The sequence below is a fragment of the Hemiscyllium ocellatum genome, chromosome 9 (assembly GCF_020745735.1).
Source record: "Hemiscyllium ocellatum isolate sHemOce1 chromosome 9, sHemOce1.pat.X.cur, whole genome shotgun sequence".
Taxonomy (NCBI): domain Eukaryota; kingdom Metazoa; phylum Chordata; class Chondrichthyes; order Orectolobiformes; family Hemiscylliidae; genus Hemiscyllium; species Hemiscyllium ocellatum.
In genome coordinates, this window is record NC_083409.1 from 7,057,108 (window position 1) to 7,201,286 (window position 144,179).

The following is a 144,179-nucleotide window of genomic DNA, read 5'->3' on the forward strand; positions in this document are numbered from 1 at the left end:
AAGGCAACACTAAATCAACACTACGCCGTCATTCCAGAAGTGGGCCCATAACCTGAATGTTCGGTTATTTCAGGTGCTCCTCCAAGTACTTTGTGGAAGTTGTGAGATTTCCCACCTCATCTCCACTCCCAGGCATTCCCGACCCCCACACTCTGGGTGAAAAAGCGCTTCCTCAAATTCCCTCTGAAGCTGCTGCCTTTCACACTGAATGTGAGCCAACTTGTTCTTGACCCTCCCTGTCAGGGGTACAGGTATTTTATATCACCCTGTCCATTCCCCTCATAACCTTGTCGCCCTCCATCAGGATCCCTCTCACTCCCCAAACATTCTCTGCTCCAAAGAAAACAACAGGAGCTTACTCATCCTCTTCACATCTGACATGTTCCATCCCTGGGAACATTCTTGTAAATCTCCTCTGCACCCCCTCCAGTGTAATCATATCCCTCCTACAATGCGGAGACTACAACTGCACACAGTGCTCCAGCTGTGGCCAAAGTACTGTTCTGTATAGCTTTAACATATCCTCCATGCTCTTTTAAGTTCCACCTAAAATGATTAAGGCAAGTACCCCCGATCGCCTTCATAACTGCCCTGTTAACATTTTACATCTTCAAAAGTGCATCACCTCACATTTACCAGGTTTGAACTCCAGCTGCCTCGGATCTGCACATTTGACCAGTCCGGTTGTATCCAGCTGTAACCAAAAACCTTCTTCACTGTCAAACATCCGACCAATCTTCACATCATCCACAAACCCAGTTATCATCCACCTTCACATTCTCTTCGGCATTGTTCCTTTATATCATGAGCAATGCGGGACCCAACACTGATGCCTGTGATATCCCACTGCACCCTGGACCCAGTCATACAAGCAGCTTTCGAGCATCACCTTCTGTCATCTGTCACGAAGCCAAGTTTGGATCCAACTTGCCAAGTTACCCTGGATCACATAGCCTTGTATCATCTTTATCAGTCTCCCAAGTACGAACTTGTCAAAGGCCTTAGTGAAATTCATATAAACCATATCAACTGCACCTCCCTCATCTACATACCTGGTCACCTTCTCGACAAAATTCCAAAAGATTTGTTTGGCATGGACTCCCTCTGACAAAGCCGCGCTGACTACCCCAAAATGGAGATTCATTCGACCTTCAGAATTTTCTCCAATTGTATCCCTATTGCTGATGAGACACCCACTGGTTTCCTTGTCCATGTCTGGCCTGATGCCATGTGACTTCATCATGCCTGGAGTCAATGTTGAGGATTTCCAGGGTCACTCCCTCCTGGCTCTATATCACTGTGCCATCACCTCTGCTGGGTCTTTCCTGCTGGTGGGAGAGTACATATACAGGGATGGCGATGGTGGTGCCTGGGACACTCTTCGGTATAATCATGTAAATATTATTGTGTCAGGCTGTTGTGTGTCAGTCTAGTCTGTGAGACAGCTCTCCTGAATTTGACAGTAGCCCGCAGATGTTAGTAAGGAGGATGTAACAGGGTCGACAGGGCTGTGTTTGATGTTGCTTCTGGTGCCAAGGTCGATGCCAGGTTGTCCATCAAGTTTCATTCTGTTTCTGAGACTTCCCAGCGATTGTTAGAATGGAAGGACTTGCTCGGCCATTACAGAGGGTGGTTAACAGTTAACCTCATTGCTGTGGGTCTGGAGTCACGAGTAGGCCAGACAAGGTAAGGATGGCAAATTTCCTTCCCGAAAGGACATCGATCTTTCGTCTCAAAATCTCTTCAACAAACACCCGATCACTCACAGATCAGAACGACTTTATCAGAGAACACTGGAGAGACTTGAATCAATGCACTTTAGGAAGGAGTCACATTGGGTGCCTGTGTAGAAGGTTTTAGATTTTATTTCAAACCTTGCTGCCCAGCTCTGGACTGAGGTCAAGGGTGAGACTTCAATGAGTCTCATTGTCCCAGGGTCAGACAAGGTCATTACTCCTCATGACCTCCTTACCCCTGGAAGCTGAGAGCACACGGAGAATAGATAGTGCCAGGACACAAAGATTCCAAACTCAAAGAAAGACTTGGATTCGTGAAGCACCTATTCTCAACTCATAATAACTCATGCCCTCACTTGTGCTTGTACACAGCAAGATCCTAGAGAGCAAATTGACATGAGCAGAGAATCAGAACACTAGGGGGAGCTGCCATGTTATTTTCTAATTGTGGCTCCTGAGAGGGCAGACATCAGATTGTTCCACCTGAAAGATGGTCCCTCCAAAAGTGCTGCATTCCCTCAGCACTGGCCCTCTGACATGGTGCGCTCCCTCAGTACTGACCCTCTGATAGTGCAGCACTCCATCAGTACTGACACACTGATAGTACAGCACTCCATCAGTACTGATCTACTGATAGTGCAGAATTCCCTCAATACTGACTTTCTGATAGTGCAGCATTCCCTCAGTACTGATCCTCTGTCAGTGCGGCACTCCTGCGGTACTGTACCTCTGAGAGTTGGCACTCTCTCAGTACTGAACCTCTGATAGTGCAGCACTCCTTCAGTATTGACCCTCTGATAATACAGCATTCCCTGACTCCTGACGTCTCTCAGTGCAGAACTCCCACAGTACTGACCCTCTGACAGGGCGGCACTATCTCAGTATTGAACCACTGATAGTGAAGCACACCATCATTGCTGACCTACTGATAGTACAGCATTCCCTCATTACTGACGTTCGGATAGTGCAGCACTCCCTCAGTACTGATCCTCTGATAGTGCGGCACTCTCTCAGTACTGACCCTCTGATAGTGCAGCACTCCTTCAGTACTGACCCTTTGATAGTGCAGCACTCCATCAGTACTGACCACACGATAGTTCAGCATTCCCTCAATACTGACGTTCTGATAATGCAGCATTCCCTCAGTACTGATGCTCTGACAGTGCGGCACTCCCGCAGTACTGACCCTCTGAGAGTGTTGCACTCTCTCAGTACTGAACCTCTGATCGTGCAGCACTCCTTCAGTACTGACCCTCTGATAATGCGGCATTCCCTCAATACTGACGTCTGACAGTGCAACACTCCCTCAGTCATGATCCTCTGACAGTATGACACTTCCTCAGTACTGACGCTCTGACAGTGCAGCACTTCCTCAGTAATGACTCTCTGACAGTGCAGCACTCCTTCAGTACTGACCCCCCGACAGTTTGGTACTCCCTCAGCACTTACCCCCGACAGTGCAGCACTCCCTCAGTAGTGCACTGCACTCTCACCCTGGATGACGTGCTCATATCTCTGGAGTGGGACATGAAGACACAACATTGTGAATCTGAGGGGAGAGTGCTCCACTCTGTGGCCTGGCTGACAGCTCCCCGTCCAATAGTCTGCCATGCTGCTCCTTCCATGCTCGAGAATACCTGGGGTGGCTGGAACTCTCCCCCAGCCCGATATAGTGCCTTCAGGAGAGCAGTTCATGGAGGTGGGGCATGCATTTCATCCACAGACAAGAAAGATCTGCATTTCTATTGAACATTCCACACCTCAGGCCTTACCAAGACATTTACAGTGGATTGCGAACCCTGCTGCGGCAGTTTGTTATGAAAACTTTGTAAGTGATAACCAGGGAGTGGAGAGCATATGCAGCCTGTTCCATGTGGGAATTTTCGGATGATTCCTGGCTCTTGGTATATAATGAGAGCAGGATTTGTGGTTAGTGACAGCAGTTGGAGCTCTGGGTTTGGGAGCTTGAGCAGCAGCTGGTGTCAGTGTGGAGCGTCCATGAGAGTACTATAGTGTAAATCAGGGTGACTGTGCCTGGATGGGACTGCAAGGAGTGTGGGGAATAAGACTGGAGAGTTACAGACACAGATTGTCAAGTGGAAATCTGATATTGTGGCTCCAACACAAACTGGGCGCAAAGAAGGACAGGAGGGAGTGTTAAATATTCCAAGATACAAGGTGTTCACGAAAGTAATGGGATTCGTTCAGGAGATCAGAGCAGAACTGGAGGGAGATGACATCTCAGAGGGGTCAAGGACAGAATCTATTTTGCTCAAGATAAGAATCATGAAAGGTGCAATCAGATTATTCAGTGCAGTCGAGAGGTCACCAACTAGTGGGAAGGATGGAGAGGGACAAATTTGCAGGGAACTTAGAGAGAGGTGCAAACAAGATAGGGTTAATTGGGGGGGGACATTAATTATTTGAATATAGATGGGGATAAGGGCAGTGAGGGGCCAGCGTTGTGAATCTGTATTCAGGTGAATTTTCTCCAGCCGTGTGTTCCCTATCCAATGAGAAAGGAGGCTCTGCTCGACCTGGATTTTGGGAGCAAGGAAGCCCACGTAGATCAAGTGTCAGTGAGAGGACGTTTAGGGAAGAGTGATCATTGTATCAGATGGTTTAGGGAGACAGTAGAAAAGGGCAAAGGAGAATCCAGAGTAATGTCATGATCATGGATCATATCCCATGGGTCACCTCCAAATGTTTCACCCTTAGAAATTTTCAAATTTTAATGTAAAACAAGAGATGAGTGAGTTATAGATCAAATATTTTGCCACCGTATTTACAGTTGAGAATGACGGAAGCTAAAGAAAATCAGGAAATAAATGGTGACGTCTTGAAAAGAGCACATATTACAGAAGAAAAGGAGTTGCAGTCTGTTCTTAAATCCCAAGAAGGTAGATAAAGCCCAAGACTTAATTAAGTCTAACCCAGAATGCTCATGAAGTCACATGGTGTGCAGGGTGTTCTAACTAGGTGGATAAAGAACCGGTTGAGTAACAGGAGACAAGAATAGTAGCTGAAGGGAGTTTCTTGAAATGGAGAAAGATGACCAGTGGTGTTCCACAGGAATCAATGCTAGGACCATTGTTGTTTGTGATATACATAAATGATCTGGAAGATGGCATTGGTAGTCTGATCAGTAAGTCTGTAGATGATCTGAAGAGCAGCAGAAAGTATAGGGGACTGTCAAAGAATACCAGAGAATATAGACAGAATGGAGCGTTGGGTAGAGACGTGGCAGATGGAGTTCAATCAAGGCCAATGTGAGGTGATGCATTTTTGGAGGTCTAATTCTAGAGCAAATTATATTGTAAATGGAAAGGCCTTAGGAAACGTTTATGAGCAGAGAGATTTGGGAGTTCAGGTCCATTGTACCCTGAAAGTTGCTGCACAGTTAGACAGCGTGGTCAATAAGTCATATGGTCTGCTTGCCTTCATTGGACGGGGTATTGATTATAAGAGCTGGCAGGCCATATTAACATTGTACAAGACTTTGGTTCGGCTGCATTTAGAATATTCTGCACAGTTCTGGTCGCCACTTTACCGAAAGAATGTGGTCGCTTTGGAAAGGGTACAGAGATGGTTTACAAGGATGTTACCTTGCATGGAAGGTGCTAGCTATAAAGAGATGTTGTATAGGTTAGGACTTTTTCATTACAAAAAAAGGAGATCGAGGAGGGACTTGATTGACATCTACAAACTCATGAAGGGTAAAGTCAGGGTGAAAAGAGAGAAACTTTTTTCCCAGGGTGAGGGATTCAATAACAAAAGGTCACACATTCAAGGTGAGAGGAGAAATATTTAATGGGGATACATGTTGAAAGTACTTTACACCGAGGGTGGTAGGTGCCTGGAACGTGTTGCTAGCAAAGGTACTAGAGGCAGTCACAGTAGATTCATTTAAGGTTCGTCAGAACTGATGCATGAGTAGGTGGGGGGATGGATCAGCACTGGCTTGGAGAGCCAAAAGGTCTGTTCCTGGGCTGTAAATTTTCTTTGTTCTTTAAAGAAAGTTCAGGAAGTGACGGGGAGGCCCCTTGCAGAGATATTTGTGTCATTTACAGTCACAGGGGAGGCTTGAAGACTGGATGATTTTGTGCCATTATTTAAGAAAGGCTGCAAGGTGAATCCAGGGAATCATAGAGCGGTGAGTCTGACATTAGTGGTGGATACGTTTGTGGAGGAAATTTTAAGAGACAGTATCTACAAATGCATTTGAAAAGGTGAGGATTGATTGGGGTAATCAGCATGGTTTTGTGTGTAAGAAATCGTGTCACACAAAAGTGATTGAAGAGGTGACCAAGAAAATAGTTGAAGGCAGAGTGATCGATATTTGTCTACATGGACTTTAGCAAGGGTTTCAACAAGGTCCTGTATGGTCGACTGGAATAATAGGGTTAGATCCCATGGAGTACAGGGAAATCTAGTCAGCTGGAAACAAAATTGGCTTGATAGTAGACGACAGAGGGTGATGGTAGAAAATTGTTGTTCAGACGAGAAAGCTGTGTTCCACACTGTATCCACTCGTATCTATCATTTATACAAACAGTTTGGGTGAGAATTGAGGAGGTATGGTTAGTAACTTTGCAGATGACAACAAAGTTGGTGACATGTGGGCAATGACAAAGGTTGTCTGAGAGTACAATGAGATATTGATCACTTGGGCCACTGGGCCGAGGAATGGCAAACGGAGCTTAATTCAGATAAAGGTGTGGTATTGCATTTTGATAACATAAACTGGGCCAGGACTTACACAGTTAATGATCGGACCCTGGGGAGAGTTGTCAAAACGAGAGACTCAGGAGTGCAGGTGCATAGTTCCTTGAAAGGGGCATCATCGAATGACAGGGTGAATCATGGACTATCAACAGTTAGCGATTTTTGAGAAGATCTGTGGCCCAGGTTGAGGTTCTGGATGTAGATTTGCTCGCTGAGCTGGAAGGTTCATTTTCGGTTTTGTCGCCCCCATACTAGGTAACATCATCAGTGAGCCTTAGGGTGAAACTTGATTTGGAGCCTCACTGAAGATATTACCAAGTATGGTGATGAAATGTCATCCAGATAAACCTACATCCAGAACTATCAACAGTGTATAAACAGGCCATTCAGCCAAACAAGCCCATACTAACTCTCCAAAAAGCATCCCACTTATCCCTGTAATCCTGCATTTTCCATGGCTAATGCAACTCACCTACACATCCCTGGAATCTATGAAGATTTTAGCATTGCCAATCCACCTAACTTGCATATTATTGGACAGTGGGAGGAAAGCCGAGCACCCAGACAAAACCCACGCAGACACGAGGGGAATGAACAAACTCGATGTCGGCTGTTGCCAGAGGCTGGAAATGAGTCTAGGTTCTTGGAAGTGTGAGCAGCAGAGCTAACCACTAAGCCTCCGTGTTACCGTGGTGAACAAGATGGCTGACACACTTGCCTTCATCAGTCAGAATGCTGACTGCAGAAGACAGGATGTCATTTACAGTCGTACAAGATATTGTTAAAAGCACAATTAGAGCACTGTGTGCAATTCTGGTCACCCTGCTAGAGGAATGATGTTATAAAACTGGAAAAGTTGCAAAAAGAATTTACAATGATGTTACTGAGATGGAAAGGTTTGAGTTATAAGGAGAAGGTGGATGGGCTGGGACGTTTTCCCTGGAGCAGGAGGCTGGAGGATGTCCATTTAGAGGTTTTATAAAATCATGAGGGCCAGAGTGTGACGATGCTGCTCCTTTAATAAGGTTAGGTTGTCCTTGGCTTTTTCTCAGAGTCGTAAACACAAAAACTCCAAAATGTCTGAGTTTATCTACTTGAAGAAGCTTTAAAGTTTCCAAACAAAGATTTGTACAATGCAAGGGGAGTGGCCAGCATCATTAAACATCAAACATGATTATAAGATCAAATGAACCTACATACCCTTCATTTGACTATCATCCATGTATTGATCTAAGAGTTGCTTAAATGTCCCAAATGTATCTGACTCTACCATTATGCACTCCACACACCCACAAATCTCTGTGTAAAGAACCTAACTCTGACATCTGTTTCAGAAGGGTGGTAAGGACAAGCCATGGAGCTATAGACCAGTGAGCCTGATGTCGGTGGTGGACAAGTTGTTGGAGGGATTCCTGAAGGATAGGATGTGCATGTACTTGGAAAGGCAAGGACTGATTAGGGATACTCAACATGGCTTTGTGTGTGGAAATCATGGCTCACAAACTTGATTGAGTCTTTTGAAAAAGTAACAAAAAGGATTGATGAGGCCAGGGCAGTAGATGTTATCTATATGGACTTCAGTCAGGTATTCAACAAGATTCCCCATGGGAGACTGTGCAGCAAGGTTAGTTCTCACGGAATACAGGCAGAACTAGACATTTGCATACAGAACTGGCTCAAAGGTGGAAGACAGAGGGTGGTGGTTGACGTTTTATTTTCAGTCTGGAGGCCTGTGACCAGTGGAGTGCCGTAAGGATCGGTGCTGGGTCCACTACTTTTCATCATTCATATAAATGATTTGGATGTGAGCATAAGAAGTACCGTTAGTAAGTTTGCAGATGACACCAAAATTGGAAGTATAATGGACAGCAAAGAAGGTTACCTCAGATTACAACAGGCTCTTGATCAGATGGGCCAATGGGCTGACAAGTGGCAGATGGTGATTAATTTAGATAAGTGCGATGTGCTGCATTTTGGGAAAGCACATCTTAGCAGGACTTATACTTATTGGTAAGGTCCTGGGGAGTGTTCCTGAACAGAGACCTTGGAGTGCAAGTTCATAGCTCCTTGAAGGTGGAGTCACAGATGGATAAGATAGTGAAGAAAGCATTTGGTATCCTTTCCTTCATTGGTCAGAGTGTTGAGTACAGGAGTTGGGAGGTCATGTTGCTGCTGTACAGGACATTGGTTAGGTCATTTGTGGAATATTGTGTACAATTCTGAAGTCCTTCCTATCGGAAAGATGTTGTGAAACGTGAAAGGGTTCAGAAAAGATTTACAAGGATATTTCCAGAGTTGGAGGATTTGAGTTGTAGAGAAGGTTGAATAGGCTGTTTTTCCTGGAGCATAGGAGGCTGAGGAACAATCTTATAGAAGTTTATAGAATCATGAGGGGCCTGGATAAGATAAATAGACAGAGTCTCTTTCCTGGGGTGGGGGAGTCCAGAATTAGGGGGCATAGGTTTAGCGTGAGAGGAGTAAGATGTAAAGAGACCTAAGGGGGAGCGTTTTCACGCAGAGGGTGATAAGTGTATGGAATGAGCTGCCAAAGGAAGTGGTGGAGGCTGGTACAATTGTAAAATTTAAGAGGCATTTGGATGAGTAAATGAGTAGGAAGGGGTTGGAGGGATATCGGCTAGGTGTTGGCAGGTGGGACTAGATTGGGTTGGGATATCTAGTCAGCATGGATGAGTTGGACCAAAGGGTCTGTTTCCATGCTGTACATCTCTATGACTCCATCTCCCTAAACCTTCCTCCAACCATCTTAAAATTTGGTCCCCTCAAGGAAGCCATTTCTGTCCTGGGAAAAGGTCTCTGGTTATCCATTCTATCTACGCCTCTCATCATCTTTTTGCATCTCTATCAAGTCACCTCTCATCCTTCTTTGCTCCAGTGAGGAAAGCCCTAGCTCCCTCAGCCTTTATCCTACAGTCCAGCCTGCATCCTGGTAAATATCCTCTGCATCCTCTGTGAAGTTTCCACACCCTTCAGATAATGAGGTGACCAGAACCGAACGCAATATTTAGGGTGTGGTCTAACCAGCGATTTACTTTGGGGCCTTTCAACTCAATTCTCCAGCTCATGAAAACCAACACACCATACTCCTTCTTACCAACCCTATCAACATGGGTGGCAACTTGCAGAAATCTATGGACATGGACCGCAAGATCCTTCTGTTCATCCAAACTGCCTTTAACCCTGTAATCTGCATTCAAATTTGACCTAACAAAATGAATTGCTTCATACTTTTCCAGGTTGAACTCCATCTGCCACTTCTCAGTCCAGCTCTACTTACTGTCAATATCCCATTGCAAACGACAACAGCCCACCCACACTATCCACCACTCTACCAACCTTCAGTCATCAGCAAACTTACAAATCCACACTTCCACTTCCTCTTTCAAGTCGTTTCTAAAAATCACAGAGAGCACAAATCCCAGAACAGATCCCTGCAGAACAGATCCCTGCAGAACACCACCAATCACTGAGCTCCGGGCTGAATACCTTCCATCTGCTATCACCCTGTTGATGGGCATTAAGTGGGATAGTCGAATGGGTCTCAGATAGGTTATGTTATTCTATATTCTGTTCTCTTTTATATGTTTCAGTTGGTACACTGTAAATAAATTCTGTTTTGTTTAAAGCCAAGGGGTTTTGACCATCTGCATCATTCCTGGAATATCCACTGTTCACCTGCTCAGAACAACTAGAAAAATGACAATCTGGACTAACTTCTCGAAATGTTTTGAGGGGGTCTGGCCTGGTCCATGACAATAGATAACGTAATTATCCAAGGTCTTTTTCCACAGTAGGGGATCACAAAACTGGATGGCATAGTTTAAGGTGAGAGGGAAAAGATTTAAAAGGGACATGAGAGCAACTTTTTCACCCACACAGCTGAATTATACGGAATGAGCTGCCAGAGGAAGTGGTGGAGGTGAAAACATTACAACATTTAAAAAACATTTGCGCAGATACATGAACAGGAAAGGTATAGAGCGATATGGGTCAAATGGTGGCAAATGGGTCTCAGCAATATAGATCAGGTGAATACTTCAGGAATGATATTAATACTTTGCAGAGAGGGCAAAAAACAATCCCAAGGAAGTTTCCGCAAAAAGGAACGTCGACGAGAAAAGATAGATTGGAGATCTTGGAACAATGTTACTTGGGAAAGGGAAGGCAGAGAGGACATTTGTTCGAGGACTTGAAATGAGTAGTGATGTTGACAGAGTAAATAGGGAGAAAATGTCCCTAATCAGGAAAGGATTGAGAACGACAAGACAACAAATTGAAAGTAATTCGTAAAAGAAGCAAAAGTGAGGTAATGACAATCGTTTTCAGCCAGTGAGTGGTTAAGGTGTGGAATGCACTGCCTGAGAGTGTGGTGGAGGCAGCTTCAATTGGAACATTCCAAAGGGAATGAGACTTAGTTGAAAATGAACAATGTACAGTCTGACATGGAGAAGGCAGGAGAATGACACTCAGTGAATTGCTCATTCAGAGAGGCCGTACAGACAGGATGGTCAGAATGGCCTCCTTGTGCACTGTAACAATTCTGTGATTATGTGATTGAGCAAAATTTAAGCTGGGGGAGGTGCGAGCTCGGTTTCTCACAGTGCTGCTACTGCTGCTGCTGCTGCTGAGGTCAGTGAGATCAGAGACTGGGACAGGGATCCAGAGCTCACATTTAACTCTGCCCATGTCCGTCACAGAGAGACTAGTAGGAGGTTACTCGCTGATTTCACTCCATGCTGCAGGAATGGGACCACAGGGTGCAAATGGACAGAGATCCTTCACAAGGGGAGTAAAACTTACTGACTTATATCTTGCTGCTTAAAGGCGCAATGAAACTGAAGAAATACAGCTGGACACCCTGTTAGACACAGTGCTCCTCGTTCAACCATTTTATTCACTGCAGCTCCCCAATAACACCTTCAACAATTCAGCATTTGTGTTTTAGAAAGTGTGTTTCAGTATTGACAGGGTGAATAATGGAGGATTGAGGTTTACTTACTCAGTCAGAGCTTGGTTCTTTTACCAAACGTAAAAGGGTTGCTGTAACCTTGCGTACAGTAATAGTCAGCGACATCCTCATTCTGAACGTTGCTGATTGTCAGGGTGAAACTGGCCCTGATCCACTGCCGGTGAATCGATCGGAGACTCCTGTGAATCGAGTTGCTGCATTGTAGATCAGGAGTGAGGGTTTCTGACCTTCTCGCCGCTGGTACCAGGAAAGCTCATTGCTAACAGATTGACTGGCCGTACAGGTGATGGTTGCACTCTGGCCCAGCCTCACTGACAGCACCGGGGGAGACTGGCTCATGGTGATGTCCCCACTGATACCTGAGGGGTAAGAGAGAAACACAATGAGGCCAGAACTGTCCCAGAAAGAGCCGGTCAAATGAGAGATTGTTGGAGACACCGAGCATTCCTCTGCTTTCCGCATTTTCCCTTCAATCACAAGTCAGTGGAATTGGAGTGAAATGGAGAGCAGCTAAAGATTCAAGGTGGAAGGAGAGAGATTTGTACCTGTGACGCAGGATGCCAGGGGCCAGATCAGCTGGATGTGTGAAATCATGGTGTGCGCCCCTGTCCCTGTGCCTGTTTCCTGATAAACTCTCTGTTCACTGGGCTCTGCTTTATAAAGCTGCAACCTGTGAGAGTCTGACTGGGTGTTCCTCAGTGTGTAAATGGCATCAGGCAGAGAGAGCCACTTCAGCCCCTCACACTTCCTCGTTCCTCTCTCTCTGACTCAATCACCTGTCCTTCTCTCCCTCCTCTCTTCCTTGTACCCTCTTTTCCCTTTCTCAGCTTTCATTCTCTCTCTTTCCATTTTCTCTCTCCTTGCCAGGAAGAAGAGGCTACTGATTGTCGAGTGTTTTTCTGACTGGATGCCTTATCTCCACGATTGAGCCATAAACATCAGAATTAGGGGTCTTTGCTGATTTTCCTTCATGTGAATTATTTCAATTTGATTGTAGGAAGGTTGGCCTGGAAGTTTGCAAATGATTGAAAATTTGAAGGTATGGATAGCCTTAGATTATAGAAGGATAGAGACGAACTGGTCAGATGGGCTGATTAATGTCAAATTGAATTTAATCCAGATAACTGTGATGTTCTGCACTTGGGCAGGACACACAATGTAGATGTATGCATGATGGACAGTGGGACCCTGGGGAGCACCCAGGATCAGAGGGGCCTTTTGTGCATGTGCACTGGTCCTTTAAGGTTTCAGGATAGTTGGATACAATGGTTAAGAAGGCAGATGGGAACATTTCAAAATTTCAAAGGCATCTGGACAACGATATGATTGAGAACGTTTTAACGAGAAATGGGCTAAATGCTGTCATAATAGACTAGATTTATTTAGGATATCTGATCGGCATGGACGGGTCTGTTTCCTTTCTGTACATCTTTGTGACTTTATGATTTTCCTTTTGTTATAGTTGAGGTGAGGATTTTAAGGACAGGAAGATTTTTTTGGATCTATATGAAATGTTGGTTCGGCCACAGCTACAGTATTGGTATGCGGTTCTGGAATATGCGTTATCAGTGGGATATGGTAGCTGTGGAGAGGTTGCATAGGGGATTTACCAGGATGTTATCTGGAGAGTTTCTGTTGTGAAGAGAGATTGGACAGACTGGAGTTGTTTCCCTTAGACCAGAGGAGATTGGTGGTGTACATGACTGAGATGTATAAAATCATGAGGTGTATGCATCTTTCCCCTTGATGAAGGGATCAATGACAACGGGGATAGATGTCAGGTCATGGGCACGAGGTTTAGAGGAGATGGGAGGAAAACCATTTTCACCCAGAGGGTGGTGGTAATCGGGGACTCTCTGCCTGTAAGGGTGAGAGGAACAGAAACCCTCACAACATTGAAGTAGTATTCAGATAAGCACTTGGGCTGCCAAGGTATACTAGAAGATGGGTCAAGGACTGGAAAATTAGATTAGTGAGGTGGTTGTTTTTGACTGGTACAAACATGATGGGTGGAAGGACCTCTTTTTATCTCTGACTCTGTGACACCGTCACTCACTCAGTCTGCTGTCATGTCTCTTTTCCTCTCTCTCTCTCTCTCTCTCTCTTTCTGTCTCTGTCTCTCCCCCGTTTCTCTGTCTACCTCTCTCCATTCCACATCCCTCCACCCCCAAGATCTCACTCTCTCTATCTTTCTCCCTCCCCATGTTTTGTCATTCGGGTAATATGCTTTTCTTGTCGAAATAACTTCAGATACCAGCATCGTGTTACCAAGTCACGCTTTATTTACATATTCACAGTAGAAGGATTCTGACCAGCCAGTTCAGATCTAGGCCCGAGAGTGAGGCGACTCTTGTTTATATTTGTCAGCCATGACGCTCTTCTTTGGTCCAGTTCACAGCCCAAACCAAGGAACTCATACTCAATGAGGTGGATCAGGAAAACCTTGTTGCAATCGCTATATTTATCCTTCCTTCAAATTGGTCAATTTCACATTTTTCCCGCATTATTGTCCATTTGTTACATCTTTGTATAGCCTCCTTCAGACCGTGTCACAACTTACTTTCCAAACAACCTTTTTCTTATTGACAATTTTCTTTCTCATACTTCATCCAAGTCATTGACAGAGACTGGAAAAAGAATTACACCCAGCACTGATCCCTATGGCAATCTCACTTGGTATATTCTGACCAACACAAAAAGACCCATTTGTGCGTATTCTCTGTCACGCTTTCTCTCTCTTTACTCCAGATTCTTTGTCAATCTCTCCCACAGCAACCCTCACACACTTTCTGTCTCTCTCTCCATCTCGATATCTCTGTCTCCATTCCTGACTCTTTCACTCTCTCTCTTTTTCACCTCATTCTCTCTCACTCTTTATGTCTCTCTTCATCTTGACCTCTCTCTACTTCTTACTCATCCCATCTCTCTTTCTCTTATTCTTCCTCACTCCCCATCTTTCTCGCTATCTCTAGCAGGCTCTGTCTCACCACCCCTCTGTATCTATCAGCCTTTCTCTCTCATTCTGTCCCTCATTCTTGTAACTCTTGATGCTTGTCCCTCTGCCTGCTCGCCTCTCTCTCTCCCACTCTCTCTGTCATTCTCTAACTGATCTCTATACCCCGTCTTACTGCTTGACATTGGAACACCGAGTCCTGGGGCAGCAGTTAAATGCCTCCTTTCCCTCTGTCTCACTGATAGTTTCCTGCTTACTATTTCCCCCTGTCTCCCTCCGTCTTTCCATCCCTCCTTCTCTCCCGTTTTTTCTGTCTCCATTTCCACCTGCTTCCCAGGTGGATATAGTTTAAGGCACAGAAAACCATACTCATCTCTTCGTCACCAATGGATGTGTGTCTTTCACCAATAAACATTTACCTCCTTCCCATTGGACCCTGCAATAGAGACCAGTTATCATCGACCTCCTTCCTAATGGACTGTCCTGTATTTGAGCTTCAAACCCAACAATCTCTCTACCTCCACAACAATGTCTATCTCTGCACGACAGCAGCCCCTTGACCACAGAAACCCTTATTCCTGTTCCTTCCGCCTGCTAACTCCATGATTTCAATGTCCTCACCCAGCTTCCTCCACCCATTCTCACTTGCTTCACTGCTGACATTTTCACTTTCTCTCCCAATGCAATTCTCCTGCTCTCTCTCCATCTCAATGTCTCTACTTCAGACTCCCTCACTCCGTATCTCTCACATTTCTGACCCACTCTGTGTCACTCTACCCCGACTCTTCAGAGTCCTTCTCTCTCTCTATGAGCCTCTCTCCCTTGGCTCTCCCTCATTCCTGTATCTCTATATACTTGGACCTCTGCCCATTCACATCTCTCTCCCATCCAGCCTCCAGGTCCCTTCATTGTCTTACACCACTGAGACGATGGACTGTTTGTATATTAGTAATGTGTTCAATGCTTATGGGAAGCAGGTGTGGTCAGAATTGTTCATAATTCAGATACGTGGATGATTAGGTACCTTCTGGGGAAGGTGGGACCTGGACATGAAGGATGGTTTGCACTTAAACTGGAGAGGCAACAATGTCCTGGATGGGAGATTTGCTCGAACACTTTGCGAGGGTTTAAACCAGCTATCGAAGGTAGTTATTGAATGCGCAGAAATAGAATGCAGAGTGTCTGTAAAGAAGGATACACAGTTGATGAGTTAATACAGGTCTGTTTGAATGCAAGGAATAAGAGTGATATACTTAGAGCATGGATCAGTACTTGGAAGTACGATGCTATGGCTATAACAGAGACATGGATTTCACAGGGGCAGGAATGATTGCTGGTTGTTCTGGGGTTCAGATTTTTTTAGAAAGAACACGGAGGGGTGCAAAAGAGGTGGGGGGTAGCATTGTTAATTAGAGAGTGCACCACAGCTGCAGCAAAGCAGGTTATTGGGGAGGGCTTGGGTTGAGCAATCACTTTGTTTGTTGTTTTTGATAGACGCCCAAATGCGAGCAGAGAGATGGAAGAACAGATTGGACAGCAGATCTTTGAAAGCTGCAGATGTAACTGAGTTGTTGTTATGGGTGACTTCAACCTCCCCAATATTGATTGGGACCTCCTTAGTGCAGATTGTCTGGATGGAGCCGATGTTGTCACGTGTATCGAAGTAGAATTCCTGATGCAATATGCAGATAGGATGATTAGGAGGGAGGCCATATTAGATTTGGTGCTAGGAATTAGTCAGTTCAGGTGTCACATCTTTTGGTGGGAGAACATTTCAGTGATAGTGACCACAACTGCCTCACCTTTACCATAACCATGGGGAGGGATAGGAACAGACCACATGGGAAGATATTAACGGCGGGGTGGGGGGGAAGGGGGGATTTATATTGCTATTAAACAAGAGCTGTAGAGTATTAATTAGGAACAATTGTTCTAGGGGACCACCATAACAGAATTGTGGATGCCGTTTGGGAGCACTTGTTGCGAGTGTTGGATAACTTTGTCCCACTGACACAAGAATGGCAAGGTGAAGGACCCTTAGATGACAAGAGGTGAAGCTTCTTGTCAAGAGGATGAAGGAAGCTTACTTAAGTTTGAGGAAGCAAGAATGGGAACTGAAAAATAAGAAAGGGAAGATCACCTTATTGGGATTGTATTATAGACCCCCTAATTGTCAGAGAGAAATTGAGAAACAAACTTGTAAGGAGATCTCAGCTATGTGTAAGAATAATAAGGTAGTTATGGTCAGGGATTTTAACTTTCCAAACATCGACTGCGACTGCCATAGTGTTAAATGTTTAGATGGAGAGGAATTTCTTAAGTGCATACTGGACAAGTTTCTGATTCAGTATGTGCATGTACCTACCAGAGAAGGTGCAAAACTTGACCTACTCTTGGGTAATCAGGCAGGGCAGGTAACTGAGGTGTCAGTGGGGGAGCACTTTGGGGCCAGCGACCATAATTCTATTTGTTTTAAAGTCATGATGGAAAAGGATAGACCAGATCTAAAAGTTAAAGTTCTAAATTGGAGAAAGGCCAATTTTGACGGTATTAGGCAAGATCATTCGAAAGCTGATTGGAGGCAGATGTTCACAGGTAAAGGGACGGCTGGAAAATGGGAAGCCTTCAGAAATGAGATAACAAGAATCCAGAGAAAGTACATTCCTGACAGGTGAACGGGACGGATGGTAGGTATAGGGAATGCTGGATGACTAAAGAAATTGAGGGTCTGATTAAGAAAAAGAAGGAGGCATATGTCAGCAATAGACAGGATAGATCAAGTGAATCCTTAGAAGAGTATAAAGGAAGTAGGAGTATACTTAAGAGGGAAATCAGGAGGGCAAAAAGGAGACATGAGATAGCTTTGGCAAATAGAATTAAGGAGAATCCAAGGGGTTTTAACTTATATATTAAGGACAAAAGGGTAACTAGGGAGAGAATAGGGCCCCTCAAAGATCAGCAAGGCAGCCTTTGTGTGGAGCCACAGAAAATGGGGGAGATAATAAATGAATATTTTGCATCAGTATTTATTGTGGAAAAGGATATGGAGGATATAGACTATAGGGAAATATATGGTGACATCTTGCACAATGTCCAAATTACAGAAGAGTAAGTGCTGGATGTCTTGAAACGGTTAAAGGTGGATAAATCCCCAGGACCTGATCAGTTGTACCCGAGAACTCAGTGTGAAGCTAGATAAGTGATTGCTGGGCCTCTTGCTAAGATATTTGTATCATCTATAGTCACAGGTCAGCTGCTGGAAGACTGGAGGTTGGCAAACGTGATGCCACTGATAAAGAAGGGTGGTAAGGGAAAGCCAGGGAACTATAGACTGGTGAGACTGATCTCAGTGGTGGGTAAGTTGTTGGAGGGAATCCTGAGGGACAGGATGTACATGTATTTGGAAAGACAAGGACTGATTAGGGATAGTCAACATGGCTTTGTGCGTGGGAAATCATGTCTCACAAACTTGACTGAGTTTTTTGAAGAAGTAACAAAGAAGATTGATTAAGGCAGAGCAGTAGATGTGATCTATATGTACTTCAGTAAGGGATTCGACAACGTCCCCCATGGGAGACTGAGTAGCAAGATTAGATCTCATGGAATAAATGGAGAACTAGCCATTTGGATATAGAACTGACTCAAAGGTAGAAGACAGAGGGTGGTGGTGGAGGGTTGTTTTTCAGACTGGACGCCTGTGACCAGTGGTGTGCCACAAGGATCGGTGCTGGGTCCTGTATTATTTGGCATTTACATGAACGATTTGGATGCGAACATAAGAGGTACAGTTAGTAAGTTTGCAGATGACACCAAAATTGGAGGTGTAGTGGACAGCGAAGAGGGTTACCTCAGATTACAACAGGATCTGGACCAGATGGGTCAATGGGCTGAGAAGTGGAAGATGGAGTTTAATTCAGATAAATGCGAGGTGCTGCATTTTGGGAACTTATACACTTAATGGTAAGGTCCTAGCGAGTGTTGCTGAACAAAGCGACCTTGGAGTGCAGGGTCATGACTCCTTGAAAGTGGAGTTGCAGGTAGGTAGGATAGTGAAGAAGGCGTTTGGTATGCTTTCCTTTACTGGTCAGACTATTGAGTAAAGGTGTTGGGACGTCATTAGCGGCATTGGTTAGGCATTTGTTGGAATATTGCATGCAATTCTTGTCTCCTTCCTATCGGAAAGATGAAACTTGAAAGGGTTCAGAAAAGATTTACAAGGATGTTGCCAGGGTTGGAGGATTTGAGCTATAGGGAGAGGCTGAAAGGCTGGGGCTGTTTTCCCTGGAGTGTCGGAGGCTGAGGGATGACCATATAGAGGTTTACAAAATTATGAGGGGCATGGATAGGATATATAGACAAAGTCTTTTCCCTTGGATCAGAGAGTCCAGAACTAGAGGGCATAGATTTAGGTTGAGAGGGGAAAGATATAAAAGAGACCTAAGGGGCAACTTTTTCATGCAGAGGGTGGTATGTGTATGGAATGAGCTGCCAGAGGATGTGGTGGAGGCTGGTAAAATTGCAACAGAAAAGAGGCATTTGGATGGATATATGAATAGGAAGGGTTTGGAGGGATATGGTCCAGGTGCTTGCAGGTGGGACTAGATTGGGTTGGGATATCAGGTCGGCGTGGACAGGTTGGACCGAAGGGTCTGTTTCCATGCTATACATCTCTATGACTCTATGACTCTATCTGGCACTGGTTTAGAGGATTACAGAATGACTAGGAATGAACTCAGAAATGGAGGATGGAGCATGATAAAACCTTGGCGGGAAGGATTAGGGAAAACCCAAAGGCATTCTACATTTACATGATGAATATAAAAATGACCAAAGAGAGGGTAGGGCTGATGAGGGGTAAAGGAGGGCACTCATGCCTGGAATTGGAAGAGGTAGGGGAGGCCCGAGTGAGTTTTCTTTTCCTTCAGTGTTCACGAGAGACAGGCTTTGTTTTAATAGTGAGAAAGCTGTGGGGAAGGTTAATAGGCTTGAACAGATTGATATTAAGAAATTGGATGTGCTGAAATTTCTGGGAAGCATCAAGATAGATAAATCTCTAGGACCAGACCAGATGTATCTAAGGTTACTACAGATAGCGAGGAATGAGATTGCTGCACCTCTGGCGGTGTTGTTCCTCTGTTCAAGAAGTGGAATAGGGAAACCCCTGGGAATTAGAAACCAGTCAATCTTTTGTCTGTGGTAAGAAAGGTACTGGTAAGGATTCTGAGAGATAGGATTTATGACTGGTTGGAAAAACATAGTTTGACTAAAGATAGTCAACATGGCTTTGTGAGGTACAGGTCATGGCTTACAAGCCTTGTTGATTTCTTTGAGCTATGACGAATCATTTTGATGAAGGTTGAGCAGTGGATGTGGTGTACATGGATTTCAGTAAGGCCTTTAATAAGGTTCTCCACAGTAGACTCATTCATAAAGTTAGGAGTTATGGGATACAGGGAAATTTGGTTCTTTGGACACAGAATTGGCTGGCCAAAAGCAGACAGAGAGTGGCAGTGGATTGAATGCATTCCACCTGGAGGTCGGTGACCAGTGGTGTTCCACAGGGATCTCTTCTTGGGTCTCTGCTCTTTTTAGTTTTTATAAATGATTTGGATGAAGAAGGGGAAGAGTGGGCTAGTAAGTTTGATGATGACGCAAAGGCCAGTGGTGTTGTAGACAGTATTGCGGGCTGTTTCAGGCGACAACAAGACATTGACAGGATGTCGAGCTGGGCTGAGAAGTGGCAGATGGAGTTCAACCTGAATAAATGTGAAGTGATTCTTTTTGGAATTTTGAATTTGAATGCTGAAGACAGGATATTTGGCAGTGTGGAATAGTGGAATCTTGGGGTTCACGTAGATAGATCCCTCAAAGTTGCCACCCAAGTTGATAGGGTTATTAAGAAGCCATTTGGTGTTTTGGCTTTAATTAACAAGGGAATTGAGTTTAAGTGCTGCGAGGTTTTGCTGCAGCTCTGTAAAACCCGGATTGGACGACACTTCGAATATTGTATCCCGTTTTGGTTGCTTAATTATAACAAGGATGTTGATGCTTTAGAGACAATGCAGAGGACGTTAATCAGAATTCTGTCTGGATTGGAGAGCTTGTTTTATGAAGAGAGGTTAAGTGAGCTGGGATTTTTCACACTGTAGAGAAAAAGGAAGAAAGGTGACTTCATAGAGGTGTGTAATTTAATCAGAGGCATAGATAGAATAGATAGCCAGAGATTTTTCCCCAGGGCAGAAATGGCTATCATGAGGGAACATAATTTACGGTGACTGGAGGAAGGTTTAGGGGAGATGTCAGAGGTAGGTTCTTTATTCGGAGAGTGGAATGTATGTGGAATACACTTACAGTGGTGGTCGTAGAGTCAGAGACATTAGGGACATTTAAGTGAATGCTGGAGAAGCACAAGAATGGTAGTAAATTGAAGGGTGTGTAGGTTAGGTTGACCTTAGATTAAGATAAATGCTCAGCACAGTACCATGGGCTGAAGGGCCTGTACTGGACTGCACTGTTCTAAGTTCCATGTTTTATGTTCGATGATCTAAAATGTCAATGGCTTCTACAGGCTCTAGCCTCACACACACACAGTGGGGAAATGGGTGAGGTAGGAATGTACTGTCGCATTCCATGGACTGTGCCCCAACCTAAAGTATCCCTCAGGAGGGGACAGGGAATGTTCAGGGTCCTGAGCTCCATTTCCCAGCCCAGGCAGCTTATCTCCCAATGAATGAATGAGATGCCACTTTGGAGCCCAGTCTCATTCAGTGGCCCCATTCAGTGCAGTCTCATTCTGTGGCCCCAGGTCGATACGAAGGAATTAGTGATCAAGCTAAAAAGGAAAGATTAGTTGATTAGGGGGAGAGAGTGGGTCAATGGGACTAATTGGATCAGTCACAGGCACGATGAGCTGAATAGCCTCCTCCTGTGCTGTCAGGTTCCAGGGAGTGCAGACCGTTCACAGTTTTCTCTCGTCTCAGTAACAAACGTCCAGCTGCCCCGAGCTCCTTCTTTCACTTCCTCTCTTGGTGAAGTTTCATCCTTGCGATCTGACAGTCTTTGCAGTTATTTTTTTACACTGGGGCTTTCTGCTGTGGTCAGAATCTCTAATAATAAGTGTCCAATCAGTGACAATCACAGCAACTAAGAGCAGTCAGGACTGAGGAGCCAGGATCATTGTGAAACACATTAGGAAGATCAAAGACATCTTCTTCAGCTCCTAGTCCAAACTCCATCCCTCTCCCTGAGCACAGTCTGCTGCTCAACCAGACTCTTTCCAAGCTTGGCCTCATCTTTGAGGCTACTCTGAGCCCCACATCCTTCACATCACAAAGGTCAGCCACTGAAAATCTCAGCCATGTCATGGGAACTCCAAACATGACCATTCTGGTCTTGTCACAGAATCATAGAGGTTTAGAACGTGGAAACAGGCCCTTTGGCAAAACCTGTCCATGTCACCCAATTTTCACAATTAATCTAGTCCCATTTGCTCGCATTTGGTCCATATCCCTCCGTACTTATTCCATCCATGTAACTGGCCCACATCACTGCCATCGCTCTAGCAAAACTTCAGCACATCCAAACTCTACTGACAGTATCTAAACTTGCACCAAGTCCTATTTCTCCATCCCCTTTCTGACCTGCAATGGTTTCTAGTCCGACAAAATCTCAATTTTCAAATTCTCATGCTTGTTCTCAAACCCCTCCTTATCCTTCACCCTCTCTGCCTCTGCGACCTCATCCGAGCTGCCTCACTCAGTGTGGTCAGCATTTTTGGATAATGACTTTCCATTCATTCATCCAAATTATTGAGAAAAATCATGAAATGCTGAGGTCCCAGCACAGAACCCCAAGGACACCACCATTCACATCTTGCTCATTGGAGGACACACATTATTCTTCCAATCTGTCTCCCAACTCCAAACTACTTTCTGACCCAAGACAAATGATGTTCTCAAATCCCACATGTTTCCACATTGATGAACGGCATCTCAAACATGGAAGCATAGAAAGTAGGAGCAAAAGTAGGCCATTCAGCCATTCAAGCCTGCTCTACCATTCTATCTGACTATGGCTGATCATCCAAATCAGACCATGATTCTTGTTTTCTCCCCATACTCTTTGATCCCTTTATTCCTAAGAACTATATCAAGCTCCTTTTTGAAAACAGTCAATATTTTGTGTCCAACCACTTTCTGTGACAGAAAATGTCACAGGCTTTCTATTCTCTGGACAAACAAATGTCTCCTCACCTCGGTCCTAAATGGCCTTTTCTATTTCCTTGAACTCTAATCCCTGTTTCTGGACTCCCCAGTCATCAGGAACACCCTTCCTGAGTTTATCCTGTCTTGTTCTTTTAGGATTGTATAGGTTTCAATGAAATCTCATCAATCTTTGACATTCCAATGAATATAATACTTACCAATCCAGTTTCTCCTCAGATCCAAGTGCTGTCTTCCCTGGAATCAGCCTGGTAAACCTTCGCTGCCCTCCCTCCACAGCCAGAACATCCTTCCTCAGATAAGGAAATTGAAACTGCACACAACAGAATCATAAAATTACACATTAGAGAAGAGGCCCTTCAGCCCATAAAATCTGTACCAGCCAAACTACACTAAACCTATTGCAGCCTCACTTTCCAACACAAGACCCACAGCCCAGAAAACTATGACATTTCAAGTGTTCATCCAAGTACATTCTAAAGGCTGTGAGGTTACCCATTTCAAAAAGCCAACCCAGGCAGTGTGTTCCAGAGCCCCACAACCCTCTGAGTGAAACTTTGCTTCATAAATCCCCTCTGAATCTCCTGCCTTTCATGTTGAATGTGTGCCAACTTGTTATTGACTGTTCAACTAAGAGAAAAACTGTTTTCTATTCATGTTGTCTATTCCCCTCGTTATCTTTTATCTCTCTGTCATGTCTCCCCTCAACCTTCTCTGCTCCAAAGCAGGAGATTATCCAGCCTCTCCTCATCGCTGAGATGCTCCATCCGAGGCAACTTCCTGGTCAATCTCCTGTGCACTCCCTCCAGTACATTCACATCCTTCTTATAGTGTGGTAACCACAACTGCACACAGCACTCCAGCTGTGACCAAAGCAAAAGTCTGTATAGCTCCAACATATCCACAATGTTCTATGCCTGAAATGATAAAAGCAAGTGCCCTGTACACCTTCATAACTGTTCTATTGACATGTTATATCTTCTAAAGTTCGTCACCTCACATTTATCAGAGTTAAATTCCATCCGCCTCTGATCTTCCCACCTGACCAATCCAATTATAACATACTGCCATCTAAAACCTTCTTCTTCGCTGTCAACCGTCCAGCAATCTTCTTGTCATCTGCAAACTCTGTAATCAACAATCTCATCAACATTTTTTCCAAATATCAAAAAAGGGACTCAACACTGATCCCTGTGGTATCCCACTGCACGCTGTACTGGGGTCACACAGACAACCGTCTGCCTCCACCCTCTTATCTCCTTTCACTGAGCCAATTTTGGATTAACTACTCCTGGTGTGATCTCACTCAAGCGCTGTACAATTGCAACAGCACATCCTTGCTCATGTACTCAAACCCTGTCACTATAAAAACTAACATACTATTTACCTTCTTCACTGCCTGCTGCTCCTACAGACTTACTGTCAGTGAGTGATGTACAAGGACGCCCAGATCTTATTGCACCTCTCCATTCCTGAGGAAGGGCATATGCCCGAACTGTCAACCCTCCTGCTCCTGATCCGTTGTGCATTTCCAGTGCCACACTTTTTGACTCTTATACCACTTATATGTGACCTTATTGAGGGCCCAACTGGAGCACTGGTTCCAGTTTCAGTCTCCTTACGTTTAGAAGGATGGATTCACCTTGGAGGGAGCACAACAAAGATTTACGAGACTGATTCCAGGAATCAGGGGATTCTCCGATGAGGAGAGTTGGAGTTGATTGGGGCATTATTTCCTGGAGTTTAGTGTAGCAGGCTGGAGGGTGTGAATGGCCTCATGCTGTTTCTATTCCTTCTGTTCTGATGATGGTGTTGGTGTGTGTTGATGAGAAATGGGGTTCCTCTGTTGAAACTGCTCCTGATTTAATGATGGAGCTAGAAGCCAGGAGAAGCTGCAGAAGCTTCCGTTTCTAACCAGAAACTGCCCGCTCTGCCTCTTCGACACAATGTGCCCAGAACCAACACCCAGTGCAGTCTCCAGCCAGTGTCCCATTCATCCAGTACAGTCTCCAGCTCGAGAACCATTCATCCAGTGCAGTCTCCAGCCAGAGAAACATTCATCCAGTGCCGTCTCCAGCCGGTGTCCCATTCATCCAGTTCAGTGTCCAGCCAGTGCACCAATTCAACTCAGATACACATGTCCTTTAACACCACTACACTCAGAACTCTATCTCTCTCTCTCTTTTTCTCGGTGTGTTGCTCTCTGAGTTACATCCTACCCTCCAGTTGAACTGCTGGGTGTCCGATTTGAGCCAATTCCAGTGAATCCCATGAAGAATAATGACAGGTTATTCGGACTGGACATTTGATGATGTAAATGTGAACCATTGCAGAAAATACATTACAGAAGAAGGGCTCATGCCCGAAACGTTGATTCTCCTGCTCCTTGGATGCTGCCTGACCTGCTGCGCTTTTCCAGCAAAACATTTTCAGCTCTGATCTCCAGAATCTGCAGTCCTCATTTTCTCCTAGATGAGAAAGTGCAGTAGCAAAGCCCGTACCGGAGCATTATGTCAATCAACACAGAACCAATGAAAGCTTCAGTAAAAACGATTATTAATGTGATTTTCAAGGATGTGTCATTATTCTAGTTACAAACGTCTTTCCCAACGAAGGTCCATCCTGTTGAATATTAGATACAGCTGGGATATGCAGAAATGTTGGACAGATGGAGTGTAATGTGGGGTAGTGTGACATTCTTCATTTTCACAATAATTATTCAAATGTAACTGGAGCATTCTTAAACTGAAATGGCATCACTCCCCATTGGTTTAATCCTGAAGGTGTGTTCATGTTGTCAGCGGTACTTGTCAATGTCCCTTTAATAAATCAATTTTACACAAGACTGATACACTATCAATCTTTCAATACAATCTTCTTATCTGAGAATAGGGAATGGATCAATCTTTGTTACTGCATTCAGTTTCCTATAGTCTACACAGAATCTAATTGACCTGTCTAGTTTAGGGACCAATACCACAGGAAAACTCCAATTACTCTGAAAGTTTAATCAATTGATTCTCTATCATGTACTGAAGTTCCTTTGTTACGTTGACCTATTTCTCTGGGTTTAAGCAAAATGATTTTTTTATTGGGACTGAATTATCTGCATCCACATCATGTCCAATTAATGTAATACAGCCAAATGTACTTTTAAAACCATGTATTGGAGAAGTATCAGTCCATGCAGGCCATCGAGTCAACACTGTCATTCGATCACGGTTGATTTTTTTCTCACCCCCATTCTCTTCTGTTCTCTGCATTACCCTCCATCTCCTTACCAAGTAAGAACTTATCTATCTCATTCTTAAATGCTCTTTATGACTCGGCCTCCATGGACCTCTGTGGCAGTGAGTTTCCCAGGTTCACCACTCACTTTCTGAAAAAAGTTTGGCTTTTCTCAGCTCTGAAGGGTCATCCCTTCAGTCTGCGGCTGTGGAAAGTATTCTCCACGAATCTCATTGATTAATACTTTAGTTCCGATTGAGTTCTCTAAAGGGAAAATCAATTCTTTCTCCAGTAAAAGTGATTGCATTGTCCCGTATCTCACAGGTAGATTCTGGGTTTAGCTGACGAAAAAGGAGCCACCATTCCTTTTGATAAAAATCCTGTCCATCTCACAACTACTTAACAAACTCCTTTACTTCCTGACAGAATTCACCTCCGGTCTTTTTGTTATAATAACAGCTACAACCTGCTCCGTGGGATTATCTATCTGTGTTCCATTCTCTGACCCATTTTTACTAACTCGTGTAAGTCCCGTGGGTCTACCTCACAACTTCCAACATTCCAAACTCACGTGGCCCACCTTATTCCCAGAGCAACATTTAAGCTTCTGATCATCACTTCCACCCTCAGCAACTTCCTTCTTAATCTGAGAAGGAGTTCTCGGGATGTTCCCTCCTGTCCATTCTCTCCCCTGGCAGCCTGCCTTCCTCACACTCTGCCACATTTTAGTTTTCTCCCATTTCTGGGGCTGACAGAGAAAGGTTTCTGGATCAGTTATCGTTGTAGCTGCTTGTCGTGCCGTTGGTCTTTGGTCTTCGACAAGAATTTTGATTCTGGAAGGAAAGAAAGTCATAAATTCTTCTCAAAGAATAATTTCTCTGAGAGTATTGTAAGTACTCTCAGCCTTTATCGCTCTTATCCACTTGTCAGCATTATTTTGTTGAACTCTTCCAAACTCAGTAGCAGTTTGTCCAGATTGTTTCCATAAGTTCTGTAACCTCTGTCTGTATGTTTCTGGGACCGACTCATGTGTGTTTAGAATAGCCCTTTTCCCCTCCCCATGATCTTGCGAATGTTCCTCAGACAAGGGTGGAGAAATCTCTTGTGCTTTGCCAGTTCATTTACTTTGCATGGGCAAGCTCCAGTCTGCTTTTGGCCACCTCACTTGTTTTGCTATCTTCTTAAACAACATGGGGAATGCTTCCACGTCCTTCTCTTCAAATTTTGTCACAGGCTTCACTGTCTTCAACGTAGAGCCAGAGTTATGGAGTGATCCAGCACAGAAACAGACCTTTCGGCTCACCATGTCTGTGCTGACCAATAAACACCAAACTGCACTAGTCCCATGAACATGCACTTGGTCCATAGCCAACTATGCCCTGGCATTTTAAGTGCTTGTCCGGCTGCTTCTTAAATGTTGTGACAGTACCTGCCTTCACTACCCTCTCAGATTGCCAGTACCATATTTGTATCATCTAGGTGAAAACATATTTGCTCAAATCCCTTCCAAACCACTTAATCTTCACCTTAATCTTATGCCTTCTGGTTTTAGATATGTCTTCCACAGGGTAAAGAATCACGTAATCTACTTTGTAAATTTCATAAATTTTGTAAATTGCCTTTCATAATTTTGTGTACCTCAATCAGGTGTACCCCTCAACCTCCTCTACTCCAGGGAAAGCAAACCCAGCTGATCCAGTCTTTCTTTATAACTGAGACTTGCCATGCTAGGCAACATCCTGGTGTACCTCCTCTGGACCCTCTGCAGTGCAATCATCTCCTTCTGATAGTGTGGTTACCAGAACTGCACACAGAACTCCAGCTGTGGCCTAATCAGGACTCTGTAAAGTAGCAACAAACTTCCTTGTTCCGATATTCTACACCTAGCTGATCAAGTCATGCATCCCGTATGCCTTCTTCCCACCCTGTCTACCCGTGCTGTACACCTTCAGAAATCTATGGATTAGTACGCTCAGTTCCCTTTGATTCTCAGCACTCCCTAAGGACCTACCATTCATTGTGTATATCCTTCCCTTACTATGTCTCCAAACGTGCATCACCTCACATTTATCAGGATTAAATTTCATCTGCCATTGCTGTGTTCAGGTTACCAGCTGAACAATATCAGGTTGCAGCCTGAAACCTTCCTCCTCATTATTAATAACACCAACAATTTCATGTCATCTGCAAATTTACAAATTATACCGTATACAATCACATCCAATGGTTCGTGTATACAGCAAACAACAAGAGTCCTAGCGTTGTTTCCTACGGTGCAACACTGGTCACAGGCCTCAAATTCTCCACCATCCCTCTTTGGCTCTCATTTGGAAGCTGGTTTTGGATCCTAACCTGCCTTCGATTCCAATGGGCTCTTAGACTTTGGGCCAGTCTTCCAAAGGCCTCACCGAAGTCCATATAAATACATCAACTTCACAACCCCATCAATATATTTATTCACCTTTTCAAAATACTCAATTAACATATTCAGACAGGATTGCCCTCTTACAAATAGGTGCTGGCATCCTTGTCTTTCCTACTGTCGGTTAATCCTGTTCCTCAGAATTGTTTCCAATAATTTCCCTCCCACTGGTATCAGATGATTTGGTCCGTAATTTCCTGGCCTATCCCGGCCACTCTTCTTGAACAAAGGGCCATGTGAGCAATCCTCCAGTCACCTGACACTTCACCTGTGTCCAATAAAGATTGAATATCTCCCCCAGAGTTCCAGAAATCGCGTCCCTTGCCTCCCACAGCAGCCTGGGATACATTTCATCAAGCTCTGGGCATTCACCCACCTTTATGCTCGCTAAAACATGCAATACTTCATTCTTATTCATCTTAACATGCTCTAGAACCTCTTTACCAGAAGTACAATCTCCAGCTACAAAGTGTTTCTCTGTTGTGTACATTGGCTCCACACGATGTCCATTGGTCTCTAATAGATTCCATTATTTCCCTGGTCATCCTCTTACCCTTAACAAACAGATAAAATTCTTTGGGTTTCTGCTTGATCCTATTTCACAAAGATATTTCATAGTCCCACTTTGCCCTCCTAATTTCCTTTTTAAGCATCCCACCCAGTTCACTCTAATTCTGAAGGGTCTCCCCTGCTTTTAATTCTCTTTATGTGATATATGCTTCTTTCTTTTACTTTATGCAACCTCACTATCCCTTCACATCCAGGGGCCCCTGGGCTTGCTGTCCCTGCCCTTCACTCTGAGGGGAAAACGCTGTTCCTGAATTCTCACGATGCCACTTGTAAAAGACGCCCACTTTCCAAATGTAGGCTGACCTGCAAGTAACTGCTCCTAGTCTATGTTTGCCAGATTCTGTTTAATGGCATTGAAATCGGCCTTTCCCCAATTAAGATACTTAACTTGTGCACTGTCTTTATCCCTTTATATAATTACTTCGAAATTTACGGAGTTGTGGGCACTGTGCTTACCAACTGACACATCAACCACTTGACCAGCATCATTCGCTGAGATTAGGTCTAGTTCTGCCCCAACTCTACTGGGATTATCTACGAACTGGTACAAAAAGATCTCCTGGATGGACTTTAAAAATTCTGTCCTGTCTAATCTTTTCACACAAAGGCGATCGCAGTTAATGTTCACAAAGTTGAACTTCTCTCCTAATATAAAACTATTCCTCTCACACTCTCTGTGATTTGCCTGAATTTCTGCTCCTCTCTCTCCAACTGAATATTGGGGTCCTGTAGCATAATCCCAGCAAAGTGATGGCACCTGTATTATTTCTTAGATCAACCCAGATGGCCTTATTTGAAGATTCTACTAAGACAATTTCCCTCATTCCTGCAGTGACGGTTTCCTTTCTAAATAATGCAATGGCCCCGCCTCCCTGTTGCATGCCCTCCATCCTGCCTGAAACTTCTCTACCCAGCTTTAAATTAAGGGGTGGTAGGTATAGGACAGATGTTAGGGGTAGATTCTTTACACAGCGGGTTGTGAGTTCATGGAATGCCCTGCCAGTAGCAGTGGTGAACTCTCCTTCTTTATGGTCATTTAAGCGGGCATTGGATAGGCTTTTGGAAGTTATTGGGCTAGTGTAGGTTAGGTAGGATTCGGTCGGCGCAACATCGAGGGCCGAAGGGCCTGTACTGCGCTGTATCTTTCTATGTTCTATGTTCTATGAATGTTATGTTGCAAGTCCTGTCCTTCTTACAACTGTAAATGTGTTGCTGGTCAAAGCACAGCAGGCCAGGCAGCATCTCAGGAATAGAGAATTCGACGTTTCGAGCGTAAGCCCTTCATCAGGAATAAGAGAGAGAGAGCCAAGCAGGCTAAGATAAAATGTAGGGAGGAGGGATTAGGGGGAGGGGCGATGGAGGTGGGATAGGTGGAAGGAGGTCAAGGTGAGGGTGATAGGCCGGAGTGGGGTGGGGGCGGAGAGGTCAGGAAGAGGATTGCAGGTTAGGAGGGCGGTGCTGAGTTGAGGGAACCGACTGAGACAAGGTGGGGGGAGGGGAAATGAGGAAGCTGGAGAAATCTAAATTCATACCTTGTGGTTGGAGGGTTCCCAGGCGGAAGATGAGGCGCTCCTCCTCCAGCCGTCGTGTAGTTGTGTTCTGCCGGTGGAGGAGTCCAAGGACCTGCATGTCCTCGGTGGAGTGGGAGGGGGAGTTAAAGTGTTGAGCCACGGGGTGATTGGGTTGGTTGGTTCGGGCGGCCCAGAGGTGTTCTCTGAAGCGTTCCGCAAGTAAGCGGCCTGTCTCACCAATATAGAGGAGGCCACATCGGGTGCCAAATCAACTGGAATTGTTTGAGGATGTAAGGAATGGATTTAATAAGGTGAAGCTAGTAGTTTTTTGTTCTTAATTCATTCATGGGAAGAGGGTGTCGCTGGAGAGGCAGCACTTATTGCCCAGAGGGCAGTTCAAAAGTCAACCATGTTGTTGTGGGTCTGGAGTCACACGTTGTCCAGACCAGGTAAGGATGGCAGTTTCCTTCCCTAAAGGACATTAGTGAACCAGATGGGTTTTTCAAACAATCAACAGTGGATGCATGGTCATTATTTTATTATTAATTGTGGATTAATGTGCTTCATTTACACTTTCAAAAGTCTTCTAGTAAATCCCACAAAAGAGGATAGCATATAAAATTAAGGCTCATGGGCTTGTGGGCAGTGTATTGACATGGATAGAGAACTGATTGCAGACAGGAAACAAAGTCATGCAGTCATTGAGTCCTACAGCACGGAGACAGGCCCTTCGGCCTAAACTGGCGCACACCGACCAAAATGTCCGACCACACTAACCCAATTTCCCTGCACTTGGTCCATATCCTTCTTAACGTTTTCCACCCATGTAATTGGCCAAATGCCTTTTAAATATTGTTAATGTACCTGCCTCAATCACTTCTGCTGGCAGCTCATTCCATACGTGTACCACCCTCTGTGTAACAAAGTGCCCCTCAGGTTCCCTTCTATTCTTTCCCCTCTACCCTTAAACTGTTGCCCTCTCGTCCTTTATTTACAAACCCTCGGAAAAGGACTGCGTGCATTCACCCAATCCATGCCTCTCATGATCTGAGACACTGCTATAAGGTTCCCCCTCAGTATCCCATGCTCTAAAGATAAAGGACATAGCTTGTCCAACCTCTCCCTATAACTCAGACCCTTGAGTTCTGGCAACATTCTTGTAAATTTCTCCTACACTCTTTCCAGTTTAATAACATCCTTCCTATAAGAAGGTGACCAAAATTGAACACAGTACTCCAAGTGTGGCCTCACCAACTTCCCAACTTCTCTCGTCAATGCCCAGACTGATGAAGGTCAGTGTGCCAAAAGCCTTCATCATTGTCCTGTCTAACAGTGACTCCACTTCCAGAGAACCATGCACCTGAACTCCAAGGACATTCTGCATCAATATACTCCTTCATGCCCTACCATTCACCATGAAACTCCTACCTAGATTTGACTTTCCAAAATGCAAGACCTCACGCTTATCTACAGTCAACTCCATTAGCCATTTTTCGGTCCACTTCCCCAGCTGATCGAAGTCCTGCTGCAATTTCTGATAACCTTCCTCACTGTCCACGATACCGCCTATTTTAGTGTGATTTGGAAATTTATGAATCAAGCCTTGTACACTCTCATCCAAATCATAGATGTAATGTAGGAATAAACAGGCCTTTTTCTGAAAGGGCTGAATGAGCTCAGATCTGGACCACAGGCCTGGAGACCAATGATTCACGTGATATGTTAATGATTTAGATGATGGAATTAAGATTAATATCTCCAGGTTAGCGGATGACACAAAGCTGGTTGAGAGGGGGAGTTGTGAGGAGGATGTAGAGATGCTTCTGTGTGATTTGAATGAATTGAGTTAGTCACAGATGATGTACAATGTGGATTAAAGTGAAGTTACTCAGTTTAGAATCAAAAACAGGAATGCAGATTATTATCTGAATAGGGATAGACTGAGAATGGGAAAGTGCAATATACACCAGTCGCTAAATGTAAGCATTGCAGGAGCAGCAAGTAGTGAAGAAAGCCAATGGTATTTTGGTCCTTCATAGAGATAGGATTCAAGTACAGGAGCAGGGATGTCTTGCTGCAATTTTACAGGGCTCTAGTGAGGTCACACCTGGAGTATTCCATCAACATTTGGCTCAATGACAGGAGACAGAGGGTAGAGTGAGAAATGTGTTTGTGTGACTGGATCCAGTGTGCCGTGGGATACCACAGGGATCACTGCTGGGTCCCTTATTATTTGTCATACTTAGAAACAATGTGGATGAGAATGTGATGGTGTGGGAGGTTGAGTTAGCGAATGAAACTAAGTTTGTATATGACATGAAGATTGGTGGATGGTTAAAGTGAGGAAGAAGGTGTTATGTTACAGGATGATATAAGTGAGTTGGTCAGATAGGCAGAGAAAAGGCAGATGGAAATTAACCCTGCTAAATGTGAGGTGAAGCACTTTGGAAGACACAGCCGGTTAACAGGGCGGGAATGAAGCCATATGGGACACTTCCCTTTCTCATTTCAAGGGTGGGTGATAAAAACAGGGAGGTTATGTTGGAATTGTTCAGAACTAAGGTGAGGTGAGAGCTGAAGTACTGTGTGCAGTCATGGTCACCACACTATAGGAATGATGTGATTACACTGGACAGAGTACAGATGAGATTAACCAGGAAGTTGCCTGGGATGAAGCATTTCAATGATGAAGAGAGGCTGGATAAGCTCGAGTTGTTGTCTTTGTAGCAGAAAAGGTTGCTGGGGTCCCTGATAGAGATGTATAAAGTTATGAGGACATTGCACAGGAGGCAGAGAGTAAATAACATGGTGGCACACATTCATTGTGAAAAACAGGAGCTTCAGAGGTTATTTGAGGAGCATAATTTTCACTCAGAAGATGGTGAGGGTCTGCATGCATTGACTGGGAGGGTAGTTGCCGGAGGAAACTTCTTAACCTTTAAAATGTCCTTGTATGAACACTGAAATGTCATAACATTCAAGGCTATGGGCCTAATGTTAGAAAGTGGGACTCGTTTAAGTTTAGTGTTGTTTGGCTGGTACAGGATCAATGGGCTGAAGGGCCTCTTCTGTACAGTGTGATTTTAAGACTCTATTCTGTGCAATTTTGGGCTTCTTATCAGAGGAAGGATATTCGGGCTGTGAAGGGAGGGCAAGGAGGGGACAAGGATGAGAATTTGAAAAATAAAGCACTGCTAGACCGGGAGCCAATGTAGGTCAGTGACCATGGCGAAGGGGGGGAGGGGGGGCGGGGATCGGGCGGGTGGGGCTTGGTGCGAGTTTGGATATGGGCAGCAGAGTTTGGGATGAGCTGACATTTGCAGAGTGTGGTGGCTCTGATGTAGTCCAGGATAACATTGGAATGGTCACTTTTGGAGACCCAACAACATGGCTGAGATTTTCAGTGGCTGATCTTTGTGATGTGGGGGACATGGGGTTCAGATCAGCCTCAAAGATGATGCCAAGGTTGGAAAGAGTCTGGTTGAGCAGCAGACAGTGCTCAGTGAGAGGGATGGAGTTTGTACTGGGATCTGAAGAGGATGGCTGTGACCTTCCCAATGTGTTTCACAGTGAGCCTGGCTCCTCAGTCCTGACTGCTCTTAGCTGCTGTGATGGTCACTGATTGGACACTTATTATTAGAGATTCTGACCACAGCAGAATGCCCCAGTGTAAAAAATAACCGCAAAGATTGTCAGATCGCAAGGTTGAAACTTCACCAAGAGAGGAAGTGAAAGAAGGAGCTCGGAGCAACTGGACGTTTGTTACTGAGACTGGAGAAAACTGTGAACTGTCTGCACTCCCTGGAATCTAACAGCACAGGAGGCTGGTTCTGGGATTTTTTTTGCAGAAACAGCATAATGATGGAAACAGGATCAGTCACTCTCTCACAAACACAGACGCCTGCACTCGGAGATCAGAAACAGAATCCAGCAGCAGCTGTCTCCAAGTTGTGAAACCTGCACAGAATTGTTCCCTTATTCTGTTTTTAACTGGAAGGATAGACCAAGCAGGGGAGGCAACACAGTGGTGTGTACGGTCGGACGGGAGTTGCCCTGGAGTGCTCACCGAGTAACCCTAACCCCCACGTCGAGCAACGTCACCACGTCCCCCCACGTCGAGCAACGTCACCACGTCCCCCCACGTCGAGCAACGTCACCACGTCACGCATGACCCCGCCCCCACGTCAAGCAACGTCACCACGTCACGCATGACCCCGCCCCCACGTCGAGCAACGTCACCACGTCTAACTCCGCACCTACTTCGATCTCTGTCCCCGCCCCCAGCTCCAGCTCCAGTCCCACACCAGGTCCTAGCTCCCAGCCTTGCCGGATTTTCACCATCCCTCCAGATCTCCCCCTCTCTGAGGATGAAAGATCAGTCCTCAGCAGGGGCCTCACCTTCGTTCCCCTACGCCCTCGGATTAATGAGTTCAACACACGGCGAGATATTGAACAATTCTTCCGCCGCCTTCGCCTCCATGCCTACTTTCACAACCAAGACTCCCGCCCACCCTCTGACGACGCCTTCTCCCGCCTCCAACACACCCCATCCACCTGGACACCCCGTGCTGGCCTCCTACCCGCCCTCGACCTCTTTATAGCCAACTGCCGCCGTGACATCAACCGACTCAACCTGTCCACCCCTCTCACCCACTCCAACCTCTCACCCTCAGAACGTGCAGCCCTCCACTCCCTCCGCTCCAATCCCAACCTCACCATCAAACCCGCAGACAAGGGAGGCGCGGTAGTAGTTTGGCGCACTGACCTGCACACCGCTGAAGCCAAACGCCAGCTCGCGGACGCCTCCTCTTATCGCCCCCTTGACCACGACCCCACCTCCCACCACCAAACCATCATCTCCCAGACCATCCAGGACCTCATCACCTCAGGGGATCTCCCATCCACCGCCTCCAACCTCATAGTCCCACAACCCCGCACCGCCCGTTTCTACCTCCTGCCCAAAATCCACAAACCTGCCTGCCCCGGCCGACCCATTGTCTCAGCCTGCTCCTGCCCCACCGAACTCATCTCCCAATACCTCGACACGGTCCTGTCCCCTTTAGTCCAAGAACTCCCCACCTACGTTCGGGACACCACCCACGCCCTCCACCTCCTTCAGGGTTTTCGCTTCCCCGGTCCCCAATGCCTTATTTTCACTATGGACATCCAGTCCCTGTACACCTCCATCCCCCATCACGAAGGACTCAAAGCCCTCCGCTTGTTCCTTTCCCGCCGCACCAACCAGTACGCTTCCACTGACACCCTCCTTCGACTGACTGAACTGGTCCTCACCCTGAATAACTTCTCTTTTCAATCCTCCCACTTCCTCCAAACTAAAGGAGTTGCCATGGGCACCCGCATGGGCCCCAGCTATGCCTGCCTCTTCGTAGGATATGTGGAACAGTCCATCTTCCGCAACTACACTGGCACCACCCCCCACCTTTTCCTCCGCTACATCGATGACTGTATCGGCGCTGCCTCGTGCTCCCACGAGGAGGTTGAACAGTTCATCAACTTTACTAACACCTTCCATCCCGACCTGAAATTCACCTGGACTGTCTCAGACTCCTCCCTCCCCTTCCTAGACCTTTCCATTTCTATCTCGGGCGACCGACTCAACACAGACATCTATTATAAACCGACTGACTCCCACAGCTACCTGGACTACACCTCCTCCCGCCCTGCCCCCTGTAAAAACGCCATCCCATATTCCCAATTCCTTCGTCTCCGCCGCATCTGCTCCCAGGAGGACCAATTCCAACACCGCACAGCCCAGATGGCCTCCTTCTTCAAGGACCGCAGATTCCCCCCAGACGTGATCGACGATGCCCTCCACCGCATCTCCTCCACTTCCCGCTCCTCCGCCCTTGAGCCCCGCTTCTCCAACCGCCACCAAGACAGAACCCCACTGGTTCTCACCTACCACCCCACCAACCTGCGCATACAACGTATTATCCGCCGCCATTTCCGCCACCTCCAAACGGACCCCACCACCAAGGATATATTTCCCTCCCCTCTCCTATCAGTGTTCCGCAAGGACCACTCCCTTCGTGACTCCCTTGTCAGATCCACACCCCCCACCAACCCAACCTCCACCCCCGGCAGCTTCCCCTGCAACCGCAGGAAATGTAAAACTTGCGCCCACACCTCCACACTCACTTCCCTCCAAGGCCCCAAGGGATCCTTCCATATCCGCCATAAGTTCACCTGTACCTCCACACACATCATCTATTGCATCCGCTGCACCCGATGTGGCCTCCTCTATATTGGTGAGACAGGCCGCTTACTTGCGGAACGCTTCAGAGAACACCTCTGGGCCGCCCGAACCAACCAACCCAATCACCCCGTGGCTCAACACTTTAACTCCCCCTCCCACTCCACCGAGGACATGCAGGTCCTTGGACTCCTCCACCGGCAGAACACAACTACACGACGGCTGGAGGAGGAGCGCCTCATCTTCCGCCTGGGAACCCTCCAACCACAAGGTATGAATTCAGATTTCTCCAGCTTCCTCATTTCCCCTCCCCCCACCTTGTCTCAGTCGGTTTCCTCAACTCAGCACCGCCCTCCTAACCTGCAATCCTCTTCCTGACCTCTCTGCCCCCACCCCACTCCGGCCTATCACCCTCACCTTGACCTCCTTCCACCTATCCCACCTCCATCGCCCCTCCCCCTAGTCCCTCCTCCCTACCTTTTATCTCAGCCTGCTTGGCTCTCTCTCTCTTATTCCTGATGAAGGGCTTATGCTCGAAACGTCGAATTCTCTATTCCTGAGATGCTGCCTAACCTGCTGTGCTTTGACCAGCAATACATTTGCAGCTGGAGTGCTCACCATTAACTATGGAACCATGAAGCCTCATGACAGCAGGTCAAACATGGGAAAGGAAACCTCCTGCTGATTACCACATAGCACCGCCCTCCCCTCCAACCTCAACTGAGCAGTCAGTCCTCCTCCATGCTGAACAAAACTTGGAGGGAGCACTGAGGGTGGGAAGGATACAGGATACACCTTGATTAAGAGACTTCAAATTCGACCATCAAGAGCTGCTCAGAAGCATCACGACTGAGCAAATTGGTCAAGCTCCATCTGACTCAGCTGCTAGATTGGACCTGGACCTGGGGCAGGTGGTGAGAGGAGAACCAACAAGAGGGAAAAACATACTCACTATCACCCTCACCAACCTGGCTGCTGCTGGTGTATCTGTCCATGACAGTATCAGTAATAGTGACCACTGCACAGTCCGCGTGGAGACAAAATCCCGTCTTCACATTGAGATGACCTTACATTTTGTTGGGCAAGAGATATGGGATAGCAGGAAGGACTTTATTTTTTGGAGCAATTGATAATGACTTGGAAATTAGTGCCCATTCAGGTGAGGCAGGTGAAGACACGCAGTTATTGCAATGGCAGATTGGATGGGCTCTTGATGGAAATAAACCTGCAAGGCTCTGGGGGTCGAGTAGGGGAGGGGGTGGGACTGACTGGATTGCTCCATGAAATGACAGCATTTATCTGACAGGCTGAATGTTCAGCCCCTGTGCTGGAAATAGGTGTCACTCAATGAGGGGTTCACAATTAGAGAGCTTGGATGCAGTAAATACAGGACAAATTGTTTCTCCAGGCAGGAGGGTCAACAACCAAAGGGCACACATTTCAGAAAGGGTCTGAAGGCCAAGAGAGAGGATTGGAACATTTTTATCCAGCGAGTTCATGATGACTGTCTGCAAGGTGATTGGAAGTTTATTCAACAGCAACTTTCAAAAGGGCATTTGGAGAAATAGCTGAAAAGGAAACAATTGCAGGGTTATACAGGAAGGGCTGGGTAAATGAGACTCATTAGACTCATTTGACTAACAGTCACAATAGGCCCTCTGTCTGTGCTGTATAAGAGCTTACACACACTTCGTCTCACCTTTACACAAAGACTGGGAGAAACAGACAACCCAGTTTACAGAAGTGTGTTTTCTCAAACAAAACAGTTTTGAACCAACTCAGGGAACAGGGCAGACTAGATTTACTAGAATAAATTAGCAAATCAATGGCAAGGTAACAGTGAACCAAAAGTAATGACACTGAACAGTATATTTAATAGCACTATCATCAAGAGGGGAAGCGATGAGGCGCGGGAGGTCAGAGATTATGCTCTAGGAGTCTGAAAGCTCTGCTGTCAATGGTGGGATGGAGGAAGCAACAAGTGACAGGATACCAGAGACAGAAGATGGAATGGGGACGGAGGAAATGTGAGTCTGCGGCAGGACAAAGAGTGAGGGAGGAGGGAGGCCGTGGAGGCAATTGGCTGGCAGTGAGTTCAGGGGTCATTCTGGAATGAAATATGAGTAAGACAGGGAAGGGACCACTCCATATCAGACAAGTTAGGGTTTCTGGCTTCAGGAAGATGGGAGAGCACATTGGAATCATAGAGGAGAAAATGGGATGAGCAGGAATTAGGGTTTTTAGGTCAAGGGGCCCATAGTCCAGAAATGGACAATGTTGTTGAGATTGAAATAAGCAGCCTACATGATGGGGAGGATGTGGAGTTTGCAGCTTAGGTAATGAGCAGTCCATTGGGAAGGAAGCCGTTGTTTATTGGTCTCTTCTGGAGCATTCAGTGGGAAGGAGGCCCATGTTTAATGGTATATTATGGAGGTTCCAGTGAGAATAAGGCCCATGTTTACTGGTCCCGTGGGATGGTAGCCCATGTATACATCATCAAAGAGTCATAGTGGTTTACAATGTGGCATCAGGCCCTTCAGCGCAGCTCATCCATGCCGACCAAGTTTCCAAAACTGATTCGTCCCATTTGCCTGTGTTTTGCCCAAATCTCTCTAAATCCTTCCTATCCATGTTTCTGTAAAAATGTCCTCGAAATGTAGTAATTCTACTCGCCGCTACCACTTCCTCTGGCAGCTCATTACACATACGCACCAACCCCTGTGTGAAAAAGGTTGTCTCTCAGGTCCCTTCTAATTCGTCCCCGTCTAAACTTAAACCTTTCCTTCTAGTACTGGACTCTCTATCCCGGGGAAAAGAATTTGACTATTCACCTTATCCATGACCCTCATGATTCTATAAATCTCTTTAAGGTCACCGCTCAATCTCCTGCACTCCTGGAAAAACATTTCGGCCTATCCATCCTCGCCTTACAATTCAAACCCTCCAATCTTGGTAATATTCCTGTTAACCTTTCTTTTATCCAAACTAGTGTAATAACTTCCTTCCTATAGCAGAGTGAGCAGAAATGTACACAGTGACCAAATGTGGCCTTACCAGTGCCTTGTGCAGCTGCAACATGATGTCCCAGCTCCTGTACTCCCCGCGTTGACCAGTGAAGGTGAGCGTGCCAAATACCTTCTTCATCACCCTGTCTACCTGTGACACCACTTTGAAGGAACTATGTACCTGTACCCCTCAGTCTCTCTGTTCAACAACACTCCCCATGGCTCTACCATTAATTGTGTAATTCCTGCTCTAGTTTATGTTACCAAAAGATAACTCCTTGCATTTATTGAAATTAAACTCAATCTGGATTTGTTGACCCACTGGCCCAGTTGATCAAGATGACATTGCACTCTTGGATACCCTGTCTCCCTGTTCACGATGCCAACAATTTTAATGTCAGCCACAATCTTACTGACCACTCCTCCTATTTTCTCATTCAAATTGTTCACACACATGATGAACAACAGTGGATCCAGGATCCATTCTTGTGACAGACGGCTGGTCCCTGGCCTCCAGTCTGAAGAACAACTCTCTCTCACCAGCCTTTGCCTCCTATCATCAGGCCAATTTTACATCCAGTTGGCTAGCTCTCCCTGGATCCTATGTAATATAATCCTACGAATCAGTCTACCATAGGGAAACTTGCATAAGCCTTGCTAAAGCCCATGTAGACGGAGTGTACCGCTCTACCTTGAACTATCTTCTTCATTACTTCTTCAAAAACTCAGTCATCTGCTCATCTACATTGGAAATTCCAGTGAATAGGAGGCCCATGTTTACTGGTCTCTCTTGGATAATCCAGTCAAAGGAGGCCCATGTTTATTGGTCTCTCTTGGATCATCCAGTCAGAAGGAGGCCCATGTTTACTGGTCTCCTTTGGAGAGTCCAGTCAGACGTAGGCCAATGTTTACTGGTCTCTACTGGGAGCCTCAGTGGGAAGGAGGGCCATGTCTCTCTCAATCCCGTGAACTGAAGCTCATGTTTACTGGACTCTGTTGGAGAGTCCAGTGCCGCATGGACATCATGGTTGGTGTGTGGTCCAGTTGCTTTCTGCTGTAATTGTGTGATGCTCCAACGCACATCCCAGTGAAACACCCTTACTCAGAGACTGATCATGGAAGGGGAAGTACAGGGGAAAGGATTGGAACATGTTGTGAATGGACAGGCTGGGTCATTGGTTCAGAGCCTGTCCTGTCCCTCCAGCTCACACTGATGGCCTGAGGTTCTCTTCTCTCTGCTGGGCCTTCATGGAATGAGGTTTGTGTACAAAGCAATCCCCAGTGAGAATAGGTTAACAGCACGGAACTGCCCTTCATTTGACAAAAATCTGTCCATTTTCCTGAGAGAGGTCAAACCCTGGTCAATGTTCGAAATAGGGCCTTACTCCAGGAGAAGACATGCTTCTGGGGTCAAGTATTAACATCCATTAGTGGGGCAGAGGAGAGGAAGATTTATCCTGCATTCAACTGTCACCAGCTGGAACACTGTGAGAAAGGGAGAGAAGCAAGACGGAGAGAGATAGACCGAGAGTGTCTGTGCGTGTGTGATTGCGGGAGGAGCATCTGAGACAGTATGAGATATGTGAGGGGAACAAGAAAGAGGTAGAGGGAGGTAGAAATGGTAAGGTTGAAGGATAGAAACAAAATGTAACCTAGAGGAATGGAGTGAGGGAAAGAGGAAGGATGGATGTGAGACCAAGAATGAAGGGAATCGGGAGAGAGAGTGTAGATTTGAGTGTGTGTGTGTGTGTGTGTGTGTGTGTGTGTGTGTGTGTGTGTGTGTGTGTGTGTGTGTGTGTGTGTGTGTGTGTGTGTGTGTGTGTGTGTGTGTGTGTCTGTGTGTGTGTGTGAGAGAGAGAGAGAGAGATGAGCATGGTGAGAAACAGAATGACAGAGAGGGAGGGAAAGAGACAGTAGATTGGGATGCAGAGAGAGGAAGAGAGACAGAGGGAGGAATAGAGAGGGGCAAATAATGGTTGGATTCTTTCAATTGAAGCGGGTGATGGAGACAGAGACAGATGGAGAAATAGAGATTATCCGGCGGAGTGAAGAAGCGTGAGTGAGTTGGAGAGAGTGGCTGTGAGACTGAGTGTGTGTGTGTGTGAGAGAGAGAGAGAGAGAGAGAGAGAGAGAGAGAGAGCATATGAAAGAGATTAACAGTGGGAGAAAGAGATAGTAGTAAAGAGGAAGAAGTGGCAGATGTGAGTCAGAAAGGGATATATATATATATAGAGAGAGAGAGAGACAGGTGGACAGATCCTGGTCACCACATTCTGGGAAGGATGTGATTGTAATTAAGAGGGTTCAAAGATTTCTCAGGATGCTGTGAGGAAAGACTGGCAAAATTGGGGCTGTTTTCCCTGGAGCGGTGACGTTTGAGAGGGGACCTGATAGAGGGAGATAAGAATATTTGGGGCAGTGATAGGGTGGGTAGGAAGGCACATTTTACAAAGTAAGGGACTCAATAACCAGGGACAGAGATTGTAGGTAACACAAACATGGACACATAGAAACTCAGAGCAGGAGAAGGCCATTCGGCCCTTTGCGTCTGCTCTGTCATTCAGTATGATCATGGCCGACCCTCCATCTCAAAGCCATATTCCTGCTTTCTCTGCATTTCCTTCATGCTGTTAAAATCTCTCTCTTTTCCTTGAATATACTCAGTTCTTTGTCATCCAAAGCTGTCTGTGATAGAGAATTCAATAGGTTGACCACACTTTGAGTGAAGAAACGTTTCTTTGTCTCAGCCCTAAATGGTCTACCTCATATCCCCCAAGAGTGTGTCCCCTGGTTCCAGACACCCCAGACAGGGGAAACCTTCTCCCTGTCCAGCCCTGATAGAATTTTGTACATTTCAAATCAGATCCCCTTTCATCGTTCTAAACTCGAGTGAGTCCAGGCCCAGTCGAGTTGGAGAGTGAGAGGAGAGTTGAGGAGAAATGTTCTCACCCAGTGGGTGGTCGGAATCTGGAACTCACTACCTGAAAAACTGGTAGAGTCACAAACTTTCGAGACATTGGAGCAGTGTTTAGATATTTCTGTAGATGTTTAGATGTTTCTGTAGCTTCCAGGGTAATGGGCCAAGAGCTGGAGGATGGGATTAGTGTCATCAGATCTTTGTTTACCAGCAAATATATAATGGGCCAATTGGACTCATTCACTGCTGTTCAAATCACTGACTCTCTGAGACAGAGAGAGAGACAGACAGACAGAGAAAACAGGAAGTGTGAGGGGCGAACAAGACTCTTTCTGCCTGATGCCATTTTCATACTGAGGAACACCCAGTCAGACTCTCACAGGCTGCAGCCTTATAAAGCAGAGCCCAGTGAAGGGAGAGTTTATCAGGAACCAGGAACAGGGACAGGAGTGCACACCATGATTTCACACATCCAGCTGATCTGGCCCCTGGCATTCTGTGTCGCAGGTACAAATCTCTTTCCTTCAACATTGAATTTTTAGCTGCTCTCCATTTCACTCCAATTTCACTGACTTGTGATTGAAGGGAAAATGCTGAAACCAGAGGAATGCTCAGAGTCTCCAACAATCTCTCATTTGACCGTCTCTTTCTGTGACAGTTCTGACTTCACTGTGTTTCTTTCTGACCCTTCAGGTATCAGTGGGGATATCATCATGACTCGGTCTATCCAGGTGCTGTCAGTGGGACTGGGCCAGATCGCAACCATCACCTGTACGGACAGTCATAGCATTAGCAGCTACCTCAGCTTGGTACCAGCAGCGAGAAGGTCAGAAACCCTCTCTCCTGATCTATGCTGCAACAAATCAATTCACAGGAGTCTCCGAGTGATTCACCGGCAGTGGATCAGGGCCCAATTACACCCTGACAATCAGCAACGTTCAGAATGAGCATGTCACTGACTGTTAGTGTCAGCAGCATTACAGCTACACTCTACACAGTGATACAGAGCCATACAAAAAGCTTAAGGCACACAAAACCACCTCCTGAACTGACACATCCACGGTTATATAAAACGGAAAATAATGGACACACAGTCCCACCGCCTGAACTGACATATCCCACAGTTAGATCTAAATGAAACTGAACAAATTACCCCATGCTGGGATTGTCAGTGTCCCCTACACACTCCAGTCCCTGTGGTGTCCACCTCTCACTGAAGGCCTCAAGTTTCCCCCTCACGCTCCATGGCCACATGTGAAGAGCAGCTGCAAGATTTAACAACGAAAAATAAAGTTCACAACCCAGAGGCAGAGACAGAAAGACATACAAATGAGTGAGAGACTGATAGTGACACAAAGAGGGTGAGAATGACCGACAGACCATGAAATAGGGAGCGGTTGAGAGTGATGGATGGAAGCAGAGAGCTGAGGTTTTTGTACAGCCTCTGCACTGGGAGCTCTCACTGTGGCTTAGGTTTGGTAAAGGAAGCAAGCTCAGACTAAGTAAGTAAACCTCAATTCTCCGTTATTAAGCTTGCAACACTGAAACTTTCCAAATCACGAATGCTGAATTGTTGAAGGTGTTAGTGGGGAGGTGCAGTGAATGAAATGGTTGATTGAGGAGCATTGTGTCGAACAGGGTGTCCAGCTGAATTTCTTTAGTTCCATTGCCCCCTTGAAGCAGCGAGATATAAGTCAGTCAGTTTTACTCACCGTGTGGAGGAGTTCTGGCCATTTGCAGCCTGTGGTCCCATTCCTGCAGCATGGAGTGAAATCAATGAGTAGCCTCCTGTCAGTCTCAGTGTGAAGGACATGGGCAGAGTTTGATGTGAGCTCTGGCTTCCTGTTCCAGTCTCTGATCTCACTGACCTCAGCAGCAGCAGCAGCATCACAGTGAGACATCGAGCTCCCACCTCCCCCAGCTTTAACTCTGCTCGATCACACAATCACAGAATTGTTACAGTGCACAAGGAGGCCATTCCGCCCATCCTGCATGATCCAGTTCTCTAAATGATCAATTGGCTGAGTGTCATTCTCCTGCCTTCTCCCTGTCACCCTGCACATTGTCACTTTTCAAATAACAGTCTCATTCCCTTCGGAATGTTTCAATTGAAGCTGCCTCCACCACACTCTCAGTCAGCGCATTCCACACCTTAACCACCCATTGGCTGAACATGTTTTTCCCTCATCTCACTTTTGGTTCTTTTACCAATTATTTTCAATCCATGGCCTCTCACTCTCAATTCTTTCTCAGGTGGGAACATTTTCTGCTGGTTTACTCTGTTAAGACCCCTCCTGATTTCTAGATCAGATCTCCTCTCTGCCTTCTCTTCTCTGAGGAAGACAGTCCAAACTTCTTCAGTCTATCTGCACAACTAACGTCCCTCATCCTCAATGGTTCAGTTAGCCCACTCCTACTCCTATTTCTAATGTTCTTATTATCTTATGTTTCTATGTGACAGACACATATCAGATTTCCACTTAACACTCTGTGGCTGTACCTTCCCAGTCTTATTCCCAACACTCCGTGCAGTCCCATCTTAACACAGTTACCCTGATTTAGAATGTATTAACCTCTCTCCCTCACTCCGAAACTGGGTAAGAAGTTGTATTCCTTATTCTTGTGCTATCTATTCTCTCCCAGGATTCTGTGCACCTCTGTGTTCCTCTCTGGTATTACCTCCTGGATCCCACAGCCCAGCCAAGTTAGTTTAAACCCTCTCCAATAGCACAACTCACTCACCCCAAAGGAGCTCAGTCCCACATCTGTTCAGGAGCAATCCGTCTGGTCTGTACATGTCCATCTCCCCTCAAAGCCAGTCCCAATGTTAAAATAATCTAAATGCCCTTCCTACTGGACTGTCTTTTCAGTTCCACCGTCACCTGTGCTATCCTCTTCTTTCTATTCTCAGTTGCGTGGAGCACTGGGGGTAATCTTGGAGATTCCTACTTTTGAGCACTTGCTGCTAATTCCCTCTGGGAACTCCCTAAATTCTGACTGGAGGATCACATCCTTCTTCTCCCTCTGTCACTGGGACCGATGTGGTCCTCCACTGCTGCCTGTTCCCCTTCTCCCCTCAGGATGCTCTGCAGCTGCTCAGTGACAGCCTTGACCCTGGCACCAGGGAGACAACACACCATCCTGGATTCCCATCTGCAGCTGCAGAAACAGCTATCGATTGCCCTCACTCTCCAATCTCGCCTCACTATCGCTCCTCCAGTCTCCCCTGTACTGCTGAGCCCCCCGTGGTGCCAGGGACTTGGCTCTGGCTACACTCCCCAGATGAACCATCATTCTGATCAGGATTACAAACTGTATCCTGGTTGGAGAGTGTGATGCACTCAGAGTATTCCTGTACTAGCTGCCTGGTCCTTTTGGACTGCCTGCTGCTTTCCCATTCCCTCTCTCCCTGCATGTGCTGAAGCTGCAGAGTGACCACATCTAGAAAAGTAGTCTCCACGGAGCTCTCAGCCTCACGGATGCTCCGCACTGAGACCAGCTGCTGCTCAAGCTCCAAAACCCAGAGTTCCACCTACAGTCACTGATCACACTTCGTATGCTCATGGTATTCCAGGAAGCAGGAAAAGCAGTTCCCTCATGCAACCTGATGCTCATTCTCGCCACTCCCTGATTATCTCTTATCAAAGTTCTTTTGAGAAACAGCAACAGCAGGGCTCACAATCCAGTACTTTCAATGTCCATAGAATCACACAATTCCTACAGCATGGAAACAGGCCATTTGGTCCATCAAGTCCACGCTGACTCTCCGAACAGTAATCCACCCAGACCCTATACTGTGGGCAATTTAGCATGGCCAATTCACCGAACCTGCACAGTTTTGGACTGTGGGAGGAAACGAGAGCACCCGGAGGAAACCCATGCAGACACAGGGAGAACGTGAAAACTCCACATAGACACTCACCCGAGACTAGAATCAAGCCTGGGTCCATAGCGCTGTGAGGCAGCAGGGCTAACCACTAAGTGACCGTACTTCCAGTTTTCCAGGGTTTCAAGGAACCTCTACATAAACCCAAAACACTTAAGCTATAGGAGCAGAATTGGGCCAGTCAGAATTGAGTCTGCTCTGCCATTTGATCTTGTAGGATGGTTTCTCTAACCCATTCTCCTTTTAACATTTGATCTACTTACTGATCAAGAACCTATCTGTCTCTGTTTTAAATGCTCTCAACACCGTGGCCTACATCGACTTCTGTGAAAATGAATTCCGCAGATTCACCACCCTGTGGCTGAAGAAATGCCTCCTTATCTCAGTTCTGACTGATCATTCTTCACTCTGAGGCTGTGCCTTCGGGCTCGAGTTTCTTCTATTCGTGGAAACACCTTCTCCATGTTCTACAGGCCTCTCAATATTCTGTAGTTTCAATAAGATTCCCCCATCATCTTTATAAACTCAATTGCGTTCAGATCCAGAATCCCCAACCACTCTTTATATGATACCCCTTCTATTCCCAGGATCATTCTTATTCTTTCTCCCTTTTTCCTCTGGACCCTCTCCAATGAAGCACATCCTTCCTTAATAAGGAGACCAAAATTTCAAATGTGGTCTGATTACAGACTGATACAAACTCAGCAGTACACCTCTGACGTTAAAGTTATGCTAACATTGTAACTGCCTTTCAAACAGCCAATGGTGAACCTGCACGTTAACCTTCAGAGAAACCTGAACAAGGACTCCCAATTCTCTTTGTGCTTCAGATTTCTGAAATCTTTCCTAACTTAGAAAACAGTCTGTGCCTCTATTCTTCCCACCAAAGTATCTAGCCTCACAAGTCCCCGCATTGTACTCCACCTGCCACTTCTTTGCACATTCTCCCAGCCTGACCAAGTCCTTCTGCAATCCCCCCCACTTTCTCAACTCCACTTGTCTTTTCACCTATTTTTGTGTCATCTACAAACTTATCAACAATATCTTGATGAATACTAGGGCCTCAAAGGAATATAGTGGAGCAGATGGACCTTAGAATTCAGTTAAGCACTTCTCTGAAAATGGAGACACAGGTAGATAGAGCAGAGAAGAGAGCTTTTTCTTCAGTGCCCTTCGTCAGTCAGAACATTGACTACAGATTTTGGGAAGTTATTTTGCAGTTATACAGGACATTGGTGAAGCCACACTTGAAATATTGTTTTCAGTTTTGGTCACCTTGTTACATCAAGGATGTTACTAAACTGGAAAGAGTGCAGAAGAAATTTGCAAGGATGTTGCCAGGATTCAATGGTTTCGGTTAAAGGGAGAGTACTTTTTTCTTTAGAGTGTAGGAGACTGAGGGAGGACCTCATAAGATCATGAGAGGCATGGATAGTGTGACTTCACTCAGTCTTTTCCCCAGGGTTTGAGAATATGAATTAGAGCACATCAGTATAGGTTTAGGGGGAAAGCGTAAAAAGAACCTGAGGGGAAACCTTTTTACACATCGGATGGATCGTATATGGAATGAGCTGCCAGTGGAAGTGGTTGAGGTGGGTACACTAATAACATTTAAAAGGTATTTGGGAAAATACAGCCAAGGAACGGATTCAGAAGGATATGGGCCAAGTGCAGGATTAGAGTAAAATGGCATTTTGGTTGGCATGGACCAGTTTGGTCCAAGTGGCCTGTTTCCATGCTGTAGGACTCTGTGACATTGTTATGGACCAGGCCAGACCCTTCGAAATATTTTAGGAATGCAGCCCAGACCTTACCTTTTCGAATTGTGTCAAGCGAATAAACATCCGTTGTGAAAGTAGAACAATACAGCACAGAGACGGCCCGTCAGCCCACGATCTAGTGTCAAACATTGCACCAAATCAGATTTTATGTCTTTCCATGGCCCATGCCCTTCTATTCCTTGCATATTAATATGCTTGTTTAGAAATCCCTTAAACGCTCTTATAGTGTCTGCCTCCAAAACCACCACTGGCAACACGTCCCAGGATCTTACCATTATGCAAGTAATAAACTTGCCCCTCATATCTAATTTGAATTTGCCTCTCTCACCGTAAACATCCGAGTTGCAGATATTTCAATCTGCAAATACACTGACCGTCAAACACATCGAAGCATTTATTAAGTGCAACATCTCGCCTTAGCCTTGGTCGATCCAGGGATGACGTTGGAGGGAAGACTTCATATATGTGGAACGTTGGATTATCTTCCAACGAAAGTGGGATCTGCGCAAGAAGAACGGGTTGAACGTGCACTGGAGAGGTGGGAGGCTTGCAAGATCTCTTCGGGTGGAATTAAAATGGAAGAAGTATGAGGAAGAAGGTTGAAGAACGTACAATATGTATCAATACTTGGGAATATGATGTACTGGCCATGACAGAGACGTGGGACAGGAATGGTTGTTGGGTGTTCCAGAGTTTTTAAGTTTCGAAAGTAATTGTGAGAGAGGTAAAAGAAGTGGGGTAGTGGCACTGCTGATCGGCGATAGTATGACAGCTGTAGAAAGTGAGATTGTTGAGAAGTTTTGTCGACAGAGTCATTATAGGTGGAAGTCAGATATGGAAAATGAGCCGCCAATTTCTTACGAGTGTTCAACAGAGAATCCAGTAGTAACAGAGATACGGAGGAGCAAGTAGGTCGGCAGATTTGGTAAGGTGCAGAAGTAACAGTGATATTGTCATGAGTGACTTTAACATCCATAATATTGATTGGAAACTTAGTTAAAATAGCTTGAATGTAGCAGTTTTATCACTGTCACTGTTCACTGGCGTAGTTCCAGGTGTGTTCAGGAAGGATTTATCACTCAAGATGTGCATAGGTGGACTAGACGGGAGGCCATATTGGATTTGGTGCTTGGCAACGAACCAGACCAATTTTCAGATGGCTTTGTGGGAGAGCATTTCTGTGACAGTGATCACAACTCCCTGATATTTGCTACACTCATGGAAAGCAATAGAGGCAAACCTATGAGAATAATTTGATTGAAGGAGAAGGAATTATAAGGCCATTGGGCAGGAACTGTGGTGCCTAAATTGGAAACAGATGTTGTAAGTAAAAGGCACGACAGAAATGTGGGATTGTTTCGGGAAGAATTGTTGTGAGAACATGATAGTTTTGTCTCATTGAGGCAAGGAACGGATGGAAGGGTGAAGCAACAGTGAGCGCCAAGGGATGTAGAGCATCTAATGAAGAGGAAGAAGGAAGAGAACGTCAGGTTCAGAAGGTAGGTAACAGACAGGAATTCATAGGCGTACAAGATAGTAGGAAGTAACTGAAGAATGGACTTAGGAGAAGTAGAAGGAGCATAATAACGTTAACGTGTAGGATTAAAGAAAATTGTATGGCATTGGGGTGGAGCCGATCAGGCAGAGAGGAGAGAACTTGTGCCGGGAGTCAGCAGAGGTAGAGAATGTCCTGAATGAATTCTTTGCCTTAGTATTCATTAGATGGGGGACTTTGATGTTTGCAATGACAGCGAGGACCAGGTTCGAATACGCTGATGTTAAGAAGGAGGATGCGCTGAGAGTTTTGTAAAACATAACGACAGAAAAGTCCACTGTGTCAGACGGTACATGCCCGTGGGTCTTGCAGCAAGTGATGGAAGAGATTGCCTCACTTTTGGCGATGATCTTTCAGCCCTCACTGTCAACTGGATTAGTAGCAGATGATTCGTGTGTGGCAGGTGTTATTCCCTTGTTCAATAAAGGGAACAGGGATAATCCTGAGAATTATAGACCTTTCAGTATTAGGTCTGTGGTGTACAAATTATTAAAGAGGATTCTGAGAGACAGGATGTATGATTACTTAGAAAAAAATATTGTTTGGTTAGAAATATGATGGCTTCCGAGGGGCGCATCATGCTACAGAAACTTTTTTGTAATCTTCAAGGATGTGACAAACACATTGATGAGGTTAGAACAGTGGTTGTGGTGCGTATAGTGTGTTATCATGATCTTCGATAAGGTTTGCTAAGGCAGGCTCATTCAAAAATTAAGGAGATATGGTATGTGGGGAAATTTGGCTGTCTGAATACAGAAATAGCTGGCTCCCGGAAGACAGAGGGTGGTAGTTAATGGAAAGTATGAGCTGGAGTTCGTTGACCAGTAGTGTTCTGGATGAATCTGTTGTTGGGACTCTCCTCTTTGTAATTTTCGTAAGTGACTTCAGTGAGCAAGTGGAAGGGGGGACTAATAAATCTTCCAATGCGTTAAAGGTAGGTGGAGCTGTGGGTAATGTGAAGGGCTGTTTTTAGTGGTAACGGGGCATTGGCATGATAGATTGTTGGGCTAAGTGTCAGATCGATTTCAAACTGGAAAGTGTGAAATGATCCATTTTGGAAGATCGAATTTGAATGCAGAGTACAGGTTTGAAAGCGGGTATCTCGGCAGTGTGGACGAACAGTGGGATCTTGGGATCCATGCCCAGGTGTCCATCAAAGTTGCCACACAAGTTGAAAGAAATGTTAAGAAGACATACATTGTCTGCGTTTCATTAACGGGGATTGAGTTGAAGTGCCGCGAGGATATGCTGCAAATCTATGGAGTTTAAAAATGTATTGCTGGAAAAGCGCAGCACGTCAGGCAGCATCAAAGGAACAAGAGAGTCGACGTTTCGGGCATAAGCCCTTCTTCAGGCTTATGTCCGAAACGTCGATTTTCCTGTTCATTTGATGCTGCCTGACCTGCTGCGCATTTCCAACACCACATTTTTAAGCTCTAATCTCCAGCATCTGCAGTCCTCACTGTCTGCAAATCTATTGAACCCTGATTAGTCTGGAACCCTGATTAGTCAACTTTTGGAATATTTTGTTCACTTCTGGTCGCATCATTATCGGATGGATGTGGAGGCTTGAAAGAAAGTGCCAAAAGAGATTTAATAGGATGCTGCATGGACTGGAGGTCATGTCTTATGGAGAAAGGATATCTTGTATCACTGTATTCTGACAGTTGAAAGACTTAACAGACAATCAATTTTTCAATGTATAATTTCAGTTAACTCACACTGTAAATTTACACTACAGTACACTGACCCAGTGATAAACAGGGCGTATAGCATACAATAGAGAGTGTTGAGAGACGTATTTGACACAGATTCGGGGAGATAACACCTCAGACAAGACTGAACTGGGAAGCGAGAAGATAAACAGAAGAAAAGCTTTCAGTGGCGAGTGACAGACATACTTTAGTGAGGAGGATTCTGGGGAAATTCAGCTCAGTTAGCAAGACTGAACAGCGGATCGAGGAAGACCCCCCATACCCACTCAACTACAATCCAGTACTGAACAAGTGGAAGAGAATTCAGCAAAGAGTGACAGACATACTTCACTCAGAAGCATTGTGGGAGAGGTCGACTCAATATCTACAACGTAGCAGCGTGTTGGGCGAGACCCCCTACTCCCAAATGGTAAATAGAAGGATGAATATACAATGGAGAACAGCAGAGAAACATTAGCCAGCGGTAAATGTGAATGGGTTTGGATGTGATATTCTTTAGAGGGTCAGCATGGATATGTTGGTCCAAAGGGACTACTTCTAGACTGCAGCAATTCTAAGATTCTAAGACATCAATGGGGAGCATTCCGGAGGAGTCGACTCAGTCACTGCAACAAAACAGCGGATCGAGGAAGAACTCAATACCAGGGAATGGCAATCCCTAAGACTGATATTACTGTAGTCCTTTCTTCTTTCCACCTTTTCCAACCAAGGGGATGTCAGAAAGTACCCACGAAAGTACTTGATCACTTTGTAAAGATTGCACTGTAATTCAAATCACCAGTTAAGTGGAAATTCTCAACAAAACAGTTTCAGAGTGGTCGCTTTGAGATGCATGTGCTGCTGGTTTTTGTAAGTGCAACTTCAAGGAACACTGCGCAAAGTGGGTTCAACGTACAAGATAAAGGCAAGCTAAGATTCTTTCATCTTTCTTCGTGTGAAGAGTCTGAGATGGCAGTTAAGGCCGTGGCGTGCTCGTATTCGCAGATGTAGGAGATCAGGGAGCAGTCTCGTCTTTCTGATGACTATACACACCGGAAGTGTGAACAGCAGCAGCTCCTCAGAGACCGCATTGTTCAGTCGGAGGGGACCTGGATAGAACGAGGAGCATGCAGAGTGGAAAGGAATGTAACAGGCAGTCGTTCCTGGGAGGTGGCCACGCCAAAGTTTCAGTTTGAGAAACGGATGACCACCAGGAGAGGCGAGAAGGAAGTGCAAGGGTTTCCGATAGATATTCCACTCTGTAACAGTTATCCCGTTTTGAATACTGTCGAAGGGGGCATAGACTCTCAGGATCGTGTAACAGCAGCATCCAGGCCTTCATAGAAACGCAATGACTGAGAGACACAGTGCCTGAGAAACAGAGAGCCTGATAAACACAGTGCCTGAGAAACACATTTAATGAGAAACACAGTGCCTGAGAAACAGAGTGCCTGAGAAACAGAGCCTGCGAAATACAATGCCTGATAAACACAGTGCCTGAGAAACAGTATCTGAGAAACACAGTGCCTGAGAAACAGAGAGCCTGCGAAACACAATGCCTGAGAAACAGCGATCCTGAGAAACACAGTGCCTGAGAAAACAAGTGCCTGAGAAACACAGTGCCTGACAAGGTTTGGTGGAAGGTTATTTTTATGGCTGCAGTTCGATGAACAGCAGTGTTAGGCAAGTATCAAGACTGTGACCTCTGCTTGTTATGATCTAAAGTACTTGGAAGACAATGCAGTTGCTGCTGTTAGTAAGTTTGCAGACAATACAATTTTCGGTGAAATTGTGCGTAGTGACAGCAGAATATGAATCATTTTCACATTTTAGAGAGAAATTGAGTTGGAGTTCAAACTGCGGTCAGTGTAAGTGGTTGCACCTTGAGAGATCAAATGCTAAGGGCAATTATGAGGTTAACGGAAGGTGCCACACAGGAGGGTACTGAGTAAGATGCCTCTGATGTTAGATACAAAGTGGTAGCATGGGTGGAAGTTTGACTGTCCAGCAGAAAGCAGACATTGGAGATTAAAGGTTCCTTCTCAGGATGGCAGGCAGTGACAAGTTGTTTTCGGAAGGATTAGTGTTGGGACCACAACTTTTCAGTTTTTGTATTAAAGGCCAAGGCGAAGGAATTCAGCTCTTTCTGGCTACGGTTGCAGAAGATACAAAGACACAAAATGGGACTGGTAGCAATGAGGAATTTGGAAAGGTTCAGAATGATTCGACTGCTTAGGAAAGTGAGCAATGAAGTGGCAGATGCAGAACAACATGGAGAAGTGTGAGTTCATGCATTTTGGTGGAAGAATGGTGGCGTGGACTACTTTCTAAATTTGGACAAATTTCTTAAACCTGAAGTGGAATGAGACTTGGGTGTTCTTGTCCAGGAACCTCTTAAGGTAAACTTGCAGGTTACGTCAGTAGTTACGAATGCAAACGCAATTTTGGTGTTTATTTTGTGAGGACTGAATATAAAAAAAACTGGGATGTACTTCTGAATCGCTATAGGGCCCTGGTCAAAGCACATTCGGAGTATTGTGAGTAGTTTTGGCCAAGTATCTCAGAACGGACGTACTAGAACTGGAGCGAGTTCAGGGGAGGCTCAGTGAATCAAACGCTTAACATATGGGGAAATTTGAGGACTCTGGGTTTGTGCTCGATTGCGTTTAGAAGAATGAGAGATTATCTATTTGAAACAGATTGAATACGGAATTCCTGGACAGAGTAGATGTTGGAACGATGTTTCCATTCGTAAGAGAGACGAGGACCCGAGGGCATAAGCGTCGAGTAACGTGAAGATGTCTTAGAATGGAGATAAGGAGAAACTTCTTCATCCACAGTGTGGTGAATCTGTGGTTGCGATTGCTGTAGAAGGCTGTGGAGAACAGGTCATTGAACATATTTGAGAGGGAAATAGTTTCTTGAGCATTAAGGAGATCACGGATTATGGGGGAAAAGCGGTAGAATGGGGTTGAGAAACTTATCAGCAATGATTCAATGGTGGAGCAGACTCAATGGTCTAAATGGAATAATTCCTTCTCCTATGTCTTATCGTCTTATGATTTTTATTTGTATGTTGCAACGGATTAGAGGGTATGAGTTTTCAAAAGAGTCAAGTAAAACTCGAGCTGTTTTACATAGAAAATAGGACAGTTTATGCCCTTCCCACCTTAATGTTTTGTCGATCTATAAATGTCGTCTAAGATGAAACTAAACGATATACCCTTTATTGTACTATCCTCCAATTGCCTATCTAAGATTTGCTTCAATTTCTCAAATGTATTTGGCAGTCTATTCCACACACCTACACTCTGCGTAAAGAACCTAGCCCTGATAGCTGCCCTAAGCCATCCTTCAATCACCTTAACATTCTGCCCTATTGTGGTAGCCATTTCGGCCTTGGGAAAAAAGACTCTTGAGTATTCACTCTATCCGTGTCTCTCAACACCTTGTTTACCACTATGAAGTTTGCTTTCAAACTTTTTCGCTCCAATGAGAAAAAAACCTTAGCTCCATCAACCTTCTTTCATAAGACATGACCTCCAGTCCAAGCATCATCCTGTTAAATCTCTTTTGGCACCTTCTCTCAAGCCTCCACATCCATGCTATAATGATGCGTCCAGAAGTGAACATAATATTCCAAGTGTTGACTAATCAGGGTTCCATAGATTTGCAAAATGTGAGGAATGCAGATGCTGGAAATCAGAGCATGAAAATGTTTTGCTGAAGAGGGGCTTATGCCCTAAACGTCGACTCTCCTGTTTCTTTGATGCTGTCTGACCTGCTGCGCTTTTCCAGCAACACATTTTTAAACCCCATAGATTTGCAGCATATCCTCGCGGCTCTTCAACTAAATCCCCCTGTTAATGAAACCCAGACAATGTATGTTTTCTTAACATTTCTTTCAAATTGTGTGGCGACTTTAATGGGCACCTGGGCATGGATCCAAAGATCCCTCTGTTCGTCCATACTACCAAGAAACCTGCCTTCAAACCTCTACTCTGCATTCAAATTCGATCTTCCAAAATGGATCACTTCACACTTTCCAGTTTGAAATCGATCTGACACTTAGCCCAATAATGCATCATGTCAATGCCCCGTTACCACCAAAAACAGGCCTTCACATTACCTACAACTCCACCAACCTTCGAATCATCAGAAGATTTATTAACCCCACTCCCTCACTTCCACTTGCTCACTGAAGTCACTTACGAAAATTACAAAGAGGAGAGTCCCAACAACAGATTTATCCAGAACACTACTGGTCACCGAACTCCAGCTCATACTTCCCATTAACTACCACCCTCTGTCTTCCGGGAGCCAGCTATTTCTGTATTCAGACAGCCAAATTTCCTCACATACCATATCTCCTTAATTTTTGAATGAGCCTGCCTGAGCAAACCTTATCGAAGATCATGATAACACACTATACGCACCACAACCACTGTTCTAACCTCATCAATGTGTTTGTCACATCCTTGAAGATTACAAAAAAGTTTCTGTAGCATGATGCGCCCCTCAGGATGTCATCATATTTCTAACCAAACAATATTTTTTTCCAAGTAATCATACATCCTGTCTGTCAGAATCCTCTTTAATAATTTGTACACCACAGACCTAATACTGAATGGTCTATAATTCTCAGGATTGTCCCTGTTCCTTTTATTGAACAAGGGAATAACACCTGCCACCCACTAATCATCTGCTATAATCCAGTTGACAGTGAGGGCTGAAAGATCATCGCCAAAAGTGAGGCAATCTCTTCCATCACTTGCTGTAAGACCCACGGGTATGTACCGTCTGGCACAGTGGACTTTTCTGTCGTTCTGTTTTCCAAAACTCTCAGCGCATTCTCCTTCTTTACGTCAACATATTCGAACCCAATAGCCTGTTCTTCGCTGTCATCACAAACATCAAAGTCCTCCTATCTAATGAATACTGAGGCAAAGAATTCATTCAGGACATTCTCTACCTCTGCTGAGTCCTGGCACAAGTTCCCTCCTCTCTGCCTGATCGGCCAGACCCTCACTCTGGCTATCCTCCTTTTCCTCACAATTGTATGCAATGCCATAGAATTTTTTTTAATCCTACAGGCTGACGTTTTTATGCACCTTCTACTTCTCCTAAGTCCATTCTTCAGTTCCTTCCTACTATCTTGTACCCCGATAAATTCCTGTCTGTTACCTACCTTCTTAACCTTACGTTATCTTCCTTCTTCCTCTTAATTAGATGCTCTTCATCCCTTGTCGGTTACCTTTCTCAAATTACTTTTGAAACTTGAAAACTTTGGAATACCCAACAACCATACCTGTCCCACGTCTCTGTAGTGGCCAGTGCATCATATTCCCAAGTATTGATACACACTGTACGTTCTTCACCATTCTTCCTCATACTTCTTCCATTAAAATAGACACATTTCAAACTATCGCACTGACTACACGTTTGACCTATAAACGGTCTATCTGTCTTCACAAGCTCTCTGCACCGTCGACCGGCTGTTGACAAGCTAATTCGTCCACAGATTTGTCGCTCTGGTTTCCAGCCGGGTTAAACCAAACTAGTTTACTTCCACCCGAAGAGATCCTGAGAAGGAACCTTTAATCTCCAAAGTCTGCTTTCTGCTAGACGGTGAAACATCCACGCATGCCACCACTTTGTCTCTAACATCAGAGGCATCTTACTCAGTAACCTCCTGTGTGGCACCTTCCATTAACTTCATAATTGTCCTGAACATTTGATCTCTCAAGGTGAAACCACTTACAATGACCGCAGTTTGAACTCCAACTCCATTTCTCTGCTAAATCTGAAAATGATGTACATTCTGCTGTCACTATGCACAATTTCACTGAAAATTGTATTGTCTGCAAACTTACTAACAGCAGCAACTGCATTGTCTTCCAAGTACTTTATATCATAAAAAGCAGATGTCGCAGTCTGGATACCTGCCTAACACTACTGTTCATCGAACTCCAGCCATAAAAATAATCTACCACCAACCCTTCTCAGGCATTCTGTTTCTCAGGCACTGTGTTTGTCAGGCATTGCGTTTCTCAGGCACTGTGTTTCTCAGGCATTCTCTTTCTCAGACATTGTGTTTCTCAGTCTCTCTTTTTCTCAGGCACTGTGTTTCTCAGGCACTCTGTTTCCCAGGCACTGTGTTTCTCACATTCTGTGTTTCTCACATACTGTTTTTCTCAGTCTCTCTTTTTCTAGGGCATCTGTGTTTCTCAGGCACTCTCTTTCTCAGACATTGTGTTTCTCAGGCTCTCTGTTTCTCAGGCACTGTTTTTCTCAGACACTCTGTTTCTCAGGCTCTGGTCTCAGGCATTGCGTTTCTCAGGCACTGTGTTTCTCAGGCACTGTGTTTCTCAGGCTCTCTGTTTCTCAGGCAATGTGTTTCTCAGCAACTCAGTTTATCAGGCACTGTGTTTCTCAGGCACTGCCTTTCTGTGAAGGCCTGTATGCTGCTGTTCCACGCTCCTGAGAGTCTATGCCCCCCTCAACAGTATTAAAAACGGGATAGCTGTTACAGAGCGGAATAGCTATCAGTATCCCTTTTACTTCTTCTCGCCTCTCCTGGTGGTCATCCGTTTTTCAAACTGAACCTTTGGCGTGGCCACATCCCAGTAACTACTGCCTATTACAAACCTTTCCACTCTGCATGCTCCTCGTTCTATCCAGGTACTCTCCAACTGAACAATGTGGTCTCTGAGGAACTGCTGTTCACACTTCCGGTGTGTATAGTCATCAGAAAGACGAGACTGCTCCCTGATCTCCTACATCTGCGAATACGAGCACTCCACGGCTTTAACTGCCATCTCCGACTCTTCACACGAAGGAAGATGAAAGAATCTTAGCTTGCCTTTATCTTGTACGTTGAACCCACTTTGCCCAGTGTTCCTCGAAGTTGCACTTATAAAAACCAGCAGCACATGCATCACAAAGCGACCACTCTGAAACTGTTTTGTTGAGAATTTCCACTTAACTGGTGAGTTGAATTACAATGCAATCTTTACAAAGTGATCAAGTACTTTCGTGGGTACTTTCTGACATCCCCTTGGTTGGAAAAGGTGGAAAGAAGAAAGGACTACAGTAATATCAGTCTTAGGGATTGCCATTCCTTGGTATTGAGCTCTTCCTTGATCCGCTGTTTTGTTGCAGTGACTGAGTCGACTCCTCCCTAAATGCTCCCCATTGATGTCTTAGAATCTTAGAATTCCGGCAGTCTGGAAGTAGTCCCTTTAGACCAAAACGTCCATGCTGTCCCTCTAAAGAATATCACATTCAAACCCATTCGCATTTACCGCTGGCTAATGACGCTCTGCTGTTCTCCATTGAATGTTCATCCTTCTATTTACCATTCGGAGTAGGGGTTCTCGCCCAATACGCTGCTACATTGTGGTTATTGAGTCGACCTCTCCCCCAATGCTTCTGAGTGAATTGCGTCTGTCACTCTTTGCTGAATGCTCTTCCACTTGTTCCGTACTGGATTGTGGTTGAGTGGGTACGTGGGCGTCTTCCTCTATCCGCTGTTCAGTCTTGCTGACTGAGCTGACTTTCCCCAGAATCCTCCTCAGTAAAGTTTGTCTGCCTGTCTCCATTGAAAGCTTTTCTCCTGTTTATCATCTGTATGGGCTTATTCCTCGGTCCCCAGTTCAGTCTTGTCTGAGTTGTTTTCTCCCCGAATCTATATCAATGATGTCTCCCGCAACTCTCTATTGTATGCTATACTCACTGTTTATCACTGGGCCGGTGTAATGTAGTTTAAATTTGCAGTGTAATGTAACTGAAATTATACATTGAAAAATTGATTGTCTGTTAAGCATTTCATCTCTTCGAAAACAGTGATCGTGTCACTTCTTTCATGTGTAAATCACAAAACCCTTTTTTTAAAATTTGCATTCTCAGGTTAGCTGTTAACAATGGTGATAGCTATACAACATGTTGAAGGTGATGGGCCATCACCACTAATCCAGAATTTGGTTTCCAGCATCTTCAGTCATTGTTTTTACCTCGTTGATTTTAACCCTACTGCGAATCCTCTTGCAAGGATGCCTGCCTTAAAGAATTGTTCCTCCTCTCTCTACAAGAATCTCAGGGAGTCCCTCTCCCACTGCAACTGCCAGGTCATTTCCTCTGCCCTGAACCTCTTACTTCAACAGTTACCTCACTCCCCCTTCCCCCACCTCACCCTAGTTCCAAACTTCCAGCTCAGCACTGCCCCATGACTTGTCCGGACTTGTTCTATCTGCTTATCTTCTTTTCCACCTATCCACTCCACCCTCTCCTCCCTGACCTATCACCTTCATCCCCTCCCCCACTCACCCATTGTACTCTATGCTACTTTCTCCCCACCTCCACCCTCCTCGAGCTTATCTCTCCACGCTTCAGGCTCACTGCCTTTATTCCTGATTGAAAATCACACGACACCAGGTTATAGTCCAACTGGTTTAATTAGAATCACACTAGCTTTCGGAGAAATGCTCCTTCATCAGGTGATTGTGGAGGTCTCGATCGTAACACAGAATTTATCGCAAAAATTTGCAGTGTGATGTAACTGAATTTATACATTGAAAAATTGATTGTCTGTTCAGCCTTTCATCTGTTAGAATACAGTGATAGTTTCACTTCTTTCATGCGTAAATTACAAAACCCTTCGTTTTAAAGTTGCACTCTCGAGTTAGCTGCTGACAATGGTGATAGCTAGACAATATGTCGAAGGTGTTGGCCCCCTGTGTTCTCTGTCTATTGCCTAACATTTAGATTGATTCTAATCTAATAAGTAAGATAAGTGTGTTTTACATAAATTCATGCAGTTTTTGAGCTCAGGGTTCGACATGAATAAATGCAGTTTTTGAGCAAAGTGTAATGTAACTCTGCAATAAAAATTCACCACACAAAAAATGGGTCTTTGTGGGTCAAAGAAGCCACACATATGTGTCAAAGTGCATGTGGGTCTTTGTCTGTCTGTGTGTGTGTCTGTCTGTCTGGGCTGGGGGTTGTGAGTGTGCGAAAGTGTGTTTGTGTGAGTGTGTTTTTGTGTATGTGTGTGTAGTGGGTGCAGAGTGTCTTAAGTCTGTGAGGGGGTGCATATGTGAGTGTGGGAGTGTGTGTGTCTAAAAGGGTGTGTGTGGTTTGCTGTGTGCGTGTCTGTGTGTACCTGTGTCCGTGTGTATGTGAGAGTGTGTGCGTGTAGGAATATCTGTGTATGGTGCAATTGTGGTCACCTGTAATGTGACATGAACCCAATGTCCCGGTTAAGGCCCTCCCAATGGGTACCGAACTTAGTTATCAACCTCTGATCAGCCGCTTCCTCTGCTGCCTATCCGAAAGTCCACCTTGAAGATTGGTCAACCAAAGTTCCGAGGTTGAACGTCCTGGACCACTGAAGTGTTCCCTAACTGGTAGGGAATCCTCCTGTCTGTTGATTGTTGTGCGGTGCCCATTCATCCAGACAACCACACACACACTCCCACACTCACACATGCAACCCCTCACAGACTCATTGGTGTTTAGCCAGTCCTGATGAAAGAGAAAATCCCAAGTCATACACTGGTTAGATGGATAGTTCATACCCAGTGTGAACGCTTTGATTTGAACTGATGTTGTAATCATTTCCATAACAGTAACGCAATGTGATTAACACGTCAAACTCAATACCAGCATTTTGAAATAAGCAGAATTGAGTAACAAACAACCCAGAGCAGATATGCTGCTTTTCGTCATTTATAAAAATGTTTTGGACGTGAATACAGAGGGAATGGTTAGTAAATTAACAGTTGACACCAAAATAGGTGATATAATGGACAATAAAGGGATATCTCAGCGTAAAGTGATTAGCACATTGATTAGATGGGACAGTGGGCTAAGAAGCAGCAGATGGAGTTTTGACCAATGTGATGTAAGGCATTTTGTTCAGGCAAAGCTGTGCAGGAGCTCCAGAGTTAACGGTAGGGCACTGCAGAGTGTTGACCAAGAAAACTAAGAATGTCGTTGTATAGTTCGTTTAAAGTGGAGTCTCAGGTAGATAGGTTTGTGAAGAAGGCAGTTGGCATACTTGCCTTTATTGGTTGTTGCGCTGAATATACGAGTTGGGATATCCTATTTCATCTGTACATGACACTGGCTAAGCCACTTTAGGAATACATTATAAAATTTTGGTCACCCTGCTATGGGAATGATGCTGCTAAACTTGGAAGTGTGTAGATAAGATTTACAAAGATGTTGGCAAACCTAGGGGGTTTGAGATATGGGGAGAGGCCGAAGAGGCTGGGGCTTTTTTCTTACCTGGAGGAACGGAAGCTGAGGGGGTGATCTTATGGTGGTTCATGAAATCAGGAGGAGCGTAGATGAGTTGAATGGCCTCAGGCTTTTCCCCAGGGGAGGGGGGGGGTCTAAAAGTAGAGGTTTAAGTTGAGAGGGAAAAGTTTTAACAGGAATTCGAATTGCAACATTTTCATGCAGAGGACGTTGTACATATGGAACAAGCTGACAGAGATCGTGTTTGAATCAGGTGCAATTTCAACATTTAAAAGTCATCTAAATGGATATATGAATAAGAATTGTTCAGAAGGATGTGGGCCTAACATAGGCATGTGAGGCTACATCAGTTAACGATATCTGAGCAGGGCAAGTGAGCTGGACTGAAGAGTCTGTTTCAATGCTGTATGATTCATTCACTGGTGTAAGTAAGAGTAAAATCTTTGGACTGTGGTCTTTGTGAATTTACTGGTGTTTAAACAGGATTGGTGACCAAGCAAATCCCTTCCCATACACAGAGCAAGTGAATATTTTGTCCCCAACGTGAACTCACTGATACATAGCACATTTCATGATACATGAAAGCCTTTTTTGCAGTCAGAGCCGGGTCATGGTTTCCACCCGCCATGTATTTGCTGGCGTATTAGGAAGATGGATGACGGAGTGAATTCCTTCCCACACAGAGAGCAGTTGAATGATTTCCGCCTGGTGTTATGTTAGTGGTGTGCCAGCAGGTTTGATGAATCAGTAAAGCCTGTTTCCACACACAGAGTAGGTGAATGGCCTATCCTCAGTGTGAACTCACTGTCATACCAGAAAGTACAATGACTGAGCGAATACCTTCATAAAATCAGGGCAGTGAATGGCTTCTCTCCAGTGTGAATTCTCTGGTGACTCAGCAGTTTGGATAACAATCTATAGGCTTCATGGATTTCATGTTAGTATATTACCACTAATGTGCTCTGATTTGGCAATCTGACACTTACATGCGATGTTATTCATGTATTCTGGAAATACAAACTCCCCGATCCATTGGTTTTCCTGTACTTAGTTTACCAGTTATATCCTCAAAAACTTTCAATAGTTTTGTCAATAGTGTTTCCCTTTCATAAACCAATGTTGACTGTGTGCAAACTTACTGATGCTTTGCAAATGTTTGTTTATCTCATCCTTCATAATAGACTCCAGCATCTCGTGATGAATGATGGACTCATCAGCTTTGAATCTAGGAGAAGTGTTAAGACATAGAACATTTCAGTGTAGTACAGTCCCTTCGACCCTCGACGTTGTGTCGACTTGTGAAAACAATCTGAAGCCCATCCAATGAACACAATTCCATGTTTATTCATATGACTATCCAATAAACATTTAAATGCCGTTAAAGTTGGTGAGACTACTAAAGTTGCAGGCAGTGCATTCCACGCCTCTCATACACTGTGAGTAAAGAAGCTACCTCTGTCATCTGCCTACATCTATCATCCCTCAATTTATAGCTATGTCCTCTCGTGCTATCCATCACCATCCAATGAAAAAGGCTCTCACTGTCCACCCTATATAATACTCTGATTACCTGATACGTCTGAACTAAGTCACCTCTCAACCTTCTTCTCTCCAATGAAAACAGCTTCAAGTCCCTCCGCCGTTTCCCATACGATATTCCGTCTATACCAAACAACAGCCTAGTAAATCTCATCTGAACCTTTTCCAAAGCTTCCACATCCTTCCTGTATTGGCTGACTAGAACTGCATGCAATACTTCAAGAGCAGCCATCCCTGAGTTTTGTACACCTGCAGCATAAACTCGTGACTCTGAAACTCAACCCCTCTACCAATAAAAGCCAACACACTGTATGGCATCTTAACAACCCTTTCAACCTGAGTGTCAACTTTCAGGGATCGTTGTACGTGGATAATGAGATCCCTCTGCTCGCCTACACTACCAAGAATCTTATCATTAGCCCAATACTCTGCATTCCTGTTCCTCCTTACGAAGTAAATCACTTCACATTTTTTTGCATTAAACTCCATTTGCCACCTCTCAGCCCAGCTCTGCAGCTTAGCTATGCCCCTCTGTAACCTACAACACCCTTCGGCACTGATCACTAGTCCACTGATCTTAGTGTCATCCACAAATTTACTAACTCATCCTTCTCCGCCCTCAGCCAGGTCGTTTATTAAAAACAACAAACAGCAGTGGGCCCAAAACACATCCTTGCGGTACGCCACTAGTACCTAAACTCCAGGATGAACAATTCCAAGCAATGCCCATCCTCTGTTTTCTTTCATCTAGCCAACTTCTGATCCAAACCACTAAATCACCATCAATCCTATCCCTCTGTACTTTGTGCCTACCGTGGTGAACCTTACCAAATGCTTTGCTGAAAATCATGTATACAACATCAACTGATTTACCCTCATCCACCTGTTCGGTCACATTCTCAAAATATTCAATAAGGTATGTGAGGCATGACCTACCCTTCATAAAACAGTGTTGTCTATCCCTTATCAGCTTATTCGTTTCTCAATGATTATGAATCCTATCTCTTATAACCTTTTGCAACACTTGATCAACAACAGAACTAAGGCTCATTGATTTATAATTAACAGGGTGTTCTCTACTCCCCTTTTGATCAAGGTAGATAGCATTGGTTATCCTCCAGTCTTCTGGCACTATTCCTGTAGACAATAGCGCCATAAATATCAAAGCCAAAGGCTCTGCAACCTCCTCCTTGGCTTTCCAGTGAATCTTAGGGAAAATCCCATTTGGCCTGGGACTTATCTGTTTTAACACTTTCCATAATTATTAACACCTCCTCATTGTGTACCTCAATTCCATCTAGTCTAGTAGACTTTATCTCAGTATTGTCCTCGACAAAATTATCTTTTTCTGGTGTAAATTCTGATGAAAAGAAGGCATTTAGCTCTTCCCTTATCTCGTCTGACTCCACACACTACTGGCCTGAATTGACCCTAATCTTACTCTCATCGTTCTTTTATTCCTGATATACCTATAGAAAGCCTTGCGATTTTCCTTAACCCTACTTGCTAGTGACTTCTCATGTCCCCTCTTGGCTCTTCTTAACTCTTTCAGTAGATCTTTCCTGGCTAACTTGTTACTTTCAAGCGCCCTAACTGAGCCTTCACATCTCATCATAACATAAGCTTTCTTCTTCCTTTTGACAAGAGATTCAACTTCCTTCGTAATAAGCGACTACCACACTCAACAACTACCTCTCTGCCTGACAGGTACACAATTATCAAGGACACACAATAGCTATTCCTTGAAAAAGCTCCACGTTTCAACTGTGCCCATCCCCTGCAGTCTCCTTCCCATCCTATGCTTGCTAAATCTTGCCTAATTGCATTGTAATTGCCTTTTCCTCCGTTTTAACTGTTGCCCTGCAGTATATGCTTTTCACATCCCATCACTGAAGTAAACATAACTGAAATTTGGTCAGTATCACTAAGGTGCTCACCTAACTTCAAATCTATCACCTGGCCATTTTCATTACCCAGTACCAAATCAAAAGTGGCCTCACCCGTTGTTCGCCTGCACATATGCTCCTGCACACATTGGATAAAACCTGACTGATATATAGCGCTTGAACTATAGTAGTCCCAGTCAATATTTGGAAAGTTAAACACCCACTTAACAACTACCATGTCACTCTCATTCCTATCGAGAATCATATTTGATTTCCTGTTCCAACTGGAAAAGCCTCGAGAGAAGGTGACATACACCCCAGTGAGTGTTGCAGCGCAATGGTTCAGAAAGATGTTTTTACCAGACACACAATCAGAAAAAAAGGTACAATATTTACAGTTGGGGGGTGAGGGGGTGAGGCTGTGTACATGTTCTGTACGAGATTAAAGATTGACCCCTCAACAAGGCGAGAGAGATAAAAGGACACTCACCTCAAAGAAACGGTAGGAATGTGGGAAGTATGTTTAGGAATTCCTTTCGTTTTCAAGGGGGAGAGACCATTGACCTGCTCGTTGTCTGAGAATAGATTCACTGTGCTGTCCATTCTGTTCACCTCATTATTAACCATGTTGAGGCAAGCAAGTTCACAAGCGATTACCGTTTTGGTGAGAAGTGATGAACTGACCTCCCTCTGCTCCGTCCCCTCAAGTGATCACAACAAACGTGTCAGTGACTTTTACCTGAGGCTGTACCGCTTGATGATTAAATATTTAATTCACTTGGTTACACCAATAAGGAGCCAATCGACAAGGTCCTCTTGATTCATCGAAACAACAGATTTGTCATCTTTTTAAACTGAGAAGGAAAACAAATGAAATTTCAGTGTTAGGTATACGGCCTTCTTTCAATCACTTGTAAACAAACACAGAGCCATATAGTTTACAGGTGTTGGAGCAAGTCTTATGGTGATAATAATCCGGAGACTGCAGAGCTCAAGGTATGTGGCAATTACCTTCATGGATTCCACAATATAACGACAGGCAAAATACCTCCCATGAATGTGGCCTCGAAGTGAGTGTTCACTTATCCTCATAATCTGCTGCTCAGATTGGAAGGAAAGTCAATGACTCTGTAATTTGAACTACACATAAAGTGTCTTTTATGTATGGAATTGAAGGCGTCTATTATAACTTTAAGAGAGTGTGAAAGCTGGTCTGAACTGAGACCTTAGAGGTACCTGGATGTGGCCGCGTTTTTTTATTTGTTTTGGTTTGACTGTCCCTTTTATTCTTACTGTTTGAAAGGATTAATGATTTCCAAATTTAAAACAGAACAATGCAATGTTACAGGATGGTAGAGAATGCCAGAGTTGGACACGTCGTGAAAAAAAAGTTAAAAAATAATTGCAACATCAATAATACCATCAGACGTTGTTCATTCAGGAGTCAAATCTAAACTGATCAATAAATAAGGCAACAGATTCTGTCAGTTATTTGAACATAGAACATTGGAAAGTACAGCACAGAATAGGCCCTTTGGCCCATAATGTTGTGCCGAGGATTATTCCTCATCTAAAGTAAAATAAGCTAACCTAACCTACAAACCCCTCAATTCACTGATGTCCATATGCGTGCCCAAAAGTCGTTTAAATGTCCCTTTGCTTCGACCACCATCACTGGCAATGCATTCCAAGCATTCACAGCTGTCTCTGTACCCCTGACGTCTTCTCTACACCTTCCTCTTAATATCTTAAACGATGACCCCTCGTGCCAGTCAATCCAGAACAATCTCGGGCTATTGACTGTATCCACGCCTTTCATTATATTGTATACCTCGATCAGGTCACCTCTTTTCCTCCTTCTCTCCAGAGAGAAATGTCCGACCTTAGTCAACCTTTCTTCGTAAGACCAGCTCTCCAGTTCAGGCAGCATCCTGGTTAACCTTCTTTGCACCCTCTCCAAAGCCATTTTGCAGTGGCAGATTTCAGAGAAGCTATCAAGTCTTCACGTTCACTCTTCTTCTTGAGACCTGCAAAGATCATTTTTGTTCCTGGAATATATTTCTTTGAATTTTGAAAGTAAGTGTACTCCAGATAATGATTTTATTTTTGTGTGCATCATTGTAAGGAAATCCTTCAGCTTGTCCAGTCTTCCATCCAAATACACCACACAAGGTTGGCCCAATCTTGTGATTGCCTCCTCACTTGACTGTGTGACACACTGTACACTTCTTCATAAACGTTTTTTTGCATTTGTCTACAGCACCCATCTTGCTTTAATTGTTCCTCAGTCCACAGCCTAACCTTCATCAGAACCACTGACTCCCGCACTCAATGTTGCTCACAGTCACCTGTCAAATGACTAATTAGTAGTCTCAGTGTGTACTGGAAAATTGAAAATATGTAACATTTGGCTGTGAAACAGAGACCTGAGTTGTTTTATTTTTCACCATAATTCCAATTTAACCAATTATTTTAAATTATGCCTGGGGATACTAAAATCCAATTGAGTTTGAATTTATTGTTTTGCCAAATTCGAACCAATGAAATGAGCCAATGTTGGGGGTATAAAATCGCAGGCATTTTGAAAGTCAGAGTAAATGCCATCAACAGAGTTATTGCCATCGCGAGAGGAACTGCCATCGACAGAGTAACTCCCATCGTCAGAGTAATGACTATCGACAGAGTTATTGCCATTGAGAGAATAACTGCCATCAGGAGAGGAACTGCCCTCGACAGAGTAAAACTGCCTTCCACTGAGTAAATGCCATTGAGAGAGTAACTGCCAACAACAGAGAAACTGCCATCGAAAGAGCAAATGCCATTTCAAACTCTCTCACATGAAACCTCCCTTTCCACGTGAAACTTATTGCAGTGAAACAAAAAAGACAACCCAGGCAGATCTCCATTCAAAGAAAGAAATACACCGAAGATGACAGCTGCAGTGTGGTTTTGACATGAAGTTAATGTAATTTTAATCGGTTGTTATTGGAACAACATATTGTTTCACAATTGGAGGCAGATACTAAGCAGTTAGGAAGAATGGTTTTGAATAGTTGTTGTTTAATATTCACTTTTCGAGTTAAAGGATAAATTGATACTACTTTCTTTACACAGTGGAATTTAAGAGTTCTCTGTTAATCATATTTTAGCAGATTACGAGGCGAGAAGACCTTTTCATGGTGTTTGGTTTCATTAACAGGAAGGTCCACCATTTTGTTGTAATACTTTGATGGCGAGTGTCTGTGATTTGGACAGGTTTGAACAGATTCAGTCTGAGATTTGGACAGATTTGAACAGATTTGGGCTATAGAAGATACCAACAGGTTTAAAAATTTGGAAATTCGTTTCTGAGCTAGTTAAATAAAATGTGGGTGAGACAATCACAACCATTAGCAATCTCTGGCCTGAAGCTTTCTTTTCCTGCTCCTCGAATGCAGCATGACCTGCTGAGCTTTACCAGCAACACACTGTCACCTCTGACCTCCAGCATTTGCTGACCTCACTGCCTCTTAGAACTGTTGATGACCGGGTCCATCACTTTAGTGATGGTGGAGAGTAGTTTGATGAGGTGATGATGGGGAGTAGACTGATGCGGTTAGGTGGGGGTAGCAAAATAGGCCTGGTTGGATTTGTCCTGCTTTTTGTGTGTGTGCAGGGCATATATGCGCAGTTTTCCACATTGTCAGATAAATGTCAGTGTTTCAACTGTACTGGAAGAGTTTGGCTGGGGGAGCAGCAAGTTCTGGAGTACACGTCTTCAGTCGTATTGCGGGAATGTAACCAGGGCCCATTGTCTTTGCAGTATCCAGGTTCAACATTCGTTTCTTGACATCATATGGAGTGAATCGAATTGGTTTGAGAATGGTACCTGTGATGCTGAGGGTCACTTTATGAGGCCGAGATAGATCACCCACTCGGCACTTCTGACTGAAGATTGTTGTGAATGCATCAGCCTTTTGCACTGATTTAATGGGCTCCTCCAATATTGAGAACGGCGATGTCTGTGGGGCCTCTTCCTCCAGTAAGCTATTTAATTGTCCACCAACATTCACGACTGAATGTGAAATGACTGCAGAGCTTTGATCTGATCCGCTGATATTGGGACAGCTTAGCTTTGTCTAATCCTCGCTATTTATGCCATTTGGCAGGCAAGAAGTCCGGGTTGGTAACTTTGCCAGGTTGACACCGTAGAAGGGAGAGGAAGACAAGGGAAGGGGATGGGAGGGAGGGAGTGGGAAGAAGGGAGGGGAGAGAGAGGGAAAGGGGCAGAGAGAAAGAGGAGGCAGAGGGAGAGACAGAACAGAGGAAGGAGGGAGGGAGAAAGAGAGGGAGGGAGAGGGAGGATAGAGGGAGGTAAGTGGATTGGGAAGGGAGGAATGAACGGGAGGGAAGGAAGGACAAGGTGTGGGAGGGAAGGGAAAGATTAAGAAAGGAATGGGAGAGAGGAAGGGAGACACTAGAGAGAGGGAGGGGAGAGAGTGGAGAGAGGCAGAGGGGAGAAACGTGAGGAGGGAGGGAGTGGAATCCTGAGCCGGGGAGCCCTCTGGATAGTCTCCACTACTGTAGTGGGTTTGGTGTTGGCCTCATTGCTTTTTATTATCTCTGTCAATGATTTGGATGAGCATGTCCAAGCTTAATAAGTTTGATTAGAAAGTTTACTGATGACATGAAATAGGTAGTTTTGTGGAACAGTGAGAAAGCTTATCAGGACCTTGATCAACTGTGGAATTACACCGAGAAATGGCAAATGGTGTTTAATACAGGTAAGTTTGAGGTTCTGCGTTTTGAAAAGTCAAATCAAGGCAGGAGTTTCTTGCTGAATTATATGGATTTAAGGAGTGTAGTGGAACAGAGGGAACTTGGAGTTCAGGTGTAAAGTTCTATGGAAGTGTCATAACAGGTAGACCGGGGAGTGAATAAGGCTTTTGGCACATTCACTTTCATCGGTCTGGCATTGAGTATAGAAGTTTAGAAGTTATCCTGCAATTATAAAGGAATTTGGTGCGGCCGCACTTGGTGGTACTGTGTTCAGTTTCTGTCAACGTGCTATGGGATGAATGTTATTAAACTGCATAGAATACAGAAAAAGTGAGCAAAGGTGTTCCTAGGTCTCAAAGGTCTGAGTTGCAGGGAGAGGTTAGACAAGCTAAGGGATGTTTCTTGAGAAAGTAAAAGACTGTGGTGGCATCTTGAAGAAGTGTATAAGATCCAGAGACGCACGGATAGGATGAATGCACTCTGTCATTTTCCGAGGGCAGGGGAAACGAGTACGAGAGGGCATTATTTTAAGGTTAGATAGGAAAGAATAAAGGGGAAAAGGAGAGTCAACGTATTTTCACACGAGTATGGTGCACATATGGAATTAGGTGCTGGGGAAGGGATTGAAACAGGTTCATTAACAGCATTTAAAAATGTATTTGTTTAAATACATGGATAGGAAAGGATGAGAAGGATATTGGTAAAGTACATAGAAACGGGGTAGATTGGATGGACATTTTAGTCAACATGTTCCATTTTGGGCCAAAGGGCCCATGTCCTTGCTGTTGGATTCGATGTCTGTAACCGGTGAAATCATTAGTGCAATTTCTGACATGATCACTTTCTCTGTGGTCATCTTTTCAGAAACAATCTTGATCAGGTTGATTTCTTTGATCCATTCGACACATTTTCGCTGTTCAAAACTCTTTGCAGCACTCTTGTAGCTTTATACTAACTCTGTGCATTGGTTAAAAAAAAAGAGGAGTAAAAATTATTTTGTCTTTCTATCTATAGTGTACAACAAAATATCGTTATCATTATTAAATGCGATATTTTGCTGCACAATAACATTATGTAACCATATATGAAAGCAATAGAAATATCTATCTATTTATACAAGATCAAAAAACTTCAGTCGAAGAGGACAATTATAAAAGGGGTAAGCTCTGGGAGTAATACCTCACCTTGGGGCAACGGTAACTCAATATGTATTTGTCAAAGATGTAGATAATATGACCCAAAGTCTGCACCTGGCAAGAGTTAGTAGATTCCACGGAAACTGTGGCGTTCGATGTCGTTACAGAGTGTTGAACCTGTGTAGGGATTTCAAGTCCATTGTGATACCTCTTGCACAAAAGCTTGACTTCCACAAGAAGTGAGGCTATCTGGTGAACGCAGAGGTGATAAGGTTAAGGGACTGAATGGGAATTCACACATGTGTCGCAGTGGTTTGGATTAACACAAATTTATGGAGATTCCAATACCAATCCCAGAGCAATTCCAACTCAACATTTCCACAGTCGAAACAAAATGTGCAGTAAACATTAATCTCTGTATGCTCTCATGTTGTCAAGTTTGTATCAACTTTACTCCTGTCCTTAGTTTGATTGATAAGAGACAGCTTTCCCTCCAGTTGATTGTGGTGCACCAGACGGACGTTCTTTTTGAAGACCATTTAACTGACACAAGTAGACGTGACATCACCGTCTCTTTCTATTACATCATCAGGAAACTTCAGAAGTTTGCTTCAAGCAATGTCCATTTCTCCCCCCTCATGTTTATCCTGGCCTGAATTGTTCTTTCTGGATATTTTCCCAACAACACACTTAATTTGACCGCTGTAATCATGTTGCAAAAACTTTTGTGGAATGAAAATGATGTTTATTATGATTCCAAAATGAGTGACGCAGGCCCTGAGGAGAGAGACTTTTATTGAAGTTGACAAACAAGAAATAGATGCAAGAGAATGAAAACATGATGTTGGATTTTATTATTTCCATAATTTGAACAATTATAGAATCATATTTCTTAGACATTTCGCACGGTTCTGTAATTCCTGCCTGAATTTTTTCTGTGTTCCCGCGTAAATGAATGGGTTGACAGGGGAACTCAACAGTTGTAGCATGAATCCGCTTTCTTCCAGAATAAAATTAGATTGATCAAAGTTTATACCTGAAAAGTAAGTGAGACTAGCAATTCTCACGTAGAGAAAAGTGCTAAAATATAGCGAATAAAAGAGAATAAAACTGCCCGAAATGGAGGAAAGTAAAACAATAGACTTCGTTCTGTTCTGCAACTCTGGGTCATGTTCTCCATTGTTCTGGTGCAGCAATCTGTTGCGGGTTCTGTTGGCTGCGAGGATGTGCCTGACTGTGAGAGCATTGAACAATAAATTCAGAAGGAACCGGAGACAAGTAGTCAGAATGCGATGCATCCAGTCATACACAGCCCGTGCTGCTGATGTGTAAAATAAGGGTTTTGTGCTGCAGAACCAGGGTGTTTGTTTGATTGTGTACATTGGTTCATACATAAAGTACAAGAAGGCGTTTTTGAAGCAGCTCAAAGCACAAATTATCCCGATCACCTTCATTGCAGTTTTATCAGTGCAATATTTCTTTTTTAGCTTTTGGCAACGAATGGACATAAATCGATCAAATGTGAAAGCGACTGTGAGCCACACAGAACTGTCAATAGTTGCATAAATTATGACAGACCGCAAACTGCAAATTGGCGTTATGTATAGGAAACTAAACTGTAAATAAATGCGAACAATCCGGTTTACAACCACAGCAGCGATGATAACTAAAATGTCCATGACTGCCATTGCCACCAAGTAGTGTGTGATACCACTGGATACACCGCATGTTCCATGAGGTAGAATCACAATCACTGCCAAGTTAGCTATAACAGAGAAAGACTTCTCACATGTTATTGGCATGTGAAAGGGAGCATATGTGTGAGAGTTTCCTTTTCGTTGTATGCCTTTGTGTTTAACATCATCTTGGAAAAACAGAAAACTGGAGCAGTGGTATGTGATTAGTGCATGGAATTGGCTCCAAATGTCACTTTGATCAGGATTTATTCCCTAACTCATTGCCACATTCCAATTTTCTCCCCAAGCCCTTAACCCACTTTTAATTAAGGAATATTTAAAACATCACTAAACCTTTAACGAGGATTCCATAGTCATCTGGTTGGAGAGTTTCACGGGTTCTCTGTCATTTGGATGAAATTAACTTTGCCCATTCGTAATTTGTCTACACCATATCTGAGAGTTTACTCCCTGGTTTCGGAGACTGGAACCATGTAAAACATTTGCATTGCATTTTACCTTTCAGTCTTTGTTAAAGTCCATAGGCGTCAGTCAGTCGCCTTTCATTCTGCTAAACTGAACAGCATAGAGACTACCCACAACATTAGCCACATGAACCTTAGCTGCACTCCCTTAATGTCAGCTATATTCTCTTTTGGTAGGAAGCCCAAAACTGCACCCTTTAATGTAGTTGTGGTCTCAGCTAGGCACTGTATAACAGGAGTATGGCATTCAAACTTCAGAACACAAATCCACTTGCATTTAAATCAAAAAGCACATTTGTGTGCTCTCTGCATCTGCATGTCTACGTGCATTGACTAGACTAAGAAATATATAATGCACATTTCTCTATACACACATTCTAATGTATTCCTATTTTAGAAATATTGATTTTCTCTGATGTTCGTAAGGCAATGCATCACTACCCATGTGCCATTTTCGACCTTCACTCAAATTCTCTAAATCATATTGAAACCTTAAACATTTGTCCCGTTGTTCTTGACACGAATGTATCTCTTTAAATAGGAGAGAAAAGAAAGCATTGTGAATGCTGGAAATCAGAAACAAAATCAGAATTAAAAGGTTCCAGTGACATTTCACTGATGAATATGTTCTGAAGAAGTGTCGCTGCAATGTAAAGATAACTTTTCTTTCTACCAACAAATGCTGCCAGACATACTGAATTTATTCCAGAAATTTGAGTTTTCGTTACGGAAAACAGCAACATTGGTATCCATAACTTTGATGATGAAATGTCTAGTTCAGCATTGTACTCATAGTGGAATTTGAAATACTGTAAGAAAACACTGAGAAGGAATGGGAAACGCACTGAAAGCAATTTGGAATATTTGATATACAGTGAAAAATGACTAAACATGTTGTGGAAAATATTTGAAAATTTATTTAAAGTTGATCAAGTGTCGCTCTGCAAAAAGTACAGCAAATAGGCAGTACTCGAGGAAAAATAGATAAGACAAGAAACAGAATTATGTGAATTACACAAATAAGATTTCCCTTGAGAACGGAGCATTTTGTAGTTATGCTCACATTCACAAAACAAAGTACACCAACACCCTTTCCCATTTTGTTCTGGAAAATAAAGCATGTCAAGAGGAGAAGTGAACATGCACTCAAAACATCACACACACAGGCATACAATGTAATTGTTTCGATTTTATGAAAGTTATACTGTTAAACTCGCCCATAAAATATTCAGTATTTATTCCTGGTCCCTTCGTTGTCGCTGAACATGGGGTAATGAATTGCCTTTTTGGTCCAATGCTGTCCACCTGCTGCAAGTCTATTTACAATAACTGTGAGAATCTGCACTGAGAAATATTTCAAGAACATGAGTGCTGTAAATTTTACAAATGAATCAAACAATCGTTGCGGAAGGGGTTAGGACAGAAATTGTAATGTTACAGGAGAAATACAGGCGATTAAAATTGTGAATTCATATAGTTAATAAAATAACATACAGTTGGAAAAGAATATTGAGTTTATCACTAACATAAAAGGCAATATCATGAAACGGGGACTATGGTAGTATAATAAAACACAAGGAGCATGTCTACAGTAAAGAAAGATAAGTAAATCAGAATAAATTGCAATAATTGAATGAAGGAAACCACCCCTTTCAAGATAATCCAGTTGTTGGATAGGAAAGTAGAGCATGGCAGAGTAGAGAAGAATAAGTGCCAGTGGAAGAATAAGGAGCACAAAACAACATGCGTGGTAAATAACAGTGCTGTTACAAAGTACAGTGTTTTACCTCGAACTCCTATACACACAAGAGCTGGATAGTAAATGGTAAACACCAGACCCTTTGGCAGTCCATGCATTGCTATGGATAGCGTTATGTTGCAGAATGATCTGAACAGAACCGAAATTTGTCATATTTATACCTGATTATAGGCTCCTGGGAGATCATTAAATCGTTTATTTTTGTTTATGCTTTGAAATAAACATGAGTGCAGTTGCTTTGGTGAACGTGCACAAAATTAATTCAGCAGAAATTTTTGACTTTTCCTGAAAAGGAGAAGTGCCACATTTTTCGCAAATATATTACAATTTTGGAGATGAACTGTAACCTTAAAAACTTGTCAACTCACTTTCTCTTTTTACTACAAGGAATTGCATGCCACTGTTCTTGTTTCAATACTGAGGAACAATTGCAAACCTCAATCCCCCCTAACCATTCAGTCAATGCACTAATTTCCTGTAATGTGACTTCCGTTTCTCATTTAGTTAAAAAAAACTCGAAAGGATGATAATGGTTGTAAGTTGCTAAAGTACTGAAAGCGTGACGTATTCATAAATTTTCTCTGCCACTGTGCTCAGAGATAAGCAATTCATTCCACATCGACAAACATTAATGTCTTTATTAATAGAGGCTAACGTCAACCATCATGTTAAAGAGTTAATAATTGTAAGGTGTGTGCCCAAAGACAGACAAAGCATACTGTAATTGAAAGTAAGGAAACAACAGACTGCCTACAGAGTCAATTTGCCTGTGTTTTCTGATTACGGAGGAGCAGGAGGAATTATCCAATGAGATGGGGAAAAAAAAGAAGCTGAGTGTGGTAATTTTAAAGTATCGCCTTCTCATTTCATTAAGGAAAAAAGAAACAAGCAGGAACGCGTTTGAGGCGCCAGAATGAGCAAATATCCCGTTAGTCTATTTGAAAGGAGAGCAGAAGCGAGCTGCCACGGCTCTGGTGAATGTTTATTCCTCTAGCAAATGATGAAAGCAGATTTCCAGCTACTTGTGACTTTGCTGCTTGTGTGAGTTTGCTGAGCGGATATCATCTAACATCAATCCACGTGCACAATTCAAAACAAGATTTCGTTCAGTAGAACGCTTTTTTTAACACGTACGCTGGTGCTTATAAACGTTATATAAATGCAAGTTTGCCTTCATTTAATTATATTAAATAGAAATCCAGGCGGAACCGATCCTCTTCTTTGGAAACTATTACTGTTCAGACGAATCTCCTCCCCACCATTTTCTCCAGGGCAACAGAGCAGAGGCAGAATTTACCAGTTGCATTTAAGGGAGAAATGAAAACAGGCTGAAATTACACAACTGATATTACACTCGAAGAGGATTTTTCTTGGTACATTTCATGGCTGTAGTAGTCACCTCTTTGGTTTTCTGAAGACTCTATCTGGTTGTGTGGCCAACTGCTCTCAGCCTCAGAGTTGAAGCTTCGTTCTCTGCTGAGTCATGAGTGCAAATTATATTGCTTCTATCTTTTTATCTGCCTTTTCCTGGCATCTCGTTTTTTTATTGTTCACAGCAGGAACAGATAATTACTTTTCAGAAGAATAAGGGAATAAACTTCATTCCGACTGGTAAATGGAATACGATGTGGCCATTTAGTCTCTCCAGCCTTCTCTGCTATTCGATTAGATCAGATTACCTTGGGCCCAAATGGCCTGAGGAACATGATGATTAAAAAATGTCGATTTCATACTTACATTTAAGAATTAAATGAACATCGACTTCTATTTGAGGAAGTGACAACGAAGAATCCACTACTCTTTTTGTCTGGAAGAACTTTCTGACACAATCCTGAATGGTTGGCCATAATCCTTTGGCAATAGGTATTTCAATCAGAGGACATCATTCATCTCTATTTAACTTCTCTTTCCCTGTCAATATCCTGAAATCTTCGATTAAGTCACCCCAGAACTTAGAAATTTAGAACTGGAAGACTTAATTTGCCAACTATTTCCTGATAGGTTGACATCTGTGTAATCCTGCTTAGAAAGCACTCCAGGGCCAGAACATCTTTCATTGCACGGATCTGCTCACTATACTCTAAGTGTCGGCGAAGTAGGATTTTGTACAACTGCAGCATACCGTCCAAATCATTGTATGGAATTGCTTCAAATATTAATGCCAGCAATCTAGTAGCCTTCTTGAAAATTTTCCGCACGTGTACGTTACATTTGACCAAGCAATGCATCTGAAACGTCTAATCCATTCGGACATCCGTTGTGAAAGGAGAACAATACAGCACAGAGACGGCCTGCCAGCCCACGATCTTGTGTCCAACATTGCAGCAAATCAGCTTTTATGTCTTTCCGTGGACCATGCCCTTCTATTTCTTCCATATTAATGCACTTGTTTAGAAATCCCTTAAACGCTCCTATAGTGTCTGCCTCCAAAACCACCCCTGGAAACACGTTTATAGGGCAAAGCTGCAGTCAGTGCATAGGTTGAAATGTGTTTATTTTCATGGAAGAAGTCTGAGGAAGAAGGGTGAAGAACGTACAGTGTGTATCAATATTTGGGACGATGATGTCCTGGCCATGACAGAGACGGGGGGCAGGAATGGTTGTTGGGTGTTCCAGAGTTTTTAAGTTTCGAAAGTATTTGTGAGAGAGGTAAAACACGTGGGGGAGTGACACTGTTTATTGGGGATAGTATGACAATTGCAGAAAGTGAGGTTGTTCATAAGGTTTGTCGACAGAGTCATTATAGGTGGAAGTCAGACATAGAAAATGAGCCGCCAATTTCTTAGGAGTGTTCAACAGAGAATCCAGTAGTAACAGAGAAACGGAGGAGCAAGTAGGTTGGCAGATTTGGTAAGATGCCGAAGTAACAGCAATATTGCCAGGAGAAACTTTAACTTTCATAATATTGATTGGAAACGTTAAAACAGCTTGAATGCAGCAGATTTATCACAGTCACTGTTACCTGGCATAGTGCCAGGTGTGTTCAGGAACTATTTCTCAGGACTAGACAGGAGGCCATATTGGATTTGGGGCTTGGCAACGAACCAGGCCAATTTTCACATGGCTTTGTGGGAGAGCATTTCTGTGACTGTTATCACAACTCCCTGATATTTGCTACAGTCATGGAAAGCAATAGAGGCAAACCTATGCGAATAATTTGATTGTAGGAGGAGGAATTATAAGGCCTTTGGGCAGGAACAGTGGTGGCTAAATTGGAAACAGATGTTGTACGTAAAAGGCACGACGGAACTGTGGAGGTTGTTTGGGGAAGAATTGTTGTGAGAACATGATAGCTTTGTCTCATTGAGGCAAGGAACGGATGAAAGGGCGAAGCAACAGTGAGTGACAAGGGATGTAGAGCATCTAATTAAGGGGAAGAAGGAAGATAGCGTCGGGTTAAGAAGGTAGGTAAAAGACAGGAATTTATAGGGGTACAAGATAGTAGGAAGGAAATGAAGAATGGACTTAGGAGAAGTAGAAATGGCAGAAAAACGTTAGCGTGTAGGATTAAAGAAAATTGTATGGCATTGCATACAATTGTGAGTAAAAGGAGGATATCCAGAGTGAGGGTTGGGCCCATCAGGCAGAGAGGAGGGAACTTGTGCCTGGAGTCAGCAGAGGTAGAAAATGTCCTGAATGAATTCTTTGCCTCAGTATTCATTAGATAGGGGGACTTTGATGTTAGCAATGACAGCGAGGAACAGGCTGTTGAGTTCGAATACGCAGACGTTATGAAGGAGGATGCGCTGAGAGTTTTGGAAAACCTAACTACAGAAAAGTCCACTGTGCCAGACAGTACATGCCCATGTGTCTTGCAGCAAGTGAGGAAAGAGATTGCCTCAATTTTGGCGATGATCTTTCAGCCCTCACTGTCAACTGGATTAGTAACAGATGATTTGTGCGTGGCAGGTGTTATTCCCTTGTTCAATAAAGGGAACAGGGATAATCCTGAGAATTATAGACCATTCAGTATTAGGGTTGTGGTTTACAAATTATTAAAGAGGATTCGGAGAGACAGGATTTATGATTACTTTAAAAAAAATGTTTGGTTAGAAATATGATGGATTCCTGAGGGTCGCATCATGCTACAGAAACTTTGTTGTATTCTTCAAGGATATGACAAAACACATTGATGAGGTTAGAACAGTGGTTGTGGTGCGTATAATGTGTTATCATGATCTTCGATAAGGTTTGCTAAGGCAGGCTCATTCAACAATTAAGGAGATATGGGATGTTGGGAAATTTGGCTGTCTGAATACAGAAATAACTGGCTACTGGAAGACAGAGGGTGGTAGTTAATGGAAAGTATGAGCTGGAGTTCGTTGACCAGTAGTATTCTGGATGAATCTGTTGTTGGGACTCTCCTCTTTGTAATTTTCATAAATGACTTCAGTTAAGAAGTGGAAGGGGGGTTTAATAAATCTTCCGATGCTTCGAAGGTTGGTGGAGTTGTGGGTAATGTGAAGGGCTGGTTTTCGTGGTAACGGGGCATTGACATGATGCATTATTGGGCTAAGTGGCAGATCGATTTCAAACGGGAAAGTGTGAAGTGATCCATTTTGTAAGATCGAATTTGAATGCAGAGTAGAGGTTTGAAGGCAGGTTTCTCGGCAGTATGGACGAAGAGAGGGATCTTGGGATCCATGCCCAGGTGCCCATTAAAGTTGCCACACAAGTTGAAAGAAATGTTAAGAAGGCATACATTGTCTGGGTTTCATTAACAGGGGGATTGAGTTGAAGAGCCGCGAGGATATGCTGCAAACCTATGGAGCTTAAAAATGTGTTGCTGGAAAAGCGCAGCAGGTCAGGCAGCATCAAAGGAACAGTAGAGCAGACGTTTCGGGCATAAGCCCCTCTTCAGGCTTATGCCCGAAACGTCGGTTTTCCTGTTCCTTTGATGCTGCCTGACCTGCTGCGCTTTTCCAGCAACACATGTTTAAGCTCTGATCTCCAGCACCTGCCGTCCTCACTTTCTGCAAATCTATGGAACCCTGATTGGTCTGGAACCCTGCTTAGTCAACACTTGGAATATTTTGCTTACTTCTGATCGCTTCATTATAGGATGGATGTGGAGGCTTGAGAGATCGTGCCGAAAGAGGTTTAACAGGATGTTGCTTGGACTGGAGGTCATGTCTTATGGAGAAAGGTTGAAGGCGCTAAGGTTTATTTTTCTCATAGGAGCGAAAAAGGTTGAAAACAAACTTCATAGTGGTAAACAAGGTGTTGAGAGACACGGTTTAGAGTGAATACTCAAGTGTCTTTATACCCAAGGCAGAAATGGCTACCACAACAGGGCAGAATTTTAAGGTGATTGAAGGACGGTTTAGGGGAGATATCAGAGCTAGGTTCTTTACACAGAGTGTAGGTGTTTGGAATGCACTGTCAAATACATTTGAGAAGTTGAAGCAAATCTTGGATAGGCACGTGGAGGATAGTACAATGAAGGGTATATCGTGTAGTTTCATCTGAGACGACATTTAAAGATCGTCAAATCATCAATCCCCTAAGGGCGTAAAGTGCTCTATTTTCTATGAAAACCAGCTCGAGTTTTACTTGACTCTTTTGAAAGCTCATACCCTCTAATCCACACAACATACAAATAACAATCTTAAGACGGTAAGGCATAGGAGCAGGAATTATTCCATTTAGCTCATTGAGTCTGCTCCATCATTGAATCATTGCTGATAATTTTTTCAACCCCATTGTACCGTTTTCCCCGCATACTTCGTGATCGCCTTAATGCTCAATCCCTCTTAAATATGTTCAATGACCTGGCCTCCACAGCCTTCTACAGCAATCGCAACCACAGATTCACCACACTGTGGATGAAGAAGTTTCTCCTTATCTCCATTCTAAGACATCTTCACGTTACTCGACGTTTATGTCCTCGGGTCCTCATCTCTCTTAAGAATGGAAACATCTTTCCAACATCTACTCTGTCCAGGACTTTCAGTATTCAATATGTTTCAAATAGATCATCTCTCATTCTTCTAAACTCAATCGAGCACAAATCCAGAGTACTCAGATTTCTCCATATGTTAAGCGTTTGATTCATTCAACCTCCGCTGAACTCGCTCCAGCTCTAGTACATCCTTTCTGAGGTATGTGGTCCGAAACTGCTCACAATACTCCTAATATGCTTGGTACAGTGCCTTATAGAGATTCAGAAGTTCATCCCAGTTTTTTTATATTCAGTCCTCACAAAATAAACACCAAAATTGCATTTGCATTCGTAACCCATGACGCAACCTGCAAGTTTACGTTGAGATGTTCCTGGACAAGAACACGCAAATCTCATTCCACTTCAGGTTTAAGAAATTTGTCCAAATTTAGAAAGTAGTCCACGCCACCATTCTTCCACCAAAATGCATGAACTCACACTTCTCCATGTTGTTCTGCATCTGCCACTTCATTGCCCATTCCTAAACAGTCGAATCATTCTGAACCCTTTCAAATTCCTCATTGCTACCAGTCCCATTATGTGTCTTTGTATCTTCTACAAACGTAGCCAGAAAGGGCTGAATTACTTCGCCTTGGGCTTTAATACAGAAAGTGAAAAGTTGTGGTCCAAAAACTAATCCTTGCGAACTGCCTGCCATCCTGAGAAGGAACCTTTAATCTCCAAAGTCTGTTTTCTGCTAGACAGTCAAACTTCCACCCATGCTGCACTTTGTCTCTAACATCAGAGGCATCTTACTCAGTAACCTCCTGTGTGGCACCTTCCATTAACTTCATAATTGTCCTGAACGATTGATCTCTCAAAGTGCAACCACTTGCACTGACCGCAGTTTGAACTCCAACTCTATTTCTCTGCTAAATCTGAAAGTAATGTATATTCTGCTGTCACGATGCACGATTTCACCGAAAATTGTATTGTCTGCAATCTTACGAACAGCAGCAACTGCATTGGCTTCCAAGTACTTTATATCATAAAAAGCAGAGGTCACAGTCTTGATACCTGCCTAACACTACTGTTCATCGAACTCCAGCCATAAAAATAACCTTCCATCAAACCTTGTCAGGCACTGTGTTTCTCAGGCACTGTGTTTCTCAGGCACACTGTTTCTAAGGGATTGTGTTTCTCAGGCATTGTGTTTCTCAGCCAAAGTGTTTCTCAGGCAATGTGTTTCTCAGGCACTCTGTTTCTCAGGCAAAGTATCTCTCAGGCACTGTGTTTCTCAGGCACTGTGTTTCTCAGGCATTGTGTTTCTCAGGCACTGTGTTTCTCAGGCACTGTGTTTCTCAGGCACTGATGTTTCTCAGGCATTGTATTTCTCAGGCTCTCTGTTTCTCAGGCAATGTGTTTTTCAGGCACTCTGTTTCTCAGGCAATATATCTCTCAGACACTGTTTCTCAGGCACTGCGTTTCTCAGGCAATGTGTTTCTCATGTACTCTGTTTCTCAGGCACTGTGTTTCTCAGGCAATGTGTTTCTCAGGCTCTCTGTTTCTCAGGCACTGTGTTTCTATAGCACTGTGCTTCTCTTTGCATTGTGTTTCTCAGGCACTGTGTTTCTCAGGCAATGTGTTTCTCAGGCTCTCTGTTTCTCAGGCACTGTGTTTCTATAGCACTGTGCTTCTCTTTGCATTGTGTTTCTCAGGCACTCTGTTTCTCAGGCACTGTGTTTCCCAGGCGCTGTGTTTCTCAGGCACTGTGTTTCTCAGGCACTGCGTTTCTGTGAAGGCCTGGATGCTGCTGTTACACACTCCTGAGGGTCTATGCCCCCTTCAGCAGTATTCAAAACGGGATTGCTGTTACAGAGCGGAATGGCTATAGGAAACCCTTGCTCTTTCTTCTCGCCTCTCCTGGTGGTCATCCGCTGCTCAAACTGAACCTTTGGCGTGACCACCTCAAAGTAACTACTGCCTATTACACTCCTTTCCACTCTGCATGCTCGTCTTTGTATCCAGGTCCCCTCCAACTGAAAATTGTGGTCTCTGAGGATCTGCGGCTGTTCACACTTCCGGTGTGCATAGTCATCAGAAACACTAGACTGCTCCCTGATCTCCCACATCTGCGAATAGGAGCACGCCACGGCCTTAACTGCCATCTCCGGCTCATCACACGAAGAAAGATGAAAGAATCCTAGCTTGCATTTATCTGATGCTTTGAACGCACTTAACCCAGTATTCCTCGAAGTTGCACTTATAAAAACCAGCAGCACATGCCTCACAAAGCGACCACTCTGAAACTGTTTTGTTGAGAATTTCCAATTAACCGGCCAGTTGAATTACAGTGCAATCTTTACAAAGTGATCAAGTACTTTCGTGGCTACGTTCTGATATCCCCATGGTTAGAAAAGGTGGAAAGACGAAAAGACTACAGTAATATCGGTCTTAGGGATTGCCGTTCCCTGGTATTGAGTTCTTCCACAATCCGCTGTTTTGTTGCAGTGACTGAGTCGACTCCACCCGGAATGCACCCCATTGATGTCTTAGAATCTTATAATTCCGGCAGTGTGGAAGTAGTCCCTTTGGACCAACACGTCCATGCTGACCCTCTGAAGAGTATCACACCCAGACCCATTCGCCGATTCCTTCACATTTACTGCTGGCTAATGTCTCTCCGCTGTTCTCCATTAAATGTCCTCTCTTCTATGTACCATTCGGTAGTAGGTGTTCACGCCCAACACGCTGCTACGTTGTAGTTATTGAGTCGACTTCTCCCACAATGTTTCTGAGTGAATTATGTCTGTCAGTCTCTGCTGAAAGCTCTACAACTTGTTCAGTACTGTATTGTGGTTGAGTGGGTATGGGGTGGGGGGGGGGGGGTGGTGGTCTTCCTCGATCCGCTGTTCAGTCTTGCTGGCTGAGCTGGTTTTCCCCAGAATCCTTCTCAGTAAAGTTTGTCTGCCTGTCTCCATTGAAAGCTTTTCTCCTGTTTATCATCGGGAAGGGCTTATTCCTCGCTTCCCAGTTCAGTCTCGTCTGAGGTGTATTCTCCCCAAACCTGTGTCAATTACGTCTCTCGCCACTCTCTACTGTATGCTACACGTCCTGTTTATCACTGGGCCAGTGTAGTGTAGTGTAAATTTACAGTGTGATGTAACTAAAATTATACATTGAAAAAATTAATTGTCTGTGAAGCCTTTGATCTGTTAGATAACAGTAATTGATTCACTTCTTTCATGTGTAAATCATAAAACGTTTTTTTAAAGTTTCATTCTCGGGTTAGCTGATAACAATGGTGATAGCTAGATAATATGTTGAAGGTGTTGGGCCAGCACCACTAATCCAGAATCTGCTTTCCAGCATCTGCAGGCATTGTTGTTACCTCATTGATTTTAACCCTACTGCGAAACCTCTTGCAAGGATGCCTGTCTTGAAGAAGTTTTCCTCCTCTCTCTACAAGAATCTTAGAGAGTCCCTCTCCCACTGCAACTGCCAGGTCATTTCCTCTGCCCTGAAGCTCTTTCTTCAACAGTTTCCTCATTTCCACTTCCCCCACCTCACCCTAGTTCCAAACTTCCAGCTCAGCACTGTCCCCATGACTTGTCCGGACTTGTCCTATCTGCCTATCTTCTTTTCCACATATCCACTCCACCCTCTCCTCCCTGACCTATCACCTTCATCCCCTCCCCCATTCACCTATTGTACTCTATGCTACTTTCTCACCACCCCCACCCTCCTCTAGCTTATCTCTCCACGCTTCAGGCTTACTGCCTTTATTCATGATTGAAAATCACACAACGCCAGGTTATAGACTAACTGGTTTAATTGGAAGCACACGAACTTTCGGAGCGATGCACCTTCGTCGGGTGATTGTGGAGGGCTCGATCGTAACACAGAATTCATCGCAAAAAATTGCAGTGTGATGTAACTGAAATTGTACATTGAAAAATTGATTGTCTGTTCAGCCTTTCATGTGTTAGAATACAGTAATAGTTTCACTTCTTTCATGTGTAAATCACAAAACCCTTCGTTTTAAAGTTGCATTCTCGAGTTAGCTGCTAACAATGGTGATAGCGAGACAATATGTTGAAGGTGTTGGCCCCCCTGTGTTCTCTGTCTATGGCCTAATATTTAGATTGATTCTAATCTAATAAGTGAGATAACAGAGTTTTACATAAATTCATGCAGTTTTTGAGCTTAGAGTTCTACATGAATAAATGCAGTTTTTGAGCAAAGTGCAATGTAACTCTGCAATAAAAATTCACCACACAAAATATATGTGTACATGTGGGTCTTTGTCTGTCAATGTGTGTCTGTCTGTCTGGGTTGGTTGTGCAGTGGGTGCAGAGTGTCTTAAGTCTGTGAGGGAGTGCATACGTGAGTGTGGGAGTGTGTGTGTCTATAAGGGTGCGTGTGGGTGGCTGTGTGCGCATCTGTGGGTACCTGTGTCCATGTGTTTGTGAGAGTGTGTTTGTGTTGGGATATCTTGTGTGGTGCAATGGTGGTCACCTGTAATGTGACATGAACCCAATGTCCCGGTTGAGGCCCTCCCAATGGGTGCTGAACTTAGCGATCAGCCGCTGCTCGGCCACTTTCCTCTGCTGCCTGTCCCAAAGTTCACCTTGAAGGATGGTCTTCCAAAGGTCCGAGGCTGAATGTCCTGGACCTCTGAAGTGTTCCCCAACTAGTAGGGAATCCTCCTGTCAGTTGATTGTTGTGCGGTGTCCATTCATCCAGACAACTACGCACACACTCCCACACTCACACATGCACCCCCTCACAGACTCATTGGTGTTTAACCAGTCCTGATGAAAGAGAAAATCGCAAGTCACACACTGGGTAGATGGATAGTTTATATCCAGTGTGAATGCATTGATTTAAACTGATGTTGTAATCATTTCCATAACAGTAACGCAATGTGATTAACATGTCAAACACAATACCAGCATTTTGAAATAAGCAGAGCTGAGTAACAAACTATCCAGAGCAGATATGCTACTTTTTGTCGTTTATAAAAATGTTTTGGATGTGAATACAGAGGGAATGGTTAGTAATTTTACAGTTGACAACAAAATAGGTGATGTAATGGACAATAAAGGATTTCTCAGAGTAAACTGATTAGGACCTTGATTAGGTGGGAGAGTGGGCCAAGAAGCAGCAGATAGAGTTGAGACAAATGTGATGTTATGCATTTTGCTCAGGCAGTGCTGTGCAGGAACTCCAGAGTTAACGGTAGGGCACTGCAGAGTGTTGACAAACAAAGAAACCTAAGAAGGTATTTGTATAGTTCGTTGAAAGTGGAGTCTTAGGTAGATAGGTTGATGTAGAAGGCAGTTGGTGTACTTGCCTTTATTGGTTGTTGCGTTGCATATACGAGTTGGGATATCATATTTCAGCTGTACATTACACTGGCTAAGCCACGTTAGGAATACATTGTAAAATTTTGTTCACCCTGCTATGGGAATTATGTTGCTAAACTTGAAAGTGTGTCCATAAGATTTACAAAGATGTTGGCAAATCTAGGGGGTTTGAGATATGGGGAGACGCTGAAGAGGCTGGTGCTTTTTCCTTACCTGGAGCAACGGAAGGTGAGGGGGTGATCTTATGGTGGTTCATGAAATCAGGAGGAGCGTAGATGAGTTGTATGTCCACAGTCCTTTCCCCAGGGAAGGGGCGTCTAAAAGTAGAGGTTTAAGTTGAGAGGGAAATGCTTTAAAAGAGATTGGATGGGCAATATTTTCATGCAGAGGACGTTGTACATATGGAACAAGCTGACAGAGATCGTATTTGAATCACGTACAATTTCAACATTTAAATGTCATCTAAATGGATACATGAATAAGAAGTGTTTAGAAGGATGTTGGCCTAACATCGGCATATGAGGCTACATCAGTTAATGATATCTGGGCTGGCCAAGTGAGCTGGACTGAAGGGTCTGTTTCAATGCTGTATGATTCATTCAGTGGTGTGAGCAAGAGTTAAATCTTTGGCCTGTGGTCTTTGTGAATTCACTGGTGTTTCAACAGGCTTGTTGACCAAGCAAATCCCTTCCCATACACAGACCAAGTGAACATTTTGGTATCAAACGTGAACTCACTGGTGCATAGCACATTTCATGATACATGAAAGCCTTTTTTGCAGTCAAAGCCGGGTAATGGTTTCCACCAGCGATATATTTGCTGGTATATCTGGAAACTGGATGACGGAATGAATTCCTTCCCACACTGAGAGCAGTTGAATGATTTCCGCCTGATGTCATGTTCGTGGTGTGCCAGCAGGTTTGATGAATCCGTAAAGACTGTTTCCACACACAGAGTAGGTGAATGACCTCTTCTCAGTGTGAACTCACTGTCATACCAGAAAGTGGAATGACTGAGTGAATACCATCACAAGATCAGAGCAGTGAATGGCTTCTCCCCAGTGTGAATTCACTGGTGACTCAGCAGTTTGGATAACAATCTAAAATCCTTCATGGATTCCATGTTAGTATATTACCACTAATGTGCTCTGATTTGGCAATCTAACACTTCCATGTGATGTTATTAAAGTATTCTGGAAATACAAACTCCCCAATCCATTGGTTTTCCTGTACCTAGTTTACCAGTTATATCCTCAAAAACTTTCAATAGTATTGTCAATAGTGTTTCCCTTCCATAAACCAATGTTGACTGTGTGCAAACTGACCGATGCTTTGCAAGTGTTTGTTTATCTCATCCTTCATAATAGACTCCAGCATCTCGTGATGAATGATGGACTCATCAGCTTTGAATCTAGGAGAAGTGTTAAGACATAGAACATTTCAGTGTAGTACAGTCCCTTCGACCCTCGATGTTGTGTCGACCTGTGAAAACAATCTGAAGCACATCCAATGAACACAGTTCCATTTTCATCCATATGACTACACAATAAACGTTTGAATGCCGTTAAAGTTGGTGAGTCTACTACTGTTGCAGGCAGTGCATTCCACGCCTCTAATACCCTGTGAGTAAAGAAACTACCTTTGTCATCTGTCCTAAATCTATCATCCCTCAGTTTAAAGCTATGTCCTCTCGTGGTATCCATCACCATCCAATGAAAAAGGCTCTCACTGACCACCCTATATAATACTCTGATTGTCTGATATGTCTCAAATAAGTCACCTCTCAACCTTATTCTCTCCAAGGAAAACAGCTTCAAGTTCCTCAGCCTTTCCTCGAACGACCTTCAGTCCATACCAAACAACAGCCTGGTAAATCTCGTCTGAACCTTTTCCAAAGCTTCCACATCCTTCCTGTAATGTGCTGACTAGAACTGCATGCAATACTCCAAATGCAGCCATCCCTGAGTTTTGTGCAACTGCAGCATAAACTTGTGACTCAGAAACTCAATCCGTCTACCAATAAAAGCCAACACACCGTATGGCGTCTTAACAACCCTATCAACCTGAGTGGCAACTTTCAGGGAGCTGTGTACATGGATACTGCAATCCCTCTGCCCGCCTACACGACTCAGAATCTTATCATTAGCCCAATACTCTGCATTCCTGATCCTCCTGACAAAGTAAATCACTTCACATTTTTCTGCATTAAACTCCATTTGCCACCTCACAGCCCAGCTCTGCAGGTTAGCTATGTTACTCTGCAACCTCCAACACTTTTCTGCACTGATCACTAGTCTACTGATCTTAGTGTCATCCGCAAATTTGCTAACACATCCTTCTCCGCCCTCATCCAGGTCGTTTATAAAAAATCAACAAACAGTAGTGGCCCCAAAACACATCCTTGTGGTATGCCACTAGTACCTAAACTCCAGGATGAACGATTCCAAGCAATGCCCATCCTCTGTTTTCTTTCAGCTAGCCAATTTCTGATCCAAACCCCTAAATCACCATCAATCCTATCCTCTGTACTTTGTGCCTACCGTGGTGAAACTTACCAAATGCCTCACTGAAAATCATTTACACCACATCAACTGCTTTACCCTCATCCACCTGTTCTGTCACGTTCTCAAAAAACTCAATAAGGTATGTGAATAAGACCTACCCTTCATAAAACAGTGTTGTCTATCCCTTATCAGCTAATTCGTTTTTCAGTGCTTATGAATCCTATCTCTTATAACCTTTTGCAACACTTCATCAACAACAGAACTAAAGCTCATTGGTCTATAATTAACAGGGTGTTCTCTACTCCCCTTTTGATCAAGGTAGACAGCATTTGTCATCCTCCAGTCTTCTGGTACTATTCCTGTAGACAATAGCGCCATAAATATCAAAGCCGAAGGCACTGCAACCTCCTCCTTGGCTTTCCAGAGAATCTTAGGAAAAATCCCATTTGGCCTGGGGACTTATCTATTTTCACACTTTCCAAAATTGTTAACACCTCCTCATTGTGGACCTCAATCTCATCTAGTCTAGTAGATTGTATCTCAGTATTGTCCTCGCCAAAATTATCTTTTTATGGTGTAAATGCAGATGAAAATTATGCTTTTAGCATTTCCCTTATCTCATCTGACTCCATACACTACTGTCCTGAATTGACCCTAATCTTACTCTCATCGTTCTTTTATTCCTGATATACCTATAGAAAGCCTTGCGAATTTCCTTGACCCTACTTGCTAATGACTTCTCATGTCCCCTCTTGGCACTTCTTAACTCTTTCTTTAGATCTTTCCTGGCTAACTTGTAACTTTCAAGCGCCCTAACAGTCTTCACATCTCATCATAACATAAGCTTGCTTCTTCCTTTTGACAAGAGATTCAACTTCCTTAGTAATAAGCGACTACCACACTCAACAGCTACCTCTCTGCCTGACAGGTACACAATTATCAAGGACGCATAGTAGCTATTCCTTGAAAAAGCTCCACGTTTCAATTGTGCCCATCCCCTGCAGTTTCCTTCCCCATCCTATGCATCCTAAATCTCGCCTAATTGCATTGTAGTGGTCTTTTCCTCAGCTTTAACTCTTACCGTGCAGTATATGGTTTTCACTTCCCATCACTGAAATAAACATAACCGAATTGTGATCGCTATAACTAAAGTGCTCACCTGACTCCAAATCTAACACCATTACTCAGTACCGAATGAAAAGTGGTCTCACCCTTTGTTAACCTGTCTACATATGCTCCTGCACACATTGGACAAAACCTGACTGATATATAGCGCTTGAACTATAGTAGTCCCAGGCAATATTTGGAAAGTTAAACACCCCCTTAACAACTACTGTGTCACTCTCATTCCTGTCGAGAAGCATATTTGTGACCCTGTTCCAATTGGAAAAGTCTGGAGAGAAGGTGGCATACCCCCCCAGTGAGTGTTTCAGCTCAATTGTTCAGAAAGATCTTTTTACCAGACACACAATCTGAAAAAATAGGTACAATATTTACAGTTGGGGGGTGAGGGTGTGAGGCTGTGTACATGTTCTTTACGAGATTAAAGATTGACCCCTCAACAAGGCTAGAGAGATAAAAGGACATTCACCTCCAAGAAATGATAGGAATGTGGGAAGTATTTTGTGGAATTCAATTCGTTTACACGAGAGAGAGAGCATTGACCTGCTCCTTGTCTGAGAATAGATTCACTCTGTCCTCCGTTCTGCTCACCTCATTATTAACCATGTTGAGGCACCAGAAAGTCCACAAGCGATTACAGTTTTGGTGAGAAGTGATGAACTGACCTCCCTCTGCTCAGTCCCCTCAAGTGATCACAACAAACGTCTCAGTGACTTTTGCCTGAGGCTGTACCTCTTGATGATTAAATATTTAATTCACTTGGTTACACCAATAAGGAGCCAATCGACAAGGTCCTCTTGATTCATCAAAACAACAGATTTGTCAGCTTTTCAACCTGAGAAGGAAAACAAATGAAATTTCAGTGTTAGGTATACAGCCTTCTTTCAATCACTTGTACCCAAACACGGAGCCATACAGTTTACAACTGTTGGAGCAAGTCTTATGGTGATAATAATCCGGAGACAGCCAGCTCAAGGTATGTGGCAATTACCTTCATGGATTCCACAATACAAGGACAGGCAAAATACCTCCCATGAATTTGGCCTTAAAGTGAGGGTTCACTTATTCTCATAATCTCCTACTCAGATTGGAAGGAAAGTCAATGACTCTGTAATTTGAACTACGCATAAAATGTCTTTTATGTGTGGAATTGAAGGCGTGTATTGTAACTTTAAGAGAGTGTGAAGGCTGTTCTGAACTGAGAGCTTAGAGGTACCTGGATGTGGCTGCGGTTTTTTTATTTGTTTTGGTTTGACTGTCCATTTTATTCTTATTAGTTGAAAGGATTAATGATTTCCTATTTTAAAACTGAACAGTGCAATGTTACAGGATGGTAGAGAATGCCAGAGTTGGACACGTCGTTAAAAAGAGAGTTAAAAATTAAATTGCAACATTAATAATACCATCAGACGTTGTTCAATCAGGAGTCAAATCTAAACTGATCAATAAATAAGGCAACAGATTCTGTCAGTTATTTGAACATAGAACATTGGAAGGTACAGCACAGGATTGGCCCTTTGGCCCACAATGTTGTGCCGAGGATTCTTCCTAATCCAAAATAAAATAAGCTAACCTAACCTACAAACCCCTCAATTCACTGCTGTCCATATGCGTGCCCAAAGGTCGCTTAAATGTCCTTTTGCTTCGACCACCATCACTGACAATGCATTCCAAGCTTTCACAGATCTCCTCTAACCCATCCTCCTAATATCTTAAATCTATGACCCCTCGTGCCCATCAATCCTGCCCTGGGGAAAAATCTTGGTCTATTGACTCTATCCATGCCTCTCATTACCTTGTATGCATAGATCAGGTCACCTCTTTTCCTCCTCTCCAGAGAGAAATGTCCGACCTTAGTCAACCTCTCTTCGTCAGACAAGTGCTCCAGTTCAGGCAGCATCCTGGTAAACCTTCTTTGCGCCCTCTCCAAAGCCATTTTGCTGTGGCAGATTTCAGATAAGCTATCAAGTCTCCCCGTTCACTCTTCTTCTTGAGACCTGCAAAGATCATTTTTGTTCATGGTATATACTTCATCGAATTTTGCAAGTAAGTGTCTAGTGTCTCCTCATTCCAGATAATACTTTTATTTTTGTGTGCATCATTGTAAGAAAATTCTTCAGCTTTTCCAGTCTTCCATCCAAATACACCACACAAGGTTGGCCCAATCTTGTGATTGCCTCCTCACTTGACTGTGTGCCACACTGTACACTTCTTCATAAAGGTTTTTTTTGCATTTGTCTACAGCACCCATCTTGCTTTAGTTGTTCCTCAGTCCACAGCCTCACCTTCCTCAGAACCACTGACTCCCGCACTCAAGGTTGCTCACAGTCACCTGTCAAATGACTAATTAGTAGTCTCAGTGTGTACTGGAAAATTGAAAATATGTAACACTTGGCTGTGAAACAGATACCTGAATTGGTTTATTTTTCACCATAATTCCAATTTAACCAATCATTTTAAATTATGCCTGGGGATACTAAAACGCAATTGAATTTGAATTTATTGTTTTGCCAAACTCGAACCAATGAGGTGTGCCAATGTTGGGGGTATAAAAGCGCAGGCATTTTGAAAGTCAGAGTAAATGCCATCAGCAGAGTAACTGCCATCGAGAGAGGAACTGCCATTGAGCGTTTAACTGCCATTGGCAGAGTAACTGCCATTGCCAGAGTGACTACCATCAACAGAGTAACTGCCATCGCCAGAGTTTCTGCCATTGCCAGAGTAACTGCCATCGGCAGAGTAACTACCATCAACAGAGTAACTGCCATCGACAAAGTTACTGCCATTGAGAGAATAACTGCCATTGAGAGCGTAACTGCCATAAGGAGAGTAACTGCTCTCGACAGTGTAAAACTGCCTTCTAATGATTAACTGCCATAGAGAGAATAACTGCCATCGGCAGAGTAACTACCATCGAAGGAGTAACTGCCATCAACAGAGAACCTGCCATCGACAGAGCAAATGCCATTTCAAACTCTCTCACATGAAACGTACCTTTCCACGTGGAACATATTGCAGTGAAAGAAAAAAGACAACCCAGGGAGATCTCCATTCAAAGGAAGAAATACACTGAAGAGGACAGCTGCAGTCTGGTTTTGACATGAGGTTAATGTAATTTTAGGAAGTGTTTTATTGAAACAACATATTGTTGCAGAATTGGAGGCAGATAATAAGCAGTTAGGAGGAATGGTTATGAATAGTTGTTGTTTAATATTCACTTTTCGAGTTAAAAGATAAATTGATACTATTTTCTTTACATAGTGGAATTTAAGAGTTCTCTGTTAAACATATTTTAGCAGATTACGAGGCGAGGTGAGCTTTTCTTGATGGTTGGTTTCATTAACAGGAAGATCCACCACTTTGTTGTAACAGTTTGATGGCTAGTGTCTGTGATTTGGACAGGTTTGTACAGATGCAGTCTGAGATTTGGACAGATTTGAAAAGATTTGGGTTACAGAAGATGCCAACAGGTTTAAAAACTTGTCGATTCGTTTCTGAGTTAGTTAAATAAAATGTAGGTGAGACAATTTGTGAGATAATAATAACCATTAGCAATCTCTGGCCTGAAACTTTGATTTCCTGCTCCTCGAATGCTGCCTGACCTGCTGTGCTTTACCAGCAACACACTGTCACCACTGATCTCCAGCATTTGCAGACGTCACTGTCTCCTAGCACTGTTGATGTCCACGTCCATCACTTTAGCGATGGGGGAGAGTAGTTTGATTAGGTGATGATGAGGAGTAGACTGATGGGGTTGGGTGGGGATGGCAAAATAGGCCTGGTTGGATTTGTCCTGCTTTTCTTTTGTATGTAGGCATATTTGAGCAGTTTTCCACATTGTCAGATAGATGTCAGTGTTTTAATTGTACAGGAAGAGTTTGGCCGGGGGAACGGCAAGTTCTGGAGTACACGTCTTCAGTACTATTGCTGGAATGTAACCAGGGCCCATTGTCTTTGCAGTATCCAGGGTCTACATTCGTTTCTTGACATCACATGGAGTGAATCGAATTGGTTTGAGAATGTTACCTGTCATGCTGAGGGCCACTTTATGAGGCCGAGATAGATCATCCACTCGGCACTTCTGTCCGAAGATTGTTGTGAATGCATCAGCCTTTGGCACTGACGTAATGGGTTCCTCCAACATTGAGAATGGCGATGTCTGTAGGGCCTCTTTCTCCAGTAAGTTATTTAATTGTTCACCAACATTCACGACTGGATGTGAAAGGATTGCAGAGCTTTGATCTGATCCGTTGATATTGGGATTGCTTAGATTTGTCTATCACTTGCTGTTTATGCTATTTGGCAGGCAAGTAGTCCGGGTTAGTAACTTCACCAGGTTGACACCGTGGAAGGGACGGGAAGACAAGGGAAGGGGATGAGAGGGAGGGTGCGGGAAGAAGGGAGGGGAGAGAGACGGAAAGGGGCAGAGAGAAAGATGAGCCAGAAGGAGAGATGGAACAGAGGAAGGAGGGATTGAGAAAAAGAGGGAGGGTGGATAGAGGGAGTCAAGTGGAGGGGGAAGGGAAGGATGGACGGGAGGGAAGGAAGGCCAGGGAGTGGGAAGAAAGGGAAAGATGTAGAAAGGAACGGGCGAGTGGAAGGGAGAGACTAGAGAGAGGGAGGGGAGAGAGTGGAGAGAGGCAGAGTGGAGAAACGTGACAAAGGAGGGAGGGAGTGGAATCCTAAGGCCGGGGGCCCTGTGCAGACCATCCATTACTGTAGTGGGGTTGGTGTTGGGCTCATTGCTTTTTATTATCTCTATCAATGGTTTGGATGAGCATGTCCAAGTTTAGTGAGTTTGACGACAAATTTTATTGATGACATGAAATAGTTTCGTGGAATAGTGAGAAAGCTTATCAGAAATTGCAGCAGGACCTTGATCAGCTGTGGAATTAGACCGAGAAATGGCAAATGTTGTTTAATACAGGTAAGTGTGAGGTTTTGTGTTTTGAAATTTCAAATCAAGGCAGGAGTTTCTTGCTGGATCATATGGATTTAAGAAGTGTGTGGAACAGAGGGAACTTGGAGTTCAGGTGTAAAGTTCTATGGAAGTGTCGTTGCAGGTAGACCGAGCAGTGAAGAAGGCTTTTGGTACATTCACTTTCATCGTTCTGGCATCTCGAATAAGTGTATAAGATCCAGAGACGCATGGATAGGATGAATACACTCCGTCATTTTCCCAGGGCAGGGGATTCGTGTACGAGAAGGCATCAGTTTAAGGTTAGATGGGGAAGAATAAAAGTGAAACTGAGGGTCAACGTTTTTATACAGGAGGATGGTACACATATGGAATTAGGTGCTGGGGAAGGGCTTGAAGCAGGTTCATTAACAGCATTTTAAAAAGTATTTGTTTAAATACATGGATAGGAAAGGATGAGAAGGATATTGTTAAAGTACATAGAAACGGGGTCGATTGGATGGACATTTTCATCAACATGTTCCATTTTGGGCCAAAGGGCCCGTGTCCTTGCGATTGGATTCGATGTCTGTAACCGGTGAAACAATTAGTGCAATTGCCGACATCACCACTTTCGCTGTGGTCATCTTTTCAGAAACACTCTTGATCGGGTTTATTTCTTTGATCCATTGGACACACTTGAGTTGTTCAAACTCTTTGCGTCATTCTTGTAGCTTTATATTAATTCTGTGCATTGGGAAACAAAAACGGTGTGAAAAATATTTTGTATTTCTACCTATAGTGTACAACAAAATATCGTTATCATTATAAAGTGGGATATTTTGCTGCACTATAACATTATGTAACCATATATGACAGCAATAGAAATATCCATCCAGTTATACACGATCAAAAAACTTCAGTCGAAGAGGACAATTATAAAGGCGGAATGCTCTGGGAGTGATAGCACACCGTGGGGAATGGTAACTCAATATGTATTTATCAAAGATGTAGATAGTACGACCCAAAGTCTGAACCTTTGCAAGATTTAGCACATTCCACGGAGACTGTGGGGTTCGATGTCGTTAGAGAGTGCTGAAGCTGTGGAGGGATATCAAGTCCATTGTGATACCTCTTGCACAAAGGCTTGACTTGAGCAAGAGGTGAGGCTATTTGGTGAACGCAGAGGTGATAAGGTTAAGAGACTTAATGGGAATTCACACATGTGTCGCAGTGGTTTGGATTAACAGAAATTTATGGAGATTCCACTACCAATCCCAGAGCAATTCCAACACAAAATTTCCCCAGTCGAAACAAAAAGTGCAGTAAACATTAATCTCTGTATGTTCTCATGTTGTCAAGTTTGTATCAACTTTACTCCTGCCCTTATTTTAATTGATAAGAGACAGCTTTCCCTTCAGTTGGTTGTGGTGCACCAGACGGTAGTTCGTTTTGAAGACCATTTAACTGACACAAGTTGACGTAACATCACCGTCTAGTTCTATTACATCATCAGGAAACTTCAGAAGTTTGCTTAAAGCAATGTCCATTTCTGCCCCCTCACGTTTATTCTGGCCTGAATTTTTCTTTCTGGTCATTTTCCCACCAACGCACTTAATTTGACTGCTGTAATCACTTTTGTGGAATGAAAATGATGTTTATTATGATTCCAAAGCGAGTGACGAAGGCCCTGAGGAGAGAAACGTTTATTGAAGTTGACAAACAAAACATTGATGCATGAGAATGAAAACATGATGTTGGATTTTATTATTTCCATAATTTTAACAATTTTAGAATCATATTTCTTAAACATTTCGCACCATTCTGTAATTCCTCCCTGAATTTTTTTTTGTGTTCCCGCGTAAATGAATGGGTTGACAGGGGAACTCAACAGTTGTAGCATGAATCCGCTTTCTTCCAGAATAAAATTAGATTGATCAAAGTTTAGACCTGAAAAGTAAGTGAGACTAGCAATTCTCACGTAGAGAAAAATGCTAAAATGTAGCGAGTAAAAGAGAATAAAACTGCCCAAAATGGAGAAAAGTAAAACAATAGACTTCTTTCTGTTCTCCAACTCTGTGTCATGTTCTCCATTGTTCTGGTGCAGCAATCTCTTGCGGGTTCTGTTGGCTGCGAGGATGTGCCTGACTGTGACAGCATTGAGAAATAAAATCAGAATGAACGGGAGACAAGGAGTCAGAATGCGATGCATCCAGTCAAATACAGCCCATGCCGCTGATGTGTGAAATACGGGTTTTGTGCTGCAGAACCAGGGTGTTTGTTTGATTGTGAACATCGGTTCATATATAAAGTATAAGAAGGCGTTTTTGAAGCAGCTCAATGCACAAATTATCCCGATCATCTTCACTGCAGTTTTATCAGTGCAATATTTCATTTTTAGCATTTGGCAACAAATGGCCATAAATCGATCAAAGGTGAAAGCGACTGTGAGCCACACAGAACTGTCAATAGTTGAATAAATTATGACAGAACGCAAACTGCATGCTGGCTTGATGGATAGGAAGCTAAACTAGAAATAAATGCGAACAATCCGGTTTACAACCACAGCAGCGATGATTACTAAAATGTCCATCACTGCCATTGCCAAAACGTAATGTGTGATACAGCTGGATAGACCACATCTTCCACGGGGTAGAATTACAATCATCGCCAAGTTAGCTGTAACAGAGAAAGACTTCTCACATGTTATTGTCATATGAAAGGGAGCACATATGTGAGTGTTTCCTTTTGGTTGCATGCCTTTGTGTTTAACATAATCTTAGAAAAACAGAAAACTAGAGCAGTGGTATGTGATTAGTGCGTGGAATCTGTTCCACATTTCACTTTGATCAGGATTTATTCCCTAACTCATTGTTACATTCTAATTTTCTCCCCAAGCCCTTAACCCATTTTTAATTAAGGAATATTTAAAACATCACTTAACCTTTAACGTGGCTTCCATAGTCATCAGGTTGGAGAGATTCACAGGTTCTCTGTCATTTGGATGAAATTAACATTCCCCATTCGTAATTTGTCTACGCCATATCTGAGAGGTTACTCCCTGGTTTCGGAGACTGGAACCATGTAAAGCATTTGCATTGATTTGTACGCGTCAGTCTTTGTTAAAGTCCATAGGCGTCAGTCAGTCGCCTTTCATTCTGCTAAACTGTACAGCATAGAGGCTACCCACAACATTAGCCACATGAACCTTTGCTGCACTCCCTTAATGTCAGCTATATTCTCTCTCTGGTAGGAAGACCAAAACTGCACCCTATAATGTAGGTGAGGACTCAGCTTTGCACTGTATAACAGCAGTAAGGCATTCAAACTTCAGAACACAAATCCACATGCCTTTCAATCAAAAAGCACATTTGTATGCTGTCTGCATCTGCATGTCTACGAGCATTGATTACACGAAAATATATATAATGTACATTTTCGTATACACACATTCTAATGAATTCCGATTTAACAAACATTAATTCTCTTTGATTTTCATAAGAAAATGCATCACTACACATGTGCCATTTTCGACCTTCACTCAAAGTATCTAAATCATATTGAAACCTTAAACATTTGTCCCGTTGTTCTTGACACGAATGTATCTCTTTAAATAGGAGAGAAAAGAAAGCATTGTGAATGCTGGAAATCAGAAACAAAATCAGAATCAGAACGGTCCAGTGACATTTCACTGATGAATATGCTCAGAAGAAGGGTCGCTGCCATATAAGAGATAACTTTTCTTTCTCCCCAGAAATGATGCCAGACCTTCTGAATTTATTCCAGAAATTTGAGTGTTCGTTCCAGAAGACAGCAACATTGGTATCCATAACTTTGATGATGAAATATCTAGTTCAGCATTGTACTCATAGTGGAATTTGAAATACTGTAAGAAAACACTGAGAAGGAATTAGAAACGCAGTGAAAACAATTCGGAATATTTGATATACAGTGAAAAATGACTAAACATGTTGTGGAAAATATTTGAATATTTATTTGAAGTGGATCAAACGTCGCTCTGCAAAAAGCACAGCAAGTAGGCAGTACTCGATGAAAAATAGATAAGACAAGAAACAGAATTATGTGAATTACACAAATAAGATTTCCCTTGAGAACGGAGCATTTTGTAGTTATGCTCACATTCACAAAACAAAGTACACCAACACCCTTTCCCATTTTGTTCTGGAAAATAAAGCATGTCAAGAGGAGAAGTGAACATGCACTCAAAACATCACACACACAGGCATACAATGTAATTGTTTCAATTTTATGAAAGTTATACTGTTAAACTCGCCCATAAAATATTCAGTATTTATTCCTGGTCCCTTCGTTGTCGCTGAACATGGGGTGATCTATTGCCTTTTTGATCCATTGCTGTCCACATTCTGCAAGTCTATTTACAATAACTGTGAGAATCTACACTGAGAAATATTTCAAGTAAATGAGAGCTGTTAATTTTACAAATGAATCAAACAATCGTTGCGGAAGGGGTTAGGACAGAAATTGTAATGTTACAGGAGAAATACAGGTACTTACAATTGTGAATGCATATAGTTAATAAATTAACATGCAGTTGGAAAAGAATATTGAGTTTATCACTAACATAAAAGTCAATAACCTGAAACGGGGACTGTGGGAGTATTATAAAACACACGTAGCATGTCTACAGTAAAGAAAGATAAGTAAATCAGAATAAATTGCAATAATTGAATGAAGGAAACCACCCCTTTCAAGATAATCCAGTTGTGGAATAGGAAGGTAGAGCATGGCAAAGTAGAGAAGAATAAGTATCAGTGGAAGAATAAGGAGCACAAAAGAGCATTTGCATTAAACATCAGCAGTGCTGTTACAAAGTACAGTGTTTTACCTGGAACTCCTATACACACGAGAGCGGGATAGTAAATGGTAAACACCAGACCTTTTGACAGCCCATGCATTGTTATGGATAGGGTTATGTCACAGGATGATCTGAACAGAACCGAAATTTGTCACATATATACCTGATTATAGGCTCCAGGGAGACCACTACATCATTTGTTTTAGTTTATGCTTTGAGATAAACATGAGTGCAGTTGCTTTGGTGAACGTGCACAAAATTAATTCAGCAGAATGTTTTGACGTTTCCTGAAAAGGAGAAGTGCCACATTTTTCGCAAATATATTACAATTTTGGAGACGAACTGTAACCTTAAAACTCGACAACTCACTTTTTATTTTTACTGCAAGGAATTGCATGCCACTGTTCTTGTTTCAATACTGAGGAACAATTGCAAACCTCAATCCCCCCTAACCATTCAGTCAATGCACTAATTTCCTGTAATGTGACTTCCGTTTCTCATTTAGTTAAAAAAAACTCGAAAGGATGAAAATGGTTGTAAGTTGCTAAAGTACTGAAAGTGTGACGTATTGATAAATTTTCGCTGCCACTGTGCTCAGAGATGAGCAGTTCATTCCGCATCCACAAACATTAATGTCTTTATTAATGGAGGCTAACGTCAACCATCATGTTAAAGAATTAATCATTGTAAGGTGTGTCCCCAAAGACAAACAAAGCATACTGTAATTGAAAGTGAGGAATCAACAGACTGCCTACAGAGTCAATTTGCCTGTGTTTTCTGATTACGGAGGAGCAGGAGGAACTATCCAATGAGATGGGAAAAAACGAAGCTGAATGTGGTAGTTTTGAAGTATCGCCTTGTCATTTCATTTAGGGAAAAAAAAAAACAAGCAGGAACGGGGCTGAGGCGCCAGAATGAGCAAATATCCCGTTAGTCTATTTGACAGGAAAGCGGAAGCGAGCTGCCGCGGCCCTGGTGAATGTTTATTCTTCAAGCAAATGATAAAAACAGATTTACAGCTACTTCTGACTTTGCTGCTTGTGTGAGTTTGCTGAGCGGATATCATCTAACATCAATCCACGCGCACAATTCAAAACAAGATTTCGTTCAGCAGAACTTTTTTTTAACACGTGCGCTGGTGCTTATAAACGTTATATAAATGCAAGTTTGCCTTATTTTCCAGGCGGAACCGATCCTCTTCTTTGGAAACTATCACTATTTAGACAAATCTCCTCCCCACCATGTTCTCCAGGGCAACAGAGCAGAGGCAGAATTTACCAGTTGCATTTAAGGGAGAAATGAAAACATGCTGAAATTACACAACTGATATTACACTCGTAGAGGATCTTTCTTGGTACATTTCATGACCGTACTAGTCACCTCTTCGGTTTTCTGAAGACTCCATCTGGTTGTGTGGCCAAGAGGTATAAGCCTGTGGGTTTGAGCTTCGTTCTTTGCTGAGTCGTGTTTGCAAATTATATCGCTGCTATCTTTTTTGTTGGCCTTTTCCTCGGATCTCATCAATTTATTGTTCACAGCAGGAACTGACAATTACTTTTCAGAAGAACAAGGGAACAAACTTCGTTCCGACTTGTATTTTGGAATGGGATGAGGCCATTCAGCCTCTCCAGCCTTTTCTGCCATTCTGCAACACGTCCCAGGCTCTTACCACTATACAAGTAATAAACTTGCCCCTCATATTTAATTTGAATATTGCCTCTCTCACCTTAAACACCCTAGTTGCAGACAATTCAATCTGCAAATAACCTGACCATCAACCACATCGAAGCATTTATTAACTGCATAATCTCGCCTTAGCCTTGGTCGATCAAGGGATTACATTGGAGGGAAGACATCTTATATGTGGAACGTTGGATTAGCTTCGACCGAAAGTGGAGTCTACACAAGAAGAACGGGTTGAACGTGAATTGGAGAGGTGGGAGGCTTGTAAGATCTGTTCGGGTGGAATTAAACTCGTTTGGCATAACCCAGATGGAAACCAGAGCGACAGATCTGAGGACGAATTAGCTTGTCATCAGCCGGATCGAGAGTGCAGAGAGTTTGTGAAGACACATAGACAGTTTATAGGGCAAAGCTGCAGTCAGTGCGATAGGTTGAATGTGTCTATTTTAATGGAAGAAGTTTGAGGAAGAAGGGTGAAGAACGTACAATGTGTATCAATACTTGAGACTATGATTTACTGGCCATGACAGAGATATGGGACAGGAATGGTTGTTGGGTGTTCCAGAGTTTTGAAGTTTCGGAAGTAATTGTGAGAGATGTAAAAGACGTGGGGGAGTGGCACTGCTGATCGGGGCGAGTATGACAGCTGCAGAAAGTGACGTTGTTGAGAAGGTTTGTCGACAGAGTCATTATAGATGGAAGTCAGATATAGAAAATGAGCCGTGAATTTCTTCGGAGTGTTCAACAGAGAATCCAGTAGTAACAGAGATTAGGAGGAGCAAGTAGGTCGGCAGATTTGGTAAGGTGCAGAAGTAACAGCGATATTGTCATGAGAGACTTAAACTTCCAGGATATGGATTGGAAACTTAGTTTAAAAAGCTTGAATGCAGCAGTTTTATCACTATCACTGTTCATGAAGGATTTATCACTCAAGATGTGCATAGGTGGACGAGACGGGAGGCCATATGAGATTTGGTGCTTGGCAAGGAACCAGGCCAGGTTTCAGATCGCTTTGTGGGAGAGCATTTCTGTGACAGTGATCACAACTCCCTGATATTTGCTCCAGTCATGGATAGCAATAGAGGCAAACCTATGCGAATAATTTGATTGAAGGAGGAGGAATTATAAGGCCGTTGGGCAGGAACTGTGGTGCCTAAATTGGAAACAGATGTTGTAAGTAAAAGGCACGATAGAAATGTGAAGGTAGTTTGGGAAAGAATTGTTGTCAGAACATGATAGTTTTTTTCTCATTGATGCAAGGAACGGATGAAAGGGCGAAGCAACAGTGAGCGACAAAGGATGTAGAGCATCTAATGAAGAGGAAGAAGGAAGATAACGTCAGGTTAAGAAGGTAGCTAACAGACAGAAATTTATACGGGTACATGATAGTAGGAAGGAACTGAAGAATGGACTTAGGATAATTAGAAGGGGCATAAAAACGTTAGTGTGTAGGATTAAAGAAAATAGTATGGCATTCGGGTGGAGCCGATCAGGCAGAGAGGAGGGAACTTGTGCCTGGAGTCAGCAGAAGTAGAAAATGTCCTGAATGAATTCTTTGCCTTAGTATTCATTAGATAGGGGGACTTTGATGTTTGCAATTACAGCGAGGACCAGGTTCGAATACGCTGATGTTAAGAAGGAGGATGCGCTGATAGTTTTGGAAAACATAACTACAGAAAAGCCCACTGTGCCAGACGGTACATGCCCGTGGGTCTTCCAGCAAGTGATGGAAGAAATTGCCTCACTTTTGGCGATGATCGTTCAGCCCTCACTGTCAACTGGATTAGTAGCAGATGATTCGTGTGTGGCAGGTGTTACACCCTTGTTCAATAAAGGTATCAGGGATCATCCTGAGAATTATAGACCTTTCAGTACTAGGTCTGTGGTGTACAAATTATTAGAGAGGATTCTGAGAGACCCGATTTATGATTTCTTAGAAAAATATATTGTTTGGTTAGAAATATGATGATTTCCTGAGGGGCGCATCATGCTACAGAAACATTTTTGTATTCTTCCAGGATGTGACAAAACACATCGATGAGATTAGAACAGTGGTTGTGGTGCATATAGTGTGTTATCATGATCTTCGATAAGGTTTGCTAAGGCAGGCTCATTCAAAAATTAAGGAGATATGGGATGTGGAGAAATTTGGCTGTCTGAATACAGAAATAACTGGCTACTGGAAGACAGAGGGTGGTAGTTAATGGGAAGTATGAGCTGGAGCTCGGTGACCAGTAGTGTTCTGGATGAATCTGTTGTTGGGACTCTCCACTTTGTAATTTTCATAAGTGACTTCAGTGAGGAAGTGGAAGGGGGGACTAATAAATCTTGCGATGCGTCAAAGGTTGGTGAAGCTGTGGGTAATGTGAAGGGCTGTTTTTGGTGGTAACGGGGCATTGACATGATTCATTGTTGGGCTAAGTGTCAGACGGATTTCAAACTGGAAAGTGTGAAGTGATCCATTTTGGAAGAACGAATTAGAATGCAGAGTACAGGTTTGAAGGCAGGTATCTCGGCAGTGTGGACGGACAGAGGGATCTTGGAATCCATGCCCAGGTGTTCATCAAAGTTGCCACACAAGTTGAAAGAAATGTTAAGAAGGCATACTTTGTCTGAGTTTCATTAACAGGGGGATTGAGTTGAAGTGCTGCAAGGATATGCGGCAAATCTATGGAGCTTTAAAATGTGATGCTGGAAAAGCGCAGCAGGTCAGGGAGCATCAAAGGAACAGGAGATTAGACGTTTCGGGCATAAGCCCTTCTTCAGGCTTATGCCCGAAACGTCGATTTTCCTGTTCCTTTGATGCTGCCTGACCTGCTGCGCTTTTCCAGCAACACGTTTTTAAGCTCTGATCTCCAGCATCTGCAGTCCTCACTTTCTGCAAATCTATTGAACCCTGATTAGTCTGGAACCCTGATTAGTCAACATTTCGAATATTTTGTTAACTTCTGGTCGCATCATTATAGGATGGATTTGGAGGCTTGAGAGAAGGTGCCGGAAGAGGTTTAACAGGATGCTGCTTGGACTGAAGGTCTTGTCTTATGGAGAAAGGTTGAAGGAACTAATGTTTTTTCTCATTGGAGCGAAAAAGGTTCAAAACAAACTTCATAGTGGTAAGCAAGGTGATGAGAGACACGGATAAAGTGAATACTCAAGAGTCTTTTTTGCCAAGGCAGAAATGACTACCACAACTGGGCAGAATTTTAAGGTGATTGAAGGATGGCTTAGGGGAGCGATCCGGGCTTAGTTCTTTACACAGAATGTAGGTGTGTGGAATACACTGCCAAATACATTTGAGAAATTGAAGCAAAACCTGGATAGGCAAGTGGAGGAAATTACAATGAAGGGTATATCATTTAGTATCATCTTTGACGACATTTAAAGATCGTCAAAACATCAAAGTCCGAAGGGCATAAACTGCTCTATTTTCTATGTAAAACGGCTCGAGTTTTACTTGACTCTTTTGAAAGCTCATACCCTCTAATCCACGCAACATACAAATCAAAATCTTTAGACGATAAGGCGTAGGAGCAGGAATTATTCCATTTAGATCATTGAGTCTGCTCCACCATTGAATCATTGCTGGTAAGTTTCTCAACACCATTCTACCGCTTTCTCCCCATAATCCGTGATCTCCTTAATGCTCAAGAAACTATTTCCCTCTCAAATATGTTCAATGACCTGGTCTCCACTGCGTTCTACAGCAATCGCAACCATAGATTCACAACACTGTGGATGAAGAAGGTTCTCCTTATCTCCATTCTAAGACATCTTCACGTTACTCGAGCTTTATGCCCTCGGGTCCTCGTCTCTCTTAAATGGAAACATCTTTCCAGCATCCACTCTGTCCAGGAGTTCAGTATTCAATATGTTTCAAATAGATCATCTTTCATCTTCTAAACTCAATCGAGCACAAACCCAGAGTCCTCAAATTTACCCATATATTAAGCATTTGATTCATCGAACCACCCCTGAACTCGCTCCAGCTCTAGTACATCCTTTGTGAAATACGTGGTCCAAAACTGCTCACAATACTCCGAATATGCTTTGACCAGGGCCTTATAGCGATTCCGAAGTGAATCCCAGTGTTTTATGTTCAGTCCTCACAAAATAAACACCAAAATTGCGTTTGCATTCGTAACTACTGACGCAACCTGCAAGTTTACTTTGAGAAGTTCCTGGACAAGTATCATTCCACTGCAGGTTTAAGAAATTTGTCCGAATTTGGAAAGTAGTCCACGCCTCCATTCTTCCACCAAAATGCATGAACTCACACTTCTACATGTTGTTCTGCATCTGCCACTTCATTGCTCACTTTCCTAAGCAGTCGAATCATTCTGAATCTGTCCAAATTCCTCATTGCTACCAGTCCCATTATGTGTCTTTGTATCTTCTGCAAACGTAGCCAGAAAGGGTTGAATTCCTTCGCCTTGGTATTTAATTCAGAAAGTGAAAAGTTGTGGTCCCAACACTAATCCTTTTGAACACCACTTGTCACTGCCTGCCATCCTGAGAAGGAACCTTTAATCTCCAAAGTCTGCTTTCTGCAAGACAGTTAAACTTCAACCAATGCTGCCACTTTGTCTCTAACATCAGAGGCATCTTACTCAGCCTCCTGTGTGGCACCGAGTAAAAAATGAGGTCTGCAGATGCTGGAGATCACAGCTGCAAATGTGTTGCTGGTCAAAGCACAGCAGGCCAGGCAGCATCTCAGGAATAGAGAGTTCGACGTTTCGAGCATAAGCCCTGCCTCCTGTGTGGCACCGTCCATTAACCTCATAATTGTCCTTAACATTTGATCTCTCAATGTGCAACCACTTACACTGAGCTCAGTTTGAACTCCAACATTTCTCTGCTAAACCTGAAAATGATGTATATTCTGCTGTCACTATGCACAATTTCACCGAAAATTGTATTGACTGCAAACTTACTAACAGCAGCAACTGCATTGTCTTCCAAGTACTTTATATCATAAAAAGCAGAGGTCACAGTTTGGATACCTGCCTAACACTAGTGTTCATGGAACTCTAGCCATAAAAGTAACCGTCCACCAATCCTTGTCAGGCACTATGCTTCTCAGGCACTGTGTTTCTCAGGCACTGTGTATCTCAGGCACTGTTTTTAAAGGCTCTCTATTTATCACGCACTCTGTTTCTCAGGCACTGTGTTTCTCACAAACTGTGTTTCTCACATACTGAGTTTCTCAGGCTCTCTGTTTCTCAGGCACTCTGTTTCTCAGGCACTGTGCATCTCAGGCACTGTGTTTCTCAGGCACTGTGTTTCTCAGGCTCTCTGTTTCTCAGGCTCTCTGTTTCTCAGGCACTCTGTTTCTCAGGCACTGTGTTTCTCAGGCTCTCTGTTTCTCAGGCTCTCTGTTTCTCAGGCACTGTGTTTCTCAGGCACTCTGTTTCTCAGTTTCTCTGTTTCTGTGGCACTGTGTTTCTCAGGCACTCTGTTTCTCATGCACTCTATCTCAGGTACTGTGTTTCTCAGGCATTGCGTTTCTCAGGGTCTCTGTTTCTGTGGCACTGTGTTTCTCAGGCATTGTGTTTCTCAGGCTCTTGTTTCTCAGGCACTGTGTTTCTCAGGCATTGTGTTTCTCAGGCTCTCTGTTTCTCAGGCACTCTGTTTCTCAGGCACACTGTTTCTCAGGCACTGTGTTTCTCAGGCACTGTGCTTCACAGGCACTCTGTTTCTCATGCACTCTATCTCAGGCACTGTGTTTCTCAGGCATTGTGTTTCTCAGGGTCTCTGTTTCTCAGACACTGTGTTTCTCAGGCATTGTGCTTCTCAGGCTCTGTGTTTCTCAGGCACTGTGTTTCTCAGGCATTGTGTTTCTCAGGGTCTCTGTTTCTCTGGCACTGTTTTTCTCAGGCATTGTGTTTCTCAGGCTCTCTGTTTCTCAGGCACTGTGTTTCTCAGGCATTGTGTTTCTCAGGCTCTCTGTTTCTTAGGCACTGTGTTTCTCAGGCATTGTGTTTGTCAGGCTCTCTGTTTCTCTGGCACTCTGTTTCCCAGGCACTGTTTCTCATGCATTGTGTTTCTCAGGCACTCTGTTTCTCAGGCACTCTGTTTCTCAGGCACACTGTTTCTCAGGCACTGTGTTTCTCAGGCACTCTGTTTCCCAGGCACTGTGTTTCTCAGGCATTGTGTTTCTCAGGCTCTCTGTTTCTATGGCACTCTGTTTCCCAGGCACTGTGTTTCTCAGGCATTGTGTTTCTCAGGCACTCTGTTTCTCAGGCACTCTGTTTCTCAGGCACACTGTTTCTCAGGCACTGTGTTTCTCAGCCACTCTGTTTCTCAGGCTCTCTGTTTCTCAGGCACTGTGCTTCTCAGGCACTCTGTTTCTCATGAACTCTATCTCAGGCACTGTGTTTCTCAGGCATTGTGTTTCTCATGGTCTCTGTTTCTCAGGCACTGTGTTTCTCAGGCATTGTGCTTCTCAGGCTCTCTGTTTCTCAGGCACTGTGTTTCTCAGGCATTGTGTTTCTCAGGGTCTCTGTTTCTCTGGCACTGTGTTTCTCAGGCATTGTGTTTCTCAGGCTCTCTGTTTCTCAGGCACTGTGTTTCTCAGGCATTGTGTTTCTCAGGCTCTCTGTTTCTTAGGCACTGTGTTTCTCAGGCATTGTGTTTCTCAGGCTCTCTGTTTCTCTGGCACTCTGTTTCCCAGGCACTGTGTTTCTCAGGCATTGTGTTTCTCAGGCACTCTGTTTCTCAGGCACTCTGTTTCTCAGGCACTGTGTTTCTCAGTCACTGTGTCTCTCAGGCACTGCGTTTCTGTGAAGGCCTGGATGCTGCTGTTACACCCTCCTGTGGGTCCATGCCCCATTCAACAGTATTAAAAACGGGATAACTGTTACAGAGCAGAATAGCTATCAGAAACCCTTGCACTTCCTCTCGCCTCTCCCGGTGGTCATCCGTTTCACTAACTGAACCTTTGGCGTCGCCACCTCCAAGTAACTACTGCCTATTACACTCCTTTCCACTCTGCGTGCTCCTCGTTGTATCCAGGTACCCCTACAACTGAACAATGCGGTCTCTGACGAGCTGCTGCTGTTCACACTTCCGGTGTGTATAGTCATCAGAAACACTGGACTGCTCTCTGATCTCCCACATCTGCCAATAGGAGCACGCCACGGCCTTAACTGCCAACTCCGACTCTTCACACAAAGAAAAATGAAAGAATCTTAGCTTGCCTTTATCTTGTATGTTGAACGCACTTAGCCCAGTGTTCCTCGAAGTTGCACTTATAAAGACCAGCAGCACATGCCTCACAAAGCGACCACTCTGTAACTGTTTTGTTGAGAATCTCCAATTAACCGGTGAGTTGAATTACCCTGCAATCTTTACAAAGTGTTCAAGTACTTTCGTGGTTATGTTCTGACATCCCCGTGGTTGGAAAATGTGGAAAGAAGAAAGGACTACAGTAATATCGGTCTTAGGGATTTCCATTCCCTGGTATTGAGGTCTTCTGGCACTCTGTTTCTCAGGCACTGTGTTTCTCAGGCTCTCTGTTTCTCAGGCTCTCTGTTTCTCAGGCACTGTGTTTCTCAGGCACTCTGTTTCTCAGTTTCTCTGTTTCTGTGGCACTGTGTTTCTCAGGCACTCTGTTTCTCATGCACTCTATCTCAGGTACTGTGTTTCTCAGGCATTGTGTCTCTCAGGGTCTCTGTTTCTCTGGCACTGTGTTTCTCAGGCATTGTGTTTCTCAGGCTCTCTGTTTCTCAGGCACTCTGTTTCTCAGGCACACTGTTTCTCAGGCACTGTGTTTCTCAGGCATTGTGTTTCTCAGGGTCTCTGTTTCTCAGGCACTGTGTTTCTCAGGCATTGTGTTTCTCAGGGTCTCTGTTTCTCTGGCACTGTTTTTCTCAGGCATTGTGTTTCTCAGGGTCTCTGTTTCTCAGGCACTGTGTTTCTCAAGCATTGTGTTTCTCAGGCTCTCTGTTTCTTAGGCACTGTGTTTCTCAGGCACTGTGTTTCTCAGGCTCTCTGTTTCTCAGGCACTCTGTTTCTCAGGCACTGTGTTTCTCAGGCTCTCTGTTTCTCAGGCTCTCTGTTTCTCAGGCACTCTGTTTCTCAGGCACTCTGTTTCTCAGTTTCTCTGTTTCTGTGGCACTGTGTTTCTCAGGCACTCTGTTTCTCATGCACTCTATCTCAGGTACTGTGTTTCTCAGGCATTGCGTTTCTCAGGTTCTCTGTTTCTGTGGCACTGTGTTTCTCAGGCATTGTGTTTCTCAGGCTCTCTGTTTCTCAGGCACTGTGTTTCTCAGGCATTGTGTTTCTCAGGCTCTCTGTTTCTTAGGCACTGTGTTTCTCAGGCATTGTGTTTCTCAGTCTCTCTGTTTCTCTGGCACTCTGTTTCCCAGGCACTGTGTTTCTCAGGCATTGTGTTTCTCAGGCACTCTGTTTCTCAGGCACTCTGTTTCTCAGGCACACTGTTTCTCAGGCACTGTGTTTCTCAGGCACTCTGTTTCTCAGGCACTGTGTTTCTCAGGCATTGTGTTTCTCAGGCTCTCTGTTTCTCTGGCACTCTGTTTCCCAGGCACTGTGTTTCTCAGGCATTGTGTTTCTCAGGCACTCTGTTTCTCAGGCACTCTGTTTCTCAGGCACACTGTTTCTCAGGCACTGTGTTTCTCAGCCACTCTGTTTCTCAGTCTCTCTGTTTCTCAGGCACTGTGCTTCTCAGGCACTCTGTTTCTCATGAACTCTATCTCTGGCACTGTGTTTCTCAGGCATTGTGTTTCTCAGGCTCTCTGTTTCTCAGGCACTGTGTTTCTCAGGCATTGTGTTTCTCAGGCTCTCTGTTTCTTAGGCACCGTGTTTCTCAGGCATTGTGTTTCTCAGGCTCTCTGTTTCTCTGGCACTCTGTTTCCCAGGCACTGTGTTTCTCAGGCATTGTGTTTCTCAGGCACTCTGTTTCTCAGGCACTCTGTTTCTCAGGCACTGTGTTTCTCAGTCACTGTGTCTCTCAGGCACTGCGTTTCTGTGAAGGCCTGGATGCTGCTGTTACACCCTCCTGTGGGTCCATGCCCCATTCAACAGTATTAAAAACGGGATAACTGTTACAGAGCAGAATAGCTATCAGAAACCCTTGCACTTCCTCTCGCCTCTCCCGGTGGTCATCCGTTTCACTAACTGAACCTTTGGCGTCGCCACCTCCAAGTAACTACTGCCTATTACACTCCTTTCCACTCTGCTTGCTCCTCGTTGTATCCAGGTACCCCTACAACTGAACAATGCGGTCTCTGACGAGCTGCTGCTGTTCACACTTCCGGTGTGTATAGTCATCAGAAACACTGGACTGCTCTCTGATCTCCCACATCTGCCAATAGGAGCACGCCACGGCCTTAACTGCCAACTCCGACTCTTCACACAAAGAAAAATGAAAGAATCTTAGCTTGCCTTTATCTTGTATGTTGAACGCACTTAGCCCAGTGTTCCTCGAAGTTGCACTTATAAAGACCAGCAGCACATGCCTCACAAAGCGACCACTCTGTAACTGTTTTGTTGAGAATCTCCAATTAACCGGTGAGTTGAATTACCCTGCAATCTTTACAAAGTGTTCAAGTACTTTCGTGGTTATGTTCTGACATCCCCGTGGTTGGAAAAGGTGGAAAGAAGAAAGGACTACAGTAATATCGGTCTTAGGGATTTCCATTCCCTGGTATTGAGGTCTTCTGGCACACTTTTTCTCAGGCACTGTGTTTCTCAGGCTCTCTGTTTCTCAGGCTCTCTGTTTCTCAGGCACTGTGTTTCTCAGGCACTCTGTTTCTCAGTTTCTCTGTTTCTGTGGCACTGTGTTTCTCAGGCACTCTGTTTCTCATGCACTCTATCTCAGGTACTGTGTTTCTCAGGCATTGTGTCTCTCAGGGTCTCTGTTTCTCTGGCACTGTGTTTCTCAGGCATTGTGTTTCTCAGGCTCTCTGTTTCTCAGGCACTCTGTTTCTCAGGCACACTGTTTCTCAGGCACTGTGTTTCTCAGGCATTGTGTTTCTCAGGGTCTCTGTTTCTCAGGCACTGTGTTTCTCAGGCATTGTGTTTCTCAGGGTCTCTGTTTCTCTGGCACTGTTTTTCTCAGGCATTGTGTTTCTCAGGGTCTCTGTTTCTCAGGCACTGTGTTTCTCAGGCATTGTGTTTCTCAGGCTCTCTGTTTCTTAGGCACTGTGTTTCTCAGGCACTGTGTTTCTCAGGCTCTCTGTTTCTCAGGCACTCTGTTTCTCAGGCACTGTGTTTCTCAGGCTCTCTGTTTCTCAGGCTCTCTGTTTCTCAGGCACTGTGTTTCTCAGGCACTCTGTTTCTCAGTTTCTCTGTTTCTGTGGCACTGTGTTTCTCAGGCACTCTGTTTCTCATGCACTCTATCTCAGGTACTGTGTTTCTCAGGCATTGCGTTTCTCAGGTTCTCTGTTTCTGTGGCACTGTGTTTCTCAGGCATTGTGTTTCTCAGGCTCTCTGTTTCTCAGGCACTGTGTTTCTCAGGCATTGTGTTTCTCAGGCTCTCTGTTTCTTAGGCACTGTGTTTCTCAGGCATTGTGTTTCTCTGTCTCTCTGTTTCTCTGGCACTCTGTTTCCCAGGCACTGTGTTTCTCAGGCATTGTGTTTCTCAGGCACTCTGTTTCTCAGGCACTCTGTTTCTCAGGCACACTGTTTCTCAGGCACTGTGTTTCTCAGGCACTCTGTTTCTCAGGCACTGTGTTTCTCAGGCATTGTGTTTCTCAGGCTCTCTGTTTCTCTGGCACTCTGTTTCCCAGGCACTGTGTTTCTCAGGCATTGTGTTTCTCAGGCACTCTGTTTCTCAGGCACTCTGTTTCTCAGGCTCTCTGTTTCTCAGGCACTGTGCTTCTCAGGCACTCTGTTTCTCATGAACTCTATCTCAGGCACTGTGTTTCTCAGGCATTGTGTTTCTCAGGGTCTCTGTTTCTCAGGCACTGTGTTTCTCAGGCATTGTGCTTCTCAGGCTCTCTGTTTCTCAGGCACTGTGTTTCTCAGGCATTGTGTTTCTCAGGGTCTCTTTTTCTCTGGCACTGTGTTTCTCAGGCATTGTGTTTCTCAGGCTCTCTGTTTCTCAGGCACTGTGTTTCTCAGGCATTGTGTTTCTCAGGCTCTCTGTTTCTTAGGCACCGTGTTTCTCAGGCATTGTGTTTCTCAGGCTCTCTGTTTCTCTGGCACTCTGTTTCCCAGGCACTGTGTTTCTCAGGCATTGTGTTTCTCAGGCACTCTGTTTCTCAGGCACACTGTTTCTCAGGCACTGTGTTTCTCAGTCACTGTGTCTCTCAGGCACTGCGTTTCTGTGAAGGCCTGGATGCTGCTGTTACACCCTCCTGTGGGTCCATGCCCCATTCAACAGTATTAAAAACGGGATAACTGTTACAGAGCAGAATAGCTATCAGAAACCCTTGCACTTCCTCTCGCCTCTCCCGGTGGTCATCCGTTTCACTAACTGAACCTTTGGCGTCGCCACCTCCAAGTAACTACTGCCTATTACACTCCTTTCCACTCTGCGTGCTCCTCGTTGTATCCAGGTACCCCTACAACTGAACAATGCGGTCTCTGACGAGCTGCTGCTGTTCACACTTCCGGTGTGTATAGTCATCAGAAACACTGGACTGCTCTCTGATCTCCCACATCTGCCAATAGGAGCACGCCACGGCCTTAACTGCCAACTCCGACTCTTCACACAAAGAAAAATGAAAGAATCTTAGCTTGCCTTTATCTTGTATGTTGAACGCACTTAGCCCAGTGTTCCTCGAAGTTGCACTTATAAAGACCAGCAGCACATGCCTCACAAAGCGACCACTCTGTAACTGTTTTGTTGAGAATCTCCAATTAACCGGTGAGTTGAATTACCCTGCAATCTTTACAAAGTGTTCAAGTACTTTCGTGGTTATGTTCTGACATCCCCGTGGTTGGAAAATGTGGAAAGAAGAAAGGACTACAGTAATATCGGTCTTAGGGATTTCCATTCCCTGGTATTGAGGTCTTCTGGCACACTTTTTCTCAGGCACTGTGTTTCTCAGGCTCTCTGTTTCTCAGGCTCTCTGTTTCTCAGGCACTGTGTTTCTCAGGCACTCTGTTTCTCAGTTTCTCTGTTTCTGTGGCACTGTGTTTCTCAGGCACTCTGTTTCTCATGCACTCTATCTCAGGTACTGTGTTTCTCACACATTGTGTTTCTCAGGGTCTCTGTTTCTCTGTCACTGTGTTTCTCAGGCATTGTGTTTCTCAGGCTCTCTGTTTCTCAGGCACTGTGTTTCTCAGGCATTGTGTTTCTCAGGCTCTCTGTTTCTCAGGCACTCTGTTTCTCAGGCACACTGTTTCTCAGGCACTGTGTTTCTCAGGCATTGTGTTTCTCAGGGTCTCTGTTTCTCAGACACTGTGTTTCTCAGGCATTGTGCTTCTCAGGCTCTCTGTTTCTCAGGCACTGTGTTTCTCAGGCATTGTGTTTCTCAGGGTCTCTGTTTCTCTGGCACTGTTTTTCTCAGGCATTGTGTTTCTCAGGGTCTCTGTTTCTCAGTCACTGTGTTTCTCAGGCATTGTGTTTCTCAGGCTCTCTGTTTCTTAGGCACTGTGTTTCTCAGGCATTGTGTTTCTCAGGCTCTCTGTTTCTCTGGCACTCTGTTTCCCAGGCACTGTGTTTCTCAGGCATTGTGTTTCTCAGGCACTCTGTTTCTCAGGCACTCTGTTTCTCAGGCACACTGTTTCTCAGGCACTGTGTTTCTCAGGCACTCTGTTTCTCAGGCACTGTGTTTCTCAGGCATTGTGTTTCTCAGGCTCTCTGTTTCTCTGGCACTCTGTTTCCCAGGCACTGTGTTTCTCAGGCATTGTGTTTCTCAGGCACTCTGTTTCTCAGGCACTCTGTTTCTCAGGCACACTGTTTCTCAGGCACTGTGTTTCTCACGCACTCTGTTTCTCAGGCTCTCTGTTTCTCAGGCACTGTGCTTCTCAGGCCCTCTGTTTCTCATGAACTCTATCTCAGGCACTGTGTTTCTCAGGCATTGTGTTTCTCAGGGTCTCTGTTTCTCAGGCACTGTGTTTCTCAGGCATTGTGCTTCTCAGGCTCTCTGTTTCTCAGGCACTGTGTTTCTCAGGCATTGTGCTTCTCAGGCTCTCTGTTTCTCAGGCACTGTGTTTCTCAGGCATTGTGTTTCTCAGGGTCTCTTTTTCTCTGGCACTGTGTTTCTCAGGCATTGTGTTTCTCAGGCTCTCTGTTTCTCAGGCACTGTGTTTCTCAGGCATTGTGTTTCTCAGGCTCTCTGTTTCTTAGGCACTGTGTTTCTCAGGCATTGTGTTTCTCAGGCTCTCTGTTTCTCTGGCACTCTGTTTCCCAGGCACTGTGTTTCTCAGGCATTGTGTTTCTCAGGCACTCTGTTTCTCAGGCACTCTGTTTCTCAGGCACACTATTTCTCAGGCACTGTGTTTCTCAGGCACTCTGTTTCTCAGGCACTGTGTTTCTCAGTCACTGTGTCTCTCAGGCACTGCGTTTCTGTGAAGGCCTGGATGCTGCTGTTACACCCTCCTGTGGGTCCATGCCCCATTCAACAGTATTAAAAACGGGATAACTGTTACAGAGCAGAATAGCTATCAGAAACCCTTGCACTTCCTCTCGCCTCTCCCGGTGGTCATCCGTTTCACTAACTGAACCTTTGGCGTCGCCACCTCCAAGTAACTACTGCCTATTACACTCCTTTCCACTCTGCTTGCTCCTCGTTGTATCCAGGTACCCCTACAACTGAACAATGCGGTCTCTGACGAGCTGCTGCTGTTCACACTTCCGGTGTGTATAGTCATCAGAAACACTGGACTGCTCTCTGATCTCCCACATCTGCCAATAGGAGCACGCCACGGCCTTAACTGCCAACTCCGACTCTTCACACAAAGAAAAATGAAAGAATCTTAGCTTGCCTTTATCTTGTATGTTGAACGCACTTAGCCCAGTGTTCCTCGAAGTTGCACTTATAAAGACCAGCAGCACATGCCTCACAAAGCGACCACTCTGTAACTGTTTTGTTGAGAATCTCCAATTAACCGGTGAGTTGAATTACCCTGCAATCTTTACAAAGTGTTCAAGTACTTTCGTGGTTCTGTTCTGACATCCCCGTGGTTGGAAAAGGTGGAAAGAAGAAAGGACTACAGTAATATCGGTCTTAGGGATTTCCATTCCCTGGTATTGAGGTCTTCTGGCAGTCTGGAAGTAGGCCCTTTGGACCAACACGTCCATGCTGACCATCTAAAGAATATCACAACCAAACACATTCCCTTTACCGCTGGCTAATGTCGCTCTGCTCTTCTCCATTGAATGTTCTTCCTTCTATTTACCATTCAGGAGTCGGGGTTCTCACCCAACACGCTGCTGCGTTGTGGTTATTGAGTCGACCTCTACCACAATGCTTCTGAGTGAAATATGTCTGTCACTCTTTGCTGAAAGCTCTTCCACTTGTTCAGTACTGGATTGTGGTTGATTGGGTATGGGGGGTCTTCGTCGATACGCTGTTCAGTCTTGCTGACTGAGCTGACTTTCCCCAGAATACCCCTCAGTAAAGTTTGTCTGCCACTCTCCATTGAAAGCTTTTCTCCTGTTTATCAGCGGGAAGGGCTTATTCCTCGCTTCCCAGTTCAGTCATGTCTGAGGTGTTTTCTCCCCGAATTTGTGTCAATTACATCTCTCGCCACTCTCTATTGTATGCTATACGTCCTGTTTATCACTGGGCCAGTGTAGTGTAGTGTAAATTTGCAGTGTAATGTAACTGAAATTATACATTGAAAAAATTAATTGTCTGTTAAGCCTTTCGTCTTTTAGAAAACAGCGATAGTGTCTCTTATTTCATGTGTAAATCACAAAACCGTTTTTACAAAAGTATCATTCTCTGGTTAGCTGTTAACAATGGTGATAGCTAGACAATGTGTTGAAGGGGTTGGGCCAGCACCACTAATCCAGAATCTGGTTTCCAGCATCAGCAGGCATTGTTTTTACCTCGTTGATTTAACCCTACTGCGAATTCTCTTGCAAGGATGACTGCCTTGAGGTTTTCCTCCTCTCTGTACAAGAATCTCAGGGAGCCCCTCTCCCACTGCAACTCCCAGGTCATTTCCTCTGCCCTGAAGCTCTTTCTTCAACAGTTTCCTCGTTTCCACTTCCCCACCTCACCCTAGTTCCAAACATCCACTTCAGCACTGCCCCATGACTTGTCCGGACTTGTCCTATCTGCCTATCTTCTTTTCCACCGATCTACTCCACCCTCTCCTCCCTGACCTATCACCTTCATCCCCTCCCCCACTCACCTATTGTACTCTATGCTACTTTCTCCCCACCCCCACCCTCCTGGAACTTATCTCGCCACGCTTCAGGCTCACTGCCTTTACTCCTGATTGAAAATCACACGACACCAGGTTATAGTCCAACTGGTTTAATTGGAAGCACACTAGCTTTCGGAGCGATACTCCTTCATCAGGTGATTGTGGAGGGCTCGATCGTAACACAGAATTTATCGCAAAAATTTGCAGTGTGATGTAACTGAAATTATACATTGAAAAATTGATTGTCTGTTCAGCCTTTCATCTGTTAGAATACAGTGATAGTTTCACTTCTTTCATGTGTAAATCACAAAGCCCTTCTTTTTAAAGTTGCATTCTCGATTTAGCTGCTAACAATGGTGATAGCGAGACAATATGTTGAAGGTGTTGGCCCCCTGTGTTCTCTGTCTATGGCCTAATGTTTAGATTGATTCTAATCTAATAAGTGAGATAACAGTGTTTCACGTAAATTCATGCAGTTTTTAGGGTCAGAGTTCTACACGAATAAATGCAATTTTTGACAAAGTGCAATGTAACTCTGCAATAAAAAATCACTACCCAAAATATATGTGTTCATGTGGGTCTTTGTCTGTCTGTGTTTGTCTGTCTGTCTGCCTGGGCTGGGGGTTGTGAGTGTGCGAAAGTGTGTTTGTGTGTGTGTGTGTGTGTGTTTGTGTGTAGTGGGTGCAGAGTGTCTTAAGTCTGTGAAAGGGTCCATATGTGAGTGTGGGAGTGTGTGTGTGTCTATAAGGGTGTGTATGGGTGGCTGTGTGTGCGTCTGTGTGTACCTGAGTCCTTGTGTATGTGAGAGTGTGTGTGTGTGTGTTTGCAGGAATATCTGTGTGTAGTGCAATGGTGGTCACCTGCCATGTGACATGAACCCAATGTCCCCGTTGAGGCTCTCCCAATGGGTACCGAAATTAGCTATCAGCCTCTGCTCGGCCACTTCCCTCTGCTGCCTTTGCCAAGTCCACCATGGAGGATGGTCACCCAAAGGTCCAAGGCTGAATGTCCTGGACCATTGAAGTGTTCCCCAACTGGTAGGGAATCCTCCTGTATGTTGATTGTTGTGCGGTGCCCATTCATCCAGACCACAACACACACACTCCCACACTCATGCATGCACCCCCACACAGACTCATTGTTATTTAACCAATCCTGATTAAAGAGAAAATCCCAGTTCACACACTGGGTAGATGGATATTTTATACCCAGTGTGAATGCTTTCAATTAACCTGATGTTGTTATCATTTCCATAACAGTAACGCAATGTGATTTACATGTCAACCACAATACCAGCATTTTGAAATAAGCAGAGTTGAGTAACAAACAACCCTGAGCAGATATGCTGTTTTTTGTCATTTATAAAAAAATGTTTTGGATGTGAATACTGAGGGAATGGTTAGTAAGTTTACAGTTGACACCAAAATAGGTGATATAATGGACAATAAAGGGATCACTCAGCTTAAACTGGGACTTTGATTAGGTGGGCCAGTGGACCAAGAAGCAGCAGATGGAGTTTAGACAAATGTGATGTAATGCATTTTGTTCAGGCAAAGCTGTACAGGAGCTCCAGAGTTAACGGTAGGGCACTGCAGAGTGTAGACAAACAAAGAAACCTAAGAATGTATTTGTATAGTTCGTTGAAAGTGGAGTCTCAGGTCGATAGGGTGGTGAAGAAGGCAGTTGGCATACTTGCCTTTGTTGGTTGTTGCGTTGAATATACGAGTTGGGATATCATATTTCAGCTGTACATGACACTGGCTAAGCCACTTTAGGAATACAGTGTAAAATTTTGATCACCCTGCTATGGGAATGATGTTGTTAAACTTGAAAGTGTGTAGATAAGATTTACAAAGCTATTGGCAAATCTAGGTGGTTTGAGATATGGGGAGAGGGCGAAGAGGCTGGGGCATTTTTCTTACCTGGAGGAACGGAAGCTGAGGGGGTGATCTTATGGTGGTTCATGAAATTAGGGGAAGTGTAGATGTGTTGAATGGCTTTTCCCCAGGGGAGGTGAGTCTAAAAGTAGATATTAAAGTTGAGAGGGAAAAGTTTTAAAAGGGATTGGATGGGCAACATTTTCATGCAGAGGACGTTGTACATATGGAACAAGCTGACAGAGATCGTGTTTGAATCAGGTACAATTTCAACATTTAAAAGTCATCTAAATGGATACATGAATAAGAAGTGTTTAGAAGGATGTGGACCTCACATAGGCATATGAGGCTACATCAGTTAACGATATCTGGGCAGGGCAAGTGAGCTGGAGTGAATGATCTATTTCAATGCTGTATGATTCATTCGCTGGTGTGAGTAAGAGTAAAATCTTTAGCCTGTGGTCTTCGTGAATTCACTGGTGTTTCAACAGGATTGGTGACCAAGCAAATCCCTTCCCATACACAGAGCAAGTGAACATTTTGTCGCCAGCGTGAACTCACTGGTGCATAGCACATTTCATGAAACATGAAAGCCTTTTTTGCAGTCCGAGCCGGGTAATGGTTTCCACTCGCCATGTATTTGCTGGTGTATTAGGAATGAATTCCTTCCCACACTGAGAGTAGTTGAATGATTTCCGCCTGGTGTTATGTTAGTGGTGTGCCAGCAGGTTTGATGAATCATTAAAGCCTGTTTCCACACAGAGTAGGTGAATGACCTCTCCTCAGTGTGAACTCACTGTCATATCAGAAAGTGGAATGACTGAGTAAATACCTTCACAAAATCATAGCATAGAATGGCTTCTCCTCAGTGTGAATTCACTGGTGACTCAGAAGTTTGGATAACAATCTAAAATCCTTCATGGATTCCATGTTAGTATATTACCACTAATGTGCTCTGATTTTGCAATCGAACACTTACATACGATGTTATTAAAGTATTCTGGAAATACAAACTCCCGTATCGATTGGTTTTCCTGTAGCTAGTTTACCAGTTATATCCTCAAAAACTTTCAACAGTATTGTCAATAGTGTTTCCCTTTCATAAACCAATGTTGACTGTGTGCAAACTGATTGATGCTTTGCAAATGTTTGTTTATCTCGTCCTTCATAATAGACTCCAGCATCTCGTGATGAATGATGGACTCATCAGCTTTGAATCTAGGAGAAGTTTTTGGACATAGAACATTTCAGTGTAGTACAGACCCTTCGACCCTCGATGTTGTGACCTGTGAAAACAATCTGAAGCCCATCCATTGAACACAATTCCATTTTTATCCATATGACTAGCTAATAAACATTTAATGCCGTTAAAGTTGGTGAGTCTACTAAAGTTGCAGGCAGTGCATTCCACGCCTCTAATACCCTGTGAGTAAAGAAACTACCTTTGTCATCTGTCCTACATCTATCATCCCTCAATTCAAAGCTATATCCTCTCGTGTTATAAATCAATACCCAATGAAAAAGGCTCTCACTGTCCACCCTATATTATACTCTGATTCCCTGTTATGTCTCAACTAAGTCACCTCTCAACCTTCTTCTCTCCAATGAAAACAGCTTCAAGTTCCTCAGCCTTTCCTCGTACGACCTTCCGTCCATACGAAACAACAGCCTAGTAAATCTCATGTGAACCTTTTCCAAAGCTTCCACATCCTTCCTGTAATGTGGTGATTACTCCAAGTGCAGCCATCCCTGAATTCTGTACAACTGCAGCATGAACTCGTGACTCTGAAACTCAATCCGTCTACCAATAAAAGCCAACACACCGTATGGCGTTTAACAACCCTATCAACCTGGGTGGCAACTTTCAGGGATCTACGTACGTGGATACTGAGATTCCTCTGCTCGCCTGCACTACCAAGAATCTCATCATTAGCCCAATATTGTACATTCCTGTTCCCCCCGACAAAGTAAATCACTTCACATTTTCCTGCATTAAACTCCATTTGCCACCTCTCAGCCCAGCTCTGCAGCTTAGCTATGTAACTCTGCAACCTACAACACCTTTCTGCACTGATCACTAGTCTACTGATCTTAGTGTCATCCGCAAATTTGCTAACCCATCTTTCTACGCCCTCATCCAGGTCGTTTATAAAAAACAACAAACAGCAGTGTACCCAAAAATCATTCTTGTGGTATGCCACTAGTACTTAAACTCCAGGATGAACAATTCCAAGCAATGCCCATACTCTGTTTTATTTCAGTTAGACAGTTTCTGATCCAAACCACTAAATCACCATGAATCCTATCCCTCTGTACTTTGTGCCTACCGAAGTGAACCCTACCAAATGCCTTACTGAAAATCATGCATACCACATCAACCGCTTTACCCTCATCGACCTGTTCCGTCACATTCTCAAAAACTCAATAAGGTATGTGAGGCATGTCCTACGCTTCATAAAATCGTGTTGTCTATCCCTTATCAGCTTATTCGTTTCTCAATGATTATGAATCCTATCACTTATAACCTTTTGCAATACGTCATCAACAACAGAACGAAATCTCATTGGTCGATAATTATCAGAGTGTTCTCTACTTCCCTTTTGATCAAGATAGACGGCATTTGTTATCCTCCAGTCTTCTGGCACTAATCTAGACAATAGCGCCATAAATATCAAAGCCAAAGGCTCTGCAACCTCCTCCTTGGCTTTCCAGAGAATCTTAGGAAAAATCCCATTTGGCCTGGGGACTTAGCTATTTTCACACTTTCCAAAATTGTTAACACTTCCTCATTGTGAACCTCAATCCCATCTAGTCTAGAAGAGTGCATCTCAGTATCGTCCTTGACAAAATTACCTTTTTCTGGTTTAAATACTGATGAAAAGTATGCATTTAGCACTTCCCTTATATCGTCTGACTCGACACACTACTGTCCTTGATTGAGCCTAATCTTACTTTCATCGTTCTTTTATTCCTGATATACCTATAGAAAACCTTGCGATTTTCCTTGACCAAACTTGCTAGTGAATTCTCATGTCCCCTCTTGGCTCTTCTGAACTCTTTCTTTAGATCTTTCCTGGCTCACATGTAACTTTGAAGCGCCCTAACTGAGCCTTCACATCTCATCATAAGATAAGCTTTCTTCTTCCTTTTGACAAGAGATTCAACTTTCTTAGTAATAAGCGACTACCACACTCAACAACTACCTCTCTGCCTGACAGGTACAAAATTATCAAGGACACACAGTAGCTGTTCCTTGAAAAAGCTCCACGTTTCAATTGTGCCCATCCCCTGCAGTTTCCTTCCTCATCCTATGCATCCTAAATCTTATCTCATTGCATTGTAATGGCCTTTTCCTCAGCTATAACTCTTGTCCTGCAGTATATCCTTTTCACTTCCCAACACTGAAGTAAACATAACCGAATTGTGGTCACTATCACTAAAGTGCTCACCTAACTCCAAATCTATCACCTGGCCATGTTCGTTACTCAGTACCGAATCAAAAGTGGCCTCACCCTTTGTTAACCTGTCTACATATGCTCCTGCACACATTGGACAAAACCTGACTGATATAGAGTGCTTGAACTATAGTAGTCCCAGTCAATATTTGGAAAGTTAAACACCCTCTTAACAACTACTGTGTCACTCTCATTCCTGTCGAGAAGCATATTTGTGACCCTGTTCCAATTGGAAAAGTCTGGAGAGAAGGTGACATACCCCCCCAGTGAGTGTTTCCGCGCAATTGTTCGGAAAGATCTTTTTACCAGACACACAATCTGAAAAAAGTACAGTATTTACAGTTGGGGGGTGAGGGGGTGAGACTGGGTGCATGTTCTGTACGGGATTAAAGATTGTCGCCTCAACAAGGCTAGAGAGATAAAAGGACACTCACTTCAAAGAAACGGTAGGAATGTGGGAAGTATGTTTCGAAATTCCATTCGTTTACAAGGGGGAGAGACCATTGACCTGCTACTTGTCTGACAACAGATTCACTCTGTCCTCCATTCTGCTCACCTCATTATTAACCATGTTGAGGCACCAGCAAGTTCACAAGCGATTACAGTTTTGGTGAGAAGTGATGAACTGACCTCCCTCTGCTCAGTCCGCTCAAGTGATCACAACAAAAGTCTCAGTGACTTTTGCCTGAGGCTGTACCTCTTGATGATTAAATATTTAATTGACTTTGTTACACCAATAAGGAGCCAATCAACAAGGTCCTCTTGATTCATCGGAACAACAGATTTCTCAGCTTTTCAACCTGAGAAGGAAAACAAATGAAATTTCAGTGTTAGGTATACAGCCTTCTTTCAATCACTTGTAAACAAACACAGAGCCGTACAGTTTACAAGTGTTGGAGTAACTATTTTGGTGATAATAATCCGGAGACAGCCAGCTCAAGGTATGTGGCAATTTCCTTCATGGATTCCACAATACAACGACAGGCAAAATACCTCCCATGAATTTGGCCTCGAAGTGAGGGTTCGCTTATCCTCATAATCTGCTGCTCAGATTGGAAGGAAAGTCAATGACTGTGTAATTTGAACTACACATAAAGTGTCTTTTATGTATGGAATTGAATGCGTGTATTGTAACATTAAGAGAGTGTGAAGGCGGTTCTGAACTGAGAGCTTATAGGCACCTGGATGTGACCGCGTTTTTTTATTTGTTTTGTTTTGACTGTCCTCTTCATTCTTATTAGTTGAAAGGATTAATGATTTCCTATTTTAAAACTGAACAGTGCAATGTTACAGGATGTTAGAGAATGCCAGAGTTGGACACGTCGTTAAAAAGAGATTTAAAAATTTAATTGCAACATTAATAACACCATCAGACGTTGTTCAATCAGGAGTCAAATCTAAACTGATCAATAAATAAGGCAACAGATTCTGTCAGTTATTTGAACATAGAACATTGGAAGGTACAGCACAGGATTGGCCCTTTGGCCCACAATGTTGTTCCGAAGATTATTCCTAATCTAAAATAAAATAAGCTAACCTAACCTACAAACCCCTCAATTCACTGCTGTCCATATGCGTGCCCAAAAGTCGCTGAAATGTCCTTTTGTTTCGACTACCATCACTGACAATGCATTCCAAGCATTCACAGCTCTCTGTGTACCACTGACGTCTCCTCTACACCTTCCTCCTAATATCTTAAAACTATGACAGTCAATCCTGCCCTGGGGAAATATCTCGGGCTATTGACTCTATCCACGCCTCTCATTACCTTGTATACCTCGATCAGGTCACCCCTTTTCCTCCTTCTCTCCAGAGAGAAATGTCCAAGCTTAGTCAACCTCTCTTCATAAGACCAGCTCTCCAGTTCAGGCAGCATCCTGGTAAACCTTCTTTGCGCCCTCTCCAAAGCTGTGGCAGATTTCAGAGAAGCTATCAAGTCTTCACGTTCACTCTTCTTCTTGTGACCTGAAAAGACCATTTTTGTTCCTGGAATATATTTCTTCGAATTTTGAACGTAAGTGTCTAGTGTCTCCTCACTACAGATAATACTTTTATTTTTGCGGGCATCATTGTAAGAAAATCCTTTAGTTTGTCCAGTCTTTCATCCAAATACACCACACAATTTTGGCTCAATCTTGTGATTGCCACCTCACATGACTGTGTGACACAGTGCACACTTCATCATAAAGATTTTTTGCCCTTGTCTACAGCACCCATCTTGCTTTAATTGTTCCTCAGTCCACAGCCTCAACATCCTCAGATCCACTGACTCCCGCACTCAAGGTTGCTCACAGTCACCTGTCAAATGACTAATTAGTAGTCTCAGTGTGTACTGGAAAATTGAAACTATGTAACACTTGGCTGTGAAACAGATACCTGAGTTGGTTTATGTTTCACCATAACTCCAATTTAACCAATCGTTTTGATTTATGCCTGGGGATACCAAAATCCAATTGAGTTTGAAGTTAGAGTTTTGCCAAACTCGAACCAATGAGATGAGCCAATGTTGGGGGTATAAAAGTGCAGGCATTTTGAAAGTCAGAGTAAATGCCCTCAACAGAGTAACTGCCATCGAGAGTGTAACTGCCATTGAGAGTGTAACTGCCATTGGAAGAGTAACTGCCATTGCCAGAGTAACTGCCATCGACAGAGTTATTGCCATTGAGAGAATAACTGCCATTGAGAGAGTAACTGCCATCAGGAGAGTAACTGCCCTCGACAGAGTAAAACTGCCTTCGAATGAGTAACTGCCATCAACAGAGAAACTGCCATTGACAGAGCAAATGCCATTTCAAACTCTCTCACATGAAACCTACCTTTCCACGTGGAACGTAGTGCAGTGAAAGTAAAAAAAAAGACAACCCAGGGAGATCCATAGTCAAAGAAGGAAATACACTGAAGATGAAAGCTGCAGTGTGGTTTTGACATGAGGTTAATGTAATTTTAGGAGGTGTCTTATTGGAACAATATATTGTTGCAGAATTGAAGGCAGATAATAAGCAGTTAGGAGGAATGGGTATGAATAGTTGTTGTTTAATATTCACTTTTCGAGTTAAAGGACAAATTGATACTATTTTCTTTATATTGTGGAATTTAAGAGTTCTCTGTTAATCATATTGCAGCAGATGACGAGGTGAAGTGAGCTTTTCTTGGTGTTTGGTTTAAATAAAAGGAAATTACACCACTTTGTTGTAACAGTTTGATGGCTAGTGTTTGTGATTTGGACCGGTTTGTACAGATGCAGTCTGAGACTTGGACAGATTTGAACAGATTTGGGCTACAGAAGATGCCAGCAGGTTTTCAAACTTGGCGATTCGTTCCTGAGCTAGTTAAATAAAATGTAGGTGAGACAATTTGTGAGACAATCAGAACCATTAGCAATCTCTGGCCTGAAACTTTGATTTCCTGCTCCTCGAATTCTGCCTGACCTGCTGTGCTTTACCAACAACACACTATCACCTCTGATCTCCAGCATTTGCAGACCTCACTGTTTCCTAGCACTGTTGATGTCCCCGTCCATCACTTTATTGATGGTGAAGTTTAGTTTGATGAGGTGATGATGGGGAGAAGACGGATGAGATTGGGTGGGGATGGCAAAATAGACCGGGTTGGATTTGTCCTGCTTTTCCTTTGTGTGTGTAGGCATATTTGAGCAGTTTTCCATATTGTCAGATAGATGTCAGCGTTTTTACTGTACTGGAAGAGTTTGGCTGGGGGAGCAGCAAGTTCTGGAGTACACGTCTTCAGTACTTTTGCTAGAATGTAACCAGGGCCCATTGTCTTTTCTGTATCCAAGGTCTACTTTCGTTTCTTGACATCACATGGAGTGTATCGAATTGGTTTGAGAATGGTACCTGTGATGCTGAGGGCCACTTTATGAGGCCGAGATAGATCATCCACTCGGCACTCATGTCTGGAGATTGTTGTGAATGCATCAGCCTTTGGCTCTGACGTAATGGGCTCCTCCAACATCGAGAATGACGATGTCTGTAGGGCCTCTTTTTCCAGTAAATTATTTAATTGTTCTCCAACATTCACGACTGGATGTGAAAGGATTGCAGAGCTTTGATCTGATCCGTTGATTTTGGGATTGCTTAGCTATGTCTATTAGTTGCTGTTTATGCTATTTGACAAGCAAGTACTCCGGGTTGGTAACTTCACCAGGTTGACACCGTGGAAGGGACGGGAAGACAAGGGAAGCAGATGGGAGGAAGGGGGCGGGAAGAAGGGAGGGGAGAGAGAAGGAAAGGGGCAGAGTGAAAAAGGAGGCAGAGGGAGAGATGGAACGGAGAAAGGAGGGAGGGAGAAAGAGAGGGAGGGAGGGTGGATAGAGGGAGGCAAGTGGAGCGGGAAGCGGATAGACGGCAGGGGAGGAAGGACATGGAGTGAGTGGGAAGGGAAAGATGAAGAAAGGAATGGGAGAGAGGAAGGGAGAGACTAGCGATAGGGAGGGGGAGAGAGTGGAGAGAGACAGGGGAGAAACGTGAGGAGGGAGGGAGGGAGTGGATCCTGAGCCGGGGAGCCCTGTGCAGAGCCTCCACTAATGTAGTGTGGTTTGTGTTGGGCTCATTGCTTTTTATTATCTCTATGAACGATTTGGATGAGCATGTCCAAGTTAAGTAAGTTTGATGAGAAAGTTTACTGATGACATGAAAGAGATAGTTTCGTGGAATAGTGAGAAAGCTTATCAGAAATTGCAGCAGGACCTTGATCAGCTGTGGAACTTGACCGAGAAATGGCAAATGTTGTTTAATACAGGTAAGTGTGAGGTTTTGCATTTTGAAAAGTCAAATCAAGGCAGGAGTTTCTTTCTGAATCATATGGATTTGAGGAATGTAGTGGAACAGAGGGAACTTGGATTTCAGGTGCAAAGTTCTATGTAAGTGTCGTCACAGGTAGACCAGGCAGTGAAGAAGGCTTTTGGCACATTCACTTTTTTCGGTCTGGCATTGAGTATAGACGTTTAGAAGTGGTCGTGCGATTATAAAGAATGTTGGTGAGGCCGTACTTGTTGGTACTGTGTTCAGTTTCCGTCAACGTGCTATGGGATGAATGTTATTAAACTGCATAGAGTACAGAACAAGTGAACAAAGATGTTGCTAGGCCTCAAAAGTCTGAGTTGCAGGGAGAGGTTGGACAAGCTAAGGAATGTTTCTTGAGAAAGTAAAAGACTGTGGGGGCATCTTGAAGAAGTGTATAAGATCCTGAGACGCATGGATAGGATGAATGCACTCCGTCATTTTCCCAGAGCAGAGGAATGGAGACGAGAGGGCATCAGATTAAGGGTAGATCGGAAAGAATAAAAGGGAAACTGAGGGTCAACATTTTTACACAGGAGGATGGTACACATATGGAATTAAGTGCTGGGAAAGTTATTGAAGCAGGTTCATAAACAGCATTTAAAAAGTTATTTGTTTAAATATATGGATAGGAAAGAATGAGAAGGATTTTGGTAAAGTATATAGAAACGGGGTTGATTGGATAGAAATTTTAGTCAACATGTTTCATTTTTGGCCAAAGGGCCCGTGTTGTTGGATTCGATATCTGTAAACGGTGAAACAATTACTGCAATTGCCTACATCATCACTTTCTCTGTGATCATCTTTTCAGAAACACTCTTGATCAGGTTTATTTCTTTAATCCATTTACGCTATTCAAAACTCTTTGCTTCACTCTTGTAGCTTTATATTAACTCTGTGCAGAGGGAAAAAAATGTAAAAATTATTTTGTCTTTCTACCTACAGTGTATAAGAAAATACCGTTATCATTATAAAATGCGATATTTTGATGCACAATAATATTATGTAACCATATATGACAACAATAAAAATATCTATCTATTTATACAATATCAAAAAACTTCAGTCAAAGAGGACAATTGTTGAGGGGAAAGGATCTGGGAGTAATATCACACTTTGGGGCAACGGTAACTCAATATGTATTTATCAAAGATGTAGTTAGTATGACCCCACTCTCTGCACCTGACAAGAGTTAGATGGAGGGGCAGACTCCACGGAAACTGTGGGGTTCGATGCCATTACAGAGTGCTGAAGTTGTGGAGGGATTTCAAGTAAGAGGTGAGGCTGTTTGGTGAAAGCAGAGGTCATAAGGTTAACGGACTTAATGGGAATTCACACATGTGTCGCAGTGGTTTGGATTAACAGAAATTTATGGAGATTCCAGTACCAATCCCAGTGCAATTCCAACACAAAATTTCCCCAGTCGAAACAAAATGTGCAGTAAACATTAATCTCTGAATGCTCTCATGTTGTCAAGTTTGTATCAACTTTACTCCTGCCCTTCTTTTAATTGATAAGAGACAGCTTTCTCTCCAGTTGGTTGAGGTGCAATAGACGAACGTTCGTTTTGAAGACCATTTAACTGACAATAGTAGACGTGACATCACCGTCTCTTTCTATTACATCATCAGGAAACTTCAGAAGTTTGCTTGAAGCAATATACAATTCTTCCCCCTCACGTTGATTCTGGCCTGATTTGTTCTTTCTGGACATTTTCCCACCAACACACTTTATTTGACTGCTGTAATGACGTTTCAAAAACTTTTGCGGAATGAAAATGATGTTTATTATAATTCCAAAGCGAGTGACGAAGGCCCTGAGGAGAGAAACGTTTATTGAAGTTGACAAACAAAAATTATATGCATGAGAATGAGAGCATGATGTTGGATTTTATTATTTCCATAATTTTAACATTTTAGAATCGTATTTCTTAAACATTTCGCACCATTCTGTAATTCCTGCCTGATTTTTTTCTGTGTTCCCGCGTAAATGAATGGGTTGACACAGGAACTCAACAGTTGTAGCATGAATCCGCTTTCTTCCAGAATAAAATTAGATTGATCAAAGTTTATACCTGAAAAGTAAGTGAGACTAGCAATTCTCACGTAGAGAAAAGTGCTAAAATATAGCGAATAAAAGAGAATAAAACTGCCTGAAATGGAGAAAAGTAAAACAATAGACTTCCTTCTGTTCTCCATCTCTGGGTCATGCTCTCCATTGTTCAGGTGCAGCAATCTCTTGCGGGTTCTGTTGGCTGCGAGGATGTGCCTGACTGTGAGGGCATTGAGCAATAAAATCAGAATGAACGGGAGACAAGGAGTCAGAATGCGATGCATCCAGTCGTACACAGCCCATGCTGCTGATGTGTAAAATAAGGGTTTTATGTTGCAGTACCAGGGTGTTTGTTTGATTGTGTACATCGGTTCATATATAAAGTACAAGAAGGCGTTTTTGAAGCAGCTCAAAGCACAAATTATCCCGATCACCTTCACTGCAGTTTTATCAGTGCAATATTTCATTTTTACCTTTTGACAACAAATGGCCATAAATCGATCAAAGGTGAAAGCGACTGTGAGCCACACGGAACTGTCAATAGTTGCATAAATTATGACAGACCGCAAACTGCATGCTGGCGTGATGGATAGGAAACTAAACTGGAAATAAATGCGAACAATCCGGTTTACAACCACAGCAGTGATGATGACTAAAATATCCATCACTGCCATTGCCACCAAGTAGTGTGTGATACAACTGGATAGACCGCATCTTCCACGGGGTAGAATCACAATCACCGCCAAGTTAGCTGTAACAGAGAAAGACTTCTCACATGTTATTGTCATGTGAAAGGGAGCACATATGTGAGTGTTTCCTTTTCGTTGTATGCCTTTGTGTTTAACATAATCTTAGAAAAACAGAAAATTGAAGCAGTTGTATGTGATTAATGCATGGAATCTGCTCCACACTTCACTTTGATCAGGATTGATTCCCTAACTCATTGTCACATTCTAATTTTCTCTCCAAGCCCTTAACCAAGTTATAATTAAGGAATACTTAAAACATTAATTAACTTTTAACGTGGCTTCCATTGTCATCTGGTTGGAGAGTTTCACAGGTTCTCTGCCATTTGGATGAAATTAACATTCCCCATTCGTAATTTGTCTACACCTTATCTGAGAGTTTACTCCTTGGTTTCGGAGTCTGGAACCATGTAAAACATTTGCATTGCATTTTACCCGTCAGTCCTTGTTAAAGTCCATATATGTCAGTCAGATGCCTTTCATTCTGCTAAACTGTACAGAATAGAGGCTACCCACAACATTAGCCACATGAACCTTTGCAGCACTCCCTTAATGTCAGATATATTCTCTCTTTGGTGGGGAGACCAAAACTGCACCCAATAATGTAGTTGCGGTCTCAGCTAGGCACTGTAAGGCATTCAAACTTCAGAACATAAATCCACTTGCATTTAAATCAATAAGCACATCTGTGTGCTGTCTGCATCTGCATGTCTACGTGCATTGACGACAGTAAAATATATATATAATATCCCTTTCTGTATGCACACTTCCTATTGTATTCAGATTTAACAAACATTAATTCTCTCTGATTTTCACAAGGAAATGCATCGCCTCACATGTGTCATTTTCGAACCTTCACTCAAATTCTCTAAATCATATTGAAACCTTAAACATTTGTCCCGATGTTCTTGACACGAACGTATCTCTTTAAAGAGGAGAGAAAAGGAAGCATTGTGAATGCTGGAAATCAGAAACAAAATCAGAGTCAGAAGGGTCCAGTGACATTTCACTGATGAATCTGTTCTGAAGAAGGGTCGCTGCAATATAAGGGATAACTTTTCTTTCTCCCCACAAATGCTGCCAGACCTACTGAGTTCATTCCAGAAATTTAAGTATTTTTGACGGAAAACAGCAACGTTGGTATCCATAACTTTGATGATGAAATGTCTAGTTCAGCAATGTACTCATAGTGGAATTTGAAATACTGTAAGAATACACTGAGAAGGAATTGGAAACGCATTAAAAACAATTTGGAATGTTTGATATACAATGAAAAATGACTAAACATATTGTGGAAAATTTTTGACAATTTATTTAAAGTTGATAAAGTGTCGCTCTGCAAAAAGCACAGCAAGTAGGCAGTACTCGAGGAAAAATAGATAAGACAAGAAACAGAATTATGTGAATTATATAAATCAGACTTCCCTTGAGAACGGAGCATTTGATCGTTAGGCTCTCATTCACGAATGATTTCCTGATGAAGGGCTTATGCCCGAAACGTCGAATTTCCTATTCCTTGGATGCTGCCTAACCTGCTGTGCTTTAACCAGCAACACATTTTCAACTGTGATCTCCAGCATCTGCAGACCTCATTTTTTACCCTCTCATTCACAAAACAAAGTACACCACCACCCTTTCCCATTTTGTTCTGGAAAATAAAGCATGTCAAGAGGAGAAGTGAACATGCATTCAAAACGTAATACACAGGCATAAAATGTGATTGGTCCAGTTTTATGAACGTTACACTGTTAAACTCGCCCATGAAATATTCAGTATTTATGCGTTGTCCCTTCGTTGTCGCTCAACACGGGCTGATGAATTGCCTTTTTGATCCATTTCTGTCCACCTGCTGCAAGTCTATTGACAGTAACTGTGAGAATCTACACTGAGAAATATTTCAAGTAAATGAGAGCTGTTAATTTTACAAATGAATGAAACTATTGTTGCGGAAGATGTTAGGACAGAAATTGTAATGTTACAGGAGAAATACAGGCGCTTAAAATTGTGAATTCATTTAGTTAAAAGAATAACATGCAGTTGTAAAATAATATTCAGTTTATCACTAAAAGGCAATATCATGAAACAGGGACTGTGGTTGTATAATCAAACGCACGTATCATGTCTACAGTAAAGAAAGGTAAGTAAATCAGAATAAATTGCAATAATTGAATGAAGGAAACCACCCCTTTAAAGATGATCCAGTTGTTGGATAGTAAGGTAGAGCATGGCAGAGTAGAGAAGAATAAGTGTCAGTGGAAGAATAAGCAGCACAAAAGAACATTCGCGGTAAACAACATCAGTGCTGTTACAAAGTACAGTGTTTTACCTGGAACTCCTATACACACGAGAGCGGGATAGTAAATGGTAAACACCAGACCGTTTGGCAGTCCATGCATTGTTATGGATAGCGTTACGTCGCAGAATGATCTGAACAGAACCGAAACTTTTCACATTTATACCTGATTATAGGCTCCAGGGAGACCATTACATCATTTGTTTCAGTTTATGCTTTGAAATAAACATGAGTGCAGTTGCTTTGGTGAGCGTGCACAAAATTAATTCAGCAGATTTTTTTGACTTTTCCTGAAAAGGAGGACTGCCACATTTTTCGCAAATATGTCACAATTTTGGAGACGAACTGTGAACTTCAAACTCGTCAACTCACTCTCTATTTTTACTACAAGGAATTGCATGCCACTGTTCTTGTTGCAATACTGAGGAACTATTGCAAACCTCAATCCCCCCTAACCATTCAGCCAAATGCACTAATTTCCTGTAATCTGACTTCCGGTTCTCATTTAGTTAAAAAAACTCGAAAGAATGAAAATGTTTGTAAATGGCTGAAAGCGTGACGTATTGCTTATTTTCGCTGTCACTGTGCTCTGAGATGAGCAGTTCGTTCCGCATCGACAAACATTAATGTCTTTATTAATGGAGGCTAACGTCATCCACCACGTTAAAGAGTTAATAACTGTAAGGTGTGTGCCCAAAGACAGACAAAGCATACTGTAATTGAAAGTAAGGAAACAACAGACTGCCTACAGAGTCAATTTGTCTGTGTTTTCTGATTACAGAGGAGCAGGAGGAACTATCCAATGAGATGTGAAAAAAAGAAGCTCAATGTGTCGCCTTCTCATTTCTTTAAGGAAAAAAAAAGACAAGCAGGAACGGGGCTGAGGCGCCAGAATGAGCAAAGATCCCGTTCGTATATTTGAAAGGAGAGCAGAAGCGAGCTGCCACGGCCCTAGTGAATGTTTATTCCTCCAGCAAATGACAAAAACAGATTTCCAGCTACTTCTGACTTCGCTGCTTGTGTGAGTTGCTGAGCGGATATCATCTAACATCAATCCACGTGCGCAATTCAAAACAAGATTTCGTTCAGTAGAACGCTTTTTTTTTGACACGTTCGCTGGTTCTGAAAAAAGTTATATAAATGCAAGTTTGCCTCCATTTTATTATATTAAATAGAAATCCAGGCGGAACCGATCCTCTTCTTTGGAAACTATTACTGTTTAGACGAATCTCCTCGCCACCATTTTCTCCAGGGTAACAGAGCAGAGGCAGAATTTACCATTTGCATTTAAGTGAGAAATGAAAACAGGCTGAAATTACACAATTAATATTACGCTCAAAGCGGATTTTTCTTGGTACATTTCATGGCTGTAGTAGTCACCTCTTTGGTTTTCTGAAGACTCCATCTGGTTGTGTGGCCAAGAGGTCTAAGACTTGGGGATTGAGCTTCGTTATTTGCTGAGTCATGCGTGTAAATTTTATTGCTGCTATCTTTTTGTCTGCCTTTTCCTCGCATCTCATCTTTTCATTGTTCACAGCGGGAACTGACAATTACTTTTCAGAAGAACAAGGGAATAAACTTCATTCCAACTGTTATTTAGAAATAGGATGAGGCCATTTAGTCTCTCCAGGCTTCTCTGCCATTCGATTAGATCAGACTACCTTGGGCCCAAATCGCCTGAGGAACATGCTGATTAAAATATGTAGCTTTCATACTTGCATTTAAGAATTAAATGAACATCGACCTCCATTTGAGGAAAAGACAACGAAGCATCCATTACTCTTTTTGTCTGGAAGAACCTTCTGACACAGTCCTGAATGGTTGGCCATAATCTTTGGCAATGGGTATTTCAATCAGAGGACATCATTCATCTCTATTTAACTTCTCTTTCGCTGTCAATATCTTGAAAACCTCGATTAAGTCACCCTGGAACTTAGAAATTTAGAACTGGAAGACTTAATTTGCCAATTATTTCCTGAGAGGTTGACATCAGTGTAAACCTGCTTTGAAATCATTCTAGGGTCAGAACATGTTTCATTGCACGGATCTGCTCGCTATACTCTAAGTGTCGCCGAAGTAGGATTTTGTATAACTGCAGCATACCGTACAGATCTTTGTATGGAATTCCTTTAAGTATTAATGCCAGCAGTCCAGTAGCCTTCTTCCGAATTTTCCCCACGTGTACGCCTCATTTAAAAAAGCAATGCATCTGAAACGTCAAACCCTTCGGACATCCGTTGTGAAAGTAGAACAATACAGCACAGAGATGGCCCGTCAGACCACGATCTTGTGTCAACGATTTTATGTCTTTCCATGGCCCATGCCCCTCTACTCCTTGGATATTAATATGCTTGTTTAGAAATCCCTTAAATGTTCCTATAGTGTCTGCCTCTAAAACTACCCCTGGCAACACGTCCCAGGCTCTTATCACGATGCAAGTAATAAACTTGCCCCTCATATTTAATTTGAATATTGCCTCTCTCACCTTAAACACCCCAGTTGCAGACAATACAATCTGCAAATCATCTGACCATCAACCACATTGAAGCATTTATTAAGTGCGCAATCTCGCCTTAGCCTTGGTCGATCCAGGGATTAACTTGGAGGGAAGACTTCATATATGTGGAACATTGGATTAGCTTCTAACGAAAGTGGTATCTGCACAAGAAGAACGGGTTGAACGTGAACTGGAGAGGTGGGAGGCTTACACGATCATTTCGAGTGGAATTAAACTAGTTTGGCATAACCCGGATGGAAACCAGAGCGACAGATCTGAGGACAAATTAGCTTGTCAACAGCTGGGTAGAGAGTGCAGAGAGTTTGTGACGACAGATAGACAGTTTATAGGGCAAAGCTGTAGTCAGTGCGATATGTGTCTATTTTAATGGAAGAAGTATGAGGAAGAAGGGTGAAGAACGTAGAGTATGTATCAACACTTGGGAATATGATGTACTGGCCATGGCAAAGACGTGGGACAGGAATGGTTGTTGGGTATTCCAGAGTTTTGAAGTTTCGAAAGTAATTGTGAGAGTGGTAAAGGACGTGGGGGCGTGGCACTGTTGATTGCGGAGAGTATGACAGCTGCAGAAAGTGAGGTTGTTGAGAAAGATTGTCGACAGAGTCATTATAGGTGGAAGTCAGACATAGAAAATGAGCCGTCAATTTCTTAGGAGTGTTCAACAGAGAATCCAGTAGTAACAGAGATACGGAGGAGCAAGTAGGTTGGCAGATTTGGTAAGGTTCAGAAGTAACAGCGATATTGTCATGAGTGACTTTAACTTCCTTAATATTGATTGGAAACGGAGTTAAAATAGCTTGAATGTAGCAGTTTTATCACTGTCACTGTTCACTGGCGTAGTGCCAAGTGTGTTCAGGAAGGATTTCTCACACAAGATGTGCAGAGGTGGACTAGACGGGAGGCCATATTGGATTTCGTGCTTGGCAACGAACCAGACCAGGTTTCAGATCGCTTTGTGGGAGAGCATTTCTGTGACAGCGATGACAGCTCCCTGATATTTGCTGCAGTCATGGAAAGCAATAGAGGCAAACCTATGCGAATAATTTGATTGAAGGAGGAGGAACTATAAGGCCATTGGGCAGGAACTGTGGTGCCTAAATTGGAAACAGATGTTGTAAGTGAAAGGAACGACAGAAATGTGGAGGTTGTTTGGGGAAAAATTGTCGTGAGAACATGATAGTTTTGTCTCATTGAGGCAAGAATGGGTGAAAGTGCGAAGCACCCGAGAGCGACAAGGGATGTAGAGCATCTAATTAAGAGGAAGAAGGAAGATAACGTCAGGTTAAGAAGGTAGGTAACAGACAGGAATTTATAGGGGTACAAGATAGTCGGAAGGATCTGAAGAATGGACTTAGGAGAAGTAGAAGGTGCATAAAAACGTCAGCGTGTAGGAGTAAAGAAAATTGTATGGCATTGCATACAATTGTGAGGAAAAGGAGAATAGCCAGAGTGAGGGTGGTGCTGATCAGGCAGAGAGGAGGGAACTCATGTCTGGAGTCAGCAGAGGTAGAGAATGTCCTGAATGAATCCTTTGCCTCAGCATTCCTTAGATAGGGGGACTTTGATGTTTGCAAAGACAACAAGGAACAGGCTGTTGGGTTCGAATACGTTGACGTTAAGAAGGAGGATGCGCTGAGAGTTTTGGAAAACATAACTACAGAAAAGTCCACTGTGCCAGACGGTACATATCCGTGGGTCTTACAGCAAGTGAGGGAAGAGATTGCCTCACTTTTGGCGATGATCTTTCAGCCCTCACTGTCAACTGGATTAGTAGCAAATAATTAGTGGGTGGCAGGTGTTATTCCCTTATTCAATAAAGGGAACAGGGATAATCCTGAGAATGGTAGACCATTCAGTATTAGGTCTGTGGCTTACAAATTATTAAAGAGGATTCTGAGAGAGACAGGATTTACGATTACTTAGAAAAAAATTGTTTGGTTAGAAACATGATGGATTCCTGAGGGGCGCATCATGCTACAGAAACTGTTTTTGTATTCTTCAAGGATATGACAAAACACATTGACGTGGTTAGAACAGTGGTTGTGGTGCATATAGTGTGTTATCATGATCTTCGATAAGGTTCGCTATGGCAGGCTCATTCAAAAATTAAGGACGTATGGGATTTGGGAAAATGTGACTGTCTGAATCCAGAAATAGCTGGCTACCGGAAGACAGAGGATGGTAGTTAATGGAAAGTATGAGCTGGAGATCGGTGACCAGTAGTGTTCTGGATGAATCTGTTGTTGGTATTCTCCTCTTTGTAATTTTCATAAGTGACTTCAGTGAGGAAATGGAAAGTGGGATTAATAAATCTTCCAATGCGTCGAAGGTTGGTGGAGTTGTGGGTTATGTGAAGGACTGGTTTTGGTGGTAACGGGGCATTGACATGATGCATTATTGGGCTAAGTGGCAGATCGATTTCAAACTGGAAAGTATGAAGTGATCCATTTTGGAAGATCGAATTTGAATGCAGTGTACAGGTTTGAAGGCGGGTATCTCGGCAGTGTGGACAAACAGAGGGTTCATGGGATCCATGCCCAGGTGTCCATCAAAGTTGCCACACAAGTTGAAAGAAATGTTAAGAAGGCATACTTTGTCATTAACAGGGGGATTGATTTGAAGAGCCGCGAGTATATGCTGTAAATCTATTGAGTTTAAAAATGTGTTGCTGGAAAAGCGCAGCACGTCAGGCAGCATCAAAGGAACTGGAGAGTCGACGTTTCGCGCATAAGCCCCTCTTCAGGCTTATGCCGAAACGTCGATTTCCCTGTTCCTTTGATGCTGCCTGACCTGCTGCGCTTTTCCAGCAACACATTTTTAAGCTCTGGTCTCCAGCATCTGCAGTCCTCACTTTCTAAAAATCTATGGAACCCTGATTAGTCTGGAACCCTGATTAGTCAACATTTGGAATATTTTGTTCACTTCTGGTCGCATCATTACAGAATGGATGTGGAGGCTTCAGAGAACGTGCCGAAAGAGTTTTAACAGGATGCTGCTTGGACTGGAGTTCATGTCTTATTGAGAAAGGTTGAAGGAGCTAAGGTTTTGTCTCATTGGAGCGAAAAGGGTAGAAAGCAAAATTCATAGTGGCAAACAAGGTGATGAGAGGCACTGATAGAGTGAATACTCAAGAGTCTTTTTTCCCCAAGGCAGAAATGGCTACCACAATAGGGCAGAATTTTAAGGTGATTGAAGAATGGCTTAGGGGTGCTTTCAGGGCTAGGTTCTTTACACAGAGTGTAGGTGTGTAGAATACACTGCCAAATACATTTGAGAAATTGAAGCAAATCTTGGATAGGCAAATGGACGATAGTACAATGAAGGGTATATTGTTTAGTTTCATCTTAGACGATATTTAAAGATCGTCAAAGATCAAGGTCTGAAGGGCATAAACTGCCCTATTTTCTATGTAAAACAGCTCGAGTTTTACTTGACTCTTTTGAAAGCTCATACCTTCTAATCCACGCAACATGCAAATAAAAATCTTAAGACGATAAGACGTAGGAGCAGGAATTATTCCATTTAGATCATTGAGTCTGCTCCACCATTGAATCATTGCTGATAAGTTTCTCAACCTCATTCTACCGCTTTCTCCCCATAATCCGTGATCTCCTTCATGCTCAAGAAACTATTTCCCTCTTAAAAATGTTCAATGAACTGGCCTCCACAGCGTTCTACAGCAATCGCAACCACAGATTCAACACACTGTGGATGAAGTAGTTTCTCCTTATCTCCATTCTAAGACATCTTCTCGTTACTTGATGCTTATGCCCTCGGGTCCTCGTCTCTCTTACGAAACGAAACATCGTTCCAACATCTACTCTGTCCAAGAGTTCAGTATTCAATATGTTTCAAATAGATCATCTCTCATTCTTCTAAACTCAATCGAGCACAAACCCAGAGTACTCAAATTTCCCCTTATGTTAAGCATTTGATTCATTGAACTTCCGCTGAACTCGCTACAGCTCTAGTACATCTTTTTTGAGGTATGTGGTCCAAAACTGCTCACAATACTCCGAATGTGCTTTATCCAGAGCCTTATAGCGATTTAGAAGTACATCCCAGTTTTTGTTATATTCGCTACTCACAAAATAAACATCAAAATTGTGTTTGCATTCGTAATTACTGACGCAAGCTGCAAGTTTACCTTGAGAGGTTCCTGGACAAGAACACTCAAGTCTCATTCCACTTCAGGTTTAAGAAATTTGTCCAAATTTAGAAAGCAGTCCACGCCACCATTCTTCCACCAAAATGCATGAACTCACACTTCTCCATGTAGTTCTGCAACTGCCACTTCATTGCCTACCTTCCTAAGCAGTCGAATCATTCTGAACCTTTCCAAATTCCTCATTGCTACCAGTCCCATTGTGTGTCTTTGTATCTTCTGCAAACGTAGCCAGAAAGGGCTACATTCCTTCGCCTTGGTCTCTAATATAGAAAGTGAAAACTTGTGGTCCCAACACTAATCCTTGCCAACATCACTTGTCACTGCCTGCCATCCTGAGAAAGAACCTTTAATCTCCAAAGTCTACTTTCTGATAGACAGTCAAACTTCCACACATGCTACCACTTTGTCTCTAACATCAGAGGCATCTTACTCAGTACCCTCCTGTGTGGCACCTTCCATTAACTTCATAATTGTCCTTAACATTTGATCTCTCAAGGTGAAACCTCTTACACTGACCGCAGCTTGAACTTCAACTTTATTTCTCTGCTAAATCTGAAAATGATGTATGTTCTGCTGTCACTATGCCCAATTTCATCGAAAATTGCATTGTCCTCAAACTTACTAACAGCAGCAACTGCATTGTCTTCCAAGTACTTCATATCATAAAAAGCAGAGATCACAGTCTTGATACCTGCCTAACACTAATGTTCATCGAACTCCAGCCATAAAAATAACCTTCCACCAAACCTTAACAGGCACTCTGTTTCTCAGGCACTGTGTTTCTCAGGCACTGTGTTTCTCAGCCACTGTGTTTCTCAGGCACTCTTTTTCTCAGGCACTCTGTTTCTCAGGCACTGTGTTTCTCAGGCACTGTGTTTCTCTGGTATTGCGTTTCTCAGGCACTCTGTTTCTCAGGCACTGTGTTTCTCTGGTATTGTGTTTCTCTGGCACTGTGTTTCTCAGGCACTCTGCTTCTCAGGCATTGTGTTTCTCAGGCACTGTGTTTCTCAGGCACTGTGTTTCTCAGGCACTCTCTTTCTCAGGCAATGCATTTCTCAGGCAATGTGTTCATCAGGCACTGTGTTTCTCAGGCACTCTGTTTCTCAGGCACTGTGTTTCTCTGGTACTGTGTTTCTCAGGCACTGTGTTTCTCAGGCACTCTGCTTCTCAGGCATTGTGTTTCTCAGGCACTGTGTTTCTCAGGCACTGATGTTTCTCAGGCATTGTGTTTCTCAGGATCTCTGTTTCTCAGGCAATGTGTCTCTCACGCACTGCGTTTCTCAGGCACTGCGTTTCTGTGAAGGCCTGGATGCTGCTGTTACACGCTCCTGAGTGTCTATGCCCCCTTCAACAGTATTCGAAACGGGATAGCTGTTACAGAGTGGATTGGCTATCGGACACCCTGGCACTTCCTTCTCGACTCGCCTGGTGGTCATCCCTTCCTCAAACTGAACCTTTGGAGTGGCCACCTCCAAGTAACTACTGCCTATTACACTCCTTTCCATTCTGCATGCTCCTCGTTGTATCCAGGTCCCCTCCAACTGAACAATGTGGTCTCTGAGGAGCTGCTGTTCACACGTCCGGTGTGTATAGTAATCAGAAACACGAGGCTGGTCCCTCATCTCCCACATCTGCGAATAGGAGCACGCCACGGCCTTAACTGCCATCTCCGACTCTTCACACGAAGAAAGATGAAAGAATCCTAGCTTGCCTTTATCTTGTGCGTTGAGCACACTTAGCCCAGTATTCCTCGAAGTTGCACTTATAAAAACCAGCAGCACATGCATCACAAAGCGATCACTCTGACACTGTTTTGTTGAGAATTTCAAATTAACCGGCCAGTTGAATAACAGTGCAATCTTTACAAAGTGATCAAGTACGTTCGTGGCTACTTTCTGACATCCTCTTGGTTGGAAAAGGTGGAAAGACGAAAAGACTACAGTAATATCGGTCTTAGGGATTGCCATTGCCTGGTATTGAGTTCTCCCTCGATCCGCTGTTTTGTTGCACTGACTGAGTCGACTCCTCCCGGAATGCTCCCTGTTGATGTCTTAGAATCTTAGAATTCCAGCAGTGTGGAAGTAGGCCCTTTGGACCAACACGTCCATGCCGACCCTCTAAGGAATACCACACCCAAACCCTTTCGCCTATTACTTCACATTTACCGCTGACTAATGTCTCTCTGCTGTTCTCCATTGAATGTTCTTCCTTCTATTTACCATTCGGGAGTAGGGGTTCTCGCCCAACACGCTGCTACGTTGTAGTTATTGAGTCGAACTCTCCCACAATGCTTCTGAGTGAATTATGTCTGTCACTCTTTGCTGAATGTTCTTCCACTTGTTCAGTACTGGATTGTGGGTTCTTCCTCGATCCTTGCTGACTGAGCTGACTTTCCCCAGAATCTTCCTCAGTAAAGTTAGTCTGCCACTCTCCATTGAAAGCTTTTCTCCTGTTTATCATTGGGAAGGGCTTATTCCTCGCTTCCCAGTTCAGTCTTGTTTAATGTGCTTTCTCCCCGAATCTGTGTCAATTACGTCTCTCGCTACTCTCTATTGTATGCTATATGTCCTGTTTATCACTGGGCCAGGTTGGGGTACTCGTCCTCGATCCACTGTTCAGGCGCAGTGACTGAGCTGACTTCTCCCTGAATACTCGCCAGTGAAAGCTCTCTACCACCTTACAACATTTTCTCACTCTACGAATTCTACATATACCCTGCCCCTTCTTCAGCCCTAATTGGATAACCTCATACATTAAAATTCATTTTCCACAACTTTGGCCACTCACCTAATCTATCAGTCCTGTTGTAATAATATGTGATCACCAACATTGTCAACAATACTGTCCAATATTCTGCCTTCGGCTTATTTGGATAATCGATTATTTGTACAAATCCAAGTCGGTAGTGAACATTGTGAATAATTGAGGCTTTAACACAGATCCCTGCTGGACACTAATAGTCACGTCTAGCCAATTCGAGCTCTTACTCATTATTCCACGTGCATTGCTGGAAGACTTCAGCATTTCTGGCACAATCTGCAGAGACAAACCCGATTTGACATTTTGATTCTAGATACCTTTCTTCAGACCCTATTTGTGGAATATGTAATCTGATCAGTTTCCACAGATACTGCCAGACCTGTTGAGTATTTCCAACAATTGTACCGCTTGCTTTTGTTTCTGATTTTCAGAGTTTTATAATATTTTCTTTTAACCTAATATTCGGACACTTTCCTGTCATTCAAACAATTTTCTTCCAATTTCAATCATTCGTCCTCAGTTTCGTGGGATTTCACTTTAGCCAACATTCTCTTGTGTGAAACTTTTTAAATAAATAATATGAAAACGAACATGCTCTGCATCGATTGACGAATTGCTGTTCATTGTCTTTCACTTCAAACAAAAAGCAATGACATTTGTCAAGTATGGCCAATCCTTCGCCAATCCCATGCTGACGCTACCCTGATTAACGGAGATAATTTCAGTTGACCAGACTGCAGACTGGAACAATTTTCCCACTACTGATATAAGGCACAGAATTTTATATATCTCTATTTGTTTTTTCCCTGTCATCTTTCCTCAAGCGAGGCGTGACGCTATCAGATAAAGAATCCCAAACTGCCACTGTTGAATCCAGGCAAGGTCCATAGATTGCAGTTTTGACTTTGGAACTGTGCCACCACCCCCACCGTCTTTCCCACCGGGACATTGAACAATCATGTCCTGTAGAGTTCAGTTCTAACAATTTCCCCATTAATGATACTTCACAGGCAAAGATGGGACCATAAACTGGACACAGCGAGGCACGTGGTCGCTTTCTCTGCGCTAATGAGAATTGCATTTTATAATCTTCCTTCCTCCTGGACTTTGGCAAGGACAATGGGGTAAACATCTAATGAATATGTGTGCAAATCCCGTTCACTGGGTCTACCCCAACTTCTGCATGAATATTAGTGCCTGTAGAATTTTTGAAATTGCTGAATACGAACTGCACCAATACACCTCCATCTTTTCCAACAGTCCATGCAGGATATGTTCACTTTGAAAAAAAAGGAACAAAGAGAAAAATTGGTGCCTTAGCGTTTTCTTCGTGTTCGTGTCTCCCCATGCCGCTCTGTCACTGAGTTACTATCGCTTCCTGCGTTGCCTTGAGGCTGTAAATGAAGTTGAATGAGTATGATTTTATCTCTGAAACACGAGTCACTTTCTTGCTGTTGCTTAATGACATACAATTGCATAGAGATGGAACATCTCTGCAGAAGAGTACAAGAGGATGGTTGCCTTGAACGTAAATTCTCCATGAAATAGTGGAACATGACAACTATCACTAAACTGGCAACTGATGGTCAGTATATTTCTAGGAATTGTGAATCAAATTCCACAACAGCAGTTGGTGAGAATCATGTTCAACCAGTGACAAATTGCTGAGTCTAATAGGACTGAACATTCAAACATAGCCTGATGTGGTAACAAAATTTCAAACGTTCTTCAATAATTTGGCAAAGGTGCTCAGATCCCTTCATCGAAATTCTCAGAATAACAAATATTTACCAAAATTACATATCTCCTAAGAAAATTACACAATTCCAGACTATTAAACAAGACGGAATTCCAAAAAAATGTAACCATACGGGACCAACACCCCACGATTCTATGGACTATCAACAATCCATAAACCAGAAGCCCACCTCATACCCATAGTCTCACTACCAGAAACACCAACTTACATACTGGCCAAGGAATTACACGCAAGACTGAAACACCTAGTAGAAGAGTGAAAGCACTCCACCCATTCGACCCAGAAAATACTAAAAATCATCAATAACACCAAAAATAGAGGAAGGCGAAACAATGATCTCATTCGACGTAACAGCACTGTACACCTCCATCAACATCGACCTGGCAAAGGAAACACTTACCACACTTTTAGAAGAGACCATCACACACACATCAACCATCATCAATCACAATATCAACGAAAACATCAAGAAGCTCGTGGACCTGTGCCTCACCAACTACTTCACTTTCAACAACATAATCTACAAACAAACCAACGGCACATCCATTGAATCTCCGCTATCAGGATTCATAGCAGAGGCGGTAATGCAAAGACCAGAACAAACAGCCATACAAACTATCAAACGAAAACTATGTAGATGATACCTTTGTCATCACAAAACGAAACACGATAGAAGATATTTAATATCATCAACAGCACCCTCAAAGTCATAAAGTTCACTCCACGATCACAACCAATTTGACTGGTAAAACGGTGACACATTTTAAACGCTTTGTGTAAAGAAATCAATTGTTGTTACGATTACAAAGCGAGTGACTAGGCCCTGAAGAGAGAGACCTTAATTGAAATCAGCAAACACAAAACGTGTGCATGATAATTACAACTTGATATTCGAATTTATTCTTTCCATAATTTAAATAGTTTAGGAATCATACTTCTTAAAGATATAGCATTCTGTAATTTCTCCCTGAACTTTCTCTGTGTTCCCACATAAATGAATGGGTTGACACAGGAACTCAAAAATTGTGTCATGAATCCACTTTCTTCCAGAATAAAATTAGATTGATCAAAGTTTGAGCCTGAGAAGTAAGTGAGGCCAGTAATTCTCACATAGAGAAAAGTAATAAAAAACAATGAATAAAAGAGAATAAAACTACCCGAGATGGAGAAAAGTAAAACAATAGACTTCCTTCTGCTCTCCAACTCTGAGTCATGTTCTCCATTGTTCTGGTGCAGCAATCTCTTGCGGGTTCTGTTGGCAGCGAGG

At 43.5% G+C, this 144,179-nt stretch overlaps 2 pseudogenes; both read right to left on the reverse strand.

The window, feature by feature from the left end:
- Positions 1–11,482: 11,482 nt before the first annotated feature.
- LOC132818889 (Ig kappa chain V-V region MOPC 21-like) lies at positions 11,483–12,042 on the reverse strand (annotated as a pseudogene).
- A 14,583-nt stretch (positions 12,043–26,625) lies between these two features.
- LOC132818892 (cytochrome c-like) lies at positions 26,626–67,358 on the reverse strand (annotated as a pseudogene).
- Between the last annotated feature and the right edge of the window lie 76,821 nt (positions 67,359–144,179).